This window comes from Meriones unguiculatus, chromosome 8 (assembly GCF_030254825.1).
Source record: "Meriones unguiculatus strain TT.TT164.6M chromosome 8, Bangor_MerUng_6.1, whole genome shotgun sequence".
Taxonomy (NCBI): Eukaryota; Metazoa; Chordata; class Mammalia; order Rodentia; family Muridae; genus Meriones; species Meriones unguiculatus.
Genome location: NC_083356.1, coordinates 120,961,697 through 121,067,261, shown reverse-complemented (window position 1 = coordinate 121,067,261; position 105,565 = coordinate 120,961,697). Strand labels below are relative to the sequence as shown.

The following is a 105,565-nucleotide window of genomic DNA, read 5'->3' as shown; positions in this document are numbered from 1 at the left end:
GGAATACTGCACCCAAACTGTAGTCCTAGCTTTGACAGCCATGAAAAATGTGATGTTAGCCAAACTTGAACCTTATAGTTTGGAATTGTCAGTTACATTATTTCTAACTTGTCTCCCAGCTCAACAATTATTAATTTTAATTGTATCAGCTACTTCTCCACTTTGAAATGTTTAGTTTTCATGAGTTGACCTGTATAGTTGCCTGTTCCATAAAGAACCATCTCAGATTACCTCATGGTAGCAATGTCTAAGTCCAAAGTTCCCCGTCCGCAGAGTCCCACCGTCCTTCTGTTGAAGAATTTATCTACTCAGAGGCATGGGGTTTTAGTTCTTAGTCTGTGAAAATGAATAGAAAAAGAGGGAAAATATAACGTTAGGGAGGTTGAAAATTGCCATGTAGCAAATCAAATAGTCACTGGTCTCAAGTTGTTTTTTATAAAAGAAGTATTTTATTCTCCCCGACCCCTCAGAATAACTTAACATAGACCCTCGCTCAACCTTAGTGTGTTTTTAGGAAAACTTGCATTTACCATAAGGAATTACCTTTGAAGTATATAACAAATTAAAAAATTAGGCTCTGTGGACAGAGCTCTGTGTCTGCTGTAACTGGCGCACAGGACTGAGGAGATGAAGTTGATTGGGGCTGAGAGAATCATGCATGTTTTACTTTTAGGTGTGAAAGACCTTTGGAATTTTGAAAATATTTGGGGACATAAATTATAGCTTACTTGTGATCAGCTTCACTTTTTGCTAGGCAGGAAACAAGTTCCAGTTTTGTGGCTGGTTTGTTGTTTGTCTGCTTTTGAGTGGCAAGTTACAGATTATCACCCTATTTGTGTTGAGAAAGCATATTCGGTTTTTCAGTAACTAACTTGACTAATCCCTGAGATCATTTTTCGTATCATTTAAGCCAAATACTCAGCACTAGAAGCTTTTTTCTCATCACAGATACTGTTCTCGGCAAAGTTTGGCAGGGCTGTATAGAAAAGCCAGTGATATCACTGAGAACTGCATCATGAAGGCACAAGTGACTTAAAGTGAAGGAGCAGGGGAACTGAAGCGCCGTGGTGGCCAGGGTGGGAGGGGGTGGCTTGTCATCATCTCTGAATGGTTCCCTTTGTTCTGCGCTCACCAGGATAGACTGTAACCTTCAAGCCATGCAGACTGTGAGAGTCTGTGTGTCTGTGGGGCACACCATTTTTCCCTCCTTCCTTCCCTCAGCCAATTGAAAATGTCTTTTCCACAGTCTGACTTCCAGTGTCGGCGTCAGAGTGATTCTCTAACTGGAAAAGCTGGGTACCTATTATGTGGAGCTCAGCTACAGGGCCCTGGTCACTGTTCACGGGCATCCAAGGTGTGTTTGTACAGAGCTCCAGCAGAGGTCATGGGCATCCAGCCTGTGGTTGTGCAGACCTTCAGCAGAGGTCATGGGCATCCAGCCTGTGGTTGTGCAGACCTTCAGCAGAGGTCTGGAGCCTAAAAGCCAACAGCGCTGGTGCTCTGGATAACTTAGAGTGCTCAAGTTGAGGTGGGCTTATAGCAGTAGGAAGGGAGTTCTCACTTTTGAGCTGTCATCTTGCTGATTGTTAGGTAGCAGGGTCCCTACAGCTTCGGGAAAAATACTCCCAAGTAGAACCCTATATTTCACTCATATAAAATATAAGTAAATAAGTTTTTTTTTTTAATTGAAAAATACTGGCAAGATGACACAACAGGTAAAGAGACTTGCCACCAGGCCTGGTGTTAGTTTGACCTCTGGAGCCAGGTGGTAGGAGAGAACCAATCCCTACACGCTGTCCTGTCACGTGCCTTTGTGTACATGCACACAAATAACATACAATGCAATGATTGTTTTATTATTATAAATGCTGGGAAATAATTTACTCAGACATCTGACTTAGAGATATGAGTGAATTTAGAGTGTTGTCCTAAAGGCATTATGGAAAGAACATGGGGGCCTGGAAAGACGACACATGAGTTAATGCTTTGCGCTCTTGCAAAGGACCTGAGTTCAGTTCCCAGCACCCACATCCCACAGCTCAGTCACCCTCTTCTGGACTCCCTGGGCTCACATGTACAGACATACACATATACACACAATTTTAAAAATCCTTTGACAAAAGGACCATACAGGGGCTGGGGAGGTGGCTTAGCAGTTAAAGCACTTGCCTGGAAAGCTGCAAGACCAGAGCTCAGACCTTGAGACGACATAAATGCGAGCGGCCGGGCAGCCAGGAAGGGTAGCACCTCAAGTTGAGAAGTCTAGACAGGGTCCCAGAGCATGGCAACATGCACCGCACGTGAAAAAGACAAGATCAACTTCCATACTTCAACTGGAGAATTAAATGCCATTCTTTGAAGTAATACCTTTAGTCCAGTACCCCAAAGTGTTAATAACTTTTTTACTGCAGCATAGATTTTAAAATCCTTTTTCGATATTTAGGGAACGTATTGTTGGACCAGTTTTAGAAAAGATTCCCCAGTCCCAAGCCAGAATGCCAGTTGCAAGACTTGGAGTAGTCATCAAATCACGATGTTTTTCACAGGGAGCCGGTGCTCTCAGACCTAAAGTGTGACCCTCAGGCGCTTGAATTCCCTTTCTCCATGCCATGTTCCCAGCTGTTCAACCTAAAAGTCTGAATGGCCAGGCGTTTACGTTTCCAGCCTGCCGCTCCAGCCACAGAGTTTCACCACAGCCAGCCGGCAATCTCTTACAAACTTTCGTCAAATTACAGTATTTTGTGTTGTTAGCGTCCTAGCAGGTGACTCAGTTCCGGCTTCTTAATATTCCATTAGCGGCCCCCGGGCCGAGCGTGGGGCAGCTTGCTCTGGGCCGAGCTGGCTGGAAGGCCTGCTCCACTTTGTGAGGTCGCTTATTCCGGCCTCGGGGGATGTATTATCCTGCCCCTCTCCTAATGTACTTGATTCGCCCGGAAAGCTGGGGGCAGTGATTGTGTGGGGTGTAGGACGCACCTGCACTGCGCGGAGCGTGCAGGGACCTGACCCTGTGACTGGAGCTCAGGGATGCCACTGGGGAGACTGATAGCAAGTCATTTCATCTTTTGTGGATTTTTGTACTGAAATTTGGGAGGTTTTTTTTTTTTTCTTTCTGTGAAAAGTAATGGAAATGCTCTGTAACAAAAGTTTTTATACTTAAAGATAGCCTGATATAAGAGAAAGGATTCTGAGCCCCAAAGACTGTGGTTCCTGGAATCCCAGCACTTGGAGGCCAAAAGAGGACAATAAGGTTGAGGCCAGCCTGGGCTGCAGAGTGAGAGCCATCTCCAAAACAGAAGCCTGTGTTCCATTCCCGTTGGTCTCCATTACATAAGATAGCCTCTCTTCCCTTTCAGTTTTTGTTTTTCAAGGCAGGGCTTCACTGTGTAGCCCTGCCTGACGGGGAACTAACGCGCTTTGTAGACCAGGCTGGCCTCAAACTCACAGAGAGCCACCTACTTCTGTGCTCAAGTGCTGGAATTAAAGGTGTGTGCCACTACTGCCTGGCCCCCAGCTTGGGTTTCATTTAAATGAGGAAAATAATTGCCTTCTGTGGCAGTTTTGTGAGAGGATGCATATGTGAAGACTCTGTAAAGTACAAATAGTTTTATTTTTAATGCCTTTGTTAAAGAAATGTGAGAATGAAAAGAGGCCTTATTTTAAAACTATTTTTTGAGATAGGGTCTCACTATCTAGCTCTGACTTATGGGGAACTCACTCTGTAGACCAAGCTGACCTCGAACTCACAGAGATCCACCTGCCTGCCTCCCTCCCAAGCCCATATTTTAAAACATTTAGGTGAAGTAACAGGAGCTCGTGTTGAAAGGGTCAAATGCCTCGGTGTCTGTCTGAGCAGTTATTCTCCAGTGTTCACTGTCATCATGGAGTGAGCTGTCACAGCCCCCTGAGGCTGAGGAGGGGCAGGAAGCCCAGGGAGAAGTTACACTTGCCCCACGGACCTTAGGAGGTAGGGGTCCTTTTTGAATGCGTGGGGAAATAAACATGCTTGAGGATTTTACCACCGCATAGCAGCACCTCAGCAACTCCCGAGAAGTGCGGCATCAATGAGGGAGTTTTCCAGCACCCTTTCCCTCGGCAGCGACACATGCTTGTGTCGGAAGATGGCCGCTGAGAAGGCACTATGCTCCACACAGCTCTAGAGATTGACGCCTACCTGGAGTCGCAGAGGAATGAAGGCGTGACCGACACAGAAAGGCTGGGCTTGGGTGCTCTGTCCGGGCTGTCTGCTGGGGATGCCACAGCACCCCAGAAGTTCAGTGTGTTCATTACACCCAGCTGAATGGGGAGGCAGGTTCAGCTCATCTTGTTAAAAGGAGCGTTGGTAGGGGAGCAGTCTTCAAGTCGGAACCAGGTTGGAGAAGACTGTGATGGGCGTTTTCTGAACACGTCAGCATTCATACTTGGACCAGAGGAAAGCTTCGCCACTCCCGTGGGGCTGAGGCGTTGGGATCCTTGATGTAGCTGTCCCCATATCAAACAAAAGGCACTCATGCAGGGCTTTACTCAGTCTGTACAAGAAAGGGCTCTGCTCCTTGAGAAACTGTGTGTGCCTGTCAGCCAGAGCTCTGAAATTAGCCCTCATCTCTTACCCAGATTGGCAAGTCTCTGTTTTATTATCATATCCAAAACGTCATCCCCAGGCACAGAGCAAAAGCTTATGTAATGAACACCAGTTGTCCTAGTTTGCTTCTCTATCACGGCGATAAACACAGAAACCAAAAGCAACTCAGGGAGGAAAGGGTTTATTTGACTTCCAGCTTCCTAATGAAGAAGCCAAGGCAGCAAGGAAGTCGAGGAAGCAGACACTGCTCGCTGGTTCCCTTGCTCTGACTCGCTAGGCTGCCGTCCTTATCTCTCCCCAGGAATGGCACAGTGGTTTGGACCCTCCGACATCAACTCGTGTTTAAGAGAATATCTTCACAAACATGGCGCCAGGGCAATCCAGTGGGGGAAATCTTTGGGTGGAGGCTCCTTCCGAGGTGTGTCAGGTTGACAGCCAAAGCTGACTAGATAGAATCGAACAAACATCTTGCCACAATGACCAGACCTTTACTGATGGGTTTGACATCTATTGATGTCCGAAGGTCAGTCACGAATTTGGCGGTACATTGAGGGAGGAGTCTGTGTTTTCCTAAGGTAAAAGTTTTCTTTTGGGATGGGAGGTAGGATTCTGTTGCCAAGGTCATGCCTCAGGCTCTTGCTGCTTCAGCATCCTGAGCAGTTGGCACTTCAGGCGCGCTGCCGCCGTTACTCAGCTATCTGCACGAACCTGTTTAAGAGGTCGTAAGGCAGTGGTCCTCAGCCTTCCTGGTGCAGCTCCTTATGCTGTGCTGACCCCCAGCCATCAAATTCTTTTCGTTGCTACTTCATAACTGTACTTTTTCTACTGTTATGAATCATAATGTAAGTATCTGCTTTCCACTGGTCTTAGGGGAACCCTGTGAAAGGGTCACTCAACCCCAGAGGGTTCAGGACTCACAGACTGAGAACCATTGCAGTAAAGTGGTTCTTCGTCACTCTGTATGAGAGCATAAAGACAAGTGTGCTGGAGCACGCCTGTAATCCCAATAGTTAGACACTGAAGCAGGAGGATCAGACATTTCAGCCTAGCCTGGACTACTGTGAGACTCTTGGGGATAGGAGGCAAGGATTATTATGATTCTGGCTTCCAGGAAAATGGTTCTAGAACCTCTTACTCTTCTGATTATTGCAAATGACTGGGAGGAACTGGTTAGATAGAGGTAAATATTCATCTCAAGAAGTTTGGGCGGTGGCAAGAAAATAAACTCCAAGAAAATAAAAACAGTTAAGAGCAAAAAATCAGTGCAAAAGAAATATAATCAAAAGAATCCATAAAGCTAAAAGTTGCTCTGCAAAAATTTGGACAAGTTCTTGAACCAAAAGGCACAAATATCAGAAGTGAAAAGAAGTGTCATAAACATTGATCGATATTTTCCAAAATCTGTCTTAATTTTGATTTTCAATCTAAATTCAAGAACTGGAGTCCTCAAAAAATCTAGAAAATTGACAGAACAAAACAAAACACAGAGACTTCCAGGAACTGTCAGGCATAACTGGATAACACAGGAAAAGAGAAGAGATATATACTTAGACCAGTCATATTTAAAGCACAAAGAAAGTCAGGATACAGTCAACAATTTATTATTTAAAACAATGAATGTCGTAGACAGGGCTACATTTCAAATATTTTCAGAAAACTGTCAAGCCAAGAATTTTATATTCAGCAAAAGCATCTTCCAAAAATAAAGAGAAAATGACATAATGGCAGGAATAATGATTGAGAATATATATTGCTAGCCAACCTGCTTTTAAATTGCTGTCTGAAAAGAAATGAGAGTAGAAGATAACTCATTCCTGAGAGATAAAGATGGGAAAACAATAGGGGAATCCTGAACACTAAATGTGTGTTTTCTCCAGTAGATTTACAGTGTAACTGCAAGGAACAGTAATGTGGAAGGGAATCACAACACCTAAGGACAGATGCACAGGGAGGGAAAGAGCTGCCTTGGAGGACTGCTTCTTGTTTTATTGAAGTACCTCTCACTGGAAATATACAGGGTTGTTGTAAATTAACATATTTGTTATAAGCTCTAGTCCTAAGGAAATAACTTGGAAAACCTAGCTTAAAAGATACGCCACAAAATATGCATTTTACAAAAAGCTTGTAAAGGAAGAGGGGGGTGCTGGGTCTGCCGCTCAGTCTTCTGCGAGAGCAGCCGAGGAGCCTGCTCTGCTCTCCAGACCTTTCTTGATTCTCTTCCTTCTCTTCAGCTAGATAATACCCTCGTTAGGAGACAGATGCACATTAAGGCAGGGGTGGAGTACACAGACACACAGACACACACACACACACACACACACACACACACACGACATGGTGCTCAGGGCAGAGGATAAATCTTTAAAAGAAAAAGGAAGAAAAAGACAGCTAATTCAGGAGGTTAGGCAAAGATTTTAACATACACTTCTGTTAGCAGAGATTAACTCTGAATGGCCAGTGTAGAAGGAAAGGGCTAATGAAAACCATGTATACCCGGGCGTGGCAGTATCCGCCTTTAATCTCAGCACTCTGGAGGTGGGTTTATCTTTGAGGGCTCAAGGCCAGCCTGGTCGACAGAGTGAGTTTCAGGCCAGCCTAGACTACATAGTGAGACTTTGTCTCTAATTAATCAATTATTTGTTAAAAAGCTACCATGATATTTACCTGCCATTTGTGGTAAAAGACATAAAACACCCGAGGGGAAAAAATGTAACTTCGTGTAAGAATATGTCGGTGCAGTCTGGTAAGACTTAATAAACAAAAATAAACTCCGCTTCCAAATGTCCATTCCCAGAGGCACAGTACAGGGCCAGTGGGCTGGCCCAGTGGGTAAAGACGTGCCACACGCGCCTGGTGACCTGAACTTTATTCCAGGGACCCAGGGTGGAGATAAACAACTTCACAAAGCTGTGGAGTGTATGCAAACACAAGTGCCTGCGATCCAGCGCGCACTCATAGACATACATACATACATACACACACACACACACACACACACACACGTCATTGGCACACAATGACTAAACAAGTCAGGCTTGGTAATCCAGCTATAATCTTAGCACTGTGGAGGCTGAGGCAGGAGGATCACAAAGTGGAAGCCAGCACAACAGGAAATACTGTCTCAAAAAGCGGGAAGGGGACTATAGTATTTAGGGATGTACATGAATATAGGGAAATGAGGAAACAGTTGGTGCCAATGGGGCAGAGGGGGAAATAATGAAGAGGGCATGGGTAACTTCTGGGTGTTGTGAATGTTCTGTCTCTTGACCTGGTCATCACATGAATATTATTTTAACACGTATGTGCACTTTTCTGTGTCTATGACTATATAGACTTCAGAGGCCTTCAGTATATTTCACAAAACAAAAATAGACAGATGACCAGTAAAAATGAAAAGACAGCCAGATGTGGCCACCCACGGCTGTAATCCCAGCAGCTGGGAGGGGAGACAAAAGGTTGCCACAGGTTCAAGGCTGACCTGATCTACGTAGGGAGTTCCCAGACTCTGAGGTTACAAGAGTGAGACCCTGTCTCACCAAACCAAACAAGAAGTAAGATAGATAGATAGATAGATAGATAGATAGATAGATAGATAGATAGATAGATAGATAATTCACTCAAGCCCTTTAGCAATTAGAAAAATAAAAACTGAAAGAGTGACCACTGTTTATGAGCTGCCTAGGACGTGGCCGCTCTCACCTGCTCCCTGGAGGAAAGGAGAGCAAGACCTCAGTGAGGAGCAATGTGGTAAGATGTATAAAAACTATAAACTCATCAACCTCATGAACTAGTACTCTCCTAATAAAATACTGACATGCCTGCTCGTGACACACACAAAGATATTCTCCTCTAACTACAGTGTTGTCTGGAATGATGAAAAGACTATTTTAAAAGGCCACCATCCACACAGTGAAAGAATACACAGCTACTAGAAGCAGGGTACGTTTTTATAAAGTGATGTGGAAAGACCTCAGAGACATACTAAGAAAAGCAAGTCACAGAATCACGCGTTGCATAGTCCTGGTTTTAAATATATAAATATGTACATATGTAGATGTGTGGAAAACAGATCACACATTAATGCTCTAACAGGGAGTGGCGGGAATGGTGAAGAGGAGGCAGCAAGGGCACACTGTCATCTTCCTCCACACACTTAGGTGTGTGATTTCATATCCCTGGACTACTTGTGTGGTTTAAACAAGTATAGCAAGAACAATTACACTTTGTATTCAGTTCCAGTGAGACTGATCTAACACATTTCAAAATAGCCTGCTTTCAAGAAGCTTTTGTTCCTAGGGCTTCAAGAGAGCTCAGAGCTGTAGATACAGGGCTGTCGGCCACCAACTGCTGAGCGCCGTGCAAGGTGACTTGACCATCTCCAGGGTCACCTCTAATGACCCCTGCATACATCCTCACATCCTGGTCCTTGGCCACAGCTGTGTTTCCCCAGAGCACTTTGCTATAGCAGGTAAGTCCCGATGTCACCACCTGTCAAGTACAGCCACAGTGTGGCTGTGGCTCAGAAGTGACTGTTCAAGAGTAAACATAGCCCAGGAGAGAGCCCTTTGAGTAAGTCGGCCGCAGCTGACCTCCTTGTGAGGACCCAGGCCCACAAAATCACCGCGTAGGAACTTGCCTTCTTCCCCTCCCCCACTCCACCCTAATTCTTTCAGAAGCAGGGTGTACCTTCCCTAAAGGTAGGGGGCCACAGACCCCATCTCAACATCCTCAGAGTCTGTAGCAAATCCGACAAAGAGCACCATGCGGATACTTAGGAAGGAAACCGACTCTGGCAGACGTTTTGGTGTGCTTTTATTGATTTGTAGCATACTATACGAAGGGAAACGTCCAAACTTTACTCTCTCAACATCTTGACCTTTACCTTGCTGCATGGGAGGAAAGCAAAGCTAAGCGAGCTGTGTGGAGCCCAGCCTGTCTCCAGCGTGCGAGGACAGGAGGAGTGGCTCCAGCCGACAGCTGCGAACAGCTGGAAACACTCCAGCACGCACGCAGGAGGCCCCAGCTTGTCCTCCGGGAGCCGCCTTCTCCAAGCATCTCTTTCATAATGCAGCGAGCACTATGTCTCCCTCTGCCTTTCGCCAGCAGACACCTTCCTGCCCCAGGATGGAAAACAGACTGCAATTGAAAGCTCAGTACATTCAACACTGATGTCTGATTTCCGTAAGTCACCAAGAGGAGAATGAATTTAACTTTCGTACATTTATTCTTACATGATTCTTAACAAAACACTTTCAAAACATTCTGTACAGTTCAAGCCGCCCGGAACTGCGTTACATTTCTATAAATGTGATTGGTTGGGGTGAGGTGCCAAGGTGTCTCTGTACAAAGATGTACAATATGTACAGTAACTGTAGGTACAAGCTGCGCAAAGCAGAGTCTAGAACACGCAATTCATGCCAAGGCTCAGAAAACATCTCAACAAAGAAGACTAAAGCTTGAAACTGCACTGCGGCTCTCCCTGGCATATGGTCACTTATAAACAACACACACACAGAAGGTGGTTGACCCCAGCGCAGACACGACCGCGCACGGTCCCAGCCACTCTCCCGGGCCTCGGTCTGCAGCTGTCGTGTCATTGAGCTGCTGCCGCAACCTTGGGCTGAGCCACAGCTACGCTAGGAGACTTAAACTTGGGGAGGTAAAGGCCAAACTTGTTTTCGATGCCAGCAAAAGTGGCTGTGGCCAGTCTGTAGCCACCGATGTGGTCGGGGTTGGCGGGAGGGAGGTCTGCGATGCGTGACTTTGGTGTTGGTTCTGAGCCCGAGGGTTTGCTGTGGACAGGAAAGAGCAGGCAATTAGAGAGCTAGGGGCTGCGGAGGACATGCTGGGCACGGGCGGCACCCCCACACCACAGAGCAGGCTGCCTCCGCTCTTTCCATGTCGCCTCCTCTACATCAATCATGGCCCCACCTTCATGCCTATGAACATACGAGCAGACTTGCAGGCGGAAAATATGGAGGGGAAAATGCACTGGGTTAGTGATAGTCTTGGGAAGCTGCCTATGTGTGGGCTTTTATTTTCTAATTTTACGCAGGAAGCATGCATGAAATCTATGGTAAAGGTATATGCAATGATATAACTTAATATCCTGGGCTCATAAAGCTCATTATCAAAAGAGAAAAGGATTAGTCCTTGCTTCTATAGTCTCTGAAAGCAGACAAATATTTGTCCAGGGGCATTGCTGTTCTTGCATCTTTTCTACGTAGAGGTCTCTCCACTACTTGGTTCTGCAGTTATTCCCCTGCCGAGGCTCTCAGCAGGATGGGGGCTCTCGGGGTTAGGAGACGAAGCCGCAGAACAGGACCTGGGCTAATAGCTGCTCTCTGGGTACAGCTCCCCTCAGGAGGCCTGTGATTGTCCTCCCCAGGGCAAGCCTCGTGCGCCCTGCCCGGAGCAGCTCACCCGGAGCTTGCCCCCTACAGTGACTGCCCCGTTGGCATTGCCTCTTTGAAACCATGTGTGTGAACCAGTGTGCGACCGTCTACGAACTAAATGACGGGGGGACTGAACTATTATGAGTATAAAAGGACTAAGAACAATCTCGGTACACGGCTAGTGCACGTTAAGATTGCTCCTGGTCCACATTAAGTCACCCAGTAATGACCCAGTCTCCCCAAAATGTCCCACTGTATGCTGAGGCACTGAGGTTTGGCTTTCTTGGCATGGAAGCTTTTAAAGCCTGCTGCTCTCCACGCACGGGTCTTAAAGGATCCCGTTGCTTTTCTTTTCTCAGCCTCCCCAAAGTGGGTCTGAAAACAGAGGAAGCTCATATTTGGAGCGGTGACTTTTTGGAAGGAAAAGTAGCCGCACTTACAGGCCTCCAAAATCTATGTAGAACCACCGCTGCAGCAGCTCATAGGTGACCAGGGTGACCCCGAACTGAGGGGAGGACCGGAACACTCGAGCTGGAGAAGACAGACAGGGCAGATTTAACACCTGGGCAGCTGTGGCAAGGCAACCGCTGAGAGGCAGGGACAGGACACGAAAGCCAGGTGGCCACTGTGGAGGACACCCCGACATCTACCTGCAGTCCCCTTCCAAAACGCTGACGGCCCTTCTTCCCGGAGAATCTTCCGGAAACAGTCGATGACCCCGCTGTATGTGGTCTGGCCAGCCCGGGCGGCCACTTGCAGCCTCGTCTTGATGACATCAGCAGGGGTCACCAGAGAAGCAGCAGGCACACCTTTAAGGAGAAAGCCACATTTAATCATCCTAAGGCCGTCGCACATCCACCAAGACAATCCACGGCTGTAACCAAAAGGGGACCACAAAGCTCCTTAGACACAAGTGGAAAGAGAAGCATGACCAAGCCTGCTAGCTGCTCCCTACTGAACCAGGGAGGAAATGCTTTGATTTTCTTTCTGGATTAAGGAAATGTCCCAGACTGTATCATCCCGACGAACAATGAAAGACACAGAAACGCAGTAATAGTGATAGGAATCCCATGTTCCCTTTCCAGCTCTAACAACCTGTATGTTTTTTTCATCTTTAAATAAGATGCAAGTGTTTTCACGTATGTGGCACCAAAGCATCGTGGTCTTAGCTGATTCTTGCACTGCGGGGTGAGTGTCAAAAGCATCAAGCCCTTGCCAGTTTGCAGCTCTAAGGGAAAGGTGAGCAAGCCTCACTTCAGACCCGCTCACACACGCCAGTCATTACAACCTGAGTGAGCATGGGTCAGGCTTCCTGTTAGGGAGCAGCGGGGAAGCTGACCATCCAAAGACCACACTGCCTTCCCTGCGCCTCAGCTCCCTGGAGCCACCTGAGATGCAGCAGCAGCAGGATACAAGATGGATTTCTCAAGCATAGGTTTTGTTCATAAAACAAAACAGACCTTGAAAGAGCAGCATGACATTCTCCAGGGGGAAGGAATTCAATTTGGCCTAAATATCACCGTCTCATTGCTAGACAGATGGAGCTGGTGGCCCTGGGGATGGAGAGGGGGCTGCTAGAGAATGATGCCAATGCTTCCCCTGGATCAGCACAGCAGCCTATTCAGAGGAAAGCAGGTAAGTCGCCTGTTGTCTGAGGCAGGACTCCAAACGCTCAGTGCCTGCCGGTAAAGCTCGCCTGATAACAATTAGAATAACTCGCCTCTTTCTGAAAACATGTCGAATGTCTACAAGCAAGCTGGTGCTACTTGGGAGCTGCTTACATGGTTCTGCTGCCCACTGGCATAGGCCTGGCAGTTACCCCCTTCGTCACAGACTGGTGAGTGCAAGAAAGGAGCTGGGGTCAACGGGGGAGGGGTAGGTACTAGATTAAAGAGGTAACTCAACTGAACTAACCAAGATCACAAATGCCAGAGGTCAAGGCTGGACCCCAGACCAAAGCTCAAAACCCTGGCTTGTTGTTTTCTCTTTGTTTGAGATCAGTTGTCCCTTGTGGTCACAGCAAGAATAGTGTGTCTCAACACTCCGGAACCCAGGGCTCCCAATATTAAAAACACCACATGTAGGGTAGCTAGCAGAAGAGGATGACCCAGCAATTAAGAGCCAAGCAGTGGGGGCTGGGGAGATGGCTCAGTGGTTAAGAGCACTGGCTGCTCTTCCAGAGAACCGTGGTTTGATTCCCAGCACCTACAGGACAGCTCATAATCATCTATAACTCCAGTCCTAGGGGATCTGATGCCCTCTTTTGGTCTCCCAAAGCATGTGGTATACACACATACATGCAGCCAAACACACACATAAAAGTAAGGTTTTTTGTTTGTTTGTTTTTTGTTTTGTTTTTGTTTTTGTTTTTTGTTTTTTGAGACAAGGTCCCACTATGTAGCTCTGGCTATCCTGAAACTAGTCACGATATAGACCAGGCTCACCCCAAAACTCACAGAGCTCTGCCTGTCTCTGCCTCCCACATGTAAATAAATCTTACAAAAAGACCAAAGCAGGAAACGGGAGCCTAGTCCTGGTTATGCTGAGTTCTGTGTAGGTTTGTTACTGGCTGTGTGGAAGATAGACAGGCCTTTCCCTCTCCTGTCATTTCTGTGTTGCTGCATCTAAGGATACCTGCTTGGTCTCTTCTACTCTAAGTCAGTTCCCTGGTAACTCAAGAGTAAGAATGGACAGACAGATGGACACACACGCACACACATTCAACCCCCGGAATTCCCCCCACTGCTGTGAGTCAGTTCCTTCCTATCAGGCTCCTCTTTCTGGTGGACTCCCTCCTGGGACTAACCTGGTGTCTTAGACTAGATGAAGATGTTCGTGACTTGTCTTGAGGCTCTACTGCTTTCGCTGGCCACACAGAGAAGGCAGGACGAACATAATGAAACCCCCACCCCAAGAAGCACTCAGCCTATTGCAGAGCGGCAAACCAATTCCAGCAACCATTACCAAAATGAATGCTAAGGTCAGAGAAGAGGTGAAAAGGCAGGTGAGGGCTGAGGTTTGCTGCAGAGGCCTGCTCTGGTCTAGCAAGTAGAGACAGATAGCTCCGTGAAGCTCAGCTTCTGAGCTACTCCACCCCACAGGACAAGGTCAAGGGCAGGCAGGGACTGCACATCAGCACTGGGTCAACAGAGCAACTGATCTGGCAAGAACTTTGCCACCTTAGTTGGCTGCACCCAAGGTTTCAGGGGCCCAGGGGGTAAGCAACGTGCTAATGAGGGCAGCCCAATTTAGATGGGCAGATCTAATTTGGCTCCAAGTTGCTAAGCTGCATTAACTTGTTTATCGACATTATGCAAATGTAATTAACTCTCATCAGAATCACAGCGCATCCCCACAAAGGAGAAAAGGCAGTTATAGCCAGCTAAGTCAGAGCCCAACAATAACTCCCAGAAATATGGGGCCGAGTCAGAGATTTGGCGCTTCTTAAGGGGATTCTTCTGGTCCCGAAGGTCTGCGGTTACCTGCCACGGCTCCAGCTGTTAGGAGATTGATGCCTCCCACGCGTCCGTTCTCATCAGCCAGGAGGAGTTTGCAGTGAGCGTACACGGGAAAATAGATGGCGGAGAAGGGAATGTCTCGGAGGAAACAGGCTTTGGCACCCTGTCACATGGTGAGGAAACAGTGCGAGACAGTGTGTAAACATGGTCAGAATGCCCGAACGGGAAGCAGGCAGGCGTCGGTGACGAGCTGAGACGTCCTTCCAACAGCATTAGAAGTGACGTGAGGGGGCGTAGGGTGGTGAACGGAGCAAACGCGTGGGCAGCAGGCTTTCGAAAGGAAAGTGGGTAACCATCCGGGCCACCCTCGCGTGATCGGAAACGCTACACTTAGTGCTTTAAAAATTAATTTGCTTTCTGTTGTGGTGATCACAGATGGAGACCTATCCTCTTATGTGTTTTATTTTTTTGTTTGTTTGTTTTGGTTTTTCAAGACAGGGTTTCTCTGTAGACCAGGCAGGCTTCATAGAGATCTGACTGCCTCTGCCTCCCAAGTGCCGGGATTAAAGCTCTCGCCGCCACCACCACAGCCCAGCCCTCTTAAGCGTTTTAAAGTACAACATCCAAGGATGCTCTGTACAGGCCTCTGCAACTTGTCAATGTGTAACTGAAACTTCCTGTGCATTAAGCAAGGCAACACCTTAGGAGTCACAACTAAAAACTCTCGGATTCCCAGGTTTCTTGACCAGCTTTGCTAGGGGTGGGGGCGGGGAGCTTCAGTGATGATCGAAGTGGAAGGGCAAAGAGGAGAGGCGTTAGACTCAGAGATTCAGACCCCAAAATGAAAGGCTTGCTTCCCAAGCTCCCCCCCCCAACACTAACAAGTTACCAAGTCAAGTTCAATCAGTTCCAAGTTTTGGGAGTACCAGGCAGAAGGCCAGAGACAATGGAGAAGGGGAACCATTCTAGGGAAGGCTGAGGGAAAACCCAAAAGCCTTCCCTGCTCATCCCCACCCCATGCCCCACTCAAGGCTGCCTGTCCTGGCCACAGAGAGGGCAGTGGACACTTCTCACAGCACTGCCAGTGAGTCCTGCCAGCCCAGGCCTGGAGCTTTACCTCGCCAGACAAAGGCTACCTACACCCAAGCACTGGGTTCCCCGATGACTCTGTTTTCATAACAACAACAGAAAACAGCCACGGCCTCTTACACGGTAACACGGGCAGAACCAATATTTACAAATTCTGCTCTCCGGGGGATATCAACAGATGGCAGGGTGGGCGTGGGGAGCCGAGTGGAGGCATTCGGCACACGGAGACACCTTCTCCGTTCCTTTCCCCGGCTCCGCGGCACCCCGTGGCAGGGTGGCTCCAACTAGACATTCCTAATTTCTAATTTGCAGATAAGAGGTGAATTTACACATTTCGGCAGTCATGGATCCATAAATGAATTCAGTGCTGTGGCAACACAGTCCCCTATAGGGGTGAAATTTCCGTATTTTCCCGTCTACCGGGGAAAGAAACGGAAAGAAATGCTGTCCTTGTTAAAGAAAAATACTGGCTTCTGCTCCATTACATCTGATCTGTAATGAGCGGTGAGTACCCCTGCAGGGGGGATCTGTTGACTGGGCTGTGAAGGTACAGGAACTGTTGTTGTTTTTAAATGGAATTCATTATTGGCAAATCCTCCCACTTAACTTCTTACAGGCCCGAATCCTGCCGAATTCTACCGTCTTTTTCCCCCCACCATGGTCACAATGATTAAGACAAGGGAAGCCCCTCCTGGGAGGATGACAGAAATAAGTATTCCGACTCAAAAAGCAGAGGATCAGCCTGCGGGCCTGGAGCCAAGGACACTTCTCAAAGGCCGGAGTGGAGAGGGAAGCCTGAAGCCAGAGGTGCCAGGGCACAGATGTCCTGCCCGCACTCCCTAAAGCTGAACGTGACAGCACGAGTGCGAACGTCCACTGCCTTTACCCAACGCCCTCATCTCCCTTGGGTTTTCCATCCCGTAGGTCACTGCTGGGTAAGACTGCTTCTCACTTGGGGGTGAGGGGCGGTGTCAGGTGACCTCTGCGCTCTCCCGTTTACACTGTGCGTCCCTGTTTCTCAGCTCAGCTGGCGGAAAGGATCCACCCACCTTGTACAGCCCGAAAAGCCCCAAGTCCCGGATCACGTTCAGCGCGCTGACTCTGGGTCCCGTGGTGATCTCTCCCGCTACCTGCAGGCGGATCTTCACGATCTCCAGGGGGTTGGTAAAGATGACCTGCGAGCCTCCAGCCTGCAAGCAACGGACAGACAAGCTCTTTCCACGCCGTAGCGGGAGCCGGAGCCGGACTGGGGTGTCAATGAAGGGAAAGGCAGGGAAGATTTCTTTACTTTTCGCTGGGGAAGGAGAGGCCCGCACTGAGCTCGAGGAGCGGGTCTCGTGGAGATGTCCCAACGACGCCTCAAGCTTGTCAATCTGTGTTTGGGTTTGTGTCTACTTGAGGCAAAGTCTCAGTGTGTGGCCCAAACTGGTCTGGAACTCACTATGCCGCCCAGGTTAAGCTAGAACTCGCAGCAACCCTCCTGCCTCAGTCTGCAGAGTGCTGGGATTACAGATGCGAACCGCAGTGTACGGATTTAGGTCGCCAAGACCGATTCTCGGCTGATCTTTAAGGATAACCTCAAGCGTATTCAAAGCAGCAAAATCAATAAACGCAATTTGGAAAACAAAAGCGAATGACGCCTTGGGGGTGGGGAAGATGAGCTTTGGGCGAAAGGGGATGCTCAACAGAGCACTGATTTAGCCCAGCAACTTGCAGAAAACTGAGCCCAAGTCCCAGCCCCACAGAGGGGCCTTTATCAGAGATGCGCCTCCTCCGGTCTGACACTGCATGTGAGCATGCGCAAAGCTCTGACCAGCGACACCCACACAAAAGGAAGGAATTTGGGGAGACAAACTTCAGTATCATCTCAAGACAAAACAAGGGGGGGGATTGCTCTTTAAGACAGAGCTGCGACTCGGAACCCTGAGTAACCCAGAGTACGACACCGGATCAAAGGCACTTTCCACACTCTGGTGATGAGTGAGTGACAAGTTTGGTTTTAAATAATCAGAGTGTATTAGCATCTGAAATCTGCCAGCTAGTAGAGGTGGGGGAAAGGAATGTTTAAAATAATTGCTACAACTCCTCTTTTTTCTTTTTGTTTTTGTAATATAAAGATGAGCATGTGTGTATGATCACGTATATATAAAAATAAATAAAATATATATTATCTCCCTTCATGAAGCGCAGAGCTCTCATTTGGGCGTTTTTGTCTTAAGCTGCAGCTGTTTACATTATACAATCAAAACCATATTCGTACACTATTTGTAATTGTAATGGTGCTTATATAATCACAGTCCTTATACAGCCCTAACAGCCGCAGCACTTGGCCCTGTGTGCCTCCATGGGCAGAGCCGTCCCACAGGTGTGCAAACAGCATCTCAGTCCTCCACCCATACTCCTCCACATCTGCCCACACCCATGACCCTCCCAGACCCCTTCCGAAGGCCAGCCAGGCGCCTCGTCAACACTCCAGAGCTACAGCACTCTTCAATGCCTCTGGTTCAAATCCTGGCCCTTCAGCACCCATGACTACCCTAGATTCCTTTCCTCCTCTGGGCAACTGACTGTCCTGAATTCCCCAGGGGACTAATCCCCTTTTGTCTTGATGGGGCACAGACCACTGCAGGCTCATAGATTCCCCCAACAGGGATATACTGACCCAATTTTACACGTTGATTTGCCTGTGTTTCTTTCTTTTATAATCTGCTGCTCTGCAGGCAGACAGGCGCGTTTCAATGTTTCAATCTAAGCAAACAATACTTTCAAAAGGATTGCTGGGTGAAAATTTATGTTAAAATGATAATCCAAGTAATTACTCCTGTAGCTAGAACTAAAGACCAAACCAATTGAAAAGTTTACTATTTCCTTGAAATCGCCTTTTTAAACAATGGTTGTAAAGACTGTCTTTGGGGAAACATGTTTTATATTCTAAACTAAAGCAGATTAAAATAAAAAGAAAAGAACTACAAATTTTTATTATAATCCCTCAATTTACCGCCACCAGCTTGGCAGCTGTTAGGTGCTAAGTGTTAAATACGGGCGTTGTGCTTAAGTAAACACAAAGTCCTTTCATGGCTTCTGTTTGGTTGGTTGGCTGACTAGTTGGTTTTTCAAGACAAGATTTCTCTGTGTTATTCCTGGCTGTCCTAGAGTTCCAGGCTGGCCTCAGACTCACAGAGATCTGCCTGCCTCTGCCTCCCCGGTGCCGACATCAGAGGTGTGTGCCGCCACCGCTGGCTTGTCCTTTCACATTTTAACCACTGGTGAATTAGCACATCTGGTCTGCTGGCTCCCAGCTCCCTCCTCTGGCAATTCTCTCCTCTCACCTGAGCCTCTTGGAAATGACTGCCAGACAAACAAGGTATGCACTCCCAACAGTTCTCCAAATTCCTCAGACTACAAGTCACAAGCTTTCTTCTACAGCTCCAGGAAGACAGTGAAATCGAGGGAAGGAGCCAGTGACACACATTACACATACAGCCACATTGTTATATGTGTTGAAGGTGAGCATCCCAGCACCCATAGGACACCCTGGAACACAGAAGCCAACTGTCGATCTGGAGCTCCCAGCAAGGGGAGCTAATCCCCTGGCAACATGAACAGTGCTACTGTAGCCAGGCACAGGGTCATCCTTATGTGGTCCTTGAATTTTAGGGAGTAAAATTTCTATCTGTTCAATAATGCTTGTTCATGGCTTTTAAATCACTTTATTTATTTATTTATTTATTTATTTATTTATTTATTTATTTTCAAAGCAGGGTTTCTCTATGCAGCCTTGGCTGTCCTGGACTTGCTTTTTAGACCAGGGTGGCCCCAAACTCAAAACGATCTGCTTGTTTCTGTTATCTATACAAACTTCTAACCATCTAATTGCTAAATTCTTCATCGTATTTGCACTCATTTCTCTCAAAGAGATGCGCTAATGGTAGAACAAGCTTAGGTTTTATTTTTCAGTATTAATCTGTCCTTTTGTTGTTCTAGAACCACACCGAACATATATAAAAGAGAAAAAAAAATCTCATTTGGAATGAGAGTTAACCATATACAAGAGAAACAGAATATAAAAATCACAGTGCTCCGTCTCTTCCACTGTCTCTTTAAGGAGAAAGCAGACCAACAGCTGAAGTTACTGGGACAAAATAAAACTCAGCCTGCGCCTCTCCTGTGCTGGATGCTACAGGGCTGCCTGCATACAGGATTAGCCCTGTGTGACCTCTGTCCTCACAGTACCACCCCAAGGCTTCGTCTGCAGGAAGGCTGGGAACTGGCCCTGTGTGTGCCAAACCCCCTCGTTGCTTCTTGCTTTGAACTATTGTCTCTGGTTGTTGGAACCATTTCCCTGCAGCCACCGCAGCCAGTCATCAGAAGCCTTACAGTTCCCTCCCAGAGTCTGAGGAGAACCCAAACCAGGTCTCTGTCAGGCCGCAGCAGCAACTCGAGGGATGTACTAAATGTATGCAGTTAAAACAACCAGGGGAGAAAAAAATTAGCAGACTTAGCTGTCTCAAGGACAGACAACAGGAACAGACAAAGACTGTGCCTGGCAGACCAACACACTGCCATTTTTTCAGCCCCAATAGTGACAGTTTGAAAAGAATAAAAGAATAAAAGCCAATATGTTTACTATTGGGTAACATATTTCCCGAAGAACACAAAACTTAGAAGAAATAAGGGAAGCAGTATGGTCTGAATATGTGTCCCCACCCCCAGCTGCTGAAGATGTTGAAACCTAGTGCCCAACATGACAGTATGACAAGGAAGTGACTACATTCTAACGGCTCTGCCCTTGCGGGTGGGAGGAGAGTGCTCAGAGGCTGAAGCCAGCTGCTCCGTCCTTCCTCCACACGAGGGTACAGCAGCAGGGTGCTGAGATCCAGAGAGCAAGCCGCTGTTGAGATCCAGAGAGCAAGCCGTCAGCACAGGGCATCCAACGATGCCTTAATGGGGCATTTTTTATTTTTATTTTATTTTTTGAGACAGGGTCTTATTATGTAGCCCAGGCTGGCCTTAAATTTGTGATACTTTTTTAGCCTCCTGGGTGCTGGGATTACGGGCATACGCCATTCCCAGTGCTTGGTTTCTCTACTGATGAACCATCATTTCACAGGTAGATGATTGTTAAAGCCCAACACTTCTCATGAAAGTCAGTGAACTAAACCAGAGAGTAAAGTCTTGGATGAATGGACAAGCCTGTTTATAGACCAGCAGACACTACAGGACTCTCTTTGCACAGAGTTCAACATCACTCTTTCTCCTGCCAATCAAAAATCAGTCAAGATTAAGCATCCAGAAAGAAATCATGATTAAGGGACAAATTCAGTGTCAGCCGAACCCTCAGGGCATCTTAGACTTTGCCTGTAAACACGAGTCCACACCTCGGAAGAACAAAGGAATCGCTTGTCTGGTTAAGGCTTAACCACTTAGTCACAGGTCAGACAAGAGAGGAGGCCAGTTTATGGCCAAAATCCTCTACATGGCACAGAAATAACTGGCTGTTTGGGAAAGAACACGGACAACCTTTTGTTTTTATTTTTGTTTTTGTTTTCCCCAGGCAGGGCCTTATTTAACCCAGGTTAGCCTTGAACCCATATGTAGCTAAAGATGAGCCCAAATTTCTGGTTTTCCTGTGTAAGCCTCCCTGGTTTAGGGATTAAAGGCAGATGCTACCATTCCACCACAAAAGATGCCTAGCTTTCAAGGGATTACAGGTATGCACAGAGGCTGTGGTCAACACACCAGTCAGGAAGCCTCCTAACCAAATGGAAACGAAAACCACAGATATATTTATCACTTAAAAGAAGTGAAACAATTTTAGCATCTAATTATAATACAAGGGGAAGTACACGTCTGTGGACACAGGTAAGCAGGGGCTTATTATGGTCTGTCCTTTATCATTCATAAAAAGTACATTGAGCCAAGTAAGAGAGAAAGCGCACACACACACACACACACACACACACACACACACACACACACGGTGTATATGCAAACATGCAAGCCTGGCCTCACCCCACACACAGGCAAGGTTCTGTCCACTGACAAGTCTCGTCATGGAGAAGCCTGGAGCAACTGCTCCCCTGACCCCAAGGACATCTTCTCTGAATTAAGACTTCTAAGGTCATTGACCTCGTCATCTCAGGCTCCATAAGTAAGTGAGAAGGTTTTTGCCAGGACCTCCCAAAGGTATTAACATTTCAGGACCAAAACAAAAGTCTCAAGAAAACCACATTATACCTGTGAAACAGACAGCACACATAACATTTGCTGAGCTGCAAACTTAGATGTGTCAGCTTGTCCAATGTAGCTTTACACCTTAAACACAAAAGCGGCTGGGCTCTACAAAACTACAATCTCAACCTCTGACTTTGGGAGTTTTGCCAATCGCTACAATACAGTTGTAATCTCTTCCTGCCCCTTGCAGCACCATAAGAAGGCTTAATTAAATTATAATGGCACACTCATTCCTACGTAAAAGTTGAGGGCCCGGTCAACCAGCCCCCTCACACTTAAGGTTCCAGGGAGAGAAACGGACAGTAACCAGACCTGCTATTACATTTCCTTGGATACTTAAGCAAACAAAACTTAAGAATTTAAAAAGTCTAGAAGAGAGCTGGAGAGCTGGCTCAGCTGTTAAGAGCCCTTGATGCTCTTGCAGAGAACTCAGGTTCAGTCTCTAGCACCCACATGGTGGCTCATAACTCTCTGTAACTCTGGTTTCAGGGGATCTCACACTCCCTTCTGGCCACAGGGCGCTGTACGCACATAGTGCATGTGCGTGCATGCAAGAAAAACACACATTAAAAAATGCACACATACACACGCATCTCAAAGTCTAGAAGGTGCAGCTTCAGGATCTTAAAAGAAACAAAGGTAATAAAACTCAGATTATACAACGGGGAAAAGGATCAGTTAAGGCAAGCCCTAGGACCTGATTTCAATCCCCACAAGCTACATACTGCCACAGGTGGAGGCCATCTTGGGAATCCCAGTGACCGTGGGGGTGGAGCCAAGAAGAGCCCCAGGGTTCACTTTCAGCCAGTCTAGCCTAGTTGCTGAGCTTCAAAGGAGGTGAACACTTTTTTTGAGGATGACACCAGGGTTGTTCATACGTACATACACTCACTTTAACACCCTTTGAGTTAAAGGGAAATGTTGGGCCATGAGTTCAATCCCCAAGACCCCCAGGACGGAAGGAGAGAACCAATGCCTGAAATTCCTCCTCAAGCACGCACACACACTAAAGAAAAATGTAATAAAGAATTTTAAAAGGGAAATGTCACTCATATTTCACACCTACTTTGCAGAAAGGTTAGAGGAATGTTTTTGCTACAGGAAACCAGGCTTGACACTTACGCAACCGCCAGCGAGGATCTCTGCCGGCAGCGGGATGGAGCCGTCTCTTTTGGTGAATTTGTCCCGGACAAAATCATTAACCTAGTTAGGAAGACAAGGTCAGCTGATCAGAATTTCCTGACGCTCCTTCTGCGGGCACACTGTTACATTTCCAAATTATCAAAATACTTCCTCATGATAAAAGTGAGACTTTACCAAATGTCTACACACATGGGAAAGTGTTTATGGGTGCCTTGGCAGCTCCCCAGCATCCTTCTTATTTTTGGCTCCATAGCACTCTAGGTAAATGACAGTCAGTGACAAACAAACTTACTGTTAGCTTAATGGCTTTTTCTGGTGCGACTCCTATCAGCTGTGGTATCAGGCCTGGGGAGAAGGAGAGAATCATTTGCAAAACGGATGTCTGCATGTGAACATACAAGCCCAATGAAGATGTTACCCACCACGTAGCTCCAGGTTTTCATCTAAATGGGGAAAGGGATTATCCTAGCTCTGTGTGTGTGTGTGTGTGTCTGTGTGTGCGCGCGTGTTACAATTTACAAGTCAAGTAAGTCATTTTTCTCAAAGGTATAAATGTTTTTTTTTTAAACATCCTTAAAGATAAAAAAAAAAAAAATCCTCTTTAGCATCTTCCCAAAGAAACACAAGGAGAGAATGGGGCCAATGCAGCCTCTCCAATCCGTAACTGAATTTGTTCTGTTCCTCGAAGCAGCCTACAGACACACATACACTTTACAGACACCGGTGCTTTGGGCTTGGAGACGCTCAAGGCAGTGTGTTTTGCGCACACCAGGTTTGGCTGCAGAGGGCAATCCCTGCAGCACAGACGAGCTCAGCTACTGACTATCAGAGAAGCCCAGCATTTGACACTCATTTACTTGAGAGAAAGCCACAGCTGTAAAGAAAAACTGCGGCTTTTAGTATCAGTCGTGAGAATCCTATTACAAGCGAAAACATATGCCAGTTATCTTTGTATTTACTAATAAACGTCAAGCTTAAGGCATTTTACACGAAAGGAATCATCATGCTCAGAAAGCTACATTTCCCAGGCTGGCAGCAAACAACTCCATCTGTAGATGCCCGCGGAGCTCAGCTTTCTAGAGCAGGCAACTTTACTAGGTTGTTGGCTTTTTTTTTTTTTTGCATACATTTTTTTAAGGATGCAAGCAATAAACACATCCTCTAGCCTTAAAAGCCCTGGTCCAGGCGGAGTGATACGCATATCTGCGCACTTATTCAGTGCTCTCATCTTAAGCCTCCTTGGAGGATGCTGATGACAGCCAGCAAGTAATCGTGCATACAGGCTACTGTCAGTCAAACAGAATTATCAAGCAAGTCTGTGCACACACCTTCCACGGGACACGGGATCTAAGAAGGAGAAATCAGCAGATGGCAGTCTTAACTTTCTTGCCTTCCTGATCATCCGACCCTATTGCTTTTAGTCTCCCTCCAGAGCATGTGTGTTTGTTTTACAACTCTCCTCCCTGAAGCTCGTGGGATGTTAATAAAGTACTGATTTGTGTCATTTTATCATTGTTGCCTGCAAAGAAATTTAGCTAATCTGTCAACAACTTTGTCAGTCATCTGACAGAATAATGGACCAGTTCTAAGCAATATATGACAGTCCCGACAACCACCAGGCTCCCGGGCAGGGCTCCTACAATCATGGATCTACTACGAAAGTCTCGCATTTAAAGGACCCATCTCATCAGCTTAGATCCCGAATAAAGTCAATGTCTCCCTCCCCTGCCTGCTATGTTTGCACCCATGGAATTAATATGATAGCTCTCCCAAATAAATTTTTCTAGAAGTATCTATTGAGACGGCCATACACCAACACAGCTAGATTCCTTCAAACAGTTCTCTGTAGACAACCTTTTAACTTAAAACCATACTCATGAAGAGAAAGGTCATTATTCAATAGTGAAAGATTGGAGATGCCAAAGAAATAAGCAACCACAGTGCTGCCGTGATCCCCATTGTGTGAGGCCTAGTCAGAAGAGCTGAGTCCATTTCTAACAAGTCTCTGCACTGCCGGCCCCACTGCCCCCGGACAGTGGCCACTGTTGTCCCTCTAGTCATACAGCTGGAGTTTTCCAAGCCGAAGTGCTCTGAATGCTTGAGGAAACTTCATTATACTTGCTACCAGAAAGAGGGCATCTGAGCCCATTCACTCCATACACAGGGTCCACAACAAACATGAGAATGGCCATCTTTGACTTTAAATGTGTCCACTCAAATGCCTGACTGTGATGCCAACTACAGGTGTTTTTCTCCTGCCCACGCCTTCAGTCCGTCTCTCTTTCCTAGAAACAGCTCTAAGCCAAACAGTTCGATAGAGCTCGGAATGAGCTGGGGATTAATACGCCTGGGAATGCAAACAAACACGTACAGTAAATTGCACAAATGCCCGGGACCAGAGTACCTTAAGAGTATTTCAAAGAATTCCAAGTGGCGCCCAAAGGGATTAAAAAATTAATCTCCCCCGCAAAGGAACCCGAAATTGTAATGTGAAAACATGCAGATGAAAGCCACCCTCTCTCCAAGAAGACAAGTTCCTACAGAGCCCATTGGGGCTGGGGAGAAGTCTGCGCGGGGGCCGCAGCCAGGAGCTCAGCAGATGAGAGGGGAACGCCGTGCTCCGCCTGGGCTGGGAAGGAAAGGGGCCAGCTGAAACTTGGGGGCCTAGGGTTTCCCCACCCTTTAAAAATTCAGATAACACATGACTCAACTGGAAAAGACCTACCACGGGTCTCCTTGGAAAAGACAAACCATCTTAGAGCAAAAGGGCTGAGGACCTCTGCCCTCAAAGAGCATGCGCACAAACGCCCACGCTGAGAGAGGCGCAGGATTTGGATCCCGAGACTTAACAGCAGCAGGAAGGGGAGAGGAACACCTGTTTACAGACTAATATTGCTAGTCACCAGAAAGAACACAACACAGGAAAATGAGCAACGAGGTGGGGAGGGGCGAGCGAGGAAAAGAAACAGCCCTAATTGGTCTCCATAACGAGAGCATTAAAATCTGCTGATGGTGACGGAAAAATCCCGCAACTTCAGCGGCTGAGATGTCCTTACTCACCTCGGTACAGTCCAAAGAAACCCTCGTAACGCAACACTTTCTTAAAACAGTCGAAGCTGTTCTTATACATCAGCTCCCCGACCACAGAGCCCGTGCCGCGCTGGTTTTGCATCCGGGTCTTCACCAGGTCTATGGGATACACCGCCGTGGCCCCCACAGCTACAAACACAACAATTTTCAGGGTTAACAAAAGAAGGCAATTGTGGAGCACCCATAAGGACATCAACTCTCTTCTGCATAGATGAAAGATAAAACCCAGCGTCTCTTCTCACAGAAGGCAGTCATCTTATTACGCTTTTCCTTCTCTTACTGATAGATGGCAACCCGTGGAGTCCATAAGCTTAGAGGAACACGTAGAAAGCATACCTTTTTCTTTTCTTTCTTTTTGTTTTTTATTTTTCGAGACAGGGTTTCCTGTCTCTGGCTGTCCTGGAACTCTCTCCATAGACCATGCTGGCCTCGAACTCACAGAGATCCACCTGCCTCTGCTGGGATTAAAGGGGTATGCGACCACTGCCCATCAGAACCATTTCTTTATATTTTCCATTAATTGCCTAAATATTCCGAGTGCTTTTTCTTCAAAATTATGAAATGATGGCACACAAGCTAAGCAGTTGTGATTTTAAAGTTTAGTTTAGCATTTCAGTAAATTAATCTAAGCTATAATCATCTTTTTTTCCGGAGGGGGGAATCCTTGACATGGTCCTATCCCTATATGTAGAATTTGGTTGAAAATCAGTCAAACAAGCCAAAATCTAAAGTCATGCTATAGAATTTCTTGGGGACTGGATTATTTCACAGGATCTAAAGTATTCTGTATTTTGGCCGTTGAAAAGCATAACATTCTTGGCACCTTCTAAAACTGAAGCTGAAAAAAAAAATACTAGTCACCAGTTCCAGGTAGTTTTAGAAATTCAGGAGCATTTTAATCATTTTTTTGGAGGTTCTTTTCAACAAAGTGATTTCAGGTTCTTTATTTTTGTTGTTGTTGTTGTAGATTATTTAAGTAAAAATAGTCTCAAGCTGCTGAGGTGGCTCAGCGGACGAAGGTGCTTGCCATCAAGTGTGACCGCCCAAGTTTAATCCCTGGACCGCACACGGTGGCAGGAGGAGTGACACCTCTGCTGAGCTCCTCTGACCTCAACACGCACAGCCTGACAGGCTCGCGCATGCGCACATCCACACACATGCAAATGAAAGGCTTTTTAACGGACTCTGTAATTTCGGCTATGAGTAGAGAAGGGAGGAGGGATTCTTTTAGCAAATAAACGTTTCTGGGCACTCTTAAGCCAGAAAAGGGAAAGAAGAATCACCAGGCAGCCACTGCGATTCCGTGAGCAGCTGTTTTATTTTTGAGTTTCTGATCTTGACTATCTTGGCTTCCTCGCTGCCCCTAGCCAACCCCATAAACTCAGTTTTCGCTTTCCGTTTTGTCTCCATTTTTCACGCTGGCCTGCCTCAACTGAGGTAATTAAGGTGAGTGGAGTGTAGCGATGCACTTCAGACTCTCCCATCATTACAGAGGTTTTACGCTGAAGACAGACTGGAGCCAGAGGGCTGCAGCCATGCTCTGACAAGTCCTCTGATCACAGGTAAAACAGAGCCTTCAGAAGGGCCCACAGTCCTCACCCCCCCCCCCCCAACAGTGCGCCGCACCGTTGCTGAGCGCCCATGTGCTGGGATAATGTTACAGCAAGAGCAGCCCGAGGCGGCCACAGACGCACCACTCACCTCCAGCGACTGAGCCCAGCGTGAACCTGTATGCGGACTCTGCAATATGGAGCCAGATAGGCCTGCCCAGGCCAGGAGATTGCTGAGGGGAAGAAACAACAGGAAAGTCTGAAAATCTCAAAACTGAAGAACACAAGAGTTTAGTGTTTTTTTGGAAAGATATACCTCGCGACTAGAGAGAGACGGCTCAGATATTAAGCGCACCCGGTGCTCTTGCAGAACACCCACTAGTGTCCCCAGCACCCTCGTGGTGATGCACTATCCCCTGCAAATTCAGTTCCAGGGGATCCGATGCCCTCTTCTGACCTCCAAGGGCACCAAGCATGCATGTGGCACACAGACATATATGCCTTCCAAACATTCAATAACATAAGTTAAAAAAACAAGACAAATAAAAAAACCATACCCAGCAATAAATAAATAGATAAATAAATATATATGGCGTGGCTTTTTCTTAATCTTCACATATGGACTGCTGCTGGGGAATACACTGTTATCCTTGACAGGTTTGTGTTTGTGTGTGATTTTTGTGCTTGTTTTTGCAGTCCTGGAGATTGAATCCGGGCCTCGTGGGAGCTGGGCAAGCCTTGTATCACGGAGACCCGTTTCTCGCCCTCCCGGACTCGAAACCCTTGGGTAAGCTATGTACCAGCAGATAGCATTCACTCCTTTAACTGTGGTAATTTCTCCAATAGTTGGCTGCTTTAACGTTCAGTCACTCATTCATTCACTGCATATGCATTGAGGGAGGGAGGTCTATGCAGCTATAGCTCACATGTGGAGGCCAGAGGACACCTTCTGTCAATCAGTTCTTTCCTTCCACCATGTGGGTTCTGAGGATCAAATGCAGGTGGTCAGCTTTGGTGGAAGGGCCCGGATGTGCTGATCTCACCACCCCTTTATTAGTTTTTTTTGGGACAAAGTCCCAGACCCTAGCTGGCCCTGAACTTGCTGTGTAGCTGAGGCTATCTTTAAATCACTGGCCCTCCTGCCTCCCAAATGTTGGAATTACAGGCATGCACTACTCATACCAAAAAAATCTTGCTTTTAGGAATGTATCAAAATTGCCCAGTGTGCTAGTGGGCCTCTAATCTCAGCACTCCAGAGACAGAGGCAGGCGGATGCCTATGAGTTCCAGGCCAGAGAAGACTGACCACATCTGAAATCTCTAACAGGCAATGCCCTACTCATATCCACCTTCTAACAAAATCTGTGATAACAGCAAAATAAAACGATGAACAATATCTTCGAAAGGCAGAGGCTATTCCACAGGTCCTGTGCCCGACTGTCTGTCTACATCAGTGTATCAGCCTGGAACTTAGCATTGCCAGCATGAAAATATTCACTATGCTCTATAGCAGATTGGAACAAAGGAATAAAATATCTATTTTGTCTTACAGAGCCTTTCAGAAAGAACAGGAGGTGGTGGTGGCATGGCTGATGAGATGGCTGTAGCTATGCAAGCCTGGTGACTTGAGTTTGCCCCTCAGAACCCATGGTGAAAGGTGAGAACTTCCGCCCCAGTAATGCCCTCTGAGCTCTACATGTGTGCCATGAAACGCATGCACCTGTACTCTCACACACATACAAACACAGTAATGGTAAACAAAACTAAAAATAAAGAAATGAAGCCTTTAGCTGGACATGGTGAGTCAGACATGAATTCTAGTTCTAAGGAAATAGAGGCAAGGGTTTCAGATGTTCAAGGTCATCCTCAGTTACATGGTAAGTTCAAAGCCCACCTGGGCTATAGGAGACGCTATCTCAGGAAAACAAAGTTGAATTAAAATACACAGATAAAGTTAGGCATGGGGGTGCACACCTCTCATCCCAGCTACTCAGGAGGCAAAAGCCAATGGATCAAGAGTTCAAAGCCATGGCAGTGGTGAAGACTGTCTGCTCCTCCAGAGAACTCAGGTTCCAGCACCCAGACGGTGGCTCACAATCACCTCAAATGCCCTTTTCTGCCCTCCACAAACTTCTCTCTCTCACACACACACACACACACACACACACAAAGGCAAAACACCCATGAACATGAAATAAAAATTAAGAATTTTAAAAAATGAATTCAAGGTAAACCTTAAGTCCAAAGTTGGACCCTAGCTTAAAAAGAAAGGGGGGTCTTTTCATAAAATAATAGATCTATGATCGCAAAGAAGCATCGAGTGACCACTAATTCCCTTATTCACGTGGGAGGTTTCTCCTGCATTCAACAATATAGATTTTTCTTTCAACTCCTTTTCTTCAAAGAATGTTTCTAAGCCCTGCAAAATCCTATGAAAATGAAAGGATTATTCTGTGCTTTAATTCTTAGCTAAAACATCTCAAACTATAAATACCCAAATGCCTTTTGACAGAAAAGTCACCTTCATTCCCAGTAAATAGCATTTGTAAGAAAACATACCAGTGTAGGGTTACCAAGATGTTTTTTCTTACGGCTCAGTTATCATTGCAACTTATGGTTCCCTTGCATTCAGGTATGCAAATTAATGTAATTAATGTTATAGGTTTCGTATCATGAATATTCAAAAAGGAATGTCCCTATAGCTGTCATCCCTATTAATGATTAGGTACTGAATTTTTAGCATTTAGGCTGAAAGAAAATATTCAGCTCTTGGAATCTGAGCAAATGGGCCAAAGGCAACAGCACTCATTCACTTAAAGTTACAATCTTAACAGTGAAGGTTGATATTTAAAAAGGCTAATTTGTTTCTCAAAGCAAACACAGTTGAAACTCCTAAATGATTTTAACTGGGAATGTGAGATTTCATGTAAAAAGAAGTTAATTTTTAAATTAATTTATTAATTTTAGTTATTAAGTGGAGGACAGGATTGTGTCAGTTATTAAATCAAGCCTACACCAAGCCGCTCTATGTAGCAGGTCAACGCCATGGAGAGAAGGGCTCTTCCAACAACACACACCGATGCTGGAGAACAAGAACAACTCAAGTCAACTCTGCAGCAAGTGTCTGAGAACAGCAAAGCTGGGTTCTCCTTGAGCTCAAATAAACGCGTGGCCAGGGGAGGAAAGGCGGGGCGGGGAACACAGAGCAAAGCCACTCGTAGCCACACCTATGACTTTCCCAGCCCTTCATGGCAATTCAGTATTTTAGCCTTACAAAGCATAATGCAGTATATCCCAATCTGAAATCTCAATGAGACCAATGACTAATAAGTAATGGCTGGCATATAAACCCGATTTCCTCCTTCTTGAGAACAGGCTTCACTTTTGTGGAACTAGCCAGTAAACTGTAATGCTTTCCTCTGTGTACTCATGAAGCCAAGATCAATGACAGTCCAAGAGACTACAGACTATACAAGGAGACGAGGTCATAAGACTAGAAACGGCAGGTGGAAAATACAGATGAAACCATCCCAGTAAGGTTTCGGCAGAGCAAAACTCAGCTTGTTTTGAGCAAACCTCCTAGAGCTTTAATATAATTTCTCACAGAAACAAAGCACGCACACACAGCCTGGGCAGGCTCATCACAGATCGTTTATCCCGTGCCGTTGAAAAAGGAAATGTGTGACACTCAGAAAGGAAAAACACACAAGCAGGTTCATTTGCCCACCCTCACAGGGATAAGCTAGGCCTTACCGCCCTACTGTCCCAGGCATTAAGAGTGTGCACACCTTCCGCTCTGCCACCTCTTACCAACCTTTAACTCAGCTTCTTCAGATCACAACTTCCATAACTCGGTCAAGAGAATGCCTGTCTAGTACGAACCCTGGGTCAATCCCAGCCCTCAGAAGCCAGGTGTGGTGGTGCAGAGCTGTAACCCCAGCACTCAGGAGATGGAGGCAGAAGGATCCAAGTTCAGAAACGATCTCTGCTACAAAGTGAGTTCAAGGCCAGTGCGGGTGGAGGGGTGTCATTTTTGAGCTGCAAACAGAGCTTGGAGCAGAGTACTCGCCTAGTATGTAGGAGGCTGAGGTCCAAGCCCCAGAACACAAAAGACAGTTCCAATCTCTCTTCTCTCTCCCTCACTCCTACTCTGGTTCATGTAGCCCAAGCCAACCTCAAATCTGCTACTGTAGCCAAGGCTGGCCTTGAACTCCTGATGATGCTCTTGCCCACTTCGCCCATACCCCTGTGCACGGGGATTACAGGCACTTGCTGACACACCCCACAAAGTTACATTTTCTAGATGGGCATGGTCAAGCACACCTTTTAATCCCAGCCCCTGGGAGGCTGAGGCAGGAGGGCTGTGAGTCGAGGGCTAGCCTGTGCAACAGAACAGAACACTGTCACAAGCAGGAAAAAAAAGTTTTCTCACTACACACCACATGCATTCTCCTTTCTCCTCTCAGCAAGCATCTGGAGAGTTGCCACTGCCTAACGCTGCTACAAGCATTCTTGTAATCTGCTTTTACATTTATTTACTGTCTGTGGTGGTTTGCATAGGAATGGACCCCACACACTCATGTGTTTGAACACTTAGCCGATAGAGAGTGACACTATTAGGAGGTGTGGGCTTGCTGGAGGAAGTGTGTCACTGTGGAGGTGGGCTTTGAGGTCTCACTTGCTTGAGCTACACCAGGTGTGGTGTAGTGCCCTTCTGCTGCCTGCAGATGAAGATGTAGCACTCTCAGCTCCTCCAGCACCACGTCTGCCTGCGTGCACCATGCTTCCCACCATGACAAGAGCGAACTAAACCTCTGACGCTCTCAGCCAGCCCCAGTTAAGTGTTTTCATTTAGAAGAGTCGCTGTGGTCATGGTGACTCCTCACAGCACTAAAAACCTAAGACACTTTTGTTTGTGGGTGTGACTCATGGGCGCCCCAGCTCACTGGTAGAAGTCAGAGGACAACAAGTTCTTTCTTTCCACCATTAGGTGAGTTCTGGGGAGCAAACTCAGGTTGTCAGGCTTTTGCTTTGTACTGCTGAGCCATCTCCCACACCTGGACTCACTTTCAATAAAGACTACTCAGGAGAACTATAAAGTTCCGTGTGTCCCTTCAATAGGAGGCAAGGCTAAGACACTTGCCCAAGTTGTTATTATTGCCTGAGGTCATGTGCAGGCCAGAGGCTGACATCAAGCTTCCTCTTCTACTGTTCTCCACCTTACCATTTGGGAGAAGGTCTTTCCTGAACCTAGAGCTTACAGTCTGGGCTAGACCGGCTTGGGGATCTGAAGTGGAAGTTTCTGGTTTCTTTGAAGACTTAGTTTTGTCATGTGATGTGTGCAAGCTGGGCACATGAAGTTTGGCCGGAGGCTGGCTTGTGAGAGAGCACGTGATGTTTTGCTGTGAGCGCTCTCATTCGAGGGGCGTGACCTTGGCCAGGTGAGAACATCTGTGTGTGGACTTGGAGGAGGGGAGATATATAAGCCATCACTTTTTGGATCAACATCGTTTCACTGGTATTCTTGCTTCAACAGACTTCGCAGAGAGAAATGTCTCAGAGCAGCTGTCAGGGCAATCCAACTGACAGCTTTGGCTGATTTGCCCCAGTCTTCTGAATCCTGCTGATCTCGTTGATTCGTATTGGCCGTTGGACTGGACTGCTGGTACCCTGCCGACTGAGTTTGGTAAGCCCCTGAGGACACACCTACCCTAATCAGCAGGAAGTAGATAGAGGAGGGCTACAGCCCTTTTCCCTACTAATCTCCTACCTAAAATGGTGGGGGTAGGGGATGGTAAAGGTGTTTAAGAACTCTAAGTAAAGTAGGTTTGGTGAAAAATCTAAGCCTATGGGGGTGGGATGGAGACAGGAGGATTCTGGTGTCTGAAAACTCTCTGTGCTCCATTTGGAGCTCAGCATAGCCATGGCACAGGCAAACCATCCTGGCAGAAGTCACTCCTGTAACTATATCACCTTCTTAAAGACAAAACAAGAAGAGAGACAAAGTCTTACAGACACACTGTACAAATGAGTTACAGATCTGGGTGCTGGACAACTGCAGGAAGCAAGAACGGTGGGTGAGGAGGAAGCAAGCATCCAGAATGTGGCCACAGAGGAAGTGAGGACTCTTGGTCTGAAATATCGTCCTGCTATTTGGGGCAGGCTGGCCTTGGCTGAGCACCACCCCTTTCACCTCCCAGGGCTGGGATTCCAGGCATGCTGGACTGGGATTTTTTTTAAAGAATTTTTTTTTAATTTTAACTTAATTTATTTGTGGAAGTCTGAAGAGTTGGGGCTTTTAAATGTGTTAATGTGAATTGCTTTTTTTTTTTCATGTTTGTGTGTGTGTGTGTGTGTATATGTCACAGCACAAATCCAGAAACCAGAGGACAACTTCCAGGAATCAGTTCTAGGAATCAAGCTTAGCAGCAAGCCTGTGATGCCTACTCTTGGTTGTCAGCAGGATTATATCTGGAATAAACCAAAACCCAGGCAGCTGGGTGCACCTGTGAGGGATTTTTCTAAATTAAATCATTCGGAGTGGGAAGACCCACCTTTAATCTGGGCCACACCTTCTGATGGCAGCTTCTAAGAGGGACACGGAAAAATAAAGCTCTTCTTCTTTGCCTGCTTGCCCTTGCTCTTGCTGGCAAGTTCATTCTTTTCACTGGCATTAGAGCCTGCTTCTTCAGGATTCCAGCATACACTGAAGAGCAGTGGAGACATCCAGCCTTATGGACTGAACAACTACTGGATTTTTTTGGACTTTCCATTGATAGACAGCCATCATTGGATTAGCTGGACCACAGCCAATAAGCCACTCTAAAAATATCCATATATATTATATATAAAATAAATATCCATATATCATATACAGTAAATACCCATATATATGGGTGTTTATATATTATATAAATATATAATATTTATATATTATACAATATATTATTATAATTAATTATATTTATTATAATATAAATATATATTTATATAAATATGAGTATATATACTCATATATATACATATATATGTGTGTGTATATATATATATATATAAAACAGTCTGTTCCTCTAGAGCAGTGGTTCTCAACCTTCCTAATGCTGCAATCCTTTAATACATGCTGTGGTGGTCCCCCAACCATAAAATTATTTCCTTGCTACTTCATAACTCTTCTTTTGCTACTGTAATGAATCCTAATGTGAATTTCTGTGCTTTCAGTGGTCTTCGCGGGGGTCACAGCCCACAGGTTGAGAGCCGCTGCTCTAGGGATCCTGACTAATACTTTCTCTGACCCACTAAGCTCTCCTGCTGGCTCTTGTTTTGAAGAAGCTAAGTGAACTGTTTCTCGGTTATAAGTTACTTGTTTGTTTATTCACTTATTTTTGTGGTGTTCGTAACTGAATCAGGGTCTCACACAGATCATGCAAGCACTTAACCACTGAACTTCCCCCAAACCCCTCTCATATCAACAGATAAGAGCAACATCTCCAAGGACAGAAATAGAGATAAAACACTGTACAGTATCCTTTCCAATTACATTTTTCAAAGCTCAAGAGTGGTTTTCACAAGTCTAAAGCATAAAGTTCAGTCTAAAACATAAAGTTCAATTTGGAAAGAATTTGCTAAATATTTCAATGTCTTAAGTTTTTATGTTATAAAATTTTATTTAAAAAAAAACTGAACTTGAATAAACTCGCCCATTTTTAAAGGGCTGAGAACTTGTAATAGAAATAAAGTTTGGCCTGTGGGTGGCCAGTGACTGGGAAGGGGGCGCTAGAGAATCAGGTCAGAGCCAACCCGACATACGTAATGAGTTTGAGCTAGCCTGGACTACATTATTATCCTGTCTCAAAAAAGATCAGGATGGAGAGAAGCTGAAGTAGCAGACAGCAAGAAATTGGGGCAAGGGCAAGAGGAAACAGAAAAGCTAAACCAGTGTGCATGAGAGATGCCACCATCCCCATGAAGACAAAGCACGGCCCTCAGTGAAGACGCTAAAGTGCTCTTTTCCATTTCCCCTTTGCTCCAGCTGAGTAGAAAAGTTCCTATTTATTATTTCCCTGGACAGCACACCCTCATAAAGAACAATGAGGACCAGAGGTTCTTCAGGGATAAATGAGACATCAGGAGGAAGAGGCAGCTCCCCTAAACCTCAGCACCCTCTAGGCCCTGTGAGCCTCTGCTACAACTGCTGAGGCTTGCTCAAGTGTGTAAAAGTCCGGGTTTCCATTTAAAATGAGGCTTCATTAAAAAAAAAAAAAAAAAAGGTTCCATTCAGTCCTCCATGTCATCTCATGAGTCTGGCTTTTTCTGAGAAAATGGGGCTGTGTTAACACTGAAAGACAGGAGCCCATTTTTATTATGTTTAACATTAAAGAAAAACAAATTTTCTTTCTGGTCCACCAATTAGATACACTTCCTTTTTCCCTCTTGTCATCTGTTAGGCACAATCACAGTGATGGTTTGTTTCAATTGCAAAATGCTTTGCACTTAAAAAATATCCTATAAATAAATATCAGCCTAATCATACAAAGTGGCCTGAACACTCATTCTTAAAGATGATAGGGCAAGTGACCGGGAAGGAGGTCACGCCCACAAGGGTTTGAACTCTTACTTTCCTCATCTCTATACGCTAGGAACACGAAACTCAAAAACTCGTCGCCACGTCCCATCAGCTTGTGAGGGTACGGGAGATAACTCAGTACACAGAACCTCTGAGCCAGGGCCCCTGGGTTCTTCGTGCCAACTGAAACCCTTAGGCTTGTTATCCTCACCTCATTTCACCTTTCAGTGATTTCTTCTTATTTTTATATATGCATTTCTTTTTATTTTAATGCTTTCTTTATTTCTATAGGCATTAGCGTTTTGCCTGCATGAATGTCTGTGTGAGGGTGTCAAATCCCCTGGGACTGGAGTTACAGACAGTTGTGAGCTGTCCTGTGGGTGCTGAAAATTGAACTGGGCTCCTCTGAAAGAGCAGCCTGTCCTCTTAACCGCTGAGCCATTTCTCCAGCCCCCCCCCCCATTTCAGCATTTTTGAAAGTGGGTACAACAGCAGACTGCTCATACCTGTCTCTGTAGCTCTGCCAGGTTGTACGGTAAGGCCCCCTCAGCCAGCGGAGCTATTCTCTCGATGTCTGCCAGGGTCAAGCGCCTTAAAGGAGAAAGGCAGCAAAGAGAACGGTTAGACACATAAACCCCTCACACGGAGCACACCTTTCTCCCCAAACTCTGAAGGGATAGCATTTAAAGAGGCCATTTTCTTATTCACATTTTATGACCATTTTAGTGAGAAAAAAAAAAAACCCAAACCTTCAGATCTTATTTACAACAAAAGTAAAAGCCTGCAGAGCAATCCCTGAGGAGACTGTGGATTTAATGGAACTCCAATGATGGATGCTAACAGTGAAAAAGTAACTCACGCCAAAGTAACTCACATGCCCTCTCCATAATGCACAGTCCCCAGTGTCCCAGAAGGAAGGTTAGAAACAAGAAGCAGAAATATGACTGGCTGCCTTCAAGAGAAGACACAAGGGTAGGAAGGGGCCTTCCTTCCTTTTTCTTTCTTTTCTTCCTTTCTTTTTTACAGTACTCTTCTTCAAAGCCCTTGATTTTTTTCCCTTGATTTTTTTTAATCACATGAATATAGCACTATGAGTCAAAAAATGGACTTCCACGAGCCACATAAAAGGCACTTTAGATCAGTCACCAAACCCTGCTGGTGCACTCACACCAGTACACCATAGGGCAAGAAGGCGATAAATCACACACCTATATCCAACCTCCGTAGCCCCCAGATACTTAAAACTTTTTAATTCTGTGTATCCGTGTGTGTGTGTGTGTGTGTGTGTGTGCGCGCGCGCATGAGGGTGTACGCCTGTGAATGCAAGTGCCCTTTGGAGCCACTAGAGTGCTAGGTCCTCTGGAGCTCACGGGCAGGCTATGTGCCACCGAGTGGGTGCTGGGATCGAACCTGAGTCCTCTGCAAAAAGGAGCAAGAGTCCGTAACGGCAGAGCCATCGCTTCAGGCCCAGTATTTCTGATCTTGTCATTTAAAGAACCACCACAGGTGACTAGAAACAAGACCAGACCACTGGCCTCTTTAGACCTGTCCACCGGCTGCATGACGGCTTTCCATGAATTTGCATGTCTTTGCACATTAAAAGCCCTCTGCACTCTTTTGTGTTTTCAGCTTATAAAAAAAACACAAAACAAAGGCATGAACACCCGAGCTTACCCCTGACGGTGTCTCAGGCATGTCTTAAGAAAGTAATACTCTCCAAGACAAACTGGGTACACACTCATGAATTTACAAAGTAACTAAGCTCCTATAAATCTCTTTAAATTCAGAACATTCCAAGAAGGCCTACAGTAAGCCCATCTTTCTCCTCTCTTCAAGTCTCTTCTCTTCTCTCTCCCCTCTCATTCCGACCCCTTCTCTTACCCCTCCCCCATTGGTCTCTTGGTTCTTTGCTCTAACCCTTTCTCTCTTTGTTCCTGCCCCTTGCTCTCCCCTCTGCCTCTCCGGCTCTCGCTCTCTCTCTCCTATCCTCTTGCTGGTGGTAAAGGAAGTGGCCAATGTCACATCTCCAGAGATCTGCCCTGAGCTAGCCCCAGAAAGAATCACCGGAAGCGAAGCCTCACCCCGAGGCGTTATACAAGTCTGCGAGCTGGTACAGGATATCAATTTCTAGTGGTGTAACTTGTCCGTAGCGTATGGCGCTCTGGGCAAATTCCTCTGGAAGAGAAAGAAACAACGGTTAGTGTCTCCAGAGTCTAATATAAACGCAACGCAAAAGACATTTTAACACTGTTCTAATCATGTGAAACTAAATTTAAACATTCAGGTTCAGCTTTAACTGCATTTCTGAAAGCTGGTGATAAAAACAAAACAAAACAAAACAAAACGTTAAGAGGATGACGTTGCAGAAACAGATGAACCAACTTCAGTGACAAAAAACCGAGCACTTTCTACTTGTCACTTCTCTTGCTTATTCACTCTGGTCCCCAGAGTTACAAGATCAAGGTGGCTGTTCTGAGGTCTCTCCAAACCACCCATCGTCACTCACCCAAAAGCAGTGGGTTCGCTCCTCTCGCCATGGTAACTCATTCCCAGAACAAACAAGCTGCTGCGGCCACATTGCCATTGACCTGTTTGACAGATCGGGCCAAGGCTCTTTCCAAAACTGTCAAAGGCATTTTAGCCTTCCGGGCCTCGGCATCTCATTAAGCGCACCTGGGGTCCCAGGCCCACGTGACGCCTGAGCATGCGCGAAACTCGCCTGCTGTAACCGACTTTCCCCCCAGCTCTGGCTGCGCAGCGGCGGGCTTCCCCAGGCCTCAGGCCTCTCTGAGGGAAAAGCCCAAATTCGAAGATTCCCAATCAGCCCCTAAAGCTTACCCTTTGTGACTTCAATATCCTTCCTCGTGCCCGCTATGGTGCTGTAGATCTTCCGAACAAGTTCCATGTTGTTGAGTAAGGAGTTAAACGCGTTGAAGTAGGAGAAGCTAACCTGGTGGGAGGTACTCCCTCCGGCAGCCTAGGAAGTGACAGCACAAAACGTTTAAAACTCAAGTAAGAAGCGCGCTTTGGACTCTGCATTTATTTATTTCTTTCTCAAAGTGGACCCAAAGGAGTCTCCGTCATTAAAACAATTAGCTACCAGCCCATAACACACAAGCGGCTATCTGACTACAGCACTTGGCGCGTTACCCTTAGGGAAGCCTATGCAATTTAGGTTTTAAGGAAGAAGGCAACATCTGGAAGTTGGCGTTCATGGTTCACCCACCGCTAAGGTCAGAAACAACAAATATAATTATTGCAGATCAAAACCTGGCTGTTTAAACAGGACTCTCCAAGACCCTCAACTCTTCAGTGCCTGCTGCCCCTGGAAAAATAGCAGTGGATAAAGAGGAATATTCGTTTATTTCTTCCTATGCACATATTTGAAAAAACAAAACAAAACAAGTACTAACTTTTTTTGATGCTACAGATTGAAACCAAGGTCTCCTCTCTACTTACCATCCACTCTACCACTTAGTACCGTTAAATTTTAAGACTACCTAAAATGACTGCTTTATTCTATTTTTACTGACATTTTGACCACATGTATTTGGTACACTGCACATGTGCCTGGTCCAGAGAAAGCCTAAGGAGGGTGTCAGATCCCTGGAACTGGAGTCACAGATGGTTGCAAGCCACCACATGGTTGCTGGGAACTGAACCCAAGTTTTCTGGAAGAGCGGTGGTCAGTGCTTTTTGGCGCCTGAACCATTTCTCCAGCCCTGGAACTATTTTATTACATCAATTTTTCTTAATTAAAAAAAAAAAAAAGGCTGCCATTGTTATACTTAACATACCTAGGAGTGGCTCTTTGATCCTGCAATTTGCAATCTACAACTGTCAAAAGCTCCCCCAGCACACAGGAGACCTGTCGAGGGTTCACTGTTAAGGTTCAGAGTCAGTGTTTCCACACCACAGGGCCCCACTCACTCTGGATAACAAGCTAGCAGGCCTTCATCATCTCTGAAGGCTGAGAAAGAAACTCCTCTCTGCCCATCATTTAGGTATACTCTTAAAAGAGAAAGATTTTGTGCTGTTTTGGTTTGTTTTTCAGTTTCCAAAAGTCTTAATTTCCAAGTTATAAGGCGGCGGTGGGGTGATGGGAAATTGTCACTATTTAAAACGCAAAGAAATGCTAATAGAAGCACCTCAGTAACAACTCCAATCAAAAGTCTGTTACAGCTGAATGTGGCAGTGCGTGGCCTTACGCCCAGCACTCGGGATGGCAGATGGATGTTGGATCTCTGTGAGTTCGAGGCCAGCCTGGTGTACAAAGTGAGTCCAGGACAGCCAAGGCTACACAGAGAAACCCTGTCTGGGACAACAAAAACAAGTCTGTTTCAAACAGCATGATGCTCTGATTTCTCTTTGACATGTAACTCCCTCACCTTCTGCAGAGTCCACAACAATGGGCAAAAGAGTTTGCCACCATATCGATTTTATTTTTATTTAATGCCAAGCTGGACACCAAGTGCAAGACTCATATCCCTTACTATTTTCCTCTGAATATTACAACTGTATTTTGGTAAACTGAGGCAGCGGGTTAGAAAATATAAAATGGAACCCTCCATTCTAACTGACACCAAGTCTTTCCCTCTTCTGTCACTTCTTCCCCTCTCTCCTTCCCTTGTGATCCCCTTCTGTCCCTCCTTTCATCTTTGGTTGGGGTTGAGGTGCGAGGTGAAGGTACAGACAGGGTGGGGGCGGGCAGCGAGATGTGGAGGGGAAAGTGACAAGCTCCACACTCAGACTCCATGAAGAGAAAGACCAGAAGTTGATCTCTCTACCCCAGCCTGAGTCGGGGATAATGATCTTCAGCTGAAACAACACAAGTGCCCACCGGCCCTCCTCCATCCAAACAAGCAGTAATCAAAACCTTACACACAACCCAGGGTACGGACAAGAAAACAGGTATGTGAGGCCCACGTCAGCAGCTTTTGAGGAAGCGGATGGCCTGAGTGTGCTGTGGGTCCACTCCATTACCTGAGAGAGATTTGCACTTTGACAGAACAAAAGAGCCACGTCTGGTATGGACACTCTGAATGCACGGTGAAAGGGCAGAGAGTGCAATGCCCCCGGAGGCTGATGGCCCCACATTTCCTCCGTGCTTTCAGACATGGGCACGGTTCTAAAACCAGCACACGGCCCCATGACCATCCCTTCAGCACACAGAGGAAGGAGTCTTGATAACTAGACCACCAGAGCTTGGCATGGGAGGTAGCAGAAGCCAGGATGAAAGCAAGAATGCCCTGAGTTACAGTGACCACGGTCTCTTGTCTACAAACTCCCATGTCCCTTGTACTGGATACTGTAAATGGAAAGAAACAATTTGGAAATACATGACAGTAAGATGGGTAGCTCTGGAGGAAGCTGGGAACTGAGAAAAGACCACTCACTTTACACACATACACAAATACACACACACCCGACACACTGTTTAACCTTCTACCAACCCTAGTTAACTAAGAGCCATGTGGACACAGAAAGGCGTTCCAGAACCCAGTGGTTCAAAACAGTTGAGGAAATGGAAAGTGAAAGCCCGTCCTCTTACTTACTGAGACTAGGTTCTCCTCCACAAAAGGAGTGAGCATGTGAGACCGAATGGTGACCATGACGTCACTGAAATCCAGACCCGAGATCACGCCACTTTTGCTTTTGTCTTTCAGCGCGAAGGCTTGCCTTGCATGCTCCAACTGCAATTCCTGCAGGGAAAGGAGAGAAATAGCATTAAAACGCAACACATCCCAGACACACCTTCCGCAGAGAAAGGGAGGACGGACAGACTTCCCCCACGCATGAGGACATGGAAGCAGTCTGCAGCTCTGAGTTCACAGCAAAGCTTTCCGATTTGTTCCGATTTGAGGCTGACAGATGGGACACACAGTATTATTCCTTGGGGGAAAGAGAATAGATCAGCACTGGCAGTAACTGGAGGAGGGGGAAATTTTACTTAGAGGGTTCCATGAAAACAAAGGATACAACGTTTTTACTGCTTCTAGCTGCTTCAATACTCAGTGATTTACTCTCTCTCCTTCTGAAGACTTTCTTGCCATTTCTGAGAATTTCCTGAATTAAGAATTCACATTCATTTTCAGTTTTTCACTTTTAAATGTTGCAATCAAAGGCAGTCTTTCTCCTCTCTGCATCAGACACCTTTTTTTTCCCCAAATGATTTTTTTTTTTATTTTAAACAAACTCAGTGTGAAATGAAATGAAACTCAGTGGCAAATGAAATACTTCCTAATTCTAAAATAAAAGTTACAGACAGAAAACTGTACAAGCTGTGTTTATTGTCACTCAGTCAAGCTATGGACGCAGTCACTCTCAAACTGTAAAACAATCCAGAAACTCTTTGAGGGCCTGAACTACTGTAAAACCAAATGTTGTAACAAGCAATATCAATAAAGATGGCAAAATGAACCCAGGGATATGATACCAAAGTCTAAACCACAGCACCTCTGTCTCGGGCATCCATGACCATGACGTAATCCACATGGATGAGCTGGCCCAGCACATGGTGTGTTCTTAGATACCGTGGTCATGCTCCTTGCAGCTGGACACTATAGTCAGACTCAGATATCATCCAAAGGCAAGGCTGAATATTATCATTGCCACTCATTCACCAACGCAACTGCCCTTCATTTCTTGGCATTTAAAATACTTTAGGGGACTGAGGGACTCACTGGTAGAATGATTACCTGCTATACACGAGGCCTAGGTTCAACTCCTGGCACCCACACACACACACACTTTTTTTTACATATGTGTGTATATCTTAAAACAAAACAAAAAACCGCAGGGTCTCCTTCATGTAGCCCAGGTTGACTTTGAACTCTCTGTGTAGTCAAAGCTGGCCTTGGACTCCTGATTCTTCTGCCTTCACCTCCCAAGTACTGGGATTATAGGCACACACCACCACATCTGGTTTTGATTATGTTTTCCCATGGACTTTTGAAATCTCAATAGTAATTCAAGTCACTAGAATTAGCTTAGCAAGAATTTGTTTTACACTTCATCGTGCTGTCCATTTGTTTCATGTGGCTCTCTGTACGTGTATGAGATTTCACGATGAACTCTTGAAAATTCTCAGCAGGGTGATGAGCTAAAGAGGAGTACCTCAAACCTTCCAAAGCTTTCACTGGGTCAAGAGCTCCAGGCAGCTCTGCAGTGGAGAGGTGTATGTGGTACGGGAATCAGATAAAGGCTAGGATCCTGCCGCAAACGCAAAAGCTATAGTCACACACACGCAATCTAGCACTCCAGAAGTGGGCTGAAAGATGACAAGTTCAAAGCCAGCCTTTACTACACAGGGACTTTGAAGAAGACACTCGGATGCTAGGTAGGGAAGAGGGCTGGCAGCCTCAGCAATTTCTGCGGACACGGATTTGAAGTTCTTTCAGGGCCATGCTCTGCACCAGCTTCCAGCCTCGGCTCCTCTACTAAAGTCTCCAGCTGGACAATCAACATTTAAGTTTTCTGCTAGGGTTGGTAAAGGGCAGAGAGGGAGGGAGATGATGGCTGATGGAGTAGGCAGGTGACTGCTTGTGTGTGTGGTGTATGTATAAGAGTATGCATGGATGGGAACATGGAAATCACGGGAACATCGGGTGTCCTGCTCCATTGCTCTCCACCTTATTCCCTTAGACAGACTCTCTGCAGGACAGCAGCCCTCAAGTCCCGTGGTCCTCCTGTCTCTGCCTCACACAACCCTGGGATCACAGGTGCCCATCCACGTAAACATGTTCGCCCCCTTCTTTGGTGTGAGTGTTAGGGGTTGGACTGATTCTCTCTCTTTTGTTGTTGCTGTTGTGATCCTCGCCTTTAACAGCTGAGCCCTGTCTCCAGGCCTGACCTGATCCTCAGACCTGTGCAGTAAGCGCTCTACACGCTGAGACACCTCCACATCCCAGGTAGCCGTTCCTTAAACACACCAGACTATCACTTTCCCCAATCCAAGGGCCTTAACACAGAGACACCACAGGGTTCCGGTGAAATGGCCTTACCACAGCACAGATAAACCCTATGCCAGTGGTTTCAATGAGAATGGCCTCCAGAGGCTCATGTTTACTTTCCAGCTGGCAGCTATTTGGGGAGGGTCAGGGGGTGTGGCCTTGATGGAGGAAGTATGCCATGGGGGGGTGAGGGGCTTTGAGGTTTCAAAGTGCCATCTTGAGTTATCGCTCTCGTTTCCTACTTATGAATCAATGTGAGCTCCCAGCCCTTTCTGCCATCATGCCTTTGCTCTGCCATCATAAGCCAAATGAAATGCTTTTTTCCCCTATATATATGGCCTTGGTCATCGTATTTTTGTCACAGCAATAGAAAGGTAACTAAAAGGACTACCATAAACCCATCGTGTTCAATAAGTCCCAATCTTAAATATGAGCAAAGGATCATCAGACCCAACAAAAGCCTCTACTGTGGAAAACAGAGACCCAGACAAGAAGAAAACTTGGAAGGGGCCCGTGTTAGCACATCCCTTCAATCCCAGCACTCAAGAGACTAAGGCAGCAAAAACCAACAGAAAGGGGCTGGGTAGCTGGCTCATCAGCTAAGAGTGCTTACTGCTCTTGTGGAGGACCCATGCTTGGTTTGCAGCACCCATACTGGGTGGCAATGCCAGGTCCAGGGGATCCATTGTCCTTTTCTGGCCCACCAACGGCCTCCACACACACACGTGGACACACACAGGCACATGCATAGAAGTAAGAAATCTTTTTAAAGAGCAAACAGAAGGAGGAAGAGAAAGTAGAAAGAAGAAATCTGGAGCAAACACACCCTGAAGGAAATAAAACTGAAAGCCCCAATCTTTAATATCACTGAAGAGGTGGAGGTGGCGTAACACGCCAGTAAGAACAGCATGCTATCTTTCTGCTTGTTTTGCTTTTTATTATTTGTTTGTTTGTTTACTTATTTTGGTGTTTTCAGGACAGGGTTTCTCTTTGTAGCCTTGACTGTCCTGGATTTGCTTTGTAGACCAGGCTGGCCTCAAACTCACAGAGAACCGCCTGCTTCTGCCTCCCAAAGTGCTGGAATTAAAGGCGTGAGCCACCTTGCACAGCTTATTTTTTTATTTTTTCGAAACAAAGTCTTTCTGTGTATCCCAAGCTAAATTCCAGTTTGGAATAGTCTTCGTGCCTCAGCCCACAGACTGTATGACCACACCCAGCTGTTCCATTAAGATAGATAGATAGATAGATAGATAGATAGATAGATAGATAGATAAGTTTTAAAGGAATATTTAGAAAAGCAAGTGAACTAAAAAATTCAAAATACAACAAATATAAGTTAACAAAACTCAAAGAGCCAGAAGGAAAACAGGATGAAAACTAAAAGAAAAGTGCAAAAAGGGGGAAAAAATGTCAAGAATTGAACTTTTCTTATAAGATTGTACTGAATGCCCAGTAAGATGTAAACTCACATCAGTAAACACCATCCTGAAGGCAAAGCAGGCTCTATGGGCCATGCACACCACCTTTTCCTGACAATGCACCTTGAACCTGTGAGTAGCCCAGGACTCCCTACTCCAAATAATGGGAAAGTTTCTCTTTCCCTGCTAGCAGTAAGCATGGAGAGTTTGCCTTCCCAGTTATATTTTGTAGGAGGGTTGGGGCGGTCAACCCAGCCTGAATCTGTTTTGAGTACTCGGGCAGCAAGGCAAACCATGCCCTCTGAGCTTCTAAGGAAAATCTTCTATTTACCATCCTTAACTCTTTTTCAATTAAAAATGTATTACTGGAGCTAGGTGGACTCGCCTTTAACCCCAGCACTCAGGAGGCAGAGACAGTCAGATGTGAGTTTGAGTCCAGGCTGGCTTACAAAGCAGGTTCCAGGGCCATGGCAGTTATACAGAGAAACCCTATCTTGGAAAAAACAAACAAACAAAAAATAGTATTGCTTTATAAAATGGAGGTGGTGCACACCATAGCATGCACATGGGCATCAGAGGACAATTTATGGTAATTAGTTCTCTCCTTCCATCAGATGGGTTCTAAGGATTGAACTCAGTTCATCAGACTTGCCGGCACCGAGCCATCTTGTTGGCTCTGCTATTTACCATCTTAAATCCTTATGCCTTGGGTATGCTTGCTGTTAAAATCAGGTCCCTTACGGGAAAGAGTGTGGGCGATAAAGGTTATATAATATGTCTATTGAAATAGAGAACTGTCCATATTACCCCTTAGTAACAAGTCCCTCTTCTTTGCCCAGGCAATAACCTGAGGCCACTGATTGCCCTCTCACTCATGCTGCCGCTGCTCGGTTTTGTGAACTTCCATAGTTTCTCATGTGTACTCTCATCTGTACTACCACTATGTTCCTGAATAAAGTTCCTTTGAGACTGCATCTGTTTGTGTCCTTATTTCAATGTCTGGAATAAACAATTAAGACCGGAAACAGCCAGTCAATAAGCTGACCATTGGTCGCAGGCAGGGGGGGAAGCTGGGGTCCTGTTCCCAGAGTGCAAGAGAAATCTACAGTGAGAATGGCACTCGGCTTCTTAATGTCAACACCACAAAGCAGAAAGCATACAGAAAATGTTTTAAAAGTCAACATCCCGTCAAACTGCTTTTCACATATGAGAAAAGTCTCAAAATTATTTTACTTTTCTCAGAGAGCCAATACAGGAAGCATTCCACCCGAAAAGAAGTAAACCATTAATAAGGAAAGATGAAACCTAGGGAGCAGAAGATGCGATGGAATGGAAGGGCAGCTGGGCTTTTCAGGGTGAGGGTGACGGCGGTCAGGGAGTGGCAAGCTCAGCTTCAGCCTCAGACCATCATGGCACCATCCAGTGCCGCTGCTATGGAAAACCCTCTGCTGTTTCCTCGGGACGTTAAATACAGGGCCCAGGACACAGCTCAATGACAGCACTTGTCTGGCACACACAAGGTCCTGGGTATTATGACCATTACCACAACAGGGAAGAACAGAGGGAAGCAAGAGGAACTAAGACAGGATTACTCTATCCATGGGCATATACACAAAAGAACTGAAAAGAGGTCATCTAACAAATATTTGAATGTGAATGTTTGTAGGAGGTTCTGTACACAAGAACCAGAAGGCTGAACAACTTGTGAATGGACAAAAATACAGTCAAGCAATGAATATTAAGTCAAAAAAGAGATAGAATATTGCTATATGATCAAATATGGGTAGCTCTTGTTCTGTTTGTTTCTTGCCCCAAGTGTGATGCAAATGAATGTCTGAACTTCTGATTCCCCTGCCTCAGCCTCTTCAGTGCAAAGATTACGAGTGCGAACAATTACACCCAACTAAAGGCCTAGTGGTTGCTTTGTTTTTCAGTCCTGGGTTTGAACCTATGTTTCACACATGCTAAGCAACTGCTTTACCACTGAGCTATAACCCCACTCCCAACATGGCTAATTCTGTTTTGAAACGGGGTCTCATTACATATCCCTGGCTGAACTAGAATTCTCTCCTGTGTAGACTAGGCTAGCCTCAAACTGAAGAAATCTGCCTGTCTCTGCCTCCTGAGTTGCTGGAATTAAAGGCATGGCCTACACGTGACCTAATACGGATAACTGTTTAAACCATTATGTTGAGTGGAGGAAAAAGACACAGAGAAAAATCCTGTCATACAATGACACCTATGAATTGTCTAGAATAGTTACATCATGGAAACAAAGGGCAGACTGGTAGTTCCCAGAAGCGGAGAAAAAGTTTTGATGGGAAGCATCATCCAAAAGGGTTCAGGCTCTTTTTAGAGGTAATGAACACATTTAGGATAAGACAGAAGTTGCAAAACACCATTAATGTAATAACAGCCAGAAAACTGTTAGACAATTAGTTTTATATGTTATATAACAATGTGTCCTTCCTCTCCCTTATTTATTTATTTATCTGAAAAAAATTTGGTTTTTTTTTTTTTGTTGTTGTTGTTGTTGTTTTTTTTTGAGACAGGTTTCTTTGTAGACCTGGCTGGCCTCAAACTCACAGAGACCCACCTGCCTCTGCCTCCCCAGCTGCTGGGATTACAGGCGTGCTACCATCCCCCCTTTTATTATCCTCTGCTATACTAGGAATCAATCTCAGGGCCTCACACATAGCAGCCAGTGAACCTCACACGTGGCCCTTGATTCTTGCTGAAGATGGAAGTCTCCTAGAGAGTCCCACTAGTGTGAACTTGATAAGTCCCAATAGCATGAACTTGATAAGGTTACTTCCTGTGTTTTAAATGCACTAAAGAGATTTTAGTAAGGACAGCAATGACAGGATTGAGTTAATATTACTAAGCAAAAGTAAGCAAAACCCTGTAGATTCTAAACAAACTAATAACTCTAGTCAGATTAGAGGTGTCCTTCAGTATCTGTAAGGTGTCTGGTTCTAGGACCCAACCCCACTGGTCCTCTCCCAGCGGACACCAAAAGCTATTTGCAGAGACCTACTCGTGTTCCCCCTCAGACTTTAAGCCATCTCTTCCGTATAGCCTACGTGCATCCATGGTTTTTGTATTAATTTATTTATGTAGTGTATTTTTGTCTCTGTGTAAATGTGTGTGTGTGTGTGTGTGTGTGTGTGTGTGTGTGTGTGTGTGTGTGTACATGGGAAGTTAGAGGACAGCTTGAAGGATTCAGTTCTCACCTCATGGGCTAAATGGATCAAACTCAGGTCATCACGCCTGGAGGCAAGTGCCTCTCACTGACCTACTCGATCACTGATCCATCTCACCAGCTCCTCATGTATTTGAAATCATCTCTATACTACCTATAAAACCTAATTCCACCAGAAGGTGGTGGCACACACCTTTAATCTCAGCACTTGGGAGGCTGAGGCAGATAGAGTTTGAGACCAACCTGATATACAGAGTCAGTTCTACAGAGAGACCCTAGCTCAGAAAAAGAAAGAAATAAGAAAAACAAACAAACCAAAAAACCCCATTAATGCAGTGTGGATACTATGCAAATGTAATTTAATTACACTCTATTGTTCAAGGAATAATGAGAAGAAAAAAGTCTGTACATGTTCAACCCAGAGGCAACTTTTTCAAAAAATTTTGTAGCTGTGGCTTCTTGGCTCCATAGGTATGGAAAGTGGAAGGCTATTTTTATGAAATTATAATCATCCCTATGACTATTGATCTAAACAGATTTGTGACATCAGGATAGAAAGAGTGAGGGTAAAAAAATATCCAAGCCTGTGCTTGGCAGTGAGAGGCAAAAGGAGCAGACACATCTGAAAGCAGAAAAATTAAGAAGGGATAACAGACGTTGGCTATTTAAATAAATAGAAGCAAAATGGCTGCAGGGCTTTAACGAGCCTGCTTCAGTGACAGGAAAAAGAAGCATGGGGTTGAGGTGGGGACATCCCGGGAAGGGCGTGTGCCCGTGGGGAGGGCGTGTGCCCGTGGGGAGGGCGGGCGCCTACCTGGAGAAATTGTGTGAATTCCACATAGTTCAGGTGCTTCTTGCGATTGTGCCCAAAATGCAGTCGGATGAACTCGCAGTCCCAGTTAAAAGGGATGTGATGGTGGATAATAGTCTGCCCAAAAATCTCCTTGACATTTTCTTAAAAGGGAAAAGAAAAACGAATCAGCCACGCTGACAAGGAATCAGCCCGTCCACTGCAATGCTCCTACAGAGAAGAATTAAGAAAAGTTTAAAAAGTCAAGACCGGCTGCTTCCGCTAAGAGGAACTGCAAACCTCTCTCTGTGCCCAGAAACCCATGCAGGAACACAACCGATACAAAATATAATTTTTCACTTAAGATTGTGTACCCTTACGTGTAAGGCCACGAGATTCTTAATTTCTCTTGATTTAATTTTAATTAGGAAGCGATTTCTATCTCGCAGTATAAATAGCTGCTACTTTATATTCCAGCATAAAATCAATAGTGTTTCCCAGGTTCCTCAAGGAGCCGAATTAAGCCTTTTATCAGAAGCGTGAATACCTAAATTACAGTATAATGCAATATTTGTCATACTAAGTATGGTTTGATTGAGGCGTGATTATTACATTCACACTAGCCTGAATATGACTATTGAAGATAGCTATAAGAAATACTACCAACAGTGTATCATTACCTCAGCGGTAAAGCACCTTATTAAAAGCTGACAGTGTCAAAAATAGGGTCTTGCCACAGAGCCTCAAAAACCCCCCTCACATCTATGATTATTAGTCTGAACTATTAAAATATTTTAAGATAAGTGAAGTTAGTTTTCTGCTTGTCAACGAAGAGCCATACACGGCACGCTAGCTTTCCAGTAGGTACCAGTCAGTCTGCATGATACAACCAGGGCTCTGCCGCCTGATGCGGAAGCGAGATCAGTCACTCTTACAGCTTCACATTTATTATGAAAATTGGCTCACAAATGACTGGTACTTTAACAAGCGTAGACTGGGTACACTAATTTAGAAGCTCATGCCAAAAAAAAAATCATTAGCAAAATTAAGAAAGCAGGAAGCCTTTTTAGTAATGTCCTAAAAACTAAATTATTTTCCAAATTAAGCCACTTTTATTAGTCAAAGGGTTTTTACCATCGATAGCTATCAATTATCCTAGAGAATTAGTAAACATAGGTTTGACGGTTTACAGTCTTTGCCGAACTCACAGCCGGCGATGGTGTGTGATGGGTTCCTTTGTTTTGGGTACCCCTTTTTCTTAGTGAAAGCACTGCATTTGGGCAGAATCCTGACCTGGAACCCTGCTAGCAGTCTGGACTCGAGGTAACAGCTCTAGTTCACAGGCTGTAGCAAAGCCGGAAGGATGTCAAAGCATTGGATGTCACTGGGGAGATGGGATTCTCCTTTTCTCTCTTAAATAGATGCAGGATTTCATAGCTAAGTAGCAACAAGAGCTCAGCATTTTCAACCCATGCCAAGTATGTTCACCTTAAATGAACATAAACTAAACTCCGTGAGGGGTTTTTAATTCTGAAACGACTTCAATATCGACTCATGTGATTCTGGTTCGCATCAATACAAAAGATCATCTTTAAAGCTAGGCCCTGGGGATGAAGCTCCTGTCAAATGCTTGCCTGTCCTGCATGAGATCATGGATCCAATCTCCAGTATCCTCTACCCTGGAGGAGCGGGGTGAAGGGGGGATGTAAATAAAATTCCAGGTTGTAAAATATGTTAATTTTTAACTTAATTATAAAATAATTTACACAGTAAGGATAATAAAATGTTTAAAATATGGAATACTAGTAAAAATGTTTTTAGGATCCATGTAATATAACCAGTCCCTCTGTTCTCAAATTAACTAACTTTGCTTATTTTAGAAGTCTCACCAACCAGACACAGCAGGGCACGCTTTAACCCCAGCATCTGGAGGGAGAGGCAGGAGGATCTCTGTGAACTGGAGGCCAGCCTGGCTTATATAAGGAGTACAAGCCAACCAGAGCTACAGAGAGAGACCCTGTCTCAAAAGAAAAAAAAAAAAGGTGTTTAAATTAAAAGATGAAAAGTATAGTGGAATGCAGAATAAGGTAACATAAATCATTGCGTATATAAAGCAATGATTGCAAAGATTGCTAAAGAAAGGAAGTTATTTCATAGTAACTTATATTTTAAAGGTGTAGCTCACCTTTAAAATAATTATTTAATATAAAATGTACAGACTGCTACATAGCAGGTCTGAGTCTACCTAATATGATGCTATCTCTAAAGCCGAAGGAAAGGAAAGCTATCTGCATAATTTTTTTATGTAACAGCAGATAAAAATGAATCCCTTTTATATGGTTTGGAAATATCAGAATTTTAAATGCAAAACAGTCTCAAAGTCAAAGACTCAAAAACCTTCAAACAAACAAACAAAATGTAATGGTTTCTATCTTTTTTCCTGACATCATCAAAAATTTAGTTCTTTACTAATTTCTTTCTTTCTTTCCTTCTTTCCTTCTTCCTTCCTTCCTTCCTTCCTTCCTTCCTTCCTTCCTTTCTTTCTTTCTTTCTTTCTTTCTTTCTTTCTTTCTTTCTTTCTTTCTTTCTATTAGGTACTAAACCCAGGGCCTTGATTATGCTAGGTATACCTCCTTCTACCGATCTGTACTCCTCTCCCCCAATTCTTTTCATTTATTTGTTTATTTAGAGACAGGGTCTGGTTTCCTACGCTGGGTCTGAACTCACTCTGAAGCCCAAGAGGGCCTTGAACTTACAATCCTCCTGTCTCAGTTTCCAAGTAGCTGGGATTACAGGCATGAGTTACCATACTGGGCTCACAACTAAATTTATAAAGCCTATTTGAAAAAAAAAAATCTTTATAGCTAAAAACTCCTTGCTAAAGTGGGGCTGTGGATCAGCAAGCTCTCCACCTCGGAGCCATACCCCAGACCTATAATAAAGCTTAAATGGGAAACTCTTTCTTATTAACTTCCCACCAACCTCTGAAAACTTAGTGTCGTTCAAGCAATTAACAAGAGTCAGAGCAGGCTCTCAAACACAGAAGTGGCATTTGCCATGAGTGGTATTTGGGCATTTTCTACTTCTCCCCAAATGGTCCCCTGACAGCTCTGGATGTGATTCTGTTGTGACATTACCCCCCAGTTCAGTAACTACTCCATGATACTTTCAGTCCTTTTCCTCACACCCCAGGCTGCAACTGGACTGACTAGGACTCAATAGACTGGCACCCCTTGAGGTGTAGCCTTCAAATCTGTCCCTATTCCATGACCCTTGCCTGAAGCTGGCTCAGGAAGGATTTAGTGAACCACTCAAGCCTAATTTATCAATACCACTGTTCTCTCACTGGGATGTGTTTACAAAACAAAAGTATGTAGAAGTCCTAGAACTAAGGAGTGTATACCGGCTTGAGGCAATAGCTTTGTCAGCTGCTGCACTCATCCTCCTGGGTCACCAGGTCTTGCATGACCTGAGAGGAGAGGACCACCATTAACCCCGGGCATGCCTGACCCACCTCACTGCTCTGCATAACAATTTCCCACCCAAAGAGAATCCCGCCTTTCCAGCGGCAAACAAGGGTCTTTAGTTCTAAAAAGCGTTCCTTCTGAGCACTATTCCTATGGCCACGGCTCTGGCCCGGCATGACAATCACATCTTGGCAGCAAGATCATGATCCAGGAGGTTATGCTAGGTTGCCATTGCTGAGAGAGACAGGGTCCATTCATGTTTCTGACAGAGAAAACAATAGACCACTTTTTCACTTCCTGCAGAGAGCATGGGCTTAGGGGAAAAAAAAGACGCTTTATAATTCCTTTGAAGAGGGAATTGGGGCCAGATAACAAAAGCAGCTTGCCATTATGGTCTCTTTGCTCAAAAGGAGAAGTGCACGTGATTTGTCTGGAGAGCAGGTAACTGTGACAATGTGATTAAGTAAAAATGTCCCCCAAACGTGTATTAGTCAGTTTAGCTGTATCAGTCACTTCTAAAGACTGGACTGGGTGAAAGACACATTGAAGCATATTATGTAAATATGTCTAAACCGAGGTTTCCATTTACCCCGAAGCCCACACTCTGTCTCCCCATCTCATCCACCCTCATCCCTCCCCTGGTTCTCATGGGCACTTCCTGCAGGGTCTTTGTCACCTTTCTGCAGTACAAAATTACCTCTGACCGGGGCTGGCACTCTCCTCCAAGACTGCCACCATGCCTGCTCCATGACTGAGCCTGGAAGGAGCTGCTGTACCAACGGTGTGGCCAGAGAACTCCTCCTGTAGGTATACAAGCCATCAGCCCCGTGACACAGCCCGCCTACCATCAGCCCAGCTTGACATCCTGATTTCAAGGATCCCAGCCCAGCAGGAGCCGCCACTTCCGACCTAAAGGCTTAAGAGCAAGCCTTCTTTATTGCCAGGGGAAACTTTCTTTTTTTTTTTTCCTCAACAGCTGGGATCCACCTGCCCGGTTCTTAGGGTGACTGGCAGAGAGGTCCTCAGGACGGACACCTGTGGTAAATGGTGACTATCCTTGTGAACAAGTGAACGGACACAACAGCGAGACTTGTAGATGTGCTTCTCGGTGAAGGAGAAATTGGGAGGAAAGAAGAGGAACAACGGGGAGCCCAGAAAACAAACAAACAAACAAACAGCAGCAACAATAACAACAGAAAAGATCAACAGCAGGAACTGGTGGAGGGCGCCCCAACCACAGCATGCACTCTCTCGGCTCCGGGCACTACTTCCAGGAGGGGGTTAGTGTCCTGGGTGAGCTCCCCGGCATGGCACTCTGGGGAAAGGTGTGTGTTAGCCCTTTACCTACCTCCGGAAGGGATTACTGTGTGACCAGTCAAATAGAGGAGTCCTGCTGGCAAGTTTGCGTAAAGGTTCATTTCTCAGGAAAGATGAGTTCACGGTTAAAGAATATCACAGAAGCTACAAGCCTTAACACTCTACCATCAAGTGGCATAAAACCCAGGGAGCCCTCTCTTTTAACCCCAGACTCTAAGCTGCTTTAGTAGCCTTGTGTGTTTTATTCAAAAAAGTCCTTTCTGTGATGTCTGGGAGCAAGACAAAAAAATCCTAAAATTTCTTCCTGACTTAATCAGACACCCGTGCCTCCATTTGCGTTGTCTTAGGGCTGTTAGAATCTCACACTGTCCCTTCTACAGTCGTGTCTGCACGGAGAAAGGAGACATACAGTGTTCTCAGTATTTGCACTTCCATGTCCTGACACTTGGAATAAGAGCGATCCTTACGGCTTCCCTTTTGAGAAGAGTCTAGCTGACAGGCACAAATGGAATACATTTTTTACTTGCTGTATGCCGTACGTCCTGACAACCAACACAGTACTATATCACTCCTGATTTAGAAGGTTTGTGCAGCATGGCTGTGTCCTTGGAAAGGTTCATTTTGATGACTTTCCAGTCCTAACAAACACACACAATGAGCATGAGTGTTTAATAGAAAATCGAGAGTATATAATATGTTTTATATTTGTTTATTAGTAAACAGGTACGAGTTTCTTTTGGTTTTGTTTGTTTGGATTTGTATTTTAGAATTAAATCTTTGCTAGGGCAATAAATACCTTCTTTTAAACTGTTTGAGTTAAACGCATGGCAGCAAATAACAGCTTGTTGCAGTATTACCACTTAACAGGGGTCAGGTTACCTATATCTAATTCTAGCCAGCCGGATACCAGCACACTAGTGGGTAACAGTGAGACACGGACACATATACATTGTATCCAGCACACACCATGCAAGGACCTCCACAAGCTCAGGCCATCTGGCAGTAACAGAGATACAAGCCATTAAGTAAGTGCCCACAGCATGCATCAAAAGTTTATTAAAGATTTTTTTAAAGAGAAAAATACTAATACTCCATTTATTTAAAAAGAAAATACAGAAACAGAACAGAACTCCAGCATCCTTTCCTGAGCTTTCATTCTAAAATGTATTATCAAGACCTTGATATAAGCCCTGTCTCCAGAATGGAGGCAGACATGACAACAACACAAAAAAAAGACCCTTGTCTAGCACTCAAGAAAACGTTTGATGCTACTATGTGTATAAATACTTGCTAAGATGCTACAGCGTAACTATATAACTTGATGTGCATAAAACAAGAGCACAAATGAGAACACTATATGTACAGATACACAGGTAACGCCAACATTGTTGTCAGAGTCCACAGAATACAGCGAGGGCAAAGCGATCGCCTCCATTCTCTTACAGTTTGCATCCTCTATCTCTCCTCGTGTGCATAAGAGAAAAGTGTACCTTAAATAGCTCCAGCTAAGAAATGGCAGGCCATTTGGTGCAAAGGATTTAACTCTACTTAAAGTGAATTATCAAGTTTCTTTTCTCTAAACATGGGTCTGTAAATATATAAGAACAATTAATTTTATTAAATGGATACAAACATGAAAACTGACCTTAATCACATACCCAAAAATCCTACAAAAATAAACTTCAAGTTGATGATTTCTTTACGCAGAGAATCTGGAGCCTTGAAATGAGTAAATCTTAAAAATCCTATTATATGGCATTTGCTGAACATAACAATTTCAGTGCTTGCTGTCTTAAAGACATAAGTCAAATAGTACCTTCTTTATAATCATTGCTTTCAGGTTAGTTGAGAAAGTTGGCCTAAGAGCGTAGCTTGAGCTCAGCGCTTACCTAGAATTCACGAGGCCCTGGGTTCAACAACCAGAACCACAAAAAAAGAAAAACAAAATTTATATAAAAGTGAATCTTTCTATCTAGTAATAGAGGACAGAAAGAGGAAATGGTCAAATTCCTTACAAAATAAGAATGAGGGAAAGAGAAAGAGTGAAAGAAGGAATGGGAGGAGGGAAAACAGGAGAACCAGAACACCCTGGGCAGGGATCCCAGAAACCTTTAGTTATTCCATGATGATCTTTTATCTGCACATTACAAGCAGAAAATAAGAAAGAAAGCCTTTGGGGTGGGATTCATATGTCCTTCAGATTATGGAGGTTATTAAAACTCAAACTATTTTTTTATCCTGACTATATTTCTTAAAATCCTAACTCATAAATCATAATCTAAGGGAAAAACAAAACAGCCATAAAATAATAAAGTTAGGACCTAATGTCCCTGAGCTTTTATCTTCAGGAAGTAAGGTGTGTGCCAGCCACTCAGCTGCTTCCTTTATTCATTTTAATCCTCTAATCAGTACTGACAGGAACCTGCTGATGGTCTGTTGGATGAAATGTCTTCCGTGACACTTTTAAACAGATAAGTTGGAGAAAGCAACCAAATGGAAGAGACAAAATATTAAAGTAAGAGACACAATAAATGTCTTTTTTCTTTTTCTTTTTTTAAGATTTATTTATTTGTTTGTTTGTTTGTTTGTTTATGCAGTGGCCTGCCTGTATGCCAGAAGAGGGCACCAGGTCTTATTATAGATGGTTAAGAGCTACCATGTGTTTGCTAGGATTGAACTTTGGAAAAACAGTCAGTGCTCTTAACCTCTGAGCCATCTCTCCAGCCCGTTTCTTGTTTTTAGTTTTTCGAGACAGGGTTTCTCTCTGTAGCCCTGGCATCCTTGAACTTACTCTGTAGACCAGGCTGGTCTTGAACTCAAAAAGAGTGCTGGGATTAGAGGAGTGTGCCACCATCACTGGGCTGAGAAACCTAATTTTTAATGTACACATGATATAAGCATCAAAGGGGACCAGTTTTACTCCTGGGAGATGAAAAGTTCTGGAAAAGTGAACATCCCAAACCTTGCTGAGCCGAACTAAAATGGGAAGTTGAACTAAGATGGAAAATTTTATGTTACTTGTTTTTAACCATAATAAAAACGTTTTCAAATATTTTAAGAAAAAGAAAACGTACAAAGGGGGCTCTAAATCTTTGAAAACACTACGTTGTTTTTTTTTAATTGAAAGCTGCTGAAGAAAAGGTTAACCAACACTTTACCAAACTAACTTCTACAAATGATCATCTATAAGATGAATGATAGCTTTAAAAAAAAAAAAAGGAAGGAAATAAAAGAAAAATTCTAGTCTGTGTACTCATGAGACAATGTTCCTACTGAAGAACTTAAACCAGTTTCTTCATCCACCTCGGGAAACAATTCTACTTTCTAGGCTTTGTTTCCTAAAGCCAAGGCTCTAAAGCGGAGGGGTCTTTGGGGAAACTCCTGAGCCTCCTTGGGGATGGAAAATGGCAGAGTAGAAAATTTTTCTCAAGATGCCATAGAGAAGCTCCAAACTCCCTATTCAGAAATAAAGTGAAGCAAAAACCCCATAGGAATGAGAAGACAAGCACAGTATTCGAATTTTACTTCATGAAGAACTTTTGCCCAGGCTGAATGAGAAGTGTTCATCCCATTCTTTCAACAAGTCCAAGTATGAGTGTCTGAATGAGGCAACATCACTCATAAATTCACTCACCTAACACCCTGAAGAAAGTAATGCCACTTTTCTTTGTCTAAGCCCCTTTAGGAGATGACTAATTCACTCACTGAGTAAGCCCTAAATAAGCAACGAACATTGAGTAATTGCATCTGGGAATGAAGAACCAGGCCAGCACTAGGAACTTTACTTATAATCTTTTTTGTTTTTCCTTACCAAATGTCACCTCTCCATTTCCACTCTTGTCAAATAACTGGAAAGCCACTATGAACATGGAATCTGGAGCACATAGAACAGATTCAAATGCCAAAAACTCTTGATAGGAGATCAACCTGGAACAAAACGTAAAATGTCACTGGGGCTGGAGGGATGATGCCTCAGCCATTAGGAGAAAGCACAGAACACCCAGCACTGGCACCAATAACTCAGTCACCTGTAGATCTGATGTCCTCTTCTGTCCTCCACAGCCACTCACACACATTTACAAACACACACACATGATTTTTTAAAAAATTGTAGGCTAATAGAGAATAGGAAAATACGGAACTTTTTTTTAGGAAGCAGAGTTGGAGTTTAATAAATATACTTCAATACAAGCTAAAGCGTGACAGCTAAGAGAAAGAGCTCTCCCCCATGCCCCCAGGCAAAAGTAAATTACACTTGAGAGCACAGGTGTGTGCTTCTCACGGAAGTCACCGCTCACACCCTGGGTACCAGCTCCTCAGGAGAGAGTCACCAATTTACCATGTGTTTCTGTAGCTCAGGGTAAGCAGGGAAGAGATGAAGGGTAGATGCACTTGTGGAGAAGAAGGAATAGGATATTTTTGTAAGCCTTTAATGAATTAACGAACAGGAGCATTAGTCAATAGCTCCTAACATCACAGAGAAAGGAGCAAGCCAAAAATAAACTATATTTAATCAATAGTCTCCCGACCCCAGACTGCTGACATTTTTATCTGGATAATCTTTTGCTGATGGGTCTTCTGTGATTTATAGCATAGTTCTCAGCATCCCTGGGTCTGGGCAGGAGATGTCAATTTCATCTCTCAGTCGTGATAACGGAAAATGTCTGTAGATATTGTCAAAGATGTCCTAGAAAACAAAATTACCCTCACTGAGAACCAATGATTTAGAACTAATCATCAATTTGGAGAAAGTGTAATGCATTGCACAAAGGAACATGTTAACTGCTGCCACAGGAATGCAGCCCATAGGAAACTGCAAGACAGTACAGACGTCCAAGAAAATAAAACTTAGGCTTCAGGGCCAGCCTCCTGCGCCATGAGAGTGGAGCCAAGGAGCGAAAGCACAAGTGGGCGGGCGAGAAGACCACGGGCAGAGGTCCCTGTAAATTACCTTGTTCAGCCCTGGGGGCTGAAGGATCAGAAATAAGGGATGCTGGAGGCGGGGATGCTGGTACAAATTGTTGTGCTGTGTGCTACTGTCGGTAATTCATCTCGATGGATCTGAAACTTCACCATCAGACCGCCAAGAGTGCCTGAGAGACTGCCCTGCTCACAACCAAAACGGTCCCCATTGACCCTCTGCTGTGGCGTTTTACTGCTGCTCTCAGGCACAGTGTGACTCAGGTACAATAAGCCATCTCTTTCTCACTGTCTTGGCTGAAAAATCATACATATATATATATACGTATGTATACATATATATGAATCATATACATAGAGAGAGAGATTTCAAAATGGGTATGGTGGCACATGCTTGTATATCCAACACTGGGGAGATGATGACGCAAATTAGGAGTTCAAGGCTAGCTTCTTCTATATAGCGAGTTCAAGGCTAACCTAGGATTATAGAGCTGGGACTCTTTTAGAAATTAAAAAAAGAAAAGTATTTGTACATAAACTATGCCATCTAGAGCTTTCAGCAGAAGAAGCCAAAGGGCAGAAATTTAAATGAAATAAATTCACTAACTATCTTGATAATTATCAAAAGGGTTGAGAACCAAAAAAACCAACCAAACAACCTACTCTATTATTCTACTACATGCTTAAAAAGACAAAAATACGTTTTTAAGGAACCCTCAAGAAGGTGGGATCTCACATCACTGAGTTTCTGGAATTTAGTGAGCCCTAAGATACATATTCAGTGAGTTCTGAGATTAAGCAGTAGTCGAAATAACAAAAACGGCCCTTAACGACTTCATGGAGCACTCATACGTCAGCCAAGCCAGAAATCACAGCGATGTTGCCACGCACGCACCGTGTTTCTGGTCTTTTGTTTGTTTGTTTCTTTGTTTTTCTTTTCTGTCTTTTCTCTTTGAGAGGGTCTCGTGTAGCCCAGGCTGGCCTCAAAGCCTCCATAGCGGCTGATGCTGAGGTCCCGACCTTCCGGCTTCCACCTCCTGAGTGCTGGGATTACAGGCTTCTGCACCTGTGCTGCCTGCAGAACACGAAAGCGCCATCCCGGGTCTCGCAAAAGCTTGTCAAGGACGCTGTGACTTTAAAGCAAGTAGGGTAGGGTACCAAAGGCCCAAGGATGGCCCTGGACAAGCCCCTTAGCGTCTGAGTTACATTTAACTCTCAAGCTCGTTTTGAGAAATCCCTGATATAAGATCCATGGAAAAGCAGGCAGCACAGTGCACGGCACTGAGGTTGCGGTTTAGCGGAAACCATCACCACAGCCTTAACCATCAGAGGCACCATCAGAGGCACCATCAGAGGCAGGTCTGCAGAAAGATGGGGCACGGTAGGCTCAGGAGTGGACACTAAAGTTCTATACCTGGGACTTAGGACCCGCCCATCTCGTACTGCCGGCAACCTTCCTGCATCCTTCCCGGAAAACCACAGTGCCATAACCCAGACCCCAATGACGGACACACTAGCCCTCAAATGCACCACAGCTTTTGCAGCGATTTGTATTCCTCCATCGGCAGGACAAAGTCAGGCATGGCAGAGCTAGCGAGGCCCCTGACCATGGCCAGATGTGACCCCCATTCCTGGTTAAGGTCCGCCTGACTCACCCGCTGCCCTGTGTCCGCTTCCCCCTCTGCACCCCCTCGGGATACAGGCTCTCTGTGCAGCGAGCGGGACCGGAAGGAGTGAAGCCGTGGCAGGCGGGTGCGCTCAGAATCTTGGTTGGCAGTGAGGGCCGGAGAAACAGCCCTCTCGGGAGACAGCTTCAGTGAGCAAACGTTACTTAAACCTTTGGGGGAGTGGGTAGAGGCGTTCGGGGTGAGCATACATCATTGAGCAGGGCAAGATGCTGGGAACGCCTTATCTGCGTGAAGACGAATTTCCGGCGCTTGCTCTTGTGACCTTGTAAGGAGAGGGGAAGTTTAAGCTGGCTGCCATCTACGTGGTCACCTCAAGGGTGGAAGTCGTAAGGCTCCGTGTGCAGGACACGCAGACCCAGGGTACGGAGGGAACCTTCCTACTCCGGCCGGGTTTGAACACCTTGACCTCACTCTTGCTCCAGGCTGGCTCCCCCTTCGCACGGCTCCCTGGCCCCACACTCACCTATTCTTTTTGTTTGTTTTGGTTTTTAATTTATTTTATTTTATTTTGGCTCTTTCTGCTATTCTTGATGTTTCGGTTGTGAGCCTAGCCTTTAGCCACTGAACTGAGCTGTCTCCCCAGCTCCCCTTTTGCTGAGCTTAATGGACCAGTGTCCAAGTGGCAGCATTACGAAGTTCTCCCTTAAAAGCACACTGTTACTGTGCATTTTGACAAAAGTACAGAAAGATATGCAGAGAAAAGGTCCTGCAGTAATTAACATTTATACTGAATAATACATATCAGACAATTAATGAAAGATTACTTTCTTAGGAAAAATACCATATTAAAAATTAAAAATGAGAGCCAGGTGGTGGTGACCCCTGCCTTTAATCCCGGCACTGGGGAGGCAGGGGCAAGCAGCTCTCTGTGAGTTCGAGGCCAGCCTGGGGTTCAGAGTGAACTCCAGGGCAGCCAGGGCTACACAGGGAAACCCTGTCTCGAACAACCCAAAACTAATTAATTAAGCTTTAATTAATTAAAAATGGGAAAATAAGACCAAGTGTAGTGGCACACACACTTAATCCAAGCACTCAGGAGGCACAGACAGGTGGATCTCCGACAGTGTGAGGCCAGGCTGGACTCCATAGTGACTTCCAGGACAGCCAGGGCCATAGCGATCTCTGTCCCCAAAAGAAAAGATGAAAACGAAAGAGCTGGCTGAGTGTAGGGGCACGCTCCCGTAACCCTAATACTAGAAAATGCTCAAAGCCATCCCGGACCACAGTCTCAAAAAGCAAAATAAAACAAACTAATTTTTAAAAGTAGTGTGTTTCCCTTCACAAGCATGATTTATCTCCAAAAATCCATCTCCTCATGTGGTGTTGAGCTTGAATGAAACTAACGGTCAGCCATGAATGGGGTTGCTGGGACTGATGTGCAGCCAAGGGAAACACTGGCAGAGACGGGGGACCAGAAGCACTCACTAGCAACATATCTTTAAATGCCTGAGATTTTATAATAAAAAAAAATGACCACCATTATTTCTTCTGACTATAAAAGTAATTCTGAAAGTTAAAACCAATAGGTGAGTTGATTATGTATTTTTAAATGAATGAACAAAATTGTAACAATTTGATATTTTAAGTCTCCAGAGGGTGTCAAAAACACAAGTAACCTTGAAATATAGAATAAGTCGCTTCAAAACATATTTTATACTTAGTAGTAAAACTTCTTCTTTTTTTTTTTTTTTTTATGAGAGAAAAATCAAAGAGGAGTGCCCTAGCCAGCAAAGGCCACAAGCTGCTGGTAACGAAGGAGAATTTGCCCCGCGGGTGTGTTTCCAGATGTACTTGGTGACAACATGAGGTAACGCTAAGATTTCATTCAAATGCCCAGTTTTCTGATTTCCCTTGACAAATTGTGAGCTTGGGCAACAGGAGGTTTCTGGTCCCAAGTGACCCTTGTTAGCGCTTGGTGCCAAGCAGGAATTAATCCAAAGAACGGCTGGAGCCCTCGGCTGCCTCAGGGCACTGCGGACTCACAGAGGTTCACTATCTGCCGCGAGCAGGCCCCATTAAAGCGCAAACCCTGCGGAACCTGCTAAATCGGAACGTTTTGCCAGTTAGTGCATTCAGACCTCCGCCACACGACTAAGTGGAGCCAGCGGGGCCAGAGCTACCGCCGTTTTCTTTCCTGTGGGTCCCTCAACAGGAAGAAGTCAGGCCTGGGCTAGCTCACCAAATCCTCACACCTTGCAAAATGTGCATGACCAACCTAGTTTCTAAATTGCTTTCATGGGGTGCAGGGAGCCCACAAAACTCCCAATCCTCCTGTGTCCACCTCCCAGGTGCTGGGATTTTTTTATTTGAAATGTGCACTTTAGAACTTTGAAGTAACAGATTTTGTGAATGTGTAGTACATTTTCCCGCTAAGCCCCTTGCCAGATGGAAACTAATGTAATGCTAAAATGTTTGTTATGTTTGTCATTTTCTACAAAAATTTGTAAAATAGCCAAAATGTCTACTGTCTATCAAAATAAATGGGTCTCCGACATGTACAGTACATTGAAAAAAAAGGCAAAAAAGAAAAAAAAAAAAAGACTGGGTTTTCCTGGTACAGCAGATAGAACTTCCAGAGAAATTCTGACTAACTAGACTAAATATAGAAACCACCATCCTAAAAGTTACAGTTTCAAAGAAGCAACTGTCTAAATATTTTGGATCCTATCACATGATGATAGTCTCTGTGTTCTGCATTTAAACGCACAAAATCATCTTGCTTTTCATTACGAAACTAGAACTCCAAAGTTTAAGCCACAGTCTCGCAAATAATACTTGGCTGATGGCTGACTTTTAGACAACCAATCAGGCTATTTATACCATACGAGGCTGCTTCTGCATGACTCTCTGTATCAAGCACGTTATTTCACCGGCTCCTGGTGGATGGGAGATGGCAAGAAAGAGTAATTCACGGGCTAGATAATATCAGGGGGAAAAACTGTGCTCTTGTGCGCCCATAAAGTTTTGTGCACATAAAGTTCCAAAAGCAAAATAAAAGCAGTCACAAAATACTTATCTGAAAGAATGGATATTTGTTGGAGGTTGGTCTAATGCTAGTTACTGGCCCTGAAGATCTGGTTACTGCCTGCCGGATACACCCATCCTTGTTTGTGTAAACCTGCCTGAGACAGAACTGACTGACTGATTAAACAGCCTATACCAGGGCAGGGCAGAATGGGGTAGGTGTGGCTAGGGTTCCCGGGCTTTGGAGGAGAATCACGGGAAACAGATGGAGAGGAAGAGAGGAACCCACTACAAGGGGTTATCCTGGAGAAGAAACCACATGGGGCCAGGAGGAAGGACTCCAATAATGGCCTAAAAAGATCCAGATGAAGAATAAAAGCAAGCATTTATAAGATTATGGTTGGAAGATAGGACGGTTAAGGAGGATGGTATTGGACAGGGTCTGGGAGATGGATGGTGAGGTGATTCAGACAAAGTAAGTAGGAATATCTGCCCATGGTAAATAAGGCAATTATAAAATCTAACAGGTGTCTATGTCTTATTATTTGTGACAGCAGGTTAGATAATAAAGCCGCATTAATCTTAGGGCTAAAAATAATAAACAATATATAACCCAACACTCTCATTTCATTTCATTTACTACAACAGATATTCTAAAATGCAGGTCTCAGATCCAATCAACTAACAACTATTGACCAGTCCTAAGCCAGCTCTCACCTCACACTTAACCAACGTACTTAAACTTGTCCAACTGATTCTACTCTTTCCCTTGGTTCACTTTGTCACAGGTGATTCTAAGTAAATTCACTGCTTCCATCTCAAGTTGTACTCTGTAGGACTCTGCATCAAATAACTTGTAACAGAACCATAACTGCAGCCAGAGTAAAAGTAACAATTTCATTCCAATCCTTTCTTCACTGTCCTGGGTGAGGGAGAGAGCAACAAAGAGACAAATGGAGAGGAGGGATGATGATACAGCATAAGAAGAAAAGAAGACTAGATGTTAAGAAAACTAATTTCATAGTAGCAAGAAAGCTGATCATTCAGTCTGAGCCTGGCTTTTCTTGACTGTTAAACAAAAGCTGACTTCTTTGAATAAGCCAAACATTATCAAAGACTTTGACTCTGTTAGATTAAAATGTAGAACCCTTAACCCTAATACTTAGCCTTTTTGAAATTTGAAATTTCTCCCTAGAAAAATTCTAATACAAACCTACCCACTTTACATGACATTTAGAAAGCTGGAGAACCTCTAAATACTGTGCATCAACAAAAAGACAAGAATCCAAGTTTTCTTTAAAAAATTTTTTTCCTATTTTCCTCTGCTTTTAGAAGTAATTTATGAGCTAAATGAGACTCTGTGCAAAAAAACATTTAAAAAAAAAAAAAGAAAGGATGAAAGAAAGAACAATGGAAAGGAAAGGAAAGGAAAAGAGCTGCCAGGCGTGGTGATGCCTATAACGCAGCTTGGTGAATCTGGGAGATTACCATAAGTTTAAATATCTCACAACCCCCTTCCCCCTAAAAAAGAAAAGAAAACAACGGTTAACAGGTAAACTCAGACTGGGCTGTGGTAGGCACACACCTTTGATCCCAGTACCTGGGAGACAGAAGCAGGCAGATCTCTATGAGTTCGGGATCAGCCTGATCTATCAAGCCAGCCAGAGCTATTACAAGGAGAAACCCTGTCAAACAATAAAAGGTAAACTCAGCCAGTTATGGTGAAGTGCATGTTTTTTTTTTTTCCCCAGAGCTGAGGACTGAACCAAGAGTTTGTGGTTGCTAGGCAACGGCTCTACCACTGAGCTAAATCCCCAACCCCAATGCACATCTTTAATCTTGGCATTGGGAGGCAGGGCAGATGGACCTGTGAGTTATAGGTCAGCTAGAACTACATAGTGAGACTATATTTTGAGAAGTTGAGAAAAGAGCAATTCAGTATTACTAGACTCTTCGCTACACAGAAACTACTACTGATACACTCTGCCAACTTAACACTTGGCATGAGTTCTACTTGGCTGCATGAAAAATGCCCTACTTTAACAGTACACTTCAGCCTACAAGAACCATATAAAGTTTCAAAGTAGAAATAAAACAAAATGATCACAAAAGGCATGGAATACTTATGTAAAAAATATATGGGTGTTCTAAAACCAGGTCTTGGGGCTGGAGTGTTCCAAAACCAGGTCTGGAGGCTGAAGAGATGGCCTCCAGGGGTTAAGAGCACTGACTGCTCTTCCAGAAGTCTTAGGTTCAATCAAGTCCCAGCAACTACATGGTAGCTCACAACCATCTGTAATAGAATCTGATTCCCTCTTCCGGTGTGCATGAAAACAGAGTATATATATACATAATCTTTAAGATAGATAGGTAGGTAGGTAGATAGATAGACAGATAGATAGACCAGGTCTGGAACTGGAGAGGTGGCTCACAGGTTGAGAGCACTGGCTACTCTTCCAGAGGATCCAGGTTCAATTCCCAGCACCCACAATGTAGAGAGACTATTATTTCAATTAAAAAAAAAAAAATATATATATATATATAAAACACCAGGTCTCAGATCCAATGAACAACAAACATGCCAATATTTTCTAAGAGAAAAAAATGCACATGTTACCCTTAAGAATTCAAAAGGAAAAATTCTAATTAAATTAATTAATTCATTCCCATAGACCTTCTTCTAACCATGAGCAAGACTCTATAAATGACCTGATCGGCAGCTGGGGAGCTGATCTAACATCTATAATACTAGACAAAAAGATATAGCTTTTAGTCAACACCTGCTGTTACAATGATGCAACTTTCCAAGCCATTTAAAGACTCATTGATGTAACATTTGTTGAATGTCCCGAATGTCAAGCCTTGTGCCAAGTTCTATGAAGCAGAGTCTGAACTCAAAGTCAGATCTTGCAGGCGGGGACACTTGTGACAGCCTTTACAACCATTACAGAGTCAACCATTACAGTTGTTGGCTGACTGGAGTGCATGAGACCAGGTGTGACCATCTCCAGCCTTTTCTAAAGCCTGATCAAATTTAGAGTGACGGAAACAGACTCTTCACTGTCCAGCTTTTCACACAAGCACCTCTACAGCTCTGAAAAAGATTCTGAGCCCCTTCGGGATCTGGAGACACGGCTGAAAACTGCCATAGCATACAGTCATTTCCTTTATCTAATTCAGCAAGTACTGCATTTGTTCCACAATCCAGGCCCCGTGCAATTGTACTGAGGTTAATAGCTCTCCCTGAGGAATGGACTAACTCCACAGGAAGATGAATCTAGTCACTTCTCTGACTTGACATCCACACACTACCAGGGTAAAAGTACCCCAGAAGTACTGATTTGGTTTTTCTTTGTCTGGTCCTCTCTTGAGCTTATTCTTGAGGTCAGCAACCTCATTTTATTCATGCTTATATTTAGAAAGCCCAATACTACTTGGCAAACTGTGGTGTTTAACATAAGGTTTTCCAACTAAATAAGTAGAAGATGAATACAGACCAATCTTTAAGTTCTTCATAAAGAACTGTATCCTCTAAATAGGCTATAATATACTTTTTAAATTTTTCTTTATTACCATTTGTGGCTGCTTTTTGACACACTGTAACACTAAGTGCCTGACACATTAGCAGGCACTCAGTATTTTCAAATAAATGAATAAAAAAATAAAATTAGTTATCAGGGACACATCCATATAAATATAAAATATGGCTTCTCAAAATGTAACTAATAAGAAAAATAAAATTAAAAAATATGGCTTCTCACATGCAAATATTTTTCAAGAAGTAAGAAATAACAGCATGCATGATAATGACAGTAAATAATACCATTTTTATAAGTTTCAAAGGAAAGATATTGATTACTGTTAAAACTCTAGATACGGGGCAGGAAAGATGGCTCAGTAGTTAAGAGTACGTGTTACCCTTACAGATGACACAGATTCATTTCCCAGCACCCAAATGACAGCTCACGACTGTCTGTAACCAATACGCAGAGAACCGATGCCAGCTTCTGGCCTCCTGACATATCAATTACACGGTGCATATACATACACACAGGCAGAACACACATAAAAATAAGTGAATTTCTAAGCAATTCAAGACACACGCTGGTCACAGTGACGTCCCTTTAATCCCAGCACTCGGGAGACAGAGGCAGGAGGATCTCAAGGCCAATGTGGTCTGCATAATGAATTCCAGGCCAGCCAGGGCTATGGAGTAAGACCTTGTCTCAAAAACAAACAAACAAAACCAAAGATGATAGATAGATACAGAGATACAGAGTTACATGGATAGATACAACTGTATATAGATACATAGATGATGTGAAACTTATAGTTTTACATTTTTAATCAAGTATAGAGAATCGGTTTTCAGAGCATCTATAAAACGTCTTACCCGTCCTTGGTTTGATCAGCTACTCCTGCCAAGAGCTGCACAATCTTCGGGTTGCTGTTTGGATCATTGTACAGGCCAAGATAGCGCTGAACGAAGTCTTCCGGGGTCATGTAATGCTCCCCATCCACCTCAGTGCTGGCATACTGAAAGATAAGGAGATAAGGTAGGTTGGAAAAGTGGGGTGACTCAGCGTGCTCGGGTAGCTAACAGCTGTGTGGGGAAAAGTAAACCAAAGGACAGTTTTGAAATCAAGATAAGGATAATGCACGTGGCTGTTGCCTCTGGATACTGAAAATCCCAAACACCCAGGGATCAAATGAAGTTCACAGCAAAGAACCAATACGTGGTCAACACTGATGAACCCTGAAAATCTGCGGGGTGAAATGAGCCGGATACCAAAGGCCCATAGTCCAGGATCCCAGTTACACAGAATGTCCAAAAAGGCAAGTCCACGAATGGAAACACAGACTTGCGCCTGCCAGGGCCTGTGAGAAGGAGACAGCAGCTGGGGTTTCCTCTCTGCAAATGTTCTGGAGTTACATAACGGTCCCACTGAACTAAACCCACTAGGTAGTATGCTTTAAAATGATCACAACAGAAACTTTTAGATTATGTAAGTGTTTGGTCTCAATTGAAAAAACATGTAGTGGGCCTAGAACAGTTCTGGAGTTAAGAACACTGGTTGCTCTTCTGAGAGACCTGGATTCAGTTCCCAGCACTCACAGGGCAGCTGACAGCAGTCTTTAACTCCAGTTCCTGAGGATCTAACGCCCTCTTCTGGCCGTCTAGGGCACTGCAACCACGTGGTGCACAGAGAGCTTGCAGTCAAAACACCCGTACACACATAAAATAAAAATAAACAACTTTTTGGTTGGTTGGTTGGTTTGCTTTGGTCTTTTTGAGATATGTTCTGGCTATCCTAGAACTCCCCTTGTAGACCAGGCTGGCCTTGAACTCACAGAGATCTGCCTCTTCCTCTCAAGTGCTTGGATTAAAGTTGTGCACCACCACACCAAAATAAATGTTTAAAAATAAATAAAATAAATACATAAGGGCTGGCAAGTATAACTCAGTAGGTAAAGACACTTTCTAACAAGACTAAGACTCTGAGTTCAATTCTGGGAATCACACAGTAAGAGAGAACCAAGTTGCGAAAGCTGTCCTCTGACACACACACACACACACACACACACACACACACACGCATACACACAAAACTACACTACAGGAGCTGGAGAATATAGCTTTCCTAGCACAAGTTTAATCTACAGCACTGCAAAAATAAATAAGTAAATAAAAATAAAAACACCAGTAAGATAAGAAACAACGGAAGGACTGAGGAGAGTGGAAGGAAGGCCAAGGCCTGAGGTGAGCTTGCAGACACCTCCCTTCAAGAATGTGTCAGAATGCTGTGGGCCTGCAGGTGACATGCTAGCTGCCATTGAAAACAAAATCTCAGGGCTGTAGAGATGGTTCAGTGGTTAAGAGCACTGGTTGTTCATGAGTTCAAATTCCCAGCAACCACATGACAGCTCACAACTATGTAATCCGGCTCCAGGGGACCTGACACCCTCACACAGACACATGCAGTCAAAACACCAATGCATATAAAGTAAAATATAGTATAAAATCTTAGTTTCCCTAGGAAATATTTTTAAATTAAAAAAATAAAAATGAGATTACTGTATTCTAAAGAGACCTTCCATTATTCCAAGTTCTAGTTAATGGAAAAAAAAAGAAAGAAAGAAAAATTCTACCTCTCATGTCATCCAAGTTCTAGTTAATGGAAAAAAAAGAAAGAAAAATTCTACCTCTCATGTCAAATTTTATTGAATTATGTTTATCGAAGAAACCCTTTATCTTTTCAAGGACACAGTGCTTAGTGGCATGACCAAGCATCGTTGCCAACAAAGAAGCAAGATCAGGGAATTTCCCAAACTGGAGACTAGGACTCATTAAATGTCAGGCCAAAAGAATAAGAAAAAAAAAAAATCTCACCAAGGCCTCACTCACCCTCATAAAACTGCAGAGCAGCAGGAAAAAAAAAAAAAAAAAAATTCTAAAACTTCCCAGAGAGAAACAACAGGTCAGAGTAATGGATCAAGGCGACACTTTAAGACAGTGGACAGAGGCCAGAGAGAAACTATTTCTGACCCGGAACTCTAAAGTAAACTAACCGAGCATCAAACGTAAAGTCAGCCACACTATTTTGAGACAACCCTGTTCTCAACACTGCTTTTCTGCCCCCACACTCGCTCCCTTTCCCGGGGAACTACCGACTTTTGTGTTACACCGATTTGTCTATGGCACAGCGTGAGTGTGCAGTCAGGGAGCTACTTGAAGACCGGTCTCTCCTTCTGCCACGTGCCCCCACATTTCAAACCCAGGTCCCCCAGCTTGGCAGGCAATGCTTTCACCAGCTCTGCGCTCTCGCTTAGGATCCAGAGGCAGGCGCTCCAGAGGAAACGGGCAAGGGCAACATCACCCACCCAGCCCATGACGCTGTAGCCCTGGAGGTTAGTTACTCCTGACCCGGGCAGACAGACAGCTGTGGGAAGCAAAACCACCGGGGAAAACCAAGGACCAGACCACGCTGGGCACAGCCTTAGGAGGAAAGGGATGCCGGGAGGAACACGGGCCTGCTCAAAGGCCGCTTCCTCACAGAGACCTGCCTTTACCACCTAACACTCCAGCTAAGCGGTGGGCCTATACCCGGACCCCACACCCTTACGTAGCTGTTCTTCCCTTTCACGCATACTCCCTTCCAGCACTGCATTTCCCCACCGCCCACCCAAGCTATCAGAGGAGAATCTTTGCCTAATTTGTTCCCTTACAGGCCCCTAGAAACAAAAACAGTGCCTGCTGCGTGGTAGGCACTCAAAAGAGAAAATTCATTAAATTAATGAATCAGTAGTAGGTGTACAAACAAGCAAATAAAAATTTGACAATCTTTAACTAGGAAAACGTTTTCATTTTTGTTTTTGTTTTTTTGTTAGACAAAATAGGAAATATCAAAATCTATGACTTGAGTTGGGGAGCGGGGTAGAGGCTCATGTTTGTAATTCCAGCACTCAGGAGGCTGAGGCAGGGGGATCTCAGGGTATTTGAGACCAGCCTTATCACCAAGCCGTTGACGATCTGAGTTCAATGCCCAGAACCCACGTGGTGGAGAGAGCAGAGTCCTGTAAATCGTCTTCTGACCTCGAGTACACTGTGCGCCCACGCCACATGCACTAACTGCCACACATCTTTAATTTCAGCATTTGGGAGGCAGAAGCAGGCGGATCTCTATGAGTTCGAGGCTAGCCTTATTGGTCTACAGAGCGAGTTCCGGGACAGCCAGGGCTAGACAGAAAAACCCTGTCTTGATAAATTAATCAATTAATTTGTTTGTTTGTTTGTTTGTTTTAAGCCAGGCATGGTAGTGCTGAAATCCCAGCACTTGGGAGGCAGAGGCAGAATCAGGATGATCATCCCTAGTTCAAAGCCAGCCTGGTGTACATGACAAGATCCTGTCTCAAACGAACTACCAAGAAAGCACAGTTTAGCTCTTAATAAACAGTATTTGCAGTCAGAAGGATGTTGATGCCGAATAATAATGGAACACTCTAACAGTATTGAGAAGAATGGAGGAGAAACCTGAAAGTATTAGAAGGAAGCTTGCCCAGCTAGCCACAAAGCCCTGGGCTCCAGCCCTGGTGTGGAAGCAAAGAGAACAGCCTACAGACAGCAGCATAAAAATATAAAAGGAAATACCAGAACAGATAGCTAAAGGAGGGTGGCGAGATTGCCTCTGGAAAGTGAGGTGAGGAGAAGGATCAGGGTCAAGTGTGTTGGTTTCCTCTTCAGTTAACCATTTCAAATACCTGTAAACTGAGAAAACCAAGCCCTCTGTTCTTTCAACGGGGAGGGACTTAAAACCAGAAATGCTTCCTTTGTCTTATTCTGAAAACATCAGAGGTCGCAGCAAGTGCTGTGTTAACTTGTAAAACGAGGAGCCTAAGGTGAACCTTCTTCCTGGCTGGTGCTCTCTGAAGCACCACCAGCCACATGACTGCAGAAGCCATTCCTGAAGGAGTCTTGTGTTTTCACCCTGGCTCTGTTACAAATCAGCTCATGTGAGTCCTCGGAACAAGCTCCTCCTTTTCCTAGGACTCTGGACCGTGCGCACTTCTGTGCGATGAAGATAAAGCAAATCTTGGATGCACTGAAAGAGTGGTTCTATAAGCAAAGGATCGAAAACAAAAAAAAGCAAACTGGGAAATGGCCCAGCAAGCTACTGCTCTTGCAGAGGACCCGAGTTCAGGTGGCTCACAAATGCCCGTCACTCTAGCTCTGTAGGGATCCAAGGCCTCTCTTCCCTCCTCACACACTCACATTCACAAACAGGTTACCCCAAACACACACACAGTTAAAAATAATAAGAATCAACCTTACAAACAGAGCAGACTGAAATAGCAGGACATGAATTCTAGAAGTTGATAATAGTGAGCGTGTTCTTCCAGTTCTTGTACACACGCCCCTTCTCTCTTCAGCATTTGGCTTAACGGGACACGTGGATATTTTCAGTTGTTTCTGTTTTTGAAACAGGGTCTCCTATATTCTTGGCTGGCTTCAAACTCACCACGACTTAACTTCTGATCTGCCTCCCTCCATCCCCCCAATCCCACCATTCCCACCCTCCCACCCACCCCCAGTTCTGGGACTGCATGCATCACCTAGCATGCACGCACGCATCAGCTAGCACACTGGACATCAGACCAGGGCTTAAGGCAAAGCTGTGCAAGCACTCTCCGTGCTCAGTCCCTGCACAGGTTATAGGAAGAGCACAGAATCAGCAGAGCAGCAGTGGAGAGGGAGAGGCCCCGTAGTCACGGGGACACCTGGAGTGGCCAGGGAGGTCGATAAACAGAAATCTGATAGCAGAATTGAAGGAGCCTAACAAGTCAGCCACCAACCGGAATGTGGCTGCCAAAAAGGGCGTAAAAAGTAAACCAAAGGAGAGTGCACGGTGAGGGCAGGTGGGGTGGGGTGGGGCGGGCAGGAGAGAGCGCAGTCTCTGACTACAACCTGGGGGGATAACGGTAGAGATGAGAGAAATCTGTTTGTTCCTTTCTGGGAGAGGGATTAACTGGGAAGAAACAAATAGAAATAGAGTATGGGGCTGGGGGACATGAGTCACAGGAACAGCATTTACACAGCATGAAGGAGGCCCTGGATTTGATTCCTGACACCACCAAAGGGGAGGGGGGAGCACAGGACGGACAATACTCTTCTGTCTTAAGCATGTAAATGTGTTCTCTCTTCCTGTTTAAGAAAAAAAAAAGCCACGAGAATGAGAGAGCGGATGGGAAGAGGGATACTTCAGGAGACAGCTCAGAGGGTGGCAGTGCTTGCAATACCAGTGTGAGACCTGAGTTCAAATCCCTAGCACCCATATAAACAGCCAAGGGTAACCACGCAAGGGTCTGTAGCCACAGCGCTTGGGAGGTAGAGACAGAAGGATTGCTGGGCCTTGCTCACTGCCAGTCTCCCTCCAGCTTCAGTGAGAGAAGATGCGCAGATGCTCTCACATGCACCACTATCCCTACCCACAGTGAACAGACACCACACTCACAAACATGGAGAGAGAAAATGAGCGGATGGATGGGTACAAACGGAGTACCTCAAAATTCCTGGGACCAGAAGTATTTTGTTTTGTTTTGAATCAGAGTTTCACTGTATAGCCTTGGCTATCCTGGAACTCATTCTGTAGACCAGGCTAGCCTCAAGCTCACAGAAATCCACCCGCCTCTGCCTCCCACATACTGGGAGTAACTTGGCAAATAGAAGTATTTTTAATTTCAGATTTATTTTTAGAATACATGCACACACTAATGAGGAATCTTTTTACTACTGTCCTTTTTGTTGGTTTGTTTGATTTTTTTTCTTTCTTAGACAGGGTGTCTGGTAGTCTAGGCTGGTCTCCTATGTAATAGGAGCTAGTCTTCAATGGATCCTCATGCCCCTGCCTCCCTCCCTGGGTTAGAGACACTGCCACACCTAGCTCCTTAAAGAGATATCTAAGCACAAAGTTTCATTGTTGCGTGCGTACTCTGGAGGTTTAAATGAGAAATGTCCCTAATAGTCTGGGGCACTTGGACACTTGGTCCCTAGTTGGTGGCTGTCTGGGGAAGTTTCTGTGCAGCCTTACTGGAGGAAGTGTGCCCCTGGGGGCGGGACTTGAAACTAAAAGCTTCCCATCACCCCCTGTTCCCTCTCTATGCTCCCTGCTGTGTTTGAAGCTGTGACTGCTCAGCTTTCTCCTCATGCAGAAATATCTGCTGCTCGCTGCCATGCCTCCCTGCCACAACGGACAGCTCCATCTGGAACCAGAAATCCAAATAAACTTTTTCTTCTAGAAGTTGCTTGAATCACAGTGTTTTATCCCAGCAACAGGAAAGAAACGCACACAACTTTCTACACTTGGTCTGAAGGTGACTTTAGCACATTTTTTTTTTTTTACATTGAGCCATAATATAAGGTCCAAGCACAGAATTTTCTACATAGATTATCAAATCAGTACTCAAAAACTTGTATTCTGAAGCATTTCAGAGCCCAACATTTAGGGATAGCAGTGTTCAACCTACACACAAAGGTACAGTGAAGAAAGTATGACTGAAAATGGTCTTTTAGACCAAGTTACGGAAGGGAAGGCTGTGAAAGTTGAACAGATAACAGGAGGTTTGCCATACTGTCAAGAATTTTAGAGAAGGGAGAGACTATCCGTGTGCTGTTCAGGTGGACGAAGGTGGAGGACGTGACCAAGACAAGGAGACCACGTAGAGTCCATTTTACAGATCCAGCGAGAGTCCCTGAGGCTGGCAGGAAAGTGGGGAAGCAAAAAGAAGAAATCCCCAGCATCCAGCACTGCCAACAAGTAAATGCCGATTTCTCAAGAGCAAGGAGGAAACACAAACTTCTCAAGAGCCAGGAGGTAACAGCATGTCAGGTCGTCAGTAACAATTTACTTGCCCAGCCTTCTGGTCGAGAGGTGGTTGTACTCCAATGCCTGAGCCATGCCACCGGGACAAGCACACAGCCTACCTAGAACACACAGTGAAAGGAGGTGGTACCCAGGATCCCCCTGACTTTAAAACCCAGGAAACATCAGCCTGAGCACAAGCTACCGAGGACACAGCAGCCAACAGCCAAGGAAAACAAATGCTTTTGCTGCCCTTTGCTGACACGGGCCTTGCCAGTCCCTACCATTATAAATGATGCCTGAGAACAACTCCCCCTCAGGAACTCTGCCAGCCTCTGCCCCAACTCTCCCAGTCTGCTTTAACTTGATTTTAACTGAGAGACAGAGTGGATAGCTGAAGGGGGGAGGAAAAAAAAATCCTAAGTCTTCTTGGTCTTCAGGAGTTAGTACTAGACTTCCACAGAAAGCAGTGAAGTAATTAACCCATTAAATGAGAGGCAATTACTTGGCAATGCCAGGAAGCCTGTTCCCTCAGCAGACACAACCAAAGAGAGTTCTGAATGGAAAGTAGAAGCTACCCAGAGCTGGTTAAAATGCTAAAATGAATTAGCTATTACATTAACAGGAAAGAGCTGGCACCACAAAAGTGGGTGCTACCAGGGCATGGGGGCAGTTCTGCGGTAGGAGAGCTCATACCTGGTGTGATCAGCACCCAGGTCCAGCCCCTGAACCACACACACACACACACACACACACACACAAACATACACACCTTTTTTTTTTTCACATTCATGCCTTTATTTACATGTGAAAGAGGGCACGTGTGCCACAGCACACTTGGAAGGCAGAGGGTAGCTTTTGAGGAATTCGTCCTTTTCCTCTGCTGCATGAGTCCCAGAGATCAAGTTCAGGTCATCAGGCTTGACAGCAGGTACTTTTAAAATCTGAGCCACCTCACTGGACTATATGCCCGTAAGTCGTTAGAGGATGGGGTTGTGCTTGGGTACAATCCTCGGCAACAAAATAAAAGTGAGGTGTGTGTGTGTGTGAAAGAGAGAGAGAGAGACGTGCTTAAAGTATTTTAAAAACGGTTTTAAAAATAAGTATGAATCATTTCTTTTAAGTAACTTCCTGCTAACGCTTCTTTTAATTTGGCTGCTAATAGCAGAGTTTACTTTGAGTTATTAGTTTTTCTTTTGGTGTGCCAAGACAGGGTCTCATGAAGCCCATGTCATCCTGGGACATGCTATGTAGCCAGAGATGACCCTGAACCCCTTCATTTTCCGGTCTCCACATTCCAAGAGGACACTGCACACAGGTTCCACTGGACCCAGCCTGATGATAATGCTGCACACAGAGTTCTTATTTATTTACTTATTTATTCATTTATTTATTCCTTTATTTATTTATTCCTTTATTTATTTATTTTGGGAGTAAAGATAGCTTGTTCTTGAGCTTACTTTTACGCCTCTCACTAGGGAGCTTGAGGCCAGGCTGAGCTGTGCCGTGAATAAGATCCTGTCTGAAATACACACACACACACACACACACACACACAGAAGAGAATAAAGATAAGGTAATATATTGAGGCCTTCTCCCTGTGCTACTCAAAATGTCTTGGATATTTATACTAAAAATGGCAAAAGAGACTTAAAATAGAATTTTGGGGTGTCAGCTGTTAGGAACACCTGCTGCTCTTCCATAGGATCAGAGCTCAGCTCCCAGAACCCACGTCAGGCAGCCACAGCCTGTAGCTCAGCTACACAGCATCCTACACTAACTTCTGGCCTCTAAGACACGGGACTCACGTGTGCGTGCACATACAGAGAGACACAAACGTACACAGATGATTTAAAGTAGAAATAAAACCTTTAAATTAAGCTTGGAGTCCTTCAAAATAGCATTATGCTAGAGATTTAGTATTCTAAGTAATATAATAGTTTCACAACATCTTTTCTGGTTTTTGCCCTATTATTTCAAAGGGTAGCCTAGAATAACTTGAAATAAAATTGCTGAATATTATATCCTTAAGCCAAATAACTTTAGAGTTAATCATTTGCCGTTTTAAAGATGTCTCTTAAGCAGCTGTAAATCCCTCCTGGGCACGAAGTCAAGGGCACATGAAAGACATTGACTGGAAGAAGATGACGAAAATAAGTGATCTAGTTCCCAGATTTAAACTTTTTCAACCCAACTCAAGTGTTTGGAATGCCAATGGGCACACAGCTTTTGACATTTCCAGAAACATTTACACTTACAAAAAGTATAGTTCATGTGCGCTCGAGAAGGCCTTGGCTGTCTGAGATGTGAAAAACAAAACAGACCTTATGAGAGCTGGAGCCCTCATACACGTAATCAAAATCACTTATTAAAACTGGCAGGGCTTCGCATACAAAAGCGTGCTGTAATTGCACTGAGCTATCTGTGTCCCGAGGGCAGAAGATCATGCAACTCAGAAATGTTTGGCCTTTTGAAGCCAGAAGATGAATATATCACTGCCCCACCTGACTGGTGTAAACTAGATGGTAGTAACTGCCTTGCAATTTGCTAACATTAACCTTAAGTGACCTTTCAAATACATGACACCTACCTTATAAGCTAACTGTTAATTATAGCTCACAAAGCACTCACACATCTCCAAATTTCTACTAAGGAGGAAAAAGGATGATCTCAAAAATTTATAACTGGAAAAAAATGTTTTTAAAGTCTAAAAATGATATAAAATGTAATCTGTTTGAATGGTATAAGTTAAAACACAGATTCATTGATGATTCTGATTCAAACTCATCGTGTGATGTGTATTCGCATAAACATATTATTTATTGTTTTTTATGCTGAACATGGCAACTCATGCCTGTAATATCAGGGGCTGAAGTAGACTGCCACAGTTTGAGGCCAGCTTGTGTTAAACAGCAAGCTCAAGGTCAGTGTAGGGTACTTAGTAAAACCCTGACTCAAGCAAACAAACAAATAAGTAAATAAATTGCAGAAATAAAAATTGAGATGTTGGATCTGGAAAGATGGCTCAGAAATTAAGAGCACTTACTGCCCTTCTAGAGTTCAGTTTCCAGCACCATCTAACGGGGTGCAGAACCACCTGTAGCTCCAGCTCCAGGGAATCTGATGCCCTCTAATGGTCTCTTTTGGCAACTGCACTCACATGCACATACGCCCACACAAACATGTAATTACACACATATAATTATGCATAATATATACACACATAATTATATGTTTTTAATTTAAAATAATAAATAAGAAACCAGCATTTAATTGTTTAATTTAATTGTTTTGTTTTGTTTGAGACAAGGTCTCACTGTGTAGCGCTGGCAGTCCTGTAACTCACTATGTAGACCGGACTGGCTTTGAACTCAGAGCTTACAGAACGTAACAAGATCAAACTTTTTAAAGTATGCATACCAAATCTGAGGTCACATATCCAGAAAAACTACGTTTTATGCCAAATAAAGAACATGTGAAAATCAAATCTTTCTGTGTTACTGTACATTCACTGCAAGTCCGTGCTGAGCGCTCTGCCTGACAGTGGCTGCCTAGACACACAGGTCTCACTGCAGATGAGCGAGAAACCCCATGCTGTTAGGAAGGATGGCTTGGACAGTAAAACCAGAATCAGAAACTGGGGGCCTAAACCCCAGGCCTGTAACTCGTTGGGGACTTCTTGGCCAAAAAAAAAAAAAAGATGCAACTCAGTCGGGTATGGCGGCACCTGCCACTGCAGCCACGTGGGAAGCTACAACAGATGAAGCACCTGAGAACAGCCTGGCGACCCCTGCAGACTCCACCCTAAATAAGCGAACATCGCACCGATTCTCCCAGGTTCTTCTCTGACAGGTAGTTACAAGCAAAAGAGCTGCTGGCCTGTTGTTGGTAGGAAAGGCAGATCTTTAACACCAAGGTCTTTTGAAACGGGAAAGCACGAGTGTTGAAGTCAGCATCCTTGGGATGCTTGGGAGCCAGGAGGTGGTGATGCCCTTTAACCCCAGGGCAAGGGAGGCAGGCAGATCCTTGAGTTCCAGGTCATCCCGGTCTACAGACAGCCAGGGCTATTATACAGAGAGAGCCTATCTCAAAAAACAAAACAATAACAAAAAAGTAATGCTTGGTAACAGGAAAGGGAGAACCGCACTTTCTTCCTTACTGAACTTTCTTGCTTTTCCCAAACATGAAGAAATGATTCTTCTTACTCTTTGACTCTCTCCAAGCGGTCGCTGCCCAGGGGCCAGCTTGCCAGCGGCTCAGCTGTGCCGGCTCTAAGCAGCCATCTTTGCACACCCAATACTCGGCTGTCATCTGAGCCAAAACAATTTCTTCATGACCGTTCCAACTGCGATAAACTAACATTTCAGATCTTAACATCCTTCCAGTTTCTCCGACTCTGGAGATGACAGACACTGGTTTTATAACTAGAGATATCATACAGAGTGTTTCCCATGTGGGAAAATGAACAATAGAGGACATTATGTACCAGTGCAAGAGCTGAGGGCCAGGAGCTAACCCTCAAGCTGTCCACTGTTAAGGCGCATGCTTCCCACGGAAGCCAAATTTAGTCAGGAATGCATGCCCTTTCACTGCACACGCAGTCTGCATGAGGAGCAAAGACCGCAGCACACCTGACGTGCAAACCTTTACAACAGTGGCATGGAGGAGTAACCTTATTTTAATACACTGCAAGCTGTAAATCGAGCTCTCAGAGAGCTCTCAGAAGACTGAGACAGGAGGATTATGAATTTGGGCCGAGCCTTGACTACAGAGTAAGTTTCAGGCAAGCCAGATCGACGATGCAACAAGATCTTGTCTCAAAAACAAACAAACAAACAGGGGCTGGAGAACTGGCTCAGTGGCAAAGAGCATCGTCCATTCTTCCAAAATTCTTCCAAAGGTCCTGAGTTCAATTTCCAGCACCCACATGGTGGCTCACAACCATCTATAATGAGATCTGGTGCCCTCTTCTGGCGTGCAGGCAAATATATAGGCAGACATTGTATACATAATAAATAAATATATTTAAAAATAAAAACTATAAAAAACAAACAACAGAAAGACCAAATTGACTTTTTAATTTTAAGAACCTTATTAAGGCATAGAAACAAAAATTTAGTGAGTAATGTAAAAATTTCCAAGATTACTGAAATCATGTGTTTTAAGGAAAAGTGGTTTCGTCCATTTAACTTCATGTATTTATGTGCTCTAACTTACACTCACATTTATTTATTGTGCATGAGGTGGGTGCATGAATAGAACTCAGGCCTTTAGGCTTGGCTTGTTGCACCAACTCACCAGCCCAGTTTTAGGCTTTTTGAGGCACAGTCTTGCTGCATGGGTTCAGTCTGGCCTCAGACTTGGGGTGATCCTCCTGCTTCAGCCTCCTCGGGGCAAGAATTTCAGGTGTGTGCCACCACAACAGTTCACAACAGTTCACGAGGTGCTGGGGGGTCGAACCCAGGACTTCGCGCTAAGAACTCTGCCAACTAAATGTCAACCCAGCCCCATACATCTAGGTTTAATATAGATAGTAAAATCTACATATGTGACCTTCGGAGCCCTCAGAAACAAAATCTATTTGATTTTTGCAAACAAAATTCTCCAGAATCCTGCCGTTCTTGCTCAGGGTGCGCTCCGTAAATGCTCATTTTCCTTTACATTTCGTATGTGCATTAAAAATAGACAAAAAGATTTCAACATTGGGCTGGCAATTGGCTCAGTGGATACAGGGAGCTTGCCACCTGACGATGCAAACCTGTGGGCCTTTGTTCCCACGTGGAGGTAGAAGGGGAGAAACAATGTCACAACAATAAATTAGATCAATGTTTTAAAAGACGTTAGAACTTAAAGTGCACGCATGCGCTCTTTGTCCATTATTGCTGGTCCTACTGTCAGCTAGGACAACGCTGACAGAGGAGAGAAGAACTCAAGAGGAGCCTTGTGAGTACTGAAATGAACTAATGCTCGTGCTCCCAAAATGATTTTCTCTTCAAAATGATCAGAAACCTTGGAAATAAAACAATGGCCTCAGAGAATCCAGTAACTGGAACCAGGAAGCTTCCCAGGGGAGATTAAGTTGAATAATTTGTTTGTATTGTTCTTTAAATAAACACTTCAATCTCTCCTCCCAAGTGACCATGGGAACTTTCAAGGAGACTATGTTCAGAAGCTTGGGCAAATTGTGTCTCTTTGATGATAGATACAGTTCCTAGGGAGACAGAACACCTTGACGCTGTTAAGGTTTGACTTAAGACCAACATTCTGCCTCAGAAAAAGAAGGCCTTTTGTCTTGAGAAAGTGGGTGTTGAATAGAGCTGAGTGACAGCTCAACCAAATGCCATAAATGAATCTAGCCGGGAATCTCATCATTTTTCAATACATTTTATTTGTTTGTTTGTTTTTGGCTTTTTGAGAAAGAGTTTCTTTTGTAGCCCTGGAACTCACTCTCTCAAACTCAGAGACCTGCCTGTCTCTGCCTTTAGAGTACTGAGATTAAAGATGTGTAGAACCATAGCCTGGCTACGTGTGTGTGTGTGTGTGTGTGTGTGTGTGTGTGTGTGTGTGTGTGTGCCCAAAGAGGCCAGGCCAGAAAAGGGCATTAAATTCCATGGAACTAGAGTTACAGGTGGTTGCAAGCCGCCCAACAGGTGCTGGGAATCAAACTCATGCCCTACAAAACAGCAAGTGCACTTAACCATCTTCTTTCCAGCCCCACAGAAAGATTTCCTTCAAGCAGAAAGTAACAAGGTGATTCTGAAGGTACTAAGAGTTTGTAATTAAGCCATTACTGCTTTTCTGGTTCCGACTGACAGTTGGGGGGCAGGGAACAGCAGCTGCCTGCCACAGTCTCAGATCTCCCAGCCTCTGACTGTGACTGTACATCTTCTCAGAACTGTCCGGGGGAGTCACCCCTGAGGTAGATACATCCACACACAGGGCCTTGTGATGACATTCAGACGCATGCCTTAAGAATGTAGCTGATTACTCACACATGAGGATTGTCTTAGTCGGGGTCTCTATTACTGTGCCAAAAACACCACGACAGAAAACCAAGCTGGGGAGGAAAGGGTTTATTTGACTTCTGCTTCCAGATCATAGTCACTGAAGGAAGCCAGAACAGGAACGCAAACAGGCACCTGGAGGCAGGAGCTGAGGCAGAGGCCAGGAAGGCTTGCTCAGCCTGCTTTCTTATAGAACCCAGGACCACCAGCCCAGGGATGACACCACTCACCATGGGCCGGGCCCTCCCCCATGGATCACTGAGAAAATGCCTTATAGCCGGATCTCATGGAGGCATCTCCTCAACTGAGGCTCCTTCCTCTCTGATGACTCTAGCCTGTGTCAAGTCGACTCACAAAACCAGCCAGTACAACACAAACCCACGTTAATGGCTGAGTCATCTTATTAATTTCAGCACGGCCATAGATGAGGACCTAAGATAGCATTCAAGGTGGGAGGGGACAAGAGAGGGGCCTACGGCTCAGATACAAAGTGACTAAATAAACAAAAAATAAAAAAGATAGTATTCAAGAGGGAACAAAGTCTTCAGCTCACCTGGAACCAGACCCTGAGCTTGCCTGATGCTCTGGGTCTCGGTGTATCAGACGCGCTTCAGCAGCCACCTCATTTAACCTTTACAGTGCCTGTCTGTACTGAGTGGGCTAGCCTTCCACAGAAAACAGACTTCAGAGGCAGTACAAACACCTAAGGCACCTTTAAAAAGGGTCAAATGAGGATGCAAACCCACGTTGGCAGCCAGGCATGGTGGTCAGTGCCTATGATCCAAGACACTGGGACGTGAGAAAGGAGGATATCGAGTTCAAGACCAGCGAGTTCAAGGTCAGGCTGGGCGACCTAGTGAAATCCAGTCTATAAAAACAAAATGAGTCCAGACCAAACCAGAAACACAAGAAGTTAAAAAGCAGAACAAAGCCTGCAAAGCCCATGCCAGTTTATCTACAAAGTCCGTGTTAGCTCCGACTGGATCCTGAGGCCGCCTACATGTCTTTATCCAGTTCAGGCTGTTCTAGGAGCACTGCTGACAGACAGAAGGAAGCAACCCGGAGAATCAGAGTCTACCGGAAGCAGCCATCCACAGGAAGCACAGAAATGGAAAAACCAGTTTGTGTATCAATATGATCTGCTTAAATATGGTCTGTTGAAACTGTAATTTGGACCATTCCAAAGTGAAAGGGAAAAAGGCTGTCACTGTTTCTCTCTTGCTGAAAACAAAACAAAACAAAACAAACAAACTATCTGAATTCTTCTGCATGACCCAGACACAAAGGCCTGCTGGACATGGCTCCTCCGGCCTCTTCACTCCTGATGCTGCAGGCCCACTGCCTTCCTTCCTACCTGTTGAACAGTGAACCATTTTCTGCATCCGAGCCGCACAGATGCGAGCCACACACTGTGAAGCCTCTCCACCATTTCACCTTGAATTACCATTCAGTTCTTAACACTAACACACTCTCAGGAGCCGTCAGCGACCTCCTGAAAATGGCGGAAAATAGAGGTCCTTTCATCATTCCTATTTCCTTACTGTACTTGTCATTCTGGTAGTGAGCCTTTTGTGCGTGAGCTTTTTTATATCGGGGTCACCCCTGGACGCTGAGGACCCGAACTCAGGTCTTTGTGTGGCAAGCATTTCGCTGACTGTCATGTCCCCATCTCCTTAGAGTCCCTCTTGTAACTCTAGCATGATGCCCCTCCCACACTTGACAAGGCAGGCCGAAAGGGCTCGTTGCCCAAGTCCCTTCTCAGCCTTTCTTCCAAAACTAAACAACACAGTACATATACAAATATTCAATAAGCCAAGACCACTTCTTTCCCCTAGACCTTCATGCTATCTCAAACCCCCCCCCAAGAAACTCATCTTTGCTTTACATTATCACCACCTTCCCATTTATTCTCCGGTCTGAAATAAATGAGACAGGGTTAGGGATGAGGTTGGGCGCGAGAGTACTCCCCCCCACCCCCCCATAGAATGAGGTCTCAGGTTTAACGCACAATTAAATAAACAAATAACACATGAGACCAAAGAGTGCTCATTCGTGTGTTCTATGACCTTCACTGTCCATCGGTGCTAATGAAGGAAAGAATGGGAATCAAAGTAATATCCGATGCCTGTGTCTCAGCATCATTTGACCCAGCATACGCGGTTGTGTAGTCTCAACGTGCATCGCTTTCAGCACGCTCTGAACCTATAAATGAACACGCAAAGTGTACCAACCAAAAAGAATTAAGAGATCTTTAAAAAAAAATGTAAAAATTTGTTCCGAGCCTACTTTGCTACAAAGCACAGGGAAGGCCAACTCCTCTTTCTGACATTTGTCAGATTTGTAGCAAACGGCCTGTTGCATCCCCGCTGTCCCCACGTCACCTGCCTCTCACTGCCACGACTGTGCCGGTTCACTGCTGTACACTTCTGATGTAGAACTGGGTCAGTGAGAGTGCGTGGGGGAGAAAGGTATAAGAAAAAAAAGACAACTGGAGAAACGAGCTATGAGGGTGGCAGTACCTTAGCTCGAGAACTGGCTGTAAAGTGACATCACATTTGATCAGCTAAGAACCCGTCTGTTGTGCTCCAATTTTTGGGACTGGGGGCGGTTAAGGCGGGGAAAGGCAGAATCCTAGAGAATATCGTTATTTTGTGTTATTTGATTTATTTATTTACTTGATGGGTATGAATGTTCTGCCTGCATGTATGTATGTTCACTTCATACATGCCTGTTGGAACCGGAACTGGAGTTCCTAATGGTTGTGAGCCACTGTGAGTGCTGAAAATCAAGCCTGAGCCCTCTGTAAGAATATCGAGCATTCAGAATTGCAGAGCCATCTTTCCAGCCCCATCCACCTGGGGATAACTAACAGAAAATACACAGGTTAGGGATGTAGCTCATTGGCAGGACGTTTGCCTAGCATAAAAGCCTGGTTTTTAGCCCTAGCACCTCATCAGCCCTGAGTGGTGGAACACACCCATAATCCTAGCATTTGAGGAGGTAGAGGCAGGAAGATCAGGTGTTCAACGTTATCCTCAGCTACTTAGTGAACTGAAGGCTAGCCTGGGATATGTGAGACCCTATAAGAAAGAAAGAAAGAAAGAAAGAAAGAAAGAAAGAAAGAAAGAAAGGAAGGAAGGAAGGAAGGAAGGAAGGAAGGAAGGAAGGAAGGAAGGAAGGAAGGAAAGAAGGAAGGAAGGAAAGAAGGAAAGAAGGAAAGAAGGAAAGAAGGAAAGAAGGAAAGAAGGAAAGAAAAAGAAACAAGCAAACAAAAACTCATTGAATTTTGAGAAGTAATGAAGAACAGAGGGAAGCCAGGGATGGTGAGACACATCTTTTATCCCAACCCTTGGGAGACAGGAATAGGCAGATCTCTAAGGCCAGCCTGGTCTACAGAGTAAGTTCCAGGACAGCCAAGGTTCCACAGAAAAACCCTGTCTCAAAAAACCCAAACAAACAACAAATGAAGAACACCTGTGTGTGTAGGGGAGACTATTTCCCTATACTTGATGTTTCTCTTTCCGAAGCCCTTCATGGATGACACCCTGGACTCCACTCCACTCGGTGTGCCTGAGCTTTCAAAAAAGGAATCTTTTTTTTTTAATTGTCTTACAAGACAAATGACTTTGTTGTTGCTTAAAGGCTTGTTTTAATTTTAATTACGTGTATGTGCCCAAGTACATATACAGGTATTCACGGAAGCCAGAAGGCACCCTACTTCCTGGAGATGGAGTTGCATGTGGTTGTAAGGTGCCCGATGTGGGTGCTGGGAATTGAACATGGGTCCTCTGCAAGAGCCGGAAGCTCTCTTCCCCACTGAGCCATCTCTACAACCTGTTTTGTTGTTGTCTTGAGGGTTTTAATTGAGACAAAGTTTTCCCCATGGCCTGGTGTGACTCAGACTCCTGAGAACTGAAGGAGTGTGTTAACTCGACCATCAGTTGTGCCCTAAAGTTTCAAATTAAATATCTCCCAGCTCTGCAGTGGCGGCTCACTCTTTTGATCCCAGCACTTGGAAGGCAGAAGCAGGTGGATCTCTGTGAGTATGAGGCCAGCCTGATCTCTACAGGGAGTTCCAGGACAGCCAGGACCACACAGAGAAACCCTGTCTCAAAAATCAAAACAAGACAAACAATTCTGGGTATGTGAGCACGGGTATCATGGGTGCACATGTGTTCACATGTATGTGGATGCCCACGTGCATGTGCGGGTCCTAAGTTCACACGGAGTTTCTTCTACCACTACTCTGTAGTTTTGAGATAAAGTCTCGCTGGAGCCAGGCTCTACCTCCCCAGTAGATGGATCTCAGGATGTGGCTGCCACACCTGCTCAGCTTTTATGTGGGTTCTCAGCATTGCTGGTCCTCACCCTTGTGTGGCAAGCCTTCACCCACTTAGCCATTTTCTCAGCCCTCTGTACTTTCAAGTAGAAAGCTCAAATGACACTAAATTCAAATTTACTTCAAAGTCCTTCTCAAAACAGATTACACTACAGGAGTGATGACTATTTCAATCTTTGACTTATTCTTTTTGTTTTGTTTGTGGGTTGTTTTTTTTTTTCCCCAGGCAGGGTTTCTCTTGGCTCACCTGGAACTCACTCTGTAGACCAGGCCTCCAACTCAGAGATTGACCTACCTCTGCCTCCCAAGTGCTGGGATTAAAGTCACGAACCACCAACGCCCAGTTTGATTTATCTGTTCTGTTTTGGTTTGTTTTGGTTCTGGTTTTTCGAAACACAGTTCCTCTGCATAGCTTTGGCTGTCCTGGACGGGCGTTGTAAACCAGGCCTGCCTGGAACTCACAGAGATCCGCCTGCCTCTGTTTCCCTGAGTGCTGGGATTGCAGGCGTGTACCACCACGCCAGGCTGACTTAAGACTTTTTGTGAAACTCCTACTTCAAACTCTCATGGCGCCCCTCCCCTAGTTCCATTTCCCCTTCCCCCTTCAACTAGGAAATGTCAGCTCTAACCTGGCTTCTGGGTCTCACCCTGTTTAACAGTCTTCCTAACAAGGATTTGTCTAACACCCATACAATACAAACTTGTATGGTTAACCTGACTTTAACTTAGTGGGTCACATCTATTTAGCAATCAAGACGCCCTCTCCAATTCCCAAAACAGGTGCTATCCTAAAAATCCTATCTATCCTAAAAACGCAAGCTTCCGGGCTACTCCAGTCCTTTCAGAGTTGACAGCGACTCCAATAGCTGTGCTTACAAAGTCCCTGGTGCCATCTTGCCTTTCCATTTCCCCAGGCACCAGCCACTCCAGGCCTTTATTCCCACAGATTATTTCATTAGCCTCTTAGCTGACACCTCCACTTACTTCCAGTCTCCCCATACTTTATCCACTACACACGAAGAGCTGCCATGATTCACCACTCCAATCTGCCCACTCAGAAGCCCAGTTGGCCCACCGGCTGTTTCAGACCCAAACCCCAGTTTGTTTTTTCTTTTTTCAAGATAGTTACAACACAAAGACAGGTTTTAATTTTGTCTCCTAAGTACCTGGGTTATTTTGTCTTTAATATTCTCAGTAAAATACAGTTGCTAAAATCCCTAATAGAACTCTGTCTTCCAAAATTCACCCCATTTCAAACTTCTCTAAGTATGCAATACAAGGGGTTGAGGGTGTATGTTCCAGGCCTGGGTGTGGTTGCACTGCCTGTCAACTCTGCCTTTGAGAGGCTGAGGCAGGGGGCTTGCTCCAGCTACAAAGTAAGACCTAGCCTTAAAAAGAAGAAGAAGAAGAAGAAGAAGAAGAAGAAGAAGAAGAAGAAGAAGAAGAAGAAGAAGAAGAAGAAGGGGTCTTTTAGCCTTTTAGAGGTAAATAAAAATGAGGTCCAAAAAGGTGGATTTTTCAGCTGGGTATCTTTAACCCCAGCACTAGAGAGGCAGGTAGATCTCTATTAGTTCAAGGTCAGCCTGGTCTACAAAAAGACTAGACCAGCAGGGGCTGCATAGTGAGTTTTAGAATACATCAGAAAAGCTGCTCTTCCCTCCTTTTCTCCCCCCAGCCCCCAAGTTCCGGGTTGGGTTGGAAGTTGACAGGAAGATCAAAATGACGTAGGACTCAGAGCCATCTGCCTGCCTCTGCCTGGGATTAAAGGTATGAGACCCCATGTCCACCACAGCTGCCTTTTGTTTATGTCTTTGTTTCTTGACAGGATTTATTTGTGTAGCCTTGGATGTCCTGGATCTCACTCTGTAGACCAGGCTGGCCTTGAACTCAGAGATTCACCTGCCTCTGCCTCCAGAGTGCTAAGATTAAAGACACATGCCACCATGTCCTGATAAAGCTGCTCTTCTTATATTTATGGTTGTGAGCTTAGCCTTTAAAGACTGAGCCATCTCTCCAGCCCAAAGCTGCTCATCTTAAAGAAAAAAATAAAAATAAAAAGATTATGGGTTCTGGAACTCATCTGATTTGACAATGGTCTCTACAAACTCAATGACATTAACTCAATGACTTATAAACTCAATGACATTACCCAAGTCATTTAATCTACATAACAGACCTACCAAGTCTACCTCATAAGAGCAGATAAATGTTAACAAAATATTTCAGAGCACTGAGCTAGTTCAGCAGCCACTGCCATTTTTCCATGATCCTCTATTCTAGACAAACCAATGTACCTGCTCTACATCAGGCTGTGTTTTCACCTTCATGGTTCCTGACTTCCTCAACCACAGCCCATTAGAATGAGAGTGGGCCTCAGAGAAGAAAAGATCTGCCATCATTCCGTCTTGGCTCAATTCTCTGCTTCAATTATTATCAAATTACTTAATTTGATGATTACTACTAAATGAAATACAAGCGCATGGGACATAACAAATAGTTGTTAGTAAATATTGCTGAAAGGCTGGTAAGACGGCTCAGCAGATAATAGAGCTTATTATGCAAGCCTGATGAGCTGAGTTCAATGCCCAGAACTCACTGTGAAAGGAGAGAACCGAGTCCTGGAAGTTGGCGACATGTACACGGCCACACTCACACAGTCACTCACTACAACTTAATTTTTAAAAATGTATGTGATAAACATGCTAAACACTAAAGAAAAATGTAGCTAGAGTATATTTTGGTTTTTGTTTTGGTTTCGATTTGTTTTTTCTTGACAGGGTTTTTCTATGTAGCCTGGCTGTCTTGGAACTCACTCTGTAGACCAGGCTGGCCTTGAACTCAGATATACACCAGCCTCTGCCTCCTAAATGCTAGGATTAAAGGCGTGCACCACCACGCCCAGCAGGTATTTTGTTTATTTCATCTAAGATGTGAATAAGCCAAATGGATCTATAATGAAACTTTTTATAAAAGTACTTAATTGTTTTAAGTAACCATAGTTTAAAGTAGACAAACCAGGAATAAAATCCTAATATGCTAGAAGGTAACAAAAAGTTGTTTCAACTAGATACAATGTCTTTCCGGCAACTTTATGCTTTCCTGGAGATTAAGCATTTTTACACTGTTTCTCTCTTGTTTACCAATAATGCTGAAGCTGAGTATGGGGCCTCCTGTTTGTAATCCTAACACTGAATTCAAGGTTAGCTAGACTAAGCTACATGAGTACCAGGCCAACTAGGGTTATGTAGCAAAATTCTGACTAGAAAAAACTAATGATGATGGTGATGGTGATGATGGTGGTGGTGATGATGCCTGAGTTGATATTTTATGTTCAGTGCTGAATATAAATTAATAAACTTCACAAATTTTCAGTACAAAAATAAAACAGAGACAACACCAAAATGATGTTTGAAGGACTAAGGGGGTCACTCAGTGGTAGAGTGTTTACCTAAAATGTTTGAGGGGTTTAATTCCCCAGCAGCACAGAATAATGATAATGTACAAAAAGATACTGATAATGTGCAAAACAGCAGATGAAAAGCTAAAGTGTAAATGCTGACCACCAGTAGGATGTAGTTATGAGTTCTCTAAGCTCCTACAATCACTACCACCTCAAACAACACACAAACCAGTAAGCAATTCAAAACAAGTCGGGGTTTTTTTTTTTTCCATTTAGAATTTCTAAAGATTGAAAAGACCTCCATTCCCATTTTCTTATGTTCTGCTGAGTCCCACAAGAGAACATGAAACTCGGGAAGTCTGCATAATTAGCTTAAAGATAAGCCATAGAGATTGAGGCCTGGGGATTAAACCTATATCCCTCAAACTAACAAACAAACATCCGTGGTGATGCATATCCTTAATTCCACCACTGGAAGGGTAGAGGCAGACAGATCTCTGTGAGTTCAAGGCCAGCCCGGAGCTGGGAGTGGAAGGCACACCCTTGTTCCTGATACCTGGAAAGGGGCTCTTTTCTCTGCTTTCTACAGCATCTCAACTGATTCCTTCCACGACTGCTTAGCCAAAAATTAAAATTATCTGTGTCACACAAACTCTCACAAAACGACTGCCTCTAATCATATGACAGGACTTATACTAACTCATCCTTGTGTGTCCCAGAGAATACTTGTAAGGAACAAAGGTCCTAACACACAAAGGGTGAAGTTCTATTACAAGTGGTTTGGTTCCAGAAAGGATTCTCTGTTACACTTTGTCTAACTTAAGGCTTCCACAAAGCGTGGTTGTACACACTTATAATCCCAGCACTCAGGAGGCTTGAGACAGAAAGATCAAACAAGTTCAAGAGCACTCCAGGCAGACCTCTGTGAGTGTGAGGTCAGCCTAGTGTAATAGTTCCAGGCCAGGCAGAGTTACATGGTAAGACTCTATCTGCAATAAATAAAGATAGATAGATAGATAGATGCTGGACTACATAGTGAACCTTTCTCTAAAAATTAAAATAAATCTCATTTTCCTATTCTTTTGTTTTCTTTTGGTGCTAACACTCAAACCCTGGGCCTCAAACAAGGCAGGCAAATGCTTGAACCCTGAGCTATGCCCCTGCTTTTAACAACTCTTTTTCATAAAAGACACTGTGTGTGCTCATCTACCAGCTTCTCCCCCACAGGCCTACGGAAACTACCTGTCTCTAAAAGTGCCCTCTTAGGCGGGGCTCATCAGTAGATACTAGAATCTGTTCCAAATATAGAATCACGGAATCCTGGAATCGGGAGGAACCTTGAAGGTCACCTTTCATTTTACGGAGGAAAATAATACCCAGAAGGAATCCACCCAAGGTTAATAGTCAACCCAGAACCCACACCCAGAATCCAAAATCCTCCAAAACAGCTCTTCCAAGAAAAATCACAATCTTAAGTAAAATACTTTAGAAATTTAAGAAAGCAAAAACAAAAGAACTAAGCATAGTCAAGTAACTGATTCTAAAAGCTTCACATAAGTAAGGTAAATCCTCGCAACCACTTTTCTTTTTTTCAAATGTGTATGGATATTTTGTCTGTGCGTATGTCCTAGGGCCACGTGCATATGACACCCTCAGGGGCCAGAAGTAGAAGTCAGATCCCCTGGAACTGGAGTTACAGTTGAGTGCCGCCATATGGGTGCTGGGAATCAGGTCTTCTAGAACAAACAATGCTCATAACCGCTGAGCCATCTCTCAAGACCCTTTCCTTGTTTTTTAAATAGATTATTATTATAAGGAGTGAGTCCAGGAGCACGCATGTACACGAGCATATATATATGAAGGTCAGAGGACAACTTTATGTAGTTAGTTCTCTTCTTCCATATTTATAAGGGTTCTGGGTGAAGCACCTTCAACCACTGAGCCATCTCACCAGCCTCCTTGCAACAAAATCAAAAGCAAACATGTTCCATAAACCACCACGCCTGCCCACCCGCCCACCCCAGATCCATGGTTGTAATAAGTGGAAGGGAAGAACAACTATAATTGTTGTACTAGTATCTGTGCGACAAACGACACAGACATTTATGAGGAGGAAAGCTTTATAAGTCATCTTAAGTCATGCAATCAAAAACAGTAACTCCAGGAGAGCCTCTTGTAAATATAAAGGAAATTTTTTCAATCAGTTGTTACTAAGAATACAAACAGCCAGGCATGATGCCAATCCCAGACCTCAGTAGGCAGAGGCAGGTAGATCTCTGAGATCAAAGCCAGCCTGGTCTACAGAGCAAGCTCCAGGACAGCCAGAACTACAGAGAGACCTGACCCCCAAAACAACACAGCACAAACTACACCCGCCACGCATGTTTGTGAGACTACAAGGAAGTAGAATATTTCTCAGAGTTAGAGCTTGGAAAGGAATGATGATTCTGCTCTTCATTCTTTCCTTGAGGTAAAATTCTTTAACTTACCTGTAGGAATATGTTTCTCAGCTCATGAGGATCACCTCGCTTGGTTGTGTGCACCTATGGGGGGCGGGGGAGAGAGCTGGTTAATGCTTAGCTAGAAACCACACAATCTCTTTAGATTATAGTTTACATCTGGTAACAACGTGCTTATCTCTCATAAGGGCATTTAGCTTAAAACAACCCCAAAGCTTAATTGCCGATAACACCTGTCAAACTGGGGATCCATGGCTTAAGGGCTAGGAAAAATGGGTGTGAATAAGGCAAGACAGAGCAAACTACTAGCGGTACTTCCTCTGAACTGAAAAGGGAAACAGAGAAATACAGTCGTTTACTTTCTTCCACATCTCCTAGCAATAGAGTAGCAGACACCGGGCTGCAAATCCAGAGAGCCTCAAGAATGGAGCAACAGGAGACGTAAGACACCCAAATTAATAGCTGGGCCTAGCAGCCTTTCTCATGGAGAGCAGTAACAGCACATCGCCATCCCTGAGACCCTTTCTCCAGCCAACCTGAACCTTGAGAGCTGCCACAAACACGGATACTTTCGACCTCCCGGCAACCTGTCACGCAAGTGTCAAGCAGTGCCCTGGGCTGTACTGAGGCCCCGAATGACAACACCCACCCCCTCCCCCACCGCGGATGCCCTGGGTATCCCCGGCTTTCCTGTCCACTTGCTCTCACTCCTTCTCCGATGCTCTCCAGCTCTGTGCTCGCAATCCCATGGACCTAGAGCAACACACTACTCTTTTCCTCTCCCAACCGTGGTCCTCCAAGCCCCTCCAACTCCCGATCCCTCCTCCTTCCCCTCCCCCAACCGGGCATCCTCTCCGCTCCGGTCCAAACCCCGCACAGCTCTCCACCCGCAATCTAGAGCCCCGGGACGCGCTGGCTAAGAACCAGGCAAAGAAAGCAAGGGGAAGAGGCGGGGGGCTGCACTGGGGGCCCCTGGAACGTCTCTTATGCAATAAAGGCAGCAGCAGAGAGTTGGAGTCACCTTGACCGCCATGCTGTGCTCGGAAGCCGGGAACGAGCGAGTGAGCGAGCAAGGCCGAGCTGTCAGGGCGCGCGCGCGCCACGGCCCGGGGCCGCGCCCGCGCTCCCTCCTGTCGCGGCGCCGCGCCCGTCTATATGCAAATGAGCTAGGGCGCGGCGGTGCGCACCGAGAGGCCTGGGTCGGTCCATCCGCGGGCCGGCGGGGCTGTCGCGCCTCTCGCAGGGGACAGCGGAGCTCGGGCCGCCGGATTCCGACGCACGGCGTGAGCAGAGGTGCCTCCCTGCCAGCCCCAAGTCCCCAGGCCTGGCGGTGGGTGTGGCTTTGGGCACCGGCTTCAGCCAAAGTCGCTTCCCTCTTGGGGTTTAAAGGAACACTTTGGGGCCTCTGTTGAGCAAGGTTTGGAAGCATCTGAGAGCTTGTCCCATTAATAATGAGCTAATGACAGCCAGTGGCACATACTGACAAGAAAAATTATAAGGAACTACCTACTCAGGGTTTGTTGTTTTTAAGGGGGAAACCTAAGTAAACATAACTAGAAATGTTCTCCTGAATTGGCATTCCTTGGGGGTACTCTTAATAGTTTATTGATGGGCTGGATTCACTTCCGTAGACACCCAAATCCTTTGTGCGATGTACGTAGAAGACAACTTCGTTTATCTTGGACGAACGTTTATCCACACGAACGCAAAACAGATCTTCATGGAATCCCCTGCTCTGCCTTAAGTCCTGCCTTTTAGGATATCTGAGGGCCAGGGGAGTCGCTTAAGTTGGCGGAGTGCCTGCCTAACCTGCACGAAGCCCTGGGTTCCATCCCCAGGAGGGGATGTGTGTGTAGATCTCAAGCTCAGCGTAGCAGTATAAGGTAGGTTGTACAAGCCTGTAATCCCGGCACCTGAGAAATGCGGGCAAACAGATCAGAGTGTGGTCCTCGGCTGCGGCTGCGTAAGACTTAGAGGCCAGCCCAGGATGCATAAGACTTGTTTTCAAAGAAAAGAAAATAGAAGGAATAAGAATAAGAAAGGAGGAAGGGTGGGAGAGAGAGGGAGAAAGGGGGCAGGGATCCAAGGCAGTAATAGCTCAGTCTGAGGACCCTAGAATCCATTAAAGGTGGAAAGATAACCAACTCCTTGTTTTCCAAACTTGAGCTAGGCAGGTGTGAGCGTACACTCTAGAAAATAAAGCGAAAATTTAAAAAAAAAAATTGTTAAAGGGAGGGGGGAAATTCTATTAGGTCACACATTGATAATCACTCAAACATTTACTGAAATCCTCCATGTGCTAGACACGGTCCTATTGTAGAGTGTGTATATAAATAAACGTATATACATATAAAGTGGGTGTATATGCAGTTTATTTATTATAAGGACTTTGTTGGCCACCATTATCATAGGCTTCTTCAAGGTATGAAACTGAATAGCAATCTTAAATACTGTAGATATCTACCTTTTTTTTTTTTTTTTAAGATGGTTGTGAGCCATACCTGTGGTCACTGGGAATTGAACTCATGACCTCTAGAAGAGCAGCCAGTGCACTTAACCTCTGAGCCATCTCTCCAGCCCCTCAGTCATCCTTAAGTATTGAGGCATTTGATAATCCACTGAGTTGTTACAGAAGAATTCATAACAAATTGATGGTGTCTGCTGTAGTAGTGTATTGCCTGTATTCCTACTGCCAGCTACAGACTATGTGTTTGTATGTAATATCTTTGAGGCCAGGCAAGTGCATAAGTCTTTTTAAAAGAAGCACAGTTTACGCGTTCAGATCTGCTCATTAATGCATTTGACATGGGTTTTGTGAGTGGGAAGCAAATGAGACTTTAATTGGTTCTTCTCGTTATGTGTTAAAATTAAGTATACTTAATACATAAAGTCATAGTCATGCCCTGAATACTTGGATTAACCAACACATACGTGATGTTTGAAAATGTAGAGCATAGTAAAAGCCAGACAGACACTAAGAAGCCCTGCTTACACAGAACCTCAACCACATAAGGGTTTGTTGGTTGGTTAGTATTTGGGGTTATTTTGAGACAGGGTTTCTCTGTGTAGTCCTGGCTGTCCTGGAGCTCGCTCTGTAAGCCAGACTGTCCTCCTCCACCTGGCTACCATTTCTTTCTTAAATGAGACATGCTCCTTTAAGGTAAAAAACAAACAAACAAACAGTGTAAGTGGTAATAGAAAACCAGGTTACCACGTGTGAGTGATGTTGGACCCTTATCTTATGCCACGCACAGAAACTCTCCTCAAAATATTTTTTTAAGGCTAAACATAAGACCTCCGGCCATAAAACTTCCAGAAGAAAACACATGGAGGGGAAGCTCACTGACATAGCTTTTGGCAGTGATTGCTTGACCGTCAACACCCACGCCAAGGCTCTGGTTACAAAAGCAACCACATATGGGACTACATCAAACTAAAATGCTTCTGTGCAGCAAAGTGAAGGACAAAAGAGCAGCCTACAGTTTGGGGGAAATAGTTTTAAATCATTAACATCCAAGATTTGTATTGAGAAAACTTCTACAACACGGTAGCAGACATCTGCCAAAGAGTGAATGAAAGACCTGAATAGACATTGCTCAAAAAGTGTATGATAAATGGCCAACGGGTACCCAAAAAAAGGAGCTCAGGATCGCATATTACCAGAGAAAGGGCAATGAAGAAGTGCTGTGAGCATAGCCTCTCGCCTGTCATTATCAAAAAAAGGAAAACGCTAACAACAACAAAAATGTACCACCAAGGGCGGAGCGAAAAGAATCCTGTGGAAGCCGGCACAAAGATTCCTGGAGACGTTAAAAATTATATGCACGACTAAAAACGTAACTGTGTTTTTAGAAATGTATGTGTGTGTTCTAGATCCAACTTCTGTCACAGACATGAAATAGCCACTGCTGGGGGTTGGTCTGATGCTGGTATTTTGATGCTAATTACTGACCCTCAAGATCTGATTCCTGCCTGGAGATGCCTATCCTATGACATTTTTCCTGATTGGTTGATTAAGAAGCCTAAAACCTGGGCAAGACAGAATGGGGTAGGTGTGGCTAAGGTTTCCAGGCTTTGGGTTAGGGTTAGGGTAAGGGTTAGGGTTTGGATTCAAGAGAATCAGGAGATAGACAGATGGGAAGAGAAGAGGGAGGAGGATGACACAATGGGTTATACTGGAGAAGAAACCACGTGGGCCAGGAGGAAAGACTCCAAGGATGGCATGGATGGAGAAAACACCAAGATGAAGAATATAAGCAAATATCCTGGGATTGTGGATTGAAGGTAGCCTAGATAGGAATTGTTAAGGTGGATGGTATTGAATGGGGGCTTGGAGATGGATGGTTATTGAGACAGCTTAGGTAAAACATCTGCCCAGCCCAAGATAAATAAGGCAATTATAAAATTTAACAGGTGTCTGTGTCTTATTTGATTGTGATATTGGGTTAAATAAAACTGCCGTGATAATTATAGGGCAAATAATAAATAACATTATTTAGCCCAGCACCCATTGTAATCTACAACAACAGATGACACCTTAACTGTTCCTGTTCTCCTGTTTGACAGATCACACCAGTCCCACAGGGGGCATCAGCCATGCCTTGTATCCTGTCTAGTTCCTCTCCCAAGCTGCGCAACACAGAGCATGTAGCTGCCCTTGGGTAGTGTGGGAACATGGGTTAGATCCCTGATCACAGCCTTGTAGTCTCTGTTCCATGCGTGGGTGGGTGGGTGGTGGTGGGGTGCTCGTGGATCTCCTGCCCCAGAGTTTGGTGGCTGGTGTTATTGAAGGACCTGATTACCTGAAATTTGTCTCAATCCGTCTCTCTACTGTACCTGGAAAGATCTTTGCTATTTAAAGTAATGTTTAAGGCTAGAGAGACAGCTCAGCAATTAACAGTGACTTTGGCCTCCAAACCACACCCAACTGGCTAGAACACAAGCTTGTTACTCCACTTCCAGCAGATCTGACACCCTCTTTTGGTTGCTGCTAGTGTGCAACTCACACAGAGAGAAATAAGAATAAAAATAACAACAAATCATAAAACAATGTTCACTGCAGCATTGTTCCTAATAATGAAGATATAAAGACATCCTAGCTGCCCATCAATGTATAAATGAGTAAAGAAAACCTGATGCGAATGATATTTGTGTTAATATTATTCATCTAGTACACAAGGATGAGAGAGACAGAGTATGGTTCAACAGTAGAATGCTTGTCTAGTTTACACAAGGGCATATGGCCCCTGTGTTAGATCTTCACACACACACACACACACACACACACACACACACACACACATGAGTACCAGGTGACATGGTAGATAGTAACACAGGCCAACATTCAAGAGGTAGAGATGGGAAGATTGGAAGTTCAAGACCAGCCTAGACAATATAATGAGACCCTTCCTCAAGTAAACACACAAATTAGTTAATTACTGGATTTGGTGGTTTATACCTGTGATTCCCTGGAGAGCCCTGGAGAGGCTGACACAGGAAAGATGCCTCTGGTTTGAGGCGGTCTGGACTAACGGTGAAACCTAACTCAAACAAAACTTTAAAAATGAAAGAAAAGATCCTATTTATAAGTGAAATCTTAAAAAAGGAAGAAAGGAAAAGAAGAGGTCAGGCTAGGTATGTCGGTGCATGCCTCAAAGAGACAGAGGCAGGAAAACCTTTGTGAGTTCTGAGCCAGCCTGGTCTGCATAGTAAGACCCCGTCTCAAAAAAGAAAAGAAAGGAAGAGCTTAGATTAAAGATAGAACATAAAACAGTGGCTTCCAGGGCTGAGGCATGTGCAGCAAATGGAGAGCTCCAAAGATGCAAAAAAAGAAAGGTTGGGGACTGTGAACAAGTTCAAAGACATGCACATTATAGTTAATAGCAGTGCTCTGATTTTTGCTGACTGAGCAGGTTATGAAGGTAAAATGTGAAATGATTAGCATGCTAATTTTATGACAGTAGCCATTTTAGTATGTAAATGTGTGTTTTGTTGGGGTTTGGTGGCTTTTGTTTGTTTTTGTTTTGCTGTTCCAGAGAAAGGATTAAGACTGGCTTTAAGACAGCTCAGGTTGGCCTAAAACTCATCAAAATCTTTCTGCCTCAGCCTCCTGAGTGCTGAGATCACAGGCATCCATCACCACACCTAGCTTATATATTCATCTTTTTAAAGATATTCTTTAAAAGGCTGGGTGCCCTCCTTTAATCCTAGCATTTGGGAGGCACAGACACAAGGATCTCTTTGACCTCAAGGCTGGAACAGGCTACATAGAGAGTTCCAGAATAGCCAGAGTTACATAGTGAGACCCTGTCTCCAAAAAATTATATATGTATTGGTTTTTTGAGGGTTTCTCTGTGTAACAGAGCCCTGGTTGTCCTGGACTCACTTTGTAGACCAGGCTGGCCTAGAACTCACACATATCCACTTGCCTCTGCCTCCTGAGTGCTGGATTAAAGGCATGTGCCTACACATCCTGAATATATATAGAGAGATTCAATTGTTTATATATATATATATATATATATATATATATATATATGTATATATATATATATATATATATATATATGTGCCTGTGCATGGATATGCACACATGAGTTCAGGTGCCCATGGAACACAGAAGATGGTATCAGATCTCCTGAGCTGGAGTTACAGGCAGTTGTGAACTGCCAGATGTGGGTGCTGGGAACCAAACTCAGATCTTTCATAAGAGAACAAGTGCTCTTAAACTCTGATTCACCACTGATTCATCTTTAAGCCATAAATAATATATTTTTAATGATTTTAAGATATTTGTGCCATATATGTGTATGTGCCAAATATATATATGCCACACACAATAGGTATAGTGTGGGGGGGGAGGTCTGAGGAGGCCAGAAGAGGGCATTGAACCTCTGTCTCTCCCTTCACAATAAAATCTTAAGGAGCTAGAGAGGTGGTCCAGTGGTTAGTCCTTGCTACTCTGGCAGAGGACTGGAGTTCAGTTAAGCCGCAGTCTGTGCCTCATAATTGCCTATTAAGGTCACCTTCAGGGGACCTGATGCTGCCCCGTCCCTTTCTGCTATCCCCAGGCATTAGCACTCACACCACTCACCACACACACACACACACACACCTTTTGTCATGTGGCAAATGGAAAGGCAGCTTTAGGTAATAATGGGACAGGGCTAGGAAATTATCCATGACATAATGCTGGGCTAGTGTGTGCAAGGGCCTGGGTTAGAGCCTCAGACTCACACTGTAAGTGAAAATAGTGGGGTAAATGTTCTCAGTCTAGGGGAAAAAAAAAAAAATATATATATATATATAGCTGGTAGAACAAACACGATGTTAAATCCTTCTACCACCTACCCCCTCCTACTTCTGGGAATTTACTTAGATGCTGTTTTTACTCTTTTCTTCCAAAAGACTAATGTAGAAGATGTCTGGAACTGATCCAACTAAAGAAAAAAAAGTGTCCCTTTAAAACTTGTATGTGTGCTGGAGAGGTGATTTAGTGGTTAAGAGCACTGGCTGCTCTTCCAGATAACCTGGGTTAGATTTAGATTTCCAGCTACTCTGGTTCCAGGGGATCCAGTGCCCCTTTTCTGGCCTCCCTGGACACCACTCAGACACAAGGTGGGCAGACATATACACAGGCAAAAACACCCGCACCCACAAAACTAAATAATAAAATCTTAAAAACAACAACAAAAACCCAAGCCAGGCGATGGTGGTGCACACCTTTAATCCCTGCACTCAGGAGGCAGAGGAAGGGGGATCTCTGAGTTGGAGGCCAGTCTGGTCTACAGAGTGAATTCCAGGACAGCCAGGGCTGCACGGAGAAACCCTGTCTTGAAAAAGCAAAAAAACAAAAATAAACAAACAATCAGAAAAACAACTAAACATACACCTACCCTATGATTCACTAATTTTATCTCTGTAAATTGAATCAATAAAAATAAAAATATATGTCTACTAAGAGACCTGCACGTGCTGGGTCTGATGGTACATGCATGACTAACCCCATCACTGAAGGCTGGCCAGGAAGGGAAATCTTGTCTCAAAAAAAAAAAAAATAAAATAAAATAAAAAAATAAATTTTTTTTTTTGTTTTGTTTTTCAAGACAGGATTTCTCTGTGTAGCCTTGGCTGTCCCGGAACTCTCTCTATAGACCAGGCTGGCCTCAAACCCACAGAGATCTGCCTGCCTCTGCCTCCTGAGTGCTGGGATTAAAGGCGTGTGTCACCACCACCCCACCCCCCAAATTTTAAAGACCTGTGCAAGAATGTTTATAACTAACTGAAACTGGAAATAGCCCAGATGTCTAAATATGGTACACTTGTAGAATGATGGTTGTCCAGAAATTTTTTAAAGGAAGCAGATGAGGAAAGACCATCATGTCAGGTGATGATAAAAGCTTTACATGGAATCATAGCAGACAAAAAAGCTAACACCAGACAATGTCGTTTCTATAAGGCTCTAATACAGTCAGAACTAAAGCATGGTGGGAAAATAACTCAGAACTGTGATTTCGAGGAAAGAGGGAAGAAGCATGAGGAATGTATCTGGAGTGATGATGACAGTCTATGCTTTGCTAGGGTCTGGGTACATTTTCAAAGCTCATAGAATATACACTTAGGGCTCCATACACATCATTACAGATATACATCAAGTTTTCAAGAGGAAAGAAATTGAACAAATATTGAATTATAACATAGCAATTCTGTGAAGTGTCGTATCTCACACTTAGTTATTTATTTTTTTTATTGAGACAGGGTCTCAGGATATTGCCTTGGCTGACATGGAACACATTATATAGACTAGGCTGGCTTTAGCCTCACAGAGATCCACCTGCCTCTACCCACCAAGTGATGGGATTGAAGGTGTGCACCACCACATCTGGCTTAAATTTATTTTGAAATGCATCAAGGGGCTGGAGAGATGGCTCAGTGGTTAAGAGCACTGTCTGCTCTTCCAAAGGATCCAGGTTCAATTCCCAGCACCCACATGGCAGCTCAAACTGTCTGTAATGCCAATCCCCAATTCCAAGGGATCTGACACCTTCACACTAATGCACATAAAATAAAATTAAATAAATTAAAAGAAAAAGAAATGCATCAAAACATGAGAAATATTTATGAATGAGTGAAGAGATAGATATATGGGCATATCTAACTGATGGAGCACACAAGAGTTTACTGAAATATTTGGTCTAGTTTTCCAACTTGCTGGAAAAGTTCATAGTAGTGTCAGGAGAAATTGTGTCGAGTCTTTACATGGCCATTCGTAACATACTCCTGTTACTTAGCTAGAAATGACAATGAGACCTCTTTCTTTCTTTCCTTTTGAACATTCATTTTTTAAATTCTGTGTATGTCCCTGTGGGGATGTGTTCATGTGTGCGTGCAAGTGGACTCTGAGTCCAGAAGAGGTCTGAGGTTTACAGGCAGCTGTGAACGGCTTCACGTTCGTGCTGGAAAGCGAACTCAGGTCCTCCGCAAGAGGTGTGCTCTTAGCCCCAGAGCTATTACTCCAGCTCCAAGACTTAGTTCTTAACCACTGACAGATCTCTCACTTAGCTCGAGGGGAAGGAAACACAGCTGAAACTACCTGGCAGACAACATACCCCCTTGTGGGCAGGGGAATTTGTGAAGATTATGTTGCATTGAGGGGGAAGGAGGGTGTTTTCTTTCCCACAGATACAGACAATAATCGTATGCCATTGGGCGGCGGGAATGTTTGGGTAGCTGTATGTGTTTAGTCTAACCATGACCCACAGGAAAACCAAAGCGAGCTTGTAGAATCTTATTTGCATAGCCTCGGGAGGAACCAGGCGTGCTGTCTGAAGCCCGAATTGGAGCTCTCCTGTTGGACTGGACCCAGGGTGTAATTCTAGAGTGAGAAACTCGGGCTCTGGTAGGCAAGACTCCGTATGGGGCATTGTGACCTTGGATCGCTAAGCCAGGAGAAAGACAGTAAAATGAAACCAACCCCCTTGAGTAAGGAGTTTCCACTGGGAAACCCAAAAATCTACCAAAGAGAGAAAGAGAAGGTGTTTTAGTTTTATCTCTGTTGAGAGATAAATTCCATGAAGCAGAGAACACAGAGGAATCCTGCTTACTGGATTGCTCATGGTCAGCTACCTTTTTCAGACAGCCCAGGACCACCTGCCCGGGCATGGGACCACCTGCCGGGGGATGGTACTGCTTGTGGGCTAGGCCTTTCTCCATCAATTAGCAATCAAGAAAATGTCCAAGAAAACACCACAGGCCAATCTAAGGGAAGCAAGTCCTTAAATGATGGTTCATCTTTCCAGATACACACACACACACACACACACACACACACACACACACACACACACACAAATGTAATACTTTTTTTAAGGTAGGATTTCTTTGTAATATACTTATTCCTATATCCTTTTCTGAAAGTTTGCCCCGCCCCTGTGTGTGTGTGTGTGTGTCTGTGTGTGTGTGTGTTTTGTGTATGTATGGGTGTGTGTTTAGGTTTACTCGGAGATTAGAAGACAACCTGCAGGAATTGTCTCCTTCTAAGGTGTGAATCCTAGGGATCCGACTCGGGTTGCGAAGCTTGACAGCAAGCACCTTTATCTGCTGAGCCATCTCACAGGACCAGAAATTCTTTCTTAAGTATGACTTCACAAGAATGGATCCAGTGTTGTGGCTTTTGCCTGTAATCCCAGTACTTGAGTTGTAGGAGAAGGATCAGGAGTTCAAGGTCATCCTGGGTGCCGTGAGACCCTTTCTCGGAAACAAAATAATTACGTTGGAACAATAATATAATCCCTATCAAACTGTACTGATCCAAGCAGGGTACACAGCATGTGCTTGTAATCCTAGCTTTTTGAGAACTGAACCAAAAGGGTTAGGTGTTTAAGGCCAAGGCAAGCCTGGGGCAGTAGGATTTTAACTCAAAAAGAAAAACAAAAAAAAAAACAAATTGTATTCATCAAAATAACAGCAAGAGCATTGAAATTAGAAGGTTCTGGAGAAGCAGAATGAAGCAGGTGAAGAGAGGGAGTTGGGCCTGCTGGTTAAAGGAGGACATCGGACAGGTCTGTGGAGCCAGTAGTGTTCTTTTAGCCAGAGAGAAAGGAAGCTGAGAACAAAGGACAGACGACTGGGATTAAAGGTTCTCGTCAAAGCTGCTCTCTCCAGATTTCCGGAGGTTGCCCTGACAATATGATTCTGTCATGGGTTCAGGAATAGCTTCACACTGACCACTTGGCCAGCACCAGATGCAGATTGTTGGAAGTTTATTGAACGCTGAACAAAAACTGATCTGTCAGGGCCATAATCAGGGGCCAGACTATGACTCCGGTCTGTTCCTAAGGCAGGTGTTCTTTAATACAAAAACTGTAACCAGGTAACAGTCAGGTAGCCAGGTGTAGTGGGGCAGCATTCCATCATTTTGACTAGTTAAACATAACCGATTGTGTTCAAGCGTACTGTGCTGTATCTAGGTGGCTGGACAAAGCGCTTTAAGCTGATTGGCTGGGATTTAGGGTAGGGGAGCTCTTGGGGGCATCCCAGCTTTCTGGGAATAAGGAACATAGCAGGATGTGTGACCTTTAATTCAAACACAACATGCATTTATCATCTATTGTTTGATTCTAAGCAGCAAGTATTGAACTATGGAATTGCATCCTGGTCTCAGGCACATAGGCCTGAGAACTCGAACTTAATTTCACCTTATAATCAAAAATTTGGAGACAAAATGGCTTCTGATATGCTAAATGTGGCAGCAGGTGCTAACAGGGGAGCCACAGTCATGCTAAGAACCAAAGTAGGTCTCAACAGAGCGGCTACAGAGTCTAAGAAGGTTCAGCAGGTTACGGCAGTTCCATTTTAGGGCAACAAACTGTATAAGAAAAAGTACATGAAAATGAAATAAACAAGAGTTAACAGTGGGGATAAAGCCTCCATTAAATGTCCCATGGCTTAAGTGTTTTTGAAGTGAAAGATATCTCAACTCACACAATTATGTGCAAAAAGAGTTCTCACCTGCACTTTCGAGAACTCGTGATATTCACTGCTTCTCCTCTGATTAGGCTCAAGCCAGCGAGACTGTACCTCCTGAAGTACCAGGGTTATGGAGTCCTGCGGGTTTTCCTTCACTCCAGATGCTTGAAAAAGAAGCCCCAGAGAAGTGAGTATTGTCCGCTTGCTCCTGCTGTGTTATCCATAGCCATGAGTGAAAACAGAGCAGGAAGTCAGAGCTCAGAGCATACTGTGCAGATTGTGACTTAGTGACTTATTACTCACACGGAAATTCCTCTCCTCACCCCAACCCTTCACTGGGAATTATCTGTGAACAGGCCTTTTGTTTTGTTTTGTCTTTTAGGTTTATTTTAAGCCAGGCATGGTGGTACATGCCTTTCATCCCCAGCACTTGAGAAACAGAGGAAGGTGCATCTCTGTGCATTCCGAAGCAACATAGTGAGAGCCTGTGTCAATTTTTTTTAATGTTTTATTTTTATGTGTGCCTGTCTGTGTGTTTGTGCATGCACAGATGCCCTTGGAAGCCAGAAGTGGGTCCAGTGCTTCTGAGCCTCTGTATGTTCTCTGCAAGAACAGCAAGCTTCCCTAACTGCTGAGCCATCTCTCTAGACTTCCTGAGTCCATTGGCTGGCCTAAAACTCATTATGTAAACCAGGCTCATAGATATATGCCTGCCTCTGGCTCTCAGGTGCTGGGATCAAAGGTCTTTTTTATTTTTTAAGCATTATTTATTTATTTATTTATTTATATGATTGCTTTGTCTACATGTATGACTGCACACCAGAACAGAGCATCGGAATCCTTTATAGATGGTTGTAAGGCACCATGTGGTTGCCAGGAATTGAACTCAAGACCTGTAGAAGATCAGAACAGCAGAGGGGTAGGAAGAAAATCAATACACAGGAAGGGGAAAGGCAGCCTTCCTCAGTGAAGTGATCATTTTTTCCCTGAGAGCCCTGTGACTGCAGCAGCAGTGCGGACTCATCAAGCTCTTCAAAGGGAGCAGCTAATTGTGACCCAGCATAACAGAGTGAGAGAGGTGGCTCAATGAAACAGCTGAACAGGTGTTCAGAGGCCCCTTTTCATGTTTGTTGGTTTAACAGCAAAGCCAAGAATATATTAGAAAGCAATGGGGTTTCTGTTGTTGTTTTCATTTGTTTTGTTTTGTTTGAACAGAGTCTT

At 44.5% G+C, this 105,565-nt stretch overlaps 1 protein-coding gene across 3 annotated transcripts; it reads right to left on the bottom strand.

Annotated features, from left to right (window-relative positions):
* Positions 1-9,374: 9,374 nt before the first annotated feature.
* On the bottom strand, positions 9,375-93,821 carry Slc25a12 (solute carrier family 25 member 12). Of its 3 annotated transcripts, XM_060390465.1 has the most exons (18): positions 93,399-93,821; positions 92,408-92,461; positions 68,212-68,354; positions 58,058-58,173; positions 49,487-49,626; positions 41,656-41,802; positions 38,939-39,077; positions 38,182-38,275; positions 36,607-36,691; positions 27,690-27,771; positions 25,959-26,117; positions 23,191-23,243; positions 22,878-22,958; positions 16,571-16,711; positions 14,457-14,595; positions 11,625-11,783; positions 11,415-11,505; positions 9,375-10,371 (listed from the first exon to the last, which is right to left on the bottom strand). In XM_060390465.1, exons 1-18 carry the CDS (start codon positions 93,804-93,806, stop codon positions 10,173-10,175), a joined length of 2,430 nt encoding a protein of 809 aa, XP_060246448.1. In that variant the 5' UTR covers positions 93,807-93,821; the 3' UTR covers positions 9,375-10,172. The 3 variants fall into 3 exon arrangements, with proteins under 3 accessions (XP_060246448.1, XP_021494902.1, XP_021494903.1); XM_021639227.2 differs by lacking the exons at positions 68,212-68,354; positions 92,408-92,461; positions 93,399-93,821 and adding an exon at positions 53,627-53,730; XM_021639228.2 differs by lacking the exons at positions 58,058-58,173; positions 68,212-68,354; positions 92,408-92,461; positions 93,399-93,821 and adding exons at positions 53,627-53,730; positions 54,278-54,377.
* Between the last annotated feature and the right edge of the window lie 11,744 nt (positions 93,822-105,565).

What these genes read in the sequence shown, in the direction of transcription:
- Slc25a12 (XM_060390465.1), bottom strand. Translation starts at nt 93,806, where the DNA reads ATGCTTCCAAACCTTGCTCAACAGAGGCCCCAAAGTGTTCCTTTAAAC. An exon ending in TGGCAGAGCTACAGAGACAG is followed by an intron (nt 27,772 to 36,606) that starts GTATGAGCAGTC and finishes TCTTCCCCTCAG; the next exon opens with CAATCTCCTGGCCTGGGCAG. An exon ending in AAAAAGCCATTAAGCTAACA is followed by an intron (nt 22,959 to 23,190) that starts GTAAGTTTGTTT and finishes CTTCCTAACTAG; the next exon opens with GTTAATGATTTTGTCCGGGA.